Genomic DNA, 121,896 nt, shown 5'->3' on the forward strand with positions numbered 1-121,896 from the left:
TTATCAATACCAACAAGCACAGGAAAAAGCTTTGTCCTCAAATGATTTAAGTCTACTCTCCATTAAAACTCTCAACAGATTACATCATTCAAATGGTTTAGCAGTCTTTTTTTCCTTCTCTTCTTTCTCTGTCACTTCCTTTCACCTCCTAACTTTCTGATATAGGTTTGATTCCATTCTGCCTCCTTGAATTCTTTTTCTTCTTTGTTTTCTTTCTGAAGCAAAGACAATAAGGAAGGTGTGATGAACAGGGTGATTCAATCACTTTGATTTGCCCCTCCTTTTTCAGACACTTACTAGCTGTCTGACCCCGGATAAGTCACTTAATCCTGTTCACCTCAGTTTCCTCATCTGTAAAATGAACTAGAGAAAGAAATGGTGAACCACTCCAGTATCCCAGAAAACCCCAAATAGGATCCTGAAAAGTGAGACACAACTGAAACAATTTAATACCATACACCCTACTTGTGGCCCTACATGGGTTTTCCTTTGTCTGAGAAGTTATATCAAAGGATCTGTAATGCTATTTTTTTTTAAAGCTCTGAGCCCACAGCCAGAGAAGTGCTTCTGGCAAAATTCCACAGTGTTAGATCTATGTCTCTCTTCTCTCGGGATGCTCCCACCCTCGATTGCCTCCTCCCAACTGCATTCCCACTGAGAACTACCATAGTGAATGCTTGTGGTTAATGTGGTTTATAAAGATGAAGCAAACATTTAAAACAAAGGTTAACAGACTCCCCTCCCCCTCCTTATCCCCCACGGTGTCCAGAAGGAAAGCCTTTAGGCTTCCTTGAAGGATTCCAAAAGAAGGAAAGAGATATAGGATTAGCACTTTAGGGTCTATACTTGGGAGGGAAGGTAGAGAATTATCACTTTTTGGGCCTGGGAGTTTGGGTTTTCAGAGCGATGTTTCAGAATTTATCCCAGCACTCTTATAATGTGATTAGCCCACATAACCTCAGTCCCAGAGTCCTGCCAGGCTCTGATTGCTTCAGCATCTGCCTCTGCTTGAGCTTCTGTTCTCTCATTTTCATGGGGCTCCCCTCCAGTACCAGTCATCTTCTGCAAGTCTCCTCAAAAACTGAGCTCCTCTTTGGGGGTGACTTCTGCTTGAGCTGACTTTTTAAAAGGTCACCTGGGGGTGTGGTCTATCATTATTGGTCTTTTTTTTTTTTTTCATTGCTCCCTTCTTGATTCACTCCCTAGAGTGAACAATCCACAGTGGCTCACCACTTAGATGGTGAGTGCCTCCAGGGCAGGGACTGTCCTTTCCCTTTCTCAGTATTTCCATCCTTAGCACACAATGACCCGGCACATAATGGACACTTAATAAATTTTTATTGACTAGTTACATATTTAGAGTTAGTTTAACACCTTGTTACAGCTCCTTTTCTATTATTAGCTCCAGGACTTTGAAGGAGCAATTCATTACATAAGGCATAATTCTTTCTCTTTGATAAACTAGTCAGAGGAAAGCTCCTTCTTTTATCTTTTCCTCTATCAGGCAGACCAATCTGCATTTTGTACACACGTAGTTGTTATTTGGTTCTGGAAGAAACACAAACAGTGTAATCTTTGTGAGTCACTAGAACATTCCCCTTGCTCTCCATACTTGCTGAAGCTGAAATTCTTCAGTTCTCGATGGCTCTTGCTGCTAACACATGCTATTAACACATGCTGCTAACTGACACAGCAAACTGTCTGTTTCCCTCACTGAAGGAGAGCTCTGTCATGGGTCTTCCTAAGCCAGGATTTTTTATAGCAGATTTTCTCACCTTTTCTCAAGTTATCTGCTTATGCAGGGCATTTGATATGCAATTAGCAGGTTCTTTGCTGCACCCTAACAAAAGCAGGAGCTATATTCTGCAGTTATCTGCAAGAACGACTTTCTGTTCTGTTGAAAGTAAGGTTGTTGTCTTTTTTTAAAAAGCTACATTAACAAGTATAGAGTTGTTTGTGTATGTTGTTAAGATTATAAATCATGAAGTCAGGGATGAGGATCTTCTAATGTGGAGGCAGATCTAATTTTTTATTTCATATCAACTTACCTATGGAGTGATGATGTTACTCTGGTTACTATTGCTGCTGCCCAGAAAATAATTATCTCACTGGTTATCCAATTCAGCACGGAGCTTCAGAAGGTTAGAATCGAAGACATATGAACACTAGAGGAGTTAAACGTTTCATCTACATTTCAAAGGCTATTTCTAAGCCCTTAGCGGCATAGTCACAGTTAAGGAAGGAAAGGGTTTGGCTAACACGCCACTCATAAAATAATTATCTTGAGTTAATAGGTTGATTTCTTATTTGAGGTAAGCTGTCAGCTGCCTGGGTTTTGGGCTTCCCCTTCATGCTATTTCCCTTATTTCTTACTCCTCTTATAAGGTTTAGGACCGTTTTTCCCCTCTCTGGAACTCAGATCACATCTCCCTAAATAGCCCTCTGAATCATTGAGTTGTTTGTGAATCTTGGATATCACTTTACCTTTGTCTACTTCTAGGACTACTTTCTTCCTTTAGGTCTGTTAATTGATGCTCATCACCAACTAGTCAAAAATGAATCATTTTCTCTCTTGGAAATTAAGCATCAGGCAATCTTGTCTTATACCAGAACAAAAACAAACTACTACTACTGCAAAAAATTATAGAGCCACCAGCTGATCTAAAGGGCATTCAGCTGGGGGCCCCAGAACTTTAGGGCCAGAACACAATGTTCTAACAATTGAGCCAGACCACAGAATTACCTATGCCTTAGGGGAGCTTTTGAAGTCTTATAAGAAATGACTGTGTGGCTCCAGAAGTGGGTGGAGTCAGTGACCCCATCCACCAACAAGTCAATTGAGCCCCTCAAATCAGTTCACTGGGTAAGCAGAGGACTTCCTGGGGTTGCTGGCTCAAAATAGTCTATTTTTAAATTACTGCATACAGACATTCCCTGCACAACGGCGCAGTGTCCTTTGCAGTGTCCTTTATGGCAGAACAAGTCATTCACTGGTTTACTTGCTACATCCCTTTTTTATTGCATGACCTGGAGAGGTTCCTTCAGAAGCTCAAGAGAGATTTTCTGTGGTCTAAGACTGTCAGATAAAACATCAGACCATGCAGGGGCAAAGAGACTATTACTTCAAGACTCCAAGCCAGGTTTTGCATATTATAATCCCTCAATGTTTAATAGGCATGGTTAGGTCTTTTCAAGCTTCATTAGCCCAGGTAGAAGTGGCCAACAACTCACCCACAGTAATCTGGCTATGTACTAGAAAAGTTATAGTTTCATTTGTACCCAAAGTGGTACTATAGTACTTTTACTATTCTCCCTATCCACCTACCACTAGGATGATGCTTACTACAGTAGGGTCTATGTAGCTTCGAGGATATCAGGTCTAGGACATCCCTATTTCACTAACTTATAGCACAACTAATAAAAGAAGCCATTCCTAGACCAAATTAGCCATCTCCCCAAATAATGAAGTCTCAAGAGAACACTGTCCTGAACAACTCTCAGACCAATGAATCCTACAACCCTCTCACCTGTCTACTTGTTCCCGACCCTTGAGATCAAACTTTCTAAAGTACTGATGCTATAGAACCAAGATTTGGTGGATTTGGGGAATACTATGACCTTGGTCCGTGCTCAACAAGAGTAATTATCCCTAGAATCCCATATTCTTCTATGATTATCAATGAATGCATGCTAGTTTATGTCTAGCACAATGAATTGCTAAACCTGAATATCAACTCCTATCCTTTCTTCTCTGGTTTTTGGAGTACATTGACAGGTTTCAAATAATCAGGGTATTTACTAGCACTTAAAGAAAGTGGACTATTTCAGACATTTCAGGAGCACTGGAATTATTAGTAGGAATAGGAGAATTGACTGGCATCCTGCGTTTTGTACAAGTATCCTTCTCAGCCTTAAGTGTGATTTGGCTATTGTGATTTCTGAGCTTGCAAACTTCAGTCAAAGTCTGTGTAGGAGTTGTTAAAGGAGCCCACAGAGTCTTCAAAAAAGCAGATTGGGTGGAAGGAATGATGACTACATGAACTGAGTAGTAATATCATCTGTAGATGCCATCCTTAGCCTTACCTAAACTTTAACAAGCCCAGAAGGAAAGACTTGGCTACACCTGGAGCAATGGGCAAAGGCAGAAATTGAAAGGAGGGTTGAGCTATGGCAGACAAGGGAGGCATGAACATGAACCACCAGTCTTCTTCTGGCATCCTGGAACAGAGAAATTCATAATGAGCATTGTAAAGACTGAGAGAAGTTAAAAAAAAAAAAAACTACTCTTTTCCCCAATCTCTCTTCCCTGTGCCTTTCCAAAAACAGACACAGTAATATAATATTTGCTTGTTTTACCTAAGTGCTTCCTGTATTTTGATTGTTGCCTCAGATACAAAGGAACCAAGGGTTAGCTGAAATTCACAAAATTTAAATTAGGACAGAGAACTAAGTAAACATTTGTCTTGTCTGAATTAGGGATTTTCCTAACTTGGGGGCTCTGCGCTATGAAGGTATTGAGGGGTGGAGAGAAGGAAGAGGTAAGCAAGGCCTCAGTGAGATTCAATTCCACCCTTTCCAAAAAGAAGGAAGAATTAGAAAAAACTACGTTTCACTTAGATCTGATATATGTCATTTCTAACTCTTCTACCTTAATATATGCTAAGCTGTGCCCTTATTGGTAAAACTTCCTCCTTAGTGCCAAGAATTAGAGAAATATATATTCTGCAGACAAGTAAGACCCTATCAACATACCAGCATTACAACCTAACTATTAACATAGTCCTGGAGAAGCAATTCCATATAGAATATAAAAATATCAGAAGCATCAATTAATGCAAACATTTTTACTTCGGAGTAAAAAAATTTCCTACAATCTCTATTTTCTTTACTATATGAATTTTTTTTAAATCAATGTCAAATGAGATAGCTAGTTTTTCAAAATATTCCTAAATTCTGTTCCTTCTATTAACGAGATTTCCAGAAACTCAGATTTGGAAGGCATTCCAGTGGCTTCTGCTTCTCCTTATATTTCCCAGAAGTGATCATACAGCTGTTGAAGATTTCAAAGAAGAAATTTGATTTTTAACTTTTTTTTTTCTATTTCCAAAAGCAGCTCATTCTACTTTTGGATAACACTAATTATCAGGAAGTTTTACCCTTACATAAAGCCCCAATTTGTCTCATTGTTAACTTATACCATTGTTTCTGATTCTACTTTCTGGGCTCAAATAGAAAAAAATTAATTCTTCTTTCACATGATAAACCTTTAAATTCATGAAGACAAGTGTCTTCATGATCAAGTGTCATAGCTGTTTAGAAAATAATCATCCAAAGGAACTGATCAGTCCTGCTACATTTCCATTTGAGGCCTGATCTGTTTGTCAAGAAAAAGAGTGGAGAAGGGAATTGTGGATTTACCATGAATTTCTTTACTTACCCTTGCTTCACTTTTCCCTATTTAGAACCACCATCATCCTCCCAGCCATCCTGTTTCACAACTCAGTCATCCTTGATCCTTCCCTCTGTTTTACTATCCACATCCAATTAGTTGTTAAGTCATACAATTCTGCTTCTACAACATCTCTCATATTTTTTTCCCCTTCTCTCCACTTTCACATTTACCTTTGGTCAAGTTCTTCTTCTTCTTCTTCTTCTTTTTTTTGCTTAGGCATTTGGGGTTAAATGACTTGCCTAGGGTCACACAGCCAGGAAGTGTTAAGTGCCTGAGACCACATTTGAACCCAGGTTCTCCTGACTTCAGGGCTGGTGCTCTATCCACTGCACCACCTGGCCGCCCCTGGTCAAGTTCTTAACACATTTTGCCTAGACTTTTAAAATAGTTCCCCTATGCTCAAAAAGTTATCAAACTGTGCATACCCTTTGATCCAGCAGTGTTACTACTGGGATTATATCCCAAAGAGATTATAAAGAAGGGAAAGGGACCTGTATGTGCACGAATGTTTGTGGCAGCCCTTTTTGTAGTGGCTAAAAACTGGAAACTGAATGGATGTCCATCAGTTGGAGAATGGCTGAATAAATTGTGGTATATGAATATTATGGAATATTACTGTTCTGTAAGAAATGACCAACAGGATGATTTCAGAAAGGCCTGGAGAGACTTACACGAACTGATGCTGAGTGAAATGAGCAGGACCAGGAGATCATTATATACTTCAACAACAATACTAGATGGATGACCAGTTCTGATGGACCAGGCCATCCTCAGCAACGAGATCAACCAAATCATTTCTAATGGAGCAGTAATGAACTGAACTAGCTATGCCCAGAAAAAGAACTCTGGGAGATGACTAAAAACCATTACATTGAATTCCCAATCCCTATATTTATGCACACCTGCATTTTTGATTTCCTTCACAAGCTAATTGTACAATATTTCAGAGTCTGATTCTTTTTGTACAGCAAAATAACGTTTTGGTCATGTATACTTATTGTGTATCTAATTTATATTTTAATATATTTAACATCTACTGGTCATCCTGCCATCTAGGGGAGGGGGTGGGGGGGTAAGAGGTGAAAAATTGGAACAAGAGGTTTGGCAATTGTTAATGCTGTAAAGTTACCCATGTATATATCCTGTAAATAAAAGGCTATTAAATAAAAAAAAAAAGAAAATGCAAAAAGCCATAAAAAAATAATAATTATACGTATGAGGTCATGTGAAATATATTTCCATATTAGACAAGTTGCAAAACACAAAATAAAACAATAAAAATAAAGTTTAAAAAAGTATACTTTTAAAAAAAGGTATACTTCAACCAACACTGAGTTCATCAGTTCTCTCATAAGGTCCTTTGGAATTATCTTGCATCATTGTCTTGATTGGGGTAGCTAAGTCTTTCATAGTTGATCATCCTTACAATATAGCTGTTACTATGTATAATGTTGTCCTAGTTTTATTCACTTCACTTTGCATGAGTTCATATAAGTCTTCTTTTATTTCTCTGAAACCATCTTGTTTGTCATTCCACAACTAGGTTGGCCAACCTCTAATTGATGGGCATCCCATCAATTTTCAATTCTTTGTCATCTCAAAAAAAGCTACTACAAAGATTTTTGTATAAATAGATCCTTTCCTCTTTTCTTTGATCTCTTTGGGATACAGACCATATTAGTAATACTGTTGGGTCAAAGGATATGCAGTTTTATAGCCCTTTGGGCATAGTTTCAAATTGTTCTCCAGAATAATTGCATTGTCTACAACGCCACCAAAAGTATCTTAATGCCCCAGTTTTTCCATATTCCCTCCAGCATTTGTCAGTTTCCTTTTCTGTCATGTTAGTCAATCTGATAGGTATGAAGTGTATCTCAGAGATGTTTTAATTTGCATTTCTCTAAACCATAGTCTTCTTTCCATTATATGCAAGTTATGGTTCCTATTTGGCTCAAACCTTCCTTAATGATTTTTTAATTACAAGGAGTACTGTCCTACTACTAGTGCAAATATAGAATGTGGGGCACATTACTGGACTTCAAATTTGTTTTGCTTGACTACATGCACTTGTACAATGATTTTTTTTCCTATTTCTAGTGAAGGAGGGTTAGGGAAGTGGCAGAGGGAAAAAATAAATGCTTAATAGTTGAAAATGAAATTTAATTTTAAAAATCTGCCAAGGTCTATAGCAAAGCTTTAAAAAGTGTGGGTTGAAAGGTTGTATAACTGAAAGTGGGGTCAGGAAATTATGATTTATTGTCAACAAATGTTTGATTTGTGTACCTATTTTATGTACATACATACCCAGTGTTGTATAAAATTTACTTGGGAGAAAAGGGGTTGGGAGTGGAAAAAGGTTAAGAAGCCCTGGTTTATAGAAGGAAGTTCAGAAGGGGAAACAGGCGAGCAGGGTAGTATTGGTATTATCATTCTAACTTTAAAAATAGTTTAAAAATAAGCAGAATTTGGTTGATTCATTATTTTATATACAATATTTTTGTTCTTTGTACACAGAAATATGTCTGTTGGTATGTAACAAACTTATCATTTTAAAAAACAAAATTTTATATACTTTAAAAAAATCTAGTCTTAGATAATTTTTATGTCAGAGGCTCTCATGTTATTTAAAAGACTCAGGCACATTTTAGGGAATACCTAGCCTCTGGTTCATTGACCTCACTCAAATAATCTGAGTCCTTAGCTATCTGACATGGTCTACTGTGTTATCACTAATTCCCCTTGCAAATATATGGCTCACAAAACTCCCAGAATAAAGAGGTTTATTTATAGGTCATAGAAAAGCAGCCAAGCTCACAAGAGAGACCATGGTAAACAATAATATCTACCTTTGAGCCAACTACCCCTCAAGCATCTGCATATCTATAGCCACTTATCATCATACTCTGGCTAATTTCTCTAGCAGTTGTTGCATCTAGTATGGCTCAACACCATGTATTTCCTTCTGAGGTATTATGAATCTCCAACAGACTGAACCTATGGCTGCAATATTCCCCTTCATTATGTGTCTGAAAACGGCAATGAAACTCTTCGGTGCAGTGTAACTCTTTACTTAAGAGCTCTCTGAAAAGGGTAACCAACACATTTAGTAACACTCATCCAGGGTTGTCCACTGCCACCCCTCAGTAACTTTCCATCTTTTTCAGAATGTGATCTCTGGGGTGGGGGGAGTGGAAGGGGGAGGGAGACAGGGGGGATGCTTTAGCAGCTCTTAGCTGGCTACTTCACACCAGTAAAACACTTCCAGTGAAGTCTCTCATCAGAGGCCTATCCTATAGCTCTGGGTAGATTTACAAAAAAATTTTTTTTGACAAATTTTGATCAATTATTACAACTGATATTTGATAAATTATGATTGTCTGCTTTGTAATCTGATGTATTTTATGGATTCAAAAATATTCTGAAAAGGGGTCCTTATACAAAGAGTCAGTCTAAAACACCATCTTTTTATTGGGGTCAAATTTTACCTTTCTTACCTTTACTTTTACCTTAGAAGATACAAGAATGTTAAAAGAAAGAAAGACATGAAGAAGAACTGAGGAACCTCAAAGAGGTTGGATTCCATCTTCTCAATGAAGTAGATGAGGCCATCTCTCATCAGCCATAAATGTGATACATTTTGGTTCAAATCAAACAAGCACCTGTTAAAGATCTATTGTGTGCTGAACTTCAAGAATACAGTGACAAAAAGGAAACAGTTCCTTTTCAAAAAGGAGTTTACATTCTCCTAGAGAAATGGATATAATGTATACACAGAAAAGTAAATAAAAGTCCATACAAAGTAATTATACTGATTTTTGTAATTTAATCTAGATAAAACTCTCTGTCCTGAAAATGTTCCTCTGGACAGAAAAATATCCATGAATGTTATGCTAAGAAAATTACTAAAATGTCCATACCCTTAGACCCAGAAATTCCACACTGCTAGGCAAATACCCCAAGGAGATTGAAAGTAGATAGAAAAATGCCATACACATCAAAATATTTACAAGAGCAACTTTTGTAGTGGCAGCAGAACTAGAAACTAACTTGTAATCTTGGGCAAATCATTTAATTGCCTGCCTTAGTTCCTCAAATGTAAAATAGGTATAATAATGGGACTTTTCTTTTGTGGTTGATATGAAGATAAAATAATATTTGTAAAGTGCTTTGAAAATCTTAAAGCATCATATAAACATTAGCTATTTGCCAAGTGAAGTAAATAGAATCAGGAAAGCAATATAAACAAGCACTATAAAAAAGTAAATGAAAAGAATAATAACTAAAAAGAAACTGAGTACTGTGCAATTATAATGAACGAGGTTTGGCTTAAAGAAGAGATGAGGAAATGTACTTCTCTCCCTCCTTTGCAGAGGTGGGAAACTATGGAGGTGAAATGTTGTACATGTTAGCAGAATAAAATGATATATTGGGTTGCTTTTATTGAACTGCTTCTTCTTTCCTTCCTTCCTTCCTTCCTTCCTTCCTTCCTTCCTTCCTTCCTTCCTTCCTTCCTTCCTTCCTTCCTTCCTTCCTTCCTTCCTTCCTTCCTTCCTTCCTTCTTTTCTTTCTTTTCTTTCTTTCTTTCTTTCCTTCCTTCCTTCTTTCTTTTTATCTGAGTAGTATTTTGTTTTTCCAAAATACATGTAAAGATAGTTTTCAACATTCATTTTCATAAGACTTTGTATTCCATATTTTTCTTCTTCCTTCTATTGCCTTTCCTTTTCCCAAGACAGCGAGCAATCTGATATAGGTTAAACATGTGCAAAGGGATATGTTTTTTCAAAATGTTATGTCTTTTCCAACAGATTGTCTCCTTTACCATGCCCACTCTCTCATTTATCTTCAATCTCTTCTTGTCTATTGGCTGCTTCTCTACTACCTACCACATTCCCATGTCTCCTTCATCCTGAAAAAAAGCCTTTATCCAACCATTCTTCCCCCACACAGCTGTCTCACATGTCTCTTTCCTTTTGTGATTAAGTTCCTTAAGAAAAAGGCAATCTGGAGAGAATTAGATGACACAGTGGTTAGAGCACTGACCCTGGAATGAGGAGAACCTAAGTTCAAATATGATTTCAGACATTTAACGAGTACTAGCTGTATGACCTTGAGCAAGTCACAATCCCAATTGTCTTGCAAAAAAAAAAAATTAAAGAAAAAAGAAAACAAAAAGAAAAAAGTCTAGAAGATATGCCTCATTTAATTTCCTCTCAGCAATCTGGCTTCTGATCTCATCATTCAATGGAAATTGCTCTCTCCAAAGTTAATAAGATCTTGTAGTTGCCAAATCCAATAGCTTTTTTCCTTCCTTATCCTTTCTGACCTCTTCTCTTTGATTCTCTCTAGGTGTTTGTGATACTACTTTCTTCTGGTTTTCCTCCTACCTATCTTACCAGTCCTTCTCATCTCCTTTTGCATGTTCTTTAATCAGGTCATCATTTCTGCTAACAGGAATGTCCCAGAAGGCTCTGTCCTGTGTCACTTTTCTTCCCCTCCCATATTATTTTAATTTCATCAGCTCCAATGGATTCAATTATCTCTGTGATGATGATTCTCAAAACTGCTTATCTAGATCTAGCCTCTCAGTTAATGTCAGACCTCATATATCCAAAGGCCTTTCTTGAATTGGATATCCTGTAGACATCTGAACCTTAATATGTCCAAAATTAAATTATCTTTCCTTCTCGAAGTCCCTTCCTTTCCAAACTTCATTATTTCTGTTGCAAGTACCACCATTGTCCTAGTTACCCATGCTCTCAATTTAGGTGCCATTACTCTCTTATCCTTTATATCCAATCTGTTGCCAACACCTATTAATTCTACCTTTGTAACATCTTTCATATATATCTCCTTCTCTCCTTTGACACCACCACCTGGACTTTTGAAATAGTCCAGGTTGTTCTGCATGCCACAAGTTTCTCCCTATTCCAGCCTGCTCAACCATAAGAATGTGTTCTTCATAAAACATAAATCTCATCATGTCACTCCCTCCCTTCCCAACTCAATAAACTCTAATAATTTCCTATCTCCTCCAGGATCAATATAAAATCCTTTGGTGTTCAAAACTTTTTTTAAGCTGGATCTCTCCTATCTTTTCAGTTTTCTTATATCTTACATTTCGATCCCCTACTCCATAACCTTTAAATTTCTAATACTGTCCTCTCTCCCTCCTCTCCCCCTAGCTTTTTGAATAAGATACCTGGATATTTTGGAGATAGTGGAGGTTCACTTCTAGAAGATTGAATATTGAAATAGTGAGTCACAAATTTTGGAGTTTCTCAGTGCATATAAAAGTTATGTTTATACTATACTATAATCTATTAAAGTTTGAAATGGTATTGTTTTAATATATATGTATATATTAATAAAAATACTTTATTGTTAAAAATAATACTAACCATCACTTGAGTCTTCAGCAAGTCACAATCTTTTTTGCTGGTAGAGGGTCGTGTCTTAATGTTGATGATTGCTAACTGTTTAGGGTGGTTGCTGAATGCTGGGCATGGTTGTGGCAATTTCTTAAAATAAGAAAACAATGAAGTTTGCCAAAACGAATGCAAACAAGATTAGAAGGGAAGCAACAAACTGGGAAAACATCTTCACAGTTAAAGGTTCTGATAAAGACCTCATTTCCAAAATATATAGAAAATTGATTCTAATTTATAAGAAATCAAGCCATTCTCCAATTGACAAATGGTCAAAGGATATGAACAAACAATTTTCAGATGATGAAATTGAAACTATTACCACTCATATGAAAGAGTGTTCCAAATCACTATTAATCAGAGAAATGCAAATTAAGACAACTCTGAGATACCACTATACACCTGTCAGATTGGTTAAGATGACAGGAAAAAATAATGATGAATGTTGGATGGGATGTGGGAAAATTGGGACATTGATGCATTGTTGGTGGAGTTGTGAATGAATCCAACCATTCTGGAGAGCAATCTGGAATTATGCCCCAAAAGTTATCAAACTGTGCATACCCTTTGACCCAGCAGTGCTACTACTGGGCTTATGCCCCAATGAGATACTAAAGAAAGGAAAGGGACCAGTATGTGCCAAAATGTTTGTGGCAGCCCTGTTTGTAATGGCTAGAAACTGGAAAATGAATGGATGCCCATCAGTTGGAGAATGGATGGGTAAATTGTGGTATATGAATGTTATGGAATATTATTGTTCTATAAGAAATGACCAGCAGGATGGATACAGAGAGGCTTGGAGAGACTTACGTGAACTGATGCTAAGTGAAATGAGCAGAACCAGGAGATTATTATATACTTCAACAACATTACTGTATGAAGATGTATTCTGATGGAAGTGGATTTCTTTGACAAAGAGACCTAACTCAGTTTCGATGGACAGAAGCAGCTACACCCAAAGAAAGAACACTGGGAAATGAATGTAAACTGTTTGCATTTTTGTTTTTCTTCCCAGGTTATTTTTTACCTTCTGAATCCAATTCTCCCTGAGCAACAAGAGAACTGCTCGGTTCTGCACACATATACTGTATCTAGGATATACTGCGACATATTTAACATATATAAGACTGCTTGCCATCTAGGGGAGGGGGTGAAGGGAGAGAGGGGAAAAATCGGAACAGAAGTGAGTGCAAGGGATAATGTTGTAAAAAAAAAAATTACCCTGGCATGGGTTCTGTCAATAAAAAGTTATTATAATTAAAAAAAAAAAGAAAAAAATGAAGTTTGCTTCATTGATTGACTCTTTCTTTTACTTGAACAGTTAGAGGTTATTGTAGGGTTATTAACTGGTTCAATTTCAATATTATTGTGTCTCAGGGAATAGGGAGGCCTGAGGACAGGGAGAGAGATAGAAATGACAGTAGAACAGTCAGAACACATACAACATTTATTAAGTTCATTGTCTTATATGAATAGGATTTGGGGCACTCCAAAAACAGTTACAATAGTAATATCAAAAATCACTGATTCCAGTAATAATATTTAAAAGTTTGAAATATTGATAGCATTACCAAAATGTGAGAGACACACAATGTGAACACGTGCTATTGGAAAAATGGATGATAGACTTGTTTGACGCAGAATTGCCACAAATCTTCAAATTTCAAATTCAAAAAAAGTGACACTCAATGAAGTAAAACACAATAAAATGAAAGTGTCTATGCTCCATTTCCTAAGGGCATTTTCATTGGTTGTCCCTTAGGCCTGGAATGCACTCTCTCCCATCTCTGCTTCCTACTTTTCCTGGCCTCCTTTAAACAACAGCTAAAATCTTACCAACCAGAAGTTTTTCTCAGTCTCTCTTAATTCTAGTCCCTGTGCTTTGTTGATTATTTCAAGTTTATCCTGTATATAACTTGTTTGCATGCAGTTGTTTGCCTATTGTCTCTCCTATTCGATTGTAAACTCCTCAGGAACAAGAACTGCTTCAGCCTTAGCTGTGTTACAAGCTGTGTTAGGCAAGTCACTTAACCTCTCAACCTCAGTTTTTTCACCTGTGAAAATGAGGATAATAATGGCACCTATGTAAAAGGGTTATTCTGAGAATCAAACAGATAACATATCTAGCAATTTGTAAACTTTAAAACACTACGTAAATTGTAGCTATTATTAGTTATGTAAAAGCAAAAGATAGAAAAAGAAAAGCTATTTTAAAATTTTCCAACCCTCCTTATGGCCAAAAAAACATATAAACGAAATGTTTAGGATTTAAATGATGAAACCAATTAGACACCCTCAGAGAATAAAAACGGTTTGTAGCCAGATAAGACTTGAAATAAAATTTCAGGGGAGTACAAAAGGCTAACAGGACAAGGACCTTAAAAACCTAGGTAACTGTCACAATCCTTAAAATGATGCATAAAGGTAGGGCTTCTGCAAAAAGTTATGAGTATACATACTAATTCATGCATTTGTAGAAAGCATTTCTTCCAGAGAATTCAAATAGATAATTGAAACAGTTTATCCATCAGGGAAACTGTGTGGCATAATGGAAAGAGATCTGGAACTAGAGTCAGGAGACACCTAGGTTTAAATTCCACCTCTGACCAACCCTGTATGAGTCTGGAAAAATGACCTAAAAGAGAGGAATAGTATTCAGAAGAAGAAAGTCAATTGATCAACAACTATATTGAAACAAATGCTCCAACTATTTAAGTTCATAATGAAAAGATTAAAAATTTAATGACCTCAAAAATGCAAATTGAAACAACTCTGAATTCTCACCTTACAGCCTTCAGATTGGCAAAGATGATATAAACCAGAAATAATCAGTGTTGGTGGAACTGTGAATTGGATCAATCATTCTGGAAAATAACTTGGAAGAGAAAAGACTTAATTGCCCATTCCAAACCCATTTCTGAGTTTATACCTTAAGGAGGGCAATGGAAGAAAGTAAGGTCCCAAATAGAACAAAATGCTCACAGTTGTATTTTTTGTGGTTGCAAAGCAAAAAACAAAACTAAAAACAAAACTGGAACTAGTCAATTTAGTTGAATGAATAAACTATAGTATGTGAATGTAATATTATTGCACTGGTAAAAAAAGGAACAACCACCAAATATGAGAAATTCAGTGGAAAGACCTGCACTGTGTTGACAGAGGAAGAAAAAAGAAACCAGGATCTAGAGAACAGAAGACACAATGACTACATTTGCATAACATAAATGAAAACAACTCTAAAAGGCAGCTGATCTTAGATTAAATTCAATGAACAGTCTTGGTGCCTGATAGAGGATGAAGCACATCCTTCCTCTCAGGAGTGAAGTAGGGAATTAAGGTGCCTAACTTTAAAAACTTTTAAGTTGTGATTGCTGGTAGGATTAGAATGTATGTAAAGCATTTTATAAATTCTTAAACTGAGCTGCTATTATTCATCCCTCTGTCTTGTTTAAATGTTTTTCTTTATTAATCAATCTACCAACAAACATTTGTCAAATGACTATCTGTTTTGGGGCACTGTTTTAGGTAGGCATTGGACTAATTACTGGGGATACAAAGACAAAAATAATGTACTCTGTCCTGGAATTAATTCTATTAGAGAAAACCAGTACATGCATAAGTATATGCAAAAAAAAAAATACAAGTTTTTGTTTTTGTTTTTTGAGAGGGAAGGCACAAGTAACTGGGTGAATTTGGAAAGGAAGGCTTTACGTGCCTGCTAATATTTGAACTAAGCTTTGAAACTAGAGATTCCAAGAGGTGGAGTTGCTAAGATAATTCATTCCCATCCTAGGAAAGAGCCTTTACAAAATCATGGAATTGACAGATGGAGTATCTGGAAAAAAGAATTGCAAAAAAGGCAAAATTTGATTGGACCTTAGAGTGTTTGAAGGGGAATTATGTATGATGAACCTGAGAAAGACATTTGGAGGTAGGGTGAGCGATGCAAGATTATGAAAGAGTAGTTTGCATTGGTTCCTAGAAATAAGCGGCTACTTATTTTATTGAGTGAGGAAGAGACGATCAGAACCTATGTTACAAAGGACAGTTCAGTAACCATGTGTGTAGGACAAGTCGAGAAATGACTGTAAAGTTTGAAAAACATATTTCAAAGTCAGCTTGGCATAATGCCAGCTCCTTATTTCTGATTCTTATGTGACTTCACTTACGAGGTCTCATTTATAAGATGTGTTGAACTAGACAGACCACCTTTAAGGTCTGGATATTGAGTCTATGATCAATTTTTAAAAAAGTTTTAAAAAGAAAGTTACTTTTTATGACCCTCAGTTTCCCCATCTGTAAAATGGGTTTAATAATCATAGTGGTGAGGAAAGCTATGGAATTCCTAATTATTTCCTCAGTATATTTCTATTGCCTGCTCAGCGCAATACACAAACCACAGTACTTTGTATACGAAATGAGCTGTAAAGTTAACCTTCTTCAGCTACTGTTGCCATTTTCTCGCCTTTTCACTTCTGTAACTTCGCAGGAAGGTGTCAGGCCGGCTAGAAGCGCTCTTTCGGTCTCCGACCTAGGGGCACTTACTAGGTGGCGCTGTTTCAGGAGCCACCCGCTTCCCAGGCCGCCCCTAGCGGCGAGCTGCCGGAGTTCTCTGGCTTCCCGGCCCTTCAGTCCCTTGGTCCTTTCCTCTCTCTCTCTCCTCCTCCTCCTCCCCCCCCCTCCCCTGGAGCCTGAGCTCACGTGACCCCTCGGCGTCCAATGGGCAGGCGGAGAGGCCGAGCTGGTCCCTGCGGCCGCCATTAAAGCGAAGGGAAAACCCGTGAATTCGGATTAAAGGGGGAAAAACACCGCCCGCCGGGCCCACAAAATGGGGGAGACGACCGCGTCCGGGCGGTGAGGCCGCGGGGGGCGGTGGGGGGGGAGGAGCGGACGGGCAGGCCGGCCCGGCCCGGTCCGGGGGAGGGAGGGAGAGAAGCGAAACCACCAGCGAAGAATGGTCTCAGCCCGCGGACGCCGCCACCGCCACCGCCGCCGCCACCACCGCCGCTGCTGCTGAGGAGACTCCAGGCTTGAGGACGTCGCTGGAGCCGCTGCCGGGCCGGGGCCGGGGCTGGAGCCGCGTCCGCCTGCCCTGCCTGCCCTGCCCCTTCCCTGCCTCCCCGCCCGCCCTTCCCTGCGCCCGAGTCTGGGTCCGGGTGCTGCGGCCTCTGTTTAGATTTTTAATTATTTATTTTGTAATTTATTATTAATTATTCATCTCTCCTCTCGTGCCGCGGGGGGCTGCGTGTGCGTGCCAGTGCGTGTGTGAGTGAGTGACTGAGTGTGAGAAAGAGCGAGCCCCCGTCGGCCTCGGCTGAGCCGGGGGGCGGCGGGTCCCCGGGGCCCGGCAGCGGAGGCAGCGGCGGCGGCGGGTCCCGTCCCCCTCGTCCCCGGGCGGGGCTCCTCTCTAGGCTCGGCCCGGCCTGACCCGGCCTGGCCCGGCCCGGCCTGACCCTCCGCCCCGGGGCCGCGGCCGGGGCAGCCGCCGGGAGTAGGTAGAGAGAGCGGGCGGCTGGCCGGCCCCGCGGCGGCCTTCTCTTCCACCCCCCTTCCCCTGTTCCCTCGCCCGCCCGCCCGCTCGCCCGCCTCCCTCCCCGGCGTCTGTGTTTCTCTCTCTGGTCGGAGGCGGCGGTAATGGCGGATGGTGGGTTGTGGCGCCGGCGGCGGCTGTGAGGGACGATGAGTTCCTGCTTCGTGCCGAACGGGGCCAGCCTAGAGGATTGTCACTGTAACCTCTTCTGCCTGGTGAGTGGGGGAGCGGGCGGGCGAGCGAGCGAGCGAGCGAGTGACGGCCGGACGGAGGGGAGGGAGCGAGGGAGGGAGAGAGTGCATGCCCCTGTCCCTAGGGGCCCCGGCCCCGGCTTAGGCCCCGGCGGCCTGGGTTAGGCCCCCTCCCCTCTCTCTGCTGGTGGCCCCGGGCGCCGCCGCCCCCTCCCCCCGACCCTAGGCTCCAGCCCTCTCCTGACTCCTATTTGATTCCTATCCCCTTTCCTAAAATACTCCTCCCCAAACCCTATTCCTCCCCTTCCCTGCCAGGCCCCGGACCGACCACCCCTTTCTCCTGTTCGGTTGCTGCTTTCTTTCGGTGCCCATCACACTTTTCTGTGACTGGCTTGTCCTGCTCTCTTTCACTCTTTGCTCTCCCTCCTCTCTCTCCTCTCCTTTTAAATTTGCCATCGTTCTGGGAGCCCGACCCAGAACCCCAAACAAAACCGAACAATTGGAAACCAATTTTAACAGGAATATTCCCCCCCCCCTTTTTTTTTTCCTCTTAACTTGCTCTCCTTTATAACTAGAAGGGAGCCTCCGAAACATCGAAGGGATTCCATTTCAGCTTTTTTTCTTTTTAATTATTACTTTGAAAACAAAGTTTTTTTTCCTTCCATTTCTGACAATTTTTTTAACCATCTTGTTCCCTGGAACATTGTGTTGTAAGTAGAGGGCACTAGTGGAGGAAGTGCTGTAGTGTTGCTTCTGAATGTTTCTATATTTGTGTATATTTTGGTATGCATTTTAAAATATTTTGAGCAGACTGCTCCTTGTTTTAATTGAAGTGAGATACTTGGGAAAGCTAGGCAACTCAGGAGGAATGCATTGTGCCAGATTGACCAGGCCTGAAAACATCTCAACTGTTGCAAACTTTCTAGTTCTAAATCTGAAACTCTCAGCTTTTTTTTTTTTTTAAGTTGACTAGTTTGACCTTTTTTGTTTGCCTGTGTGTAAGGGAAACATTAAAGTGATATCATAGTAAGGATAGTGAATTGAGGGGAGGAGAGCACAACTAGTTGGCAAATGTAAGCTGCCGGTCATGTATCAGCAGTTTCGTTTTTGGCACTTTTCAGCTTTACACCTTAAAGTCAGACTGAAGACATGTTGAAATACCAGCTGTTAATTCTCCCCCCTCCCATCTTAAAAATTGAAATATGGAGAATTTTTTCTTATAATTGGGCTGTGCTATAGTAATCTTTGTTGAGCACACAGCTTTCTCTTGAAACTAGGTTTTATGTTCTAGTTTCTCTAACTTGAGTTTATCTTGTATTTTAGTTTTTGTTTTTTATGGTGAGAAACTAATACTGATTTGACAGTTCATAATAATGGAAACTGCTTAAAACTCTTTGAAGCACTGGGAAGATATTGCTTCAAATGTTTATTTTCATTAAATGTTACTAATTTGCAAATATGTAATTACAAGATATTTAAAAAAAAAAAAGCTCAAAAGGTTTGAAGGAGTTACTGCTACATTGGCTCTGGAACAGGGGAGGACTGGGTTTAGATGCAGTTGATACATACTTGCCTGTATAACCTTTGGCAAATTGCTTAATCTCCTTGGACCTTTGTTTCCTTATCTTTAAAAAGTGGGGGATTGTACGAGACAATCTTTAAGGTCTCTTCAAGTTCTAGATCTTCAATCCTTTGACGCTTCTCATCTTTGAGGTTTTTCCCCCCTTCATCTTTGGCTTTATAGGTAAGCCAATTATAATTTGAAATATTCATTGAAGAAACACGTCAGTGACTTTTGCTTGCAAGTACACCGAGGTTACAAATATAAATAAAACGTGGTCCCTGTCCTTGAGTTGACAAAGATAGCAGAAATGAATTGTTCTCTATTAAATGTTATGATGACGAAGTTTATCTTACTGTAGCTCTTTCTCATACTTTAAAGCTTTCTTTGGAAAAGCATGACAATCTCTTTAAGAAACTTTAAAGTATGTACTTTTTTTGTTTAGCCTTTATATGAGTATAAGAAAATGTAATCATACTTTCTTTACTTTAGGCTGACTTGACAGGAATTAAATGGAAACGATATGTATGGCAGGGCCCAACTTCTGCCCCAATTCTCTTTCCGGTGACTGAAGAAGACCCTATTTTGAGCAGTTTTAGTCGCTGTCTTAAGGCAGATGTACTTGGTGTTTGGCGGAGAGATCAGAGACCTGGAAGAAGAGAATTGTGGATATTTTGGTGGGGGGAGGACCCCAACTTTGCTGACCTTATTCACCATGACTTAGCAGGTAAAAATAATTTTTTACATATTTGTAATGTTATAAAGCTTTATGAACCCTTTGAATTTCATTAAAGAGGCAGATTTTGATATATGACACTAAAAATAAAAGTATCAAAAAAAGGGTAAGTGATTATGGGTGAAGCCAGGCCCTATAAACTAAATTTTGATGTGATTTCAATTCCTTGTGAATATCTGTCCCACTGTGCTTACTTAACTCCATTTGTTTTCTACATTGTAGAAAATCCATTGCATATTGTAGAATCTTGAATGTTTGCTAATTCCTATAGGCTTCTGCATCCTCACTATTGGTTTATTTCCTACCTAGAGAATGCATATTAACATTAATCCAAACAAAACTATTCAGAACGTAAATAGGGTACAGAACTTCATCGGATGTATTCTAAAGACCAATGTAAATGACTTGGATTTTACCTTTCCCTACTGTAGTGAAAAATGATTGATTTGTAACTAGCATTTCAGGGTTCTAAGTTTAATGATGCTTTTTCCTAGGTTTAAAATAATTGAGAGAGGCAACATGTATGGATGTCCAATATGAAGAGGCAGTTTGGATAGAAATCAAGTTTTTCCTCCAACACATACTGTTGATATGCTCCTGGGCTAGTCATTTAACTTTTCATTGCTTGGGGTGACTCTGTATAGTTATAAATAGCAAGAAATTGCTGATATGCATTGGTAGGAGTTTTCTTTACTAGGTGCTCTCTGTGTGGATGAAATCATATGTCCCCCCCCAAAGAGAATGTTAGTCTTATAGAAAGTAATACAATGTTTCTTCAGTTAAAAAAGCACTATTAATATTTGTATTTAATTTTGTATGTGTTTGCTAATTTAAGTTTGTATCTTTTCCCTTAAACTCTAGGGGTAAATCTGTACTGTATCACTGGCAATTGCTTGTGTGTTAAAAATAATTGATTACATACTTGTTATAAAATGGCAACTGTTGAAATAGATGTTTTAATGTCGGCATAGTGCTGTTGAGCAATACTAAAATATTTAGATAACTGATCAGCAGACCTCTTCATTTTGAATTTAGATATCCAAAGTTTATTATTGTAAATTTACTGTTATTTTAATTTATAAAGATAAACTTATCTTCAGATGAAATTTAATCTAGGTATGTTATTTTTATCTGAGACTATTGTTTATTGAAGATCCCCATTTATTTGTAGGTTATAGTTATATTAACCAAATAAGTTACTTTATTTTAGGAATTGAGCATGTAATTAGATTTTATTGAAGAATAAGATATGTCTGTACAATAGTTAAACTGATTTTCATGTGTAGCTTGGGGAATCTCCCATTATGCCATAATGATACCTTATTTCTAAATATGTAGGTATCAATTTTGAATGATCAACCTTTGAGCAAAACAGTTCACTACTCATTTGGATTAGAGAAATTGGTACCAGCCTAGTGTAGATTATCTTGAAGACAATCAATTTTTTTCTATTTCTATGAGTCTTGAATAAGCCACTTCACTTCTGAACCCCCCATAAAATAAAGATGTTTGCCCTAATTGCCCATTAAGGTTTTTTTGTAAATGAATTATACAAATAAAGTAGTATTATTGCTGTACTTAGAAACTTAAGGAGTTCTGGTTATGTGAGATGTCCAAATTTAAAATAGTGGAAGTTTTTGTCAGTTAACTTTATAAAATCTGTGGTGATAGTTTTGAAAAAATTCACTGTTGGACTTATTTCCTGAGAGTAGTTGAGTTGGTTCTACCCTTTATCATATCCTGTTCAGTGAATCTGGCAAGAAATCCTAAATATTCAATGTATATGTAAAAAATAAATTGTGGTACTTTTAAATCATTAAGCAAGAAGGTAGAAGTGATAACTGACTCCTTGGTAGTTTTCTGACTAAATCTTCATTTAAGTAATTAATTTAATATTCATTCATTGGTCTCATGGGCATTTATCACTAAAATTTGAGATGGAATACTTTGATACAAGATCTTGCACTATTTTTAAGAAAACAAACTTTTGTCTTAATAGACCATAGTTTAGTCAGCTAGGCCAGCATTTCTTATACCTTTCCTAGTATGAGGTACTTCTAGTGATCCCTCAGAATACAAAGGCAAAAAATAGTGCCTGAGTTTAGTGTCGGGGATTATCAGAACAGATGAATAGAAGTTAGTTTTACTCTACACAGTCTAGTACAGTTCTAAAATAGAAATCTTCATATGAAGTACATGTTCAATATATGTTTATGTTTAATGAATTTAATATAAAATTGAATTAATAGTTTGAAAGTTACATCCCTTAAAATTAAGCATGCTACTCTTGGGTATGCATTAGAGTTCCTCTGTGAATATTTTTCTTTGGGTGTCAAATTACTTGTTTTTCTCTCTCTCTCTCTCTTTTTTAAAGGATTGTTGTGTTTCTTTAATTTCTAATGTAGTAATAACTATGTCCCCATACTGATAGCATTTTGGGGGAAGGATCAGTTCTTTAATGTAATGAGCTTTTAGTGTAAATTAAATGAGGATTTGAGATTTTTTAAAACCAATTTTCCTGAGCTCTATTGTTTTCTATTCTTTTTTCAGCAGTTTAGGATGTCCTTTTGAATTAAATATTGACCCCATCTCATTTAAAATTAAAGCAAGAATCTTTTTAGTACCAGATCTTTACACTAGATTTAGATCAATGATTTTACTGGTATGAGCAATGTATCCTAACAGGTACACATAGCCATTTGAAGTCGGGGCAAAACTGGAATGAACTTCAGATTCCTAGGCTTATGAAATTTGACTGCTTCAATAAAGTAAGACTGTACTTAAAAAAAAATATTCCTGATACACTACTTTTAAAGTATCAAAACAAGAAGTTTTCCAGATGTACTTTCAGAAATAGCAAATAATTTTTGATTTGTCAAAGTGGAAATGATTATTCTGAATAATCTGAAGTACAATTAGAGAGAGGGAGTGTAATTGTGTGTGTGTGTGTACACATTTACTCTTGGAAAACTTGTGTTTCAATTAGTGCAGTCTGTGGATATTATCAAGTGTTTTGGTTTATACCTATTTACCTCTAATAAGTTTAAAATGTTTCTTAAATCAGACCCTAAATAGAAAAAAAATGAGTTCTTTTTTTTGGTAGAGTAGTCTCCCCTTCCCCCTCCCCATGGCTTTCCCTCTCCCCTCCCCCCCAGCAATCTGCCTCCCTTTTGGAGTAATTAGTCCCTCCTGTCTCTAGCTCAGCGCTCGCGCTCTCTCTCTCTCTCTCCTCGCTCTCTCTCAGCGCTCGCTCTCTCATCTCTCCCATCTGTGTCACTCCATTGCTTTCTTTTAAGCTCCCCTGAGAAGAGAGCAGCTGGACAGTGGGGGGTGGCATCAGCTGCAGGAGGCAATCCAGAGCTCAAGTGGAGGTGTAGCACTGAGGAAAGGAGAACCGGAAGGATCCAGATGGTGGCTGCAAAGCTCCATTAATTTAACCTGGGCCTACTCTGTATGGACAGTACAAGGTGTATTGGTTTGTTTGGCTGTTTTTGGTAGAGCATCTAACCATACTGTCACTGCTCTTCTGCTTTCTTCATTGATTTGGAAGGAACTTTGGCATTCTCTTTTGCAAAAAAGGATAATTATTTTACACTTTTTTAAAAAACTTAGTTTGGCAAAGTAATAATGTCAACTTTCCATTCTTTAAATTTCAGTTTGACTTTGATTGTTGATATGGAACATATTCACTTCCAACTAGATTATAGTCCTTCCTTAATCTTGTTGCAAACCTCATTTAATTATTCTGACAATTCACCTTTATATGGTACTTTAACATTAAAGAATATTCTATTCATGATAAAGCTAAGAAATCAAATACTCTCATTTTACAATGAGCATTAGATTGACTTGATTTAGTCATCTTTCTGATGCGTCTTACATCTTAAAAGTATTAAGTTAGTTGTATAAGTTATATAAGAAATGTTGGCCTAGCTGACTAACCATGTGTCTTACATTGTAAAAGTATTAAGTTAGTTGGAATAGTTCAGATGGCATCCACATGAGATAATATGTTACATTGTTTTTAAGAGAATAGGTTACTGTGTACTTTATTATATTTTTCAGGCATTCATAACTTACTTTTGGAATTGTGATGCCCTACCATTAATGATATTACTTTTCAATTAAAAAAAAAAAGACTTTTTTTAAAAAAGGCTTAAAGAATCTCTATGTATTGGTATTCCTTCTAGTAATAGGTTGCAACCTTTCTAAAACTTAAGAGGGGGTGACAGGGGGAAAAAAGGTCACTTTGGTAATGAACAGGGAGTTTTTTAAATTAAAAATTTAATTTGAAAATGTTAGGGCATACTTTGAAATACATGACTCCCCAAAGTGTTAAACAAAAGCAGCCAATGTCAGAAATTAGATTTTTAGTGTCCCAACTTTCTTCTGTCTTTTGTAGAGGACATCCAAAGACTTTTACTTGTAGTAGAATTTCATCAAGTGATGTTTCTTAACCTGTCAAAGAGATTTGGAAGGGACATGATAGCTGACCTTCAAATTTGAAGGGATACAGCTTCGGTAAAGAGGACTCGTGCTCCAAGGAGCCTCTTGGGTCCTTTGGGCCGAGGAAAGTCCCATCTATCAAACAAGTGGCAAGCTGCACGTAGCCAGCCTTCTGAATCCCACTTGCTCCAGACCAGGGATTTGCCCCATCCTCTCTTTAACCAATTCAGCCCAGGGCCCACTCTCCCTGGCCCAGGAGCCTTGCTGCTATGCCATCACTTTTGGGAGAAGTGTGAATGTGTGTGGGTGATTTGCCCAAGTCTAAATTTAAGAAAAAGAAAAAAAAAAAGAAATATTTAAAACGTTTTTTAACAAAATAAAATTTATTTTAATATTAAAAAAACAAAAAAACCCAAAAAACAAATTTGAAGGGATAAAATGATCCCCATCTTGATTATGAGATCCCTTTTGGGGTTGTGTATCACAAAGAAGTTGGGGACTAGATGTCCTTTAAGGTCCCATATGATTCTTTGCTTCTATGAATATTGTTCTAGGTTAATGGGCCATGATTAGGGCTTAAGTATCTTTTTATGTAATATTTTCAGTGTGGTATTATGATGTAATGGGATTTGACTTTAAATGGCAGATTTTTTCTTTTTGATTCTAAGTAGGCAAATAGCAGCCAAGGGTTAAGGAGTAAGTACTGGTAGCCTTAAGATAAATCTGAAAATAATTTTGCTTTTTTTATTGTAGTTGTTTAAAGCTTGTTCTTTAAAAATAATTAGGAAACTATACACACAGTTCTTTATATATGAAGACTGTCCTTCAGGCCTCTAATTTAGAAGATTTTTATGTAAATGTGAATTTGCCCAAGGACATGAGGGGAGTGTAGAGTGTCAGAAAGGGGAACACCTACCTGCGGAAGGGAGCTTTCACAAGGGTCAGGGACATGTGCTGCTGAAGATGGAGAAGTGAGACCAAGTGGAAGAACATGAGTCAGAACCAGCCATTTGGATATGCCTTTCTTTTAATTTGTCATTTCATTAATTTTAATTAGCTATATGGAATTGGTTTTGTACTTTTTTTTTCTTTGCTGAACTTTTAAGTAGGAGTGTATTTTTAGCATTAGAACAAAAATAAGAGTTCAATATACTGTTTTCTTTGAATTGAATTTTTTCTACATGTTGTTATATATTGCCAAGACTTCAATATTTAATAAATAAATTTAATAAATAAATTTATTGAATGAATGAATAAATTACAATTAGAAAATATTTTCCAAGACAAGCACAGATTTGGACAGTTTAAACTTTTATATTTTAGAAAATTCATGATATTTTCTACAATATTGAAATTCAGGTTTATTCACTTTGGATTTCTTTTGCATATTACATTAAATATTTTGACTGATTACTCTGAAAACAAAAGGAGAATAAATCCGAATCAGTAGTCAGTGGAGTTCTGAGTATATTAACTTTTTAATTGGTAAAATATTCAGTATTATGAATCATTCTTGCATATCCATTATTACTTCAGACATACTTTTTGAATTGGTAGATGGTTTTTTTATATTGCTATGGTCAAACACTTTACATTATGGCCAATATAACGAGGCTTTCTGTAGTGCTAAGGTAATCTTAGAATGGCAGGTGAGTTTGTTAGTTGAACTTCTTTACTAGTTGGTACTTTTCCAAGCCCAACTTGTCAAATTTTAGGTTTGCATAATAGTAAAAATTATTTCCTTCACTCTCCAACTTTGTGAGGTAGGTAACAGTATTGACTCTTCTTAAAGGTAAGGAATTGAGTCTCGGTGAGATTATTTGTTAGTGACAGAGATTCAGGTTTGTATTTCCACAATATTATGTTCTTTAGAATTCTAGTTTGATCTATCAGGTATTGTAAATACTTGAAGATATAGAAACTTACCTTTTCTCCTAGAGAACAAATACATGGATTTAAAGGTTTTAAAAAGATGTGAAGCGGATGAAATGTCTTTTTAGAAGCAAGTCTTGAAAAGGAAGTTACAAGCGGTACAAATCAAATAGAATTATAAAATTGTAAACTCTGTTTAATAGCAGTTTGCTAAAAGGAGAAACTGTGACTATCAGAAAATTGGATGAAGTAATGTTATCTGGCTTGCTGTCTTTTTTTTTTTCAGTCTTTATACTTACCAGATCTTGTGTAAAACAAACTCTTTTCGTACTATTGAATTAGAGAACGAGCTGACCTTAGTTTTGTAATGTGAAATTTTCAGATTTCAGTAACATGTTACTTTAAAACCAAAAAAAGTTGTATGAGGAACTACTTTATAGACAGGAATATAATGTGTCTATGTGAAGATACTGATCCTGGAGTTACAACTGAATCTAATGTATATAGAGGTACTTTAAATGTTTTGTTCTGTGTGTCATTTTTATATAACAGTAAATGATTTTTGTAAGTGTGCAGTATTCCTCAAAGGCTATTAAAATTTATTTGTTGCTTATTATTTTTTTCTTTTCAAAGTTACAACATACATTTAAGTCACTGTGTTTTTTAAAAAGTTTTTAGTGATACATTTTTCTCAATAGTATTTTATTCTAAAATAAAATGTAAAGATAGTTTTCAACATTCATTTTTGTAAGACTGTCTTCCATATTTTTCTTCCTTCTCTTCTTTCCTTCCCAAGACAGCAAGCAATCTAATATCAGTTAAATATTTCCATATTTGTCATGTGCAAAAAAAATCAGACAAAATCGGGGAAAAAAAAAAAACATGAAAAAGAAACAAAACGCTGAAAATGCTATGCTTCCATCCACATTAATTCTCTATAGTATTCTATGTTGATGGCATTTTCCATAGATACATTTTATTGTCACAACAAGCACTTCCCAACAAAGATACAAATTGACTTAGAAAATATATCCACTCTCAGTTTAATTTATTGATTTTTTTTAACAGAAAGAAAGAATGTATCCTTTAACTTTGCCAATGAAGAACTAATATTGCCTATTATAGACATCAATGAATGCTGTTAAGAATTATGCTCATTACTTCCTAGGGAAAGTGAATTTACAGTACTTAAGACAATGCCACACTATAGTTAGTGTTTGCTTAGTCATTACCATGTAGTTGTAGAAATACTTTAGAGATTTGTTGGCCCTTGATTAGCCTAACTGGTGTTTTATGCAAAATTCCCATTAGTTTTAATGAGAACTATGGATACTTTGGGGCTTAGGGAGAGACCGTCCACTGAAAGCATAAACTTCATCTAAGGGGAAGGAGGAGGTTAAATTTAAAAAAACAAACCAGTAATATGGTTATTTCAGGTAAATAATTTGAATGTAAGATACAGACTTTGTAAAAGTCTTGGATTAAAATTTTGTGTGTATGTTACTATATCAATAACTTATTTACATTTTGAGTGCAGTTTATTTTTCTGATTTGTAATTGCATGGAATAAATGGATTATTTCTTAAGTGGATATATTTCATGGGGTTTCTGAACTTGGAGCTATTAAAATAGTTTGACATCTGTTTGAATATAGTTGATTTCCTTTGTAATCTGATGTGTTTTATGTATTTAAAAACATCTAAGAATGGGTCCATATAGGCTTCATTAGAATGTCAAAGGGATTCCTGACACAAAAAATTTAAAGCCCTGGCATTGAATGGTTTAATAATTTTATGTATTGTGAAGTTTAGAATTTTTGATCCTTATTCATATGTGTATATATAAAAAACAATCTTAACTTTTAAAAAGTTATTGCTACTTTAGAGATATTAAGTATTTGTAGACAAATAATGAATATAACTAAATTAGTAATATAGTAACATGTATCTCGGAAGCTAAAGATTTTTTGAGATAAAGAGAAAGCATGTTAAAAATAGTTTACAATAAGATTAGGAATCTGTGAGGTGGTTGGTTCAACATTAGTTTATGAGCAAGGAAGAATTTATAAAATTAAGTAGTATTATAGATAATTGACACAGAAATCTGTTAATGTTTGTTCTTAAAATGTTCCTGCAGGGACAATTGGCTAGGCCTCCAAGAATATTGGTGTAAATACTGTATTCACTCAGCTACACCCAAATATGCCTGTAATTTAGATCATGAATTCATTTTTGACATATGCTTTTCTTTATATTGCCTAACCTAATGTTTTTAATTGTAAATAGCTATCAACATGAGTTTATTTTTAAAATAAAGTGAAACTTAAAAGCATTGTGGTTTTGGATGGAAGGGTATATCCATGTAATTAGTATGAGAGGAAATGTTCCATTTTATGATAAATTTAGGTTTAAAATATCACTACTTAAAAAGAAATGAGGCTCTTGATTTTGACAATAAAGATTTTCAAAATAGCTTTATTTTTCCATTTGATTTCAAATTCCGATTTTAGAGTGAGCAGAAACTTTTGGAAACACTGTGACAAGTTGATTTGAAAGACTTCACTGTAATTTAAGGGACATTTTAAAGAACAACATAAAATCAACTGTTTAACCTTTGTAATGGTTCAGAGTTTATAGTGCAGTTAAAGTCCACTATCATTAAGCTTTCTAGTTAATGTTTGTTTTGTTGTATTACCCATGTGTAATGGGTAATATTGTGTAAGCTCTGAATAGCAAGTGTAAACTCTGATAGCTGCACCCCTTAATATATACATAGCCAACTTTATTTAAAAACCCATTGGTTTTTCTCTTGTGTATATCTGTGTATGTACAAAGGTTTTGCACATTTTAAAGATGTTGGGTATATGCATGTTGCAATCAAAGGAGGTTATTCATACTTAAAATAATTCAAAAGATGCAAATAAAAATTCTTGAAGTAGTTTTTAAGAATAATCCTGATAATTTGAAGCAAGATTTCAGTAAATGGAAATAGAAAATGAGAATGCTTGTACTGGATTATTCCCAGAATAGTCTCAATTACTTTTAGATTTGTATTTATTTTTAACAAATGGACATACCCTTAGCTCTCAGAATAGTTAATACTGTACTTTAAAATAAAATTAGGATGCATTAGTGGACATAGTTATAAGAATCTACAAATGAGTTTTTTTTTTTTTTTTTTTTTTTTTTTTTTTTTTTTTTTTTTTACAAAATTAGCTTTCTAAAGATAAGCTTTCTCAAAAATAACTTTAGAGTTAACAATATTCCTTGGGAATTAAGGATATGGACTAAATTTATGATTTTATTGGTTCATGTAATTCCTGGTCAAAGGAAGTTCTTTCCACTAATGCAGTTTAATACCTCATCTGAAACTCTTAGGGTTAGAAAAGTTGCCTAGAACATTTAAAGTTTAAGCAACTTGCTCAGGGTCAATAGTGCCAGAGGTAGGACTTGAATTCAAATATTCTTCTAGACTGATGCCAACTTTCTATCTGCCATACTTTTTTTTTTTTTTTAAATTCCTAGGAATTGCTTAGTTGAAATGAGAACTAATTTATTTGAAGATGTTGCTAGTTATATAGTAGATAAGGATTTTCACAACCCTCATTTTCCTACAAAAAAAGTAATTGTTTACTGACTGTTTATTTGCGGTTGGAGGTTAGATGGGTTATAGGGAAAACAAGTTGAATGAGAAAAATTAGGCCAGTAACTTTATAAATACACTTTTAAAAAATGTACTCTCATAGCTTTGTCTTTGAAACGTAAACCATCAATTAATATAATTAAGATACTTAAGGTAACTTAATGAATCAATCATTTAATAAAGCCACCATTTAAGTTTTATTCCTTCTTAATATTTTCAATCTTATCCGTTAAAAATATCAGTTTATGTATGGAAAAATATAAATGACTGTGGTTTTGAATATCTTATGGAAGTAAAGGTCATGAATATAAAGGTTGGAATGTAACTTTTAGGTTTTTATGAATAAACCTAGCCTGTTGTGTGACTTTTTTTTAAAGTGTTTATTTTTTTCTTTTTCTTTTTCTTTTCTTTATTGGCCTTGTAGAAGAAGAAGATGGAGTGTGGGAGAATGGACTTTCCTATGAATGCCGTACTTTGCTTTTCAAAGCAGTTCACAATCTGTTGGAGAGGTGTTTAATGAACCGTAACTTTGTACGAATTGGCAAGTGGTTTGTGAAACCCTATGAAAAAGATGAAAAACCTATAAATAAAAGGTAAGACATCTTTAACTTTCATTTGTTACTTGAATTTGTTTTTCTTCAGGGTAACAGTTAAAAGAAGATTTGGATTATGACTCTGAAATTTAGATATGTGTTCCAGTTTTCCTATTTTTAATTACCCTAAGTAAATTAATTAATTTTATTAATAACAAGTAATGTAGTTGTTCCAAAAGAATGACATAAATTTGTTTTGTATAGTAGAAATGAAAAGGAAAAACAAGGAGATTATATCTACAAATGTGAAAATCTTCTTTGATGGTTAATAATTTAAAGTTGGAAAAAATTAGTGTTTGCTCTAAAGGAGCTTTTTACATTCTAATGGATGATATGACATACATATAAGTATGCTATAGCCCCTACTATGACGAGGACAAAAGGTACAAAATTTGCTACTCTGTAAGAGATCCAAAACTGTTTTAAGTAATTAAGAATAGAAAAATAATTTTCAACCTGGAAGAGCATAGTATTTTGTCTGAAAAGACTTTGTGAAAAAAATAGATTTAGAGATTATTTAATGTAAGACCCTCTTTTTTTTTTTGGATGAGGAAAGGGAGGACCAGTTAGGTTAAGTGATAAATTTGAGCTAGGAGATGAAACACAAGTCCTTTCTGCTGTACTCTAGTAGTAACTGAATTTCCTTGTGAATGAGTAAAATAATTTCTGTAGACAGTCATGTAAGAAATACATCCCATTTATAGGCAGTTGTGAACTGGTAGGTGGTACAGTGCATAGAATATTGGGCCTTGATGTCAAGAAGACTCCTTCCTCTGTCATTTAATTGCACTGTGACCCTGGGCAAGTTACTTAACCCTATTTGCCTCAGTTTCTTCATCTGTAAAATGAGCTGGAGAAGGAAATGGCAAACCACTCTAGTATCTTTGCCAAGAAAACCTCAAATGGGATTATGAAGATTGGACATGACTACCATCAACAAAAACATGGACAATGTCCAGTCTAAATGCATAGAAGTGAGAGAGCAAAAAATTTGATCAGAGGGAAAAGAATAGTATTCTGATTTTCTTGGGATTTGTAAAGAGTAATATGAAATAATGGTAGGTTGAAGTACCTAAAATGCACTCATAACACTGAGCTCAGTTTTGGAGGGTAGTTATGGGAGTGGGAGTACATTCCCTACCTTCAAAAAGCTTAGTGATGTGGAAAGGTTAAGATTTACTATAAAATTATAATAGACATTATTAAGTCCTTTGGGAAGTTAAAATTGAAATGTCATGAGATGTTTGCAACATGAAGAGACTATCTGAAATTTGATGGAAGTGGTGCCATTTGATTTGGACTTTGAAAAAAATTGAAAGAAAGAAGCAGTATGTGACTTGAACCTTGAATAAGTAGGAATTCACCAAGCAAGTAAGGAGGAACATTCCAGTCATGGGAAAGGCCAGCAACATAAGAGTGTGTGAAATAGAATATAGGAGGTGACTTGAAAAGGTGGGGTCATATAAGACTAAAAGCTTTGATTGCTACATAAAATTTTGAACTTGACTCAAAATCTCAATATTGGAAGGGACCTTGGAAGTCTAGTACAATTGCTCAGATATTTCCTTTATGGCATACCAGACAAGTAATCTGGCTTTTGCTAGAAGACTTTTAATAGGAGATGAGGGTGGGGTAGGGAAGGAGGGAAACAATTCTGAATTCTCATTTTGCTTTTGTGTAATTTTGAGACATACTGGTTTTGGGAAAGTCACCTGTCAGTTCTCTGGGTAGCTCTTTAAAACTTTTACATTGTAGGGAAGTACTAAACTGTAGTAGGAGGAGTTTTTCTTAACCCAGAATTACATAGGACTAATCCCTATACCTTATATCTTTCATTGTTGAAAAGAGTTTTATTACATTGAACTGGAATCTGCTCTTTTTTTCAACTTTTGATGATTTTCCCCAAATAGAACAAGTCTAAACCTTCTGTATGGTAGCTTCATGATCTTGAGTGTCTTGCCCATTCTGATTCTCTTCCCCTAGATGCCCTTTAGCAGAATCATGTTTTTTATTATTATTATTATTATTATAACTTTTTATTGACAGAACCCATGCCAGGGTAATTTTTTTTTACAACATTATCCCTTGCACTCACTTCTGTTCCCATTTTTCCCCTCTCTCCCTCCACCCCCTCCCCTAGATGGCAAGCAGTCCTATATATGTTAAATATAGCAGAATCATGTTAAAGTTTGTCAGGAACTTTTTAGGTTTTAGTTTTTGTCATTCATTGTGTTAATTATTTTTCCTAGCTTTGAATCATCTGAAAATTTGATAAGTATATCAAGTTATACTTTAATACTATCAGTAAAAAGGTAGGGAAAAACCAGTAAGGAAAAGATTTTTTCTTAGGAGTAATGTATTGGAGGTCCTCTTTCAAGCTTTTAATGACTTCTTTTTTAGACCTTGACCACTCAGGCTCTAAATCTTGTATTAACTTTTGTTGACAAGGGATAGTACATGAGATTCCAGCAATAGGGAGCCATTAAAAATGGTTGGGGAGGGCATGGCCAGATATTTTTATAAGGAAGAATATTCTGGCAAAGAATGAAAGATGTATTGGAGGGCAAAAAGGACAGGAAAGATCAGTTAGGAGGTTTTGGAGATATTCTAAGCAGATGTAGTGAAGTCTATGTTATAGTGAAGGCATTAGGATTAGAAAACCATTTCCTGTTGGATTAAGTGAAGTCAGACATCTTCATTAGGAAAATTATTCTGGGACTTTATGAAAGGCATCTTATAAAATGGAGTGATGAAAGATATACCAGTTTGGATCATTATAGTAGTCTGGTCAAGAGATGGAGAGTGCTGGAACCAGTTTGGTAGTTTTGCATGTGGAGAGGAAGGAATAGAAAAATTTGGGGAGGTTAAGTAAACAGAACTTAAACTTTATGGATGTATGTGTGGTGAAGAAAGAAGTCACTAGTTCAAGAGAAATGGCAAATTTAGGAGGTGGGTGGGTTTTTGGTTTTATTTTTGGGGAAGAGAGGAACAGGGAGATGTTCAGTTATTTAAGCAAATTTATTGTTGAGGTGGAACTTAGAGGGAAAGAGAAAAGTAGACAGCTGTAAATGTGATATAGGAGCTTTGGATATAGGTGTGAACTTACAAGGAGTAAGGCCACTGATTGTTTATGCAGATTACATATGAAACTGAATTTTTATTACATATAACTTGCTTCAAAAATGTTTGTGTCTCTAAGTCTGCACATATAAATGTATATATACATAAATAAAACAAATTCAACAGATGAGTTTCAAAGTTGTCTTGCCCATGGTTCCCTTCTGTTCTTTGCATTTTTAAAAATTGCTTCAAAGACTCCCCCATTCTCCCACTCCTTTTTGGTTTTACTATCATTTCTCTCTAAATTTCATTTCATTTTATTTATTTTTTTCCTGAGGTAGTTGGGGTTATTAAATGACTTGCCCAAGATCACACAGTTAGTAAGTATTAAATGTTTGAGAACAGATTTGAACTCTGATCCTCCTGAATTCAGGACTGGCTCTATTCACTGCGCCACCTAGCTGCCCCTCCTCTAAATTTTAAAAACAAAAAGCAAAAACTGTTCCTTTGTAATAGTTAAGCCAAAGAAATGAACGTTGTCTGTGTCTGGAAATATCTTTCATTTTGCATTTTCATCATAGCTTTATTAAGAAGTGGGTGTCATTCTTTCATCATGAATCCTTTGGAATTGTGGTTGGACATTGCATTAATAATAGTTATTAAATATTTTGAAATTGGATTCCTTTATGGTATTGTAGTCACTGTATAAGCTGTTTTCCTAGTTAAATGAGTACTACTAACTCATTTAACTAACATAACTAACTTTAAATCAAGTATATAAAAGTCTTCTCAGGTTTCTCAAATCCATCCCTTCTGTTACTTGTCATTTCTATCATATTCATAAGCTGTAATTTGTTCAATCATTCCTCAGTTAATGGAGTATCTTTGTACTTTCCAGTTCTATATGACTGTTGATAGCTTGGATTTCTTTATTTGATTTGATCTGATTATTTGATAATTATTTGTTCATATCCTTACTTTAAATTGTTTGTTCAGGAATGACTAACTCTAACACGTTTAATTCCATAGATACCTAAGATAGAAAACTTTTTTCAGCATAGCTTATTGTAAGGGCTTCCCTGAGTTAACTTTCCTTTGTAATTGCATTGATTTTGTCTGTGTAGGAATTTTATGTAATCCAAGTTGTCCATTTTATTTTTTGTTGATCCTTTTGTTCATCCTTTGGTTTAGAAGTCTTTTCCATATCCATAGTGGGAAAATTATTTCTTTCCCTGCTCCTATAATATATGAAGCCTTTGCGTTCAGCAATTATGTGTTTGTTGGATTCTTCACAGGGCATAATTGAAATAGAAGGGTAGGACATGAAACCAGACTGCTTGAGATTGATGATGATGAAGTAGAGGCAGCAGGTATAGATAGTTGGGAGTGTTTATTAATAACTCATTGGATATATCCATATGCTAAATAAGCATTATAGGGAAAATAGTTGAACCTTATCTTTCTGAATAGAAGTAAGACTAATTTATGCTGTCCATAGTTGTGTTCCAGGGGATATTATTCATCCTACTATGTCCAAATTAATGTTTAAAAAAATTTTTTTTTTTTACTCTATAAAATTCTTTAGCCTTTACAGCTAAGTAAATTTATACTACTACTTGATATGGTAGTTTATGTTGGTGGATACACAAAAGAATTTAAAATGGAAATCTCTTTGGCATAGCACAGAAAAAGGGGACAAGGAAACTTATTGATGTGTTTTAATTATGCTGTATATTTAACTATTTTAGTGTAGTCCACAGCTATACAGTATACTGTAATTTTATACTTCAGCCCATTTTGAGGCAGAAACTAATGTTCCCTTTTCTAATTTAGGCAAAAATTAATTATTAAAACTGGTTAGGAAGCTTGTGAGAAACTTAACTGACCCAGGAAAAATTATACTCAAAATTGAGATTTAAACATTGTGAGAAGGAAAAAAAGTTATGCTATACTTTTTGGTTTCTCCTTATATTTTTCAAAATACATGCAAAGATAGTTTTCAGCATTCACACTTGCAAAACCTTGTGTTCCATACTTTTTTCCCTTTCTCCCTCCCTCTCCCCTAAACTGCAAGTAATCCAATATAGGTTAAACATGTGTAATTCTAAAACATATTTCCACATTTATCATGCTGCACACACAAAAATAATCAGATCAAAAAGGGAAAAAAATGAGAAAGAAAAAAGTAAGCAAACCAAAAATAAAAAAGGTGAAAATACTATGTTGTGATCCACATTCAGTCCTCACAGTCCTCTTTCTGGATGCGGATGATTCTCTCCTTCACAAGTTTATTGAAATTGGCCTGAAATCACCTCCTTGTTATAAAAGTGCAAAGTCCATTACAATTGATGATCACATAATCTTGTTGTATACAATGTTTTCTTGGTTCTACTCACTTTACTTCACTTGGCATCAGTTCATGTAAGTCTCTCCAGGCCTTTCTGAAATCAGCCTACTAATGGTTTTTTATAGAACAATAATATTCCATTACATACCAAATACCATTACATTCAACCATTCCCCAACTTAATGGTTTCCCCTTATTCTTGATGTTATGTTGTGTCTGACCCTTTGTGACACTATTTAGAATGGTTTGTTTGTTTCTTCAGTTTATTTTACAGACAGGAATTGGATGCAAACAGGGTTAAGTGACTTGCTCATGGTCACAAAGCTAGTAAGTGTCTGAAACTGGATTTGAACTCAAGTGTTCCTTACTCCAGGCCTGGTGCTCTATCCATTGGGCCACCTAGCTGCCCTGATCGCCTACTAATAACTATTGTGTGACTAAGTATGCAGAGAAGTGAGCAGGGGAAATGGGTTCATATTTCTGTGATAAATATTTAATTGATATATTCTTTAAAAATTTGACTTCAGAATATTTAACTTTTAGGACAGCTTTTACTAGATAAAGTAGTAGAATACTATCTAAAATGATTTTCAGAATTTGATTAGAAATAAAACAAATGTTAGATAGCATGGTAGAGTGCTGGATTTGGGAGTCTTTAAGACTTATGTTGATATCTAATGTGAGACACTAGCTTTGGGACTCCAGGTGAACTACCTATTTATTTTTCTATTTGTCTGATCTCCAGGGGTTATTGTGAGAATAAAATGAGATCTGTAAAGTGCTTTGCAAACTTTAAAACACTATATAAAGGCTAATTTTTATATTTATTATTTTATCTACTTTGGCATTGGCCAAAACAAGATGAGATAGATACTATGGCCACCCACTTCAGAATAATGCCTTGCATATAATAGGTAATAAATACTTGTTCAATTGATTTTCCTGGGATCTTTGGTAATTTTAATCCTTACCCCCAACTATTTTCCTTATTGTTTACTTTTGACTCCCTCCTCTCTGATTAAGATTTCCTTAGCTGTTGGTTCTCAAAGCACTTCAATTTCTTCCTACACTAGACAATTCATGGATTACCAGTGTAAACCAATTTTTGGGTGCTCAGACCTGGCTTAAGCTAGACCTATCCTCTTCTCTCAAATTTGATGAAGTATGCTACAGTCTTCCACATGCAAAGTGTCTTCTCTGATCTGTCTAATTTCCTTAATTCTTCCATATTCTGAAGTCTGGAGCTTTGTAAAAGAGAGAAAAGGAGACTGGTGTGTGGGGATGAGTTTTGATGTTTGATATAGACCTGTGTTCTTGCAGATTCTGCTGGTACAGAGGTTGGGGAAGAGAAGTTGATGTGCTGAATGAGCTCAAGATGATTGAATATCAGTTTCTGGGTTTGGGGTTGGGTTTACCCCCCCAACTTTTTTTGTATCCACTAGGTCATGAAAACAACTGAAGTTGCTTAATCTTTCATACATAATTTCTGTTTTGGAGCTTTGAGAGGTTATAGAGATTGAAGAAAATGTCTAGTTCACCATCTTGTTGCTCACATGACCTCTGTTGAATTGATTTAATAAAGAAATACAGATTATGTTCATTTTACTTGTAGGAACATAGGACTTCCTGCCTTTCATGGAAAAATATTTTATCAAATTTGATATGGAACAGAGAAAGAAACATTAGTAGAGGAGGTGTTCTTAAGCTATTTTATCTAACTCTTGAATTGCTTCAAATGTTATTTTTTGGTTATGGTTCCCATAAATTAGAGTGGGAAAACTTTTTTCATTCAAGGACCATTTGGATATTTATAACATCATTTGAGGGCCATAAAAAATTATCAACTTACAGAACTCAAGCAATAGGAGATTGTTGCATCTAGCTTTCAGCTTATTGTTGCCTTAACAAATGATTTCACAAGCCTTATACAGCTCATGGGCTGAACATTTCCTATCCCTGCCATAGAGAATTATTACAAATGCTTGTTCAGTATTCCAACTGAAAGGATTCACATAACACTTCAACTGAGGAAAGAGTAAGAACTAGATGAGCCAGAGACTGAAGGTAGTGAAAACTGCAGTTGCCCACGGAAGAGAGGACCCAAAAACTCTTAAGAGATTGACCCATTCAGCAGAGAAGTTGTATGAAAAGCCTAAGACCTGAGTCATGTCCCAAACTCAGTCTAGCAATAACTACCCCCTTACAGAAGTGACTAAATGACCTGCTTAGCCCTGCTGACCAACAATCAGTCACATGACTTGCTTGATTCAGCCCAACAATGATTGATAGCTGACGGAAGCCATCCCATCTGAGCAACAGAGCAACCGATATATCAGCAAGACCCTATCCTACAAGAAACTTTGGGTAGATTCTCTGGAGAAAAAGGAGACATTGAGGCTATGCTATTCAAGTCATAAGTTGCCTTGGGTTCATTTACGTCCATGTGGAACTTATTACAGCAGAATAATACACACATTGATACTTGAGGGGTTTGCATCTTTATCAGCTGTTTAAATTCCCTAAAAGGCATAGAAAATTATCTTCTCATAGAAGTTATTTCATTTTGCCCTTCTTCAACCAGAGAGGAAGAATTATAATTGGAATAAATATAAAAATACTTTGAATATAAAAATTTAAATGAAATAAAGATAAAAATATAATCTGTTGTTAAATCTGTTTTGGAATTTGTACTCTTCAGTAAAAAGCTTTTTATCTTTGACCTCAACTTGAAGAAGCTATAGATTGTTGATCCATGAAGGATGAGGTGAATCCCTGCCAGATATAAAACAATAAAGACCAGGTCAGAAACATAGTTGAATACAATCTCTAAATTCTGACCCAGGGACTTTGGTGCCTTTTTAAGGTGACAAACCATTCAGTCTGTAATGAATTATGAGATTTCAGCATTGTGGGCAAAAAAAGAACGGGAACTTCCCCTTCCCAATCGCCTCCTCCCCACATTTTATTTTTTAAAGGAGGAAGAGTGTCTTTATGGGATTTTTTTTCCCCCTGCAAAATGAAACTTATGTTTATGGGCATAAAACCACTAATTGTCAGGAAAAAAACAAAAAACCTCTTGAAAGCGTGTTATGGAAATACCTGCAGGCAGAAATTGCATTCCACTTAACTAACTTGGATTTTGACAAGTATAAGGCTATGACAATTAACTTTTCTGTCATCCCTTCTCTCGTAAGTCAGATAAATTTGTTTATGAACCTGAATGTCCTTTAAACAGCAGTGTGGAGAGGCCAGAACCCCAGCAAGGTCCCAGATTCCCTAGAAAAGACCCATTTTTATTAGCAAAGAACTGTTAAGATTGGGCTTTTAGTTTCTGTAGTTTCCAGCTTCTTTCTTACTTCCTATGTTTATCTGTTTCTGTTCTAGATGGTATCTACTTATATTTTCCCTTAATGTCTGTTATCAAGGATAAACTGTGTATTAATTGTGTATTCAATAATTGTCTTTTGATGAACAAAAATTTCTGTGGCTATCTGGAATTCTGGACTTGATCTCGGGAATATTTGACTTCATATTTAGCCTCTCTCACTTAACTTTGTGACCAAAGAACAGTTACTAAGTCACTCTGAAAGAGTAGGTTATAAATTAGTTTGTATTTTGCATTAGTAGAATAAGCCCAACAGTGTCAGAATGATTGATCCTTTTTATATTGATTCAAAATAGAATATAATATGTAAATACAATTCCTAGCTGTCTATAGTGCTAAATTTTTTAGGATCAACATGTCTTTAATTCCATGTTCACATTTTCATGAGCTAATTTAATTGTTAAAAATTCTTTTTGAGGAGAAAAGTGTTCTTGACTATCCTTTGACTGAACAAAGTTTACTCTTTAGTAAATATAAATGAATTGAAAATAAGTATTTAATTTTCCCCAAAACTTTAGTTTGCTCATTAATTAAAAAAAGAAAAAGAAACTAAGCTAGTTGCTCAGTTAATAGTATTTAAAATGAGAATTTTTAAAATGAGAATTTTGAAAACATCTAGATAGGTAGTAGAACACAGGCAAAGCTGTAAAGCATGGAAAACTAAAAATAGATTGTTCCATATCAAAATCACTTGCATTGTAGATTTTCAAGTGATAGGAGATAATAAGACTCTGGTGTTTATACCTGTAGGCCAGAATAAAAATGTTTTGTTTTGTTTTGTTTTGTTTTTTTACATATTTTTCAACATATTGATGAAATGATAGATTTTGGAAAATCCATAGATAATAAAGCTACTAAGCCTTATCTGGAGAGAAATAGGTAGCTTTTAACTTTTCTTGGTAATATATTGCAAATATTTGCAGATATCTTGTTTAATATTAGCAATTTTTCCTTGAAAGTTCACACCAAAAGCAGGACTATATTAGGGGTTTGACTGGAGTTCCCAGTAATAATAGCTATTATATGGTATTTTGTGGTTTACAAAGTACTTTACTATATTATCTCATTTGATATTATCTTTTCTTAAGATCTAGATTAGATAGGTTGTGGTAGAATGAATACACACAAAAAACTTGGATATACTGCAAGCATGTTTTCTTATATTTAATTTGCACAATTCTAATACTTAAGTAGAAAGTATTCTCTTCTAGATTAGAAAATATTTGGCCTGTTTTGGTTTTTTTATTTCCAAATTACTTATATACCCCATCCATGTTTGTCATATGTACGTTGGATTGTAAGTTCCTAGAAAGCAGAATTACTTTTCTTTTTTGCCTCCTTTACACAGTGTTGATATAATAGGTACTCAAATATTTTGTGGATAAAGCGTTGTAAAGATAAACATGCTGTGAAATTCTGAACAGTACCTCAAAAGAAAAAGTACTCTGATGATGGTGGTTGTTTTGTTTTTTGTTTTGGCCATGTAGAATTAAAAAAGTAATGCTAATGACAATTTTAAAACTATGATACCACATTTAATTTGCTACAGCAATATCTAATATTCAGAAATTAAATACAATTAATTTAATTTAATTCATTATAAACTTCAGAAATTTTCATAAAAATGTTTCCATACTCTGCACAAACAAGATTTTATTTTTTTTTAAGTTTTTTTAAGTTTTTTTTTTTTTTAAACAACGGTGCTAATGAGACTGTATTAAGAACATGTGCTAACAGTATAACCAGTAATGTTTTCCTTCTACCGTAGACAGCTGGAATTGAAAGCTGCTGTAAGTAGGACAGTGCAGGATAAACAGCAGGAGCTGAGCAGTGATCACATGACTGTGTCTTTGGAATATTGGGTTGCTACAGAGACCTCTAGGAGACAAATTTAGCACTTTACATCAGAAAGCTGTATTCTCATTTCTTCCTCAAAAATACAAATGGTCATTTTTTTAGGAGAGTAAAAGGAAGAGTTTTAGAGTATAGGAATGTTGTCTTTGTAGTTAGAGTAGTATGACTTAATCTGTCTTGATTGTTTGATAATTAAGATATTTAATTTTGTTTTTATATAAGTTATTTATTTCCATTTTCACTGGAGTCAAAAAATAATTAAATGATTATTTGTTGAATTTTTTTTCCTTTGGAAAAGAAAATATTCCTTAATTATTACAGGAAGAATATATGTAACATTCTGGTCTCTCAGTCTTTGTCTTTTCCAAATAACAAGCTTTATTTTCTCTTCCTCCTACCTAGTTTCTCCTGAAGAAAAATAAAAACTAAATCCTTGTAACAAATGTCCATAGTCAAAACAAATTCTTTTATTCCCTTTGTCTTTTAAGATATAAGTACTTGGAGCATTTTGTTTCAGGTTGCTTATACTTGCAAATATTTTCTATAATTTGCAATTCAGATTTAAAAATATATGCTATTATGGAGAAGACAGAGTTCTTGATCATTTAGTTGCAGTAGATACTTTTTGATGTTTAAAAATAATTAAACCAGTTCCTATAGCTGTGATTTAAAATAAAAACTTGGTCATTTATGTTTTATTCCTTATATTTTTTATTTTATTTTAACTTAATGATCTCCCCTCAATTCTCATCCTTGTTGTATTTTTGTGTATTTAAGGAACTATTAATGCCATTTAAAAATAAATCTTTGATATTTATAAAGAAGGCTAATGTTTCAGAACAATACAGTCATTTAAGACAGTTTACCAGCACTCTCTCTCCTTTTTCTCCCCCCCCACCCCAATTGCAGATCAGTTTATCATTTCTTGTCACAGTTCTGTATTATTGTTTCATCTTACTCTGAGTTTCCTACATGTCCCCTTTATTTTCACATATGTATTTTTGAGGAAAAAACATGTGAGCCTCTGTAGATCTTGTCACTTATATAACACATTAGAAATAGCATTCTATTTTGCAAATTTATCTTTCTTGATTAGAACTTTAAAATATTGATGGCTTTAATTCCATTGCCATCTTTCTCAGCTAAATAAAATAGATAAATCCTTAACATTTACGTAGTGCTTTAAGGTTTGCTGAACTTTGCCTGTTGTTACCTTATTTCATCCTGTGAGGTAGTTGCTATTACTTTCCTCATTTTAAAGGTGAGGAAGTTAATGCTAAGAGAGTAAGAGAGACTTGCTGGCTTTTCTAGTAATTTTAGGGAAAGAATTTTGATATATATTACTATTTCCTTGTCCTACTGAGAAAATAGAACTTATAATAAAAAGAAAAGATATAAAGACTGGCTTTCAAAGGTAGAAAAAAAATTAAGTGTGTGTGTGTGTGTGTACGCGCACGCGTGTGTATTAGTATTGTAAGAACTAGGCAGTTGTCAAGTATTCTGGGTGATCTTTTACACTGCTACTTCTTTCTTGGGTGTTTATGGAGGAAATGACTAATTGTGCTAAAACAAAATAAATTTAAAAATTATACCTTCACCTAATTTTGTATATTACACTAGCCTTAATTTCTGATAGTTGGCATACAGGATACTGCTGATTTGGAGGAAAATTTAATTATTTTCTCTGTATTAGTGAAGTGAATAGGGATGTTAGAATTTGTTTACTGCCAGTGAAATAAATAATGAAAGGAGAAATGTAGCCAAACACAAGTTTTGAACTATTTTTACCTTTCAAGGAAAAAAAATTGGAAACATTATTCTTTTTTATGTAACTAGACACTGGATTAAGTTAATGGAGTATGATTGACTGTTCAGAGGCATAGTGTTTTTTGGGGAGGTTTTTTAAGACATAATTCAAGGGAGGTTACTACATTAAATATTGATATGTGGACAAGATTAGTCCTTTTAATTAACATTGTTTTGAAACAGGAACTTTTTTGTGTGTGACTTAAATTTGCGCAGTTCTTTGGCATATTTATTATCAACAAACATTTATTGAGTACCTATTATGATCCCTTCATGTTGAGAGGAACTGGACCAGATGTACAAAAATAAACCCTTTACTGGAAAGGAACTTAAAGTCTAAGAGTGAAAGTTATAGAAACACTGGTAGAGAACTTAGCTTAGCTGGAGCTGTCCAGACAGATATGTTCTTGCTGAATCATTGAAGATTTTAAAATCTGCTGTTGGGGTATTAAAGAGACAAATATACATAAGAATCTACAAGCATTTATTTAGTGTTGGCAGAGTGCCAGGAATTATGTTGATGATAGAAATACAAAGACAAAAATCTAGTAGTCTGCCCCTCTGAGGAGCCCATGCTACTTAACTAAAAGGAAACTATGTACATATTTAAGTATATACAAAATAATTTGGTCAGAGAGACACAAACAACTGAATGGATCAGAAAAAAAACTCATGAGTTTGTGGTATTAGAATCAGGTGTTGAAGGAAACGGAAGATTCTAAGTCATGGAAATGAGAAGGGCATTTTTTCTAAGCATATTTGGATACAGAACAACCTGTGCACAAGTAAAGATAGATGCAATGTTATTTGTAAAGAACATCTAGAAAGGTGCTGGAAGATTTTGGTTTTGATTTTTAAAGGCAATAGGGAGCTGGTGGAGTTTATTGAGTAGGGGGAAAGTCATGGTCTGATTGGTGGCTTAGGAAAAACATTCTTGGGAAGATGGGTAAATTTACTGCCGCTAAATGTTATATCTGATTTATAGAGATTTATATATGTGTGTGTGTGTGTGTGTGTGTATACACCTTAAAGATTTATAAGGTTTATGTATAGTAAGTGATTAGTTAAAATGAGGATTAATCTGTTTGCTAGTATAAATGCCTTAGGATCTTTGATAGCCTCTGTACTAATTCAATTTGTCAGTTATACCAATATCTACTAAAACACGTATTCACTTCACTATTAGGTATTTTGACCAACTTCAAATTGGCTATTTTTTTTTTAAGCCTTTGATATCTTTTTTTAAACTTCTTATGGAAATGAATCATTTATTTTAAGATGTATGTAATGGAGAGATGAAATTTTGAGTAGGCTACCCTGAGAAATGTTTTAAAGGATGAACTCTTAAGGCTGAAGAAGAAAGAATAGTAAAAAATTGAGTGAGAAAAGAAAATACTTTTCCTCTCTCCATTTTTTTTCTAACCTCATTGTCTTCCCCATTCTCTCTTATTCTTGGATTGGCTCTTCCAGAAAAATGACTGTAGTACAGAATAATTCTGTACTTCTCTGCATCCTAGAGCATTTTTGCTTGAGCACTGTACAACTCTTTGCAACCTGCTTCATTCACATAAATATTCTGTTTGGTGTCATAATCTCTCTCTCTCTCTCTTTTTTTTTTTTTTTTTAATTAAAGCTTTTTATTTTTCAAAACATATGCAGGGACAATTCTTCAACCTTAGCCCTTGCAATACCCTGTGTTCAATTTCCACCCCCTTCCTCCATCCCCTCCCCTAGATGGCAAGTAGTTCAATATATGTTAAACATGATAGAAATATATGCTAAATCCAATTTGTATACACATTTATACAATTATCGTGCCACACAAGAAAAAAAAAGAGAAGCAAAATAAAATGCAGTTAAATAAGAACAAAAAGAAAATGCTATGTTGTGAACCACATTCAGTTTCCACAGTCCTCTCTGGGTGTAGCTGACTCTCTTCATCACTGAACATTTGGAACTGTTTTGAATCATCTCATTGTTGAAGAGAGCCACGTCCATCAGAATTGATCATCGTATAGTCTTCTTGTTGCCATGTGTAATGATCTTCTGGTTCTGCTCATTTCACTTAGCATTAGTTCATGTATGTCTCTCCAGGCCTCTCTGAAATTATTCTGCTGGTTGTTTCTTACAGAACGATAATATTCCATAACATTCATATACCATAATTTATTCAGCTAGTCTCCATCTGATGGGCATCCATTCAGTTTCCAATTTCTTGGGTGGCATAATTTCTTGATAAAGAACAAGCTTGATTAGCATCTAATAGACTAATCTATTAGGATCTGTTGTTTATTATTAATTATATATCATATAATAACTTATATATAATTAATTTATTATTATCAATATTATCTCTTATTAGGGTAATAGAGGATCTATTATACAAACAGGAAATATTTGGTGGTAGTATGAAAAATATATTTTGGAAAGCAAACCCTAGTCTTTTAGTTTAATCACATCACTTTAATCACTTTAAAATGTAACATTTACACTTTTTTTTTTTTTTTTTTTTAATCAGTGAACACTTGTCCTGCTCTTTCACTTTTTTCTTGCACGGGGACAGCAATGTTTGTACCAGTGTGGAAATTAACCAGCACCAGCCTGTATATCTTCTTAGTGAAGAGCACATCACCCTTGCTCAACAATCTAATAATCCTTTTCAAGGTATGTTTTTTTCAATTTTTGTTTACCCATGTTTGGATAGTTCTGTTACTTTGTATCTGAGGAATATTCAGTTTCAGTTATGTCTTCTCCTCCTGAGCCTGTCAGTAATTTTCTTCTATTATTGATGGATAAAAGCCTGCCATAGTTAAGTATTATCAGAAAGTTCTTGAACATAAATATTAAGATTTCATATTAATGTGTATTCATATCAATAAGGTACAAAGTTATTTTAAGGTGAATCTTATCATAGGGCTTTTGAGGTTGTTATAAAATTCCCTTTTCTAAAATAATGTAGCCAAAAAATATTTGCTATATCATTGACCAAAACAATTGGTATGATGTCACTTTTTGTTCAAATGCTATATTCCCCATTTATATCTCTTCCCTCTCTATAATACAATTCCTTGAGAGTAGAGTCCATAGTTTGTAGGCACCATGACTTTTTATTGTTGCTTTTTTTTTTTTTTTTACAATACTGTCATCTAGTAGATATTTAATAAATGCTTAATATAGTGACAAAACTTTTTGTGTTTCTAGTTATCTTAAGTCCGTTTGGATTAAATGGCACTCTAACAGGACAAGCATTCAAGATGTCTGATTCATCCACCAAGAAATTGATTGGTGAATGGAAACAGTTTTATCCTATTTCATCATGCTTGAAGGAAGTATCAGAAGAAAAGCAGGAAGATATGGATTGGGAAGATGATTCTCTAGCTGCTGTGGAAGTTCTTGTTGGTATGCATTTTTTAGATATAGATGCCAAAGAAAACTTAAAAAAAAAACAAAAAAAGAAAAGAAATGGGAAATTTCTCAGTTATTTGAAAGCATGAACTTCTCCAAAAACATAACAATGAAAGAATAAGAGAAACATGAACATATCTTCATAAATATTTTAATATTCTTACTAATAACGTCAATATACTTAAAAGTAATAATTTAATTGGTGACTTACTGTGTAACATTTGGGTGCAAAATTGGATTTATAGATAATAAATTACACTAAAGATAACTATATAAATATCTGAGATTTCCTTGAGGTGGGTGCTTCCACTTCACCCTCACCTGTTGACTTTTTATCCATACGTATATTTTTTATAGGATCCTTACTACAGGATCTAGTCAGCGTTTTAGAGGCCTGATCATAAGTCTTTTTAAATGTTTTAAAATGCATTCCCGCTGCTCAGTTATCTTGTGCTCTTTCTATATGACCATTTCACATCTTTTCTGATTCTGTCTTTTGTATAACTTTTTATACCAATTCTTGTGTATGAATGATCTTTAGTGATACGTTGAAACCTGCTTATACCTACCATACATTGCTATCGTATCTTCTGTTATTTGCGTTTTGATTCTTTGTGTATAGTAGCATTCCCAGCTCTTTGTAGCATCACTGAGGAAAATTGATCTTAATTTGGATGTTTTAAGAGGTAAGTAGAAATTAATATGAAAGCGCTGCAATTTCTCCAATGCAGTCCAGTCCTGTATTTATCCCAATGTGGGCTAGTTTATTGTCCTTTTGGAACATGCACTTAAGATACATGTGTTGATAGATTTCTCATCCAACTCTATGAATCTTTGGTCATTTAAAAAAATTTTTTTCCCCTGAATTGATAGTCTGATTCAAGTGATTGGGACTCCTTGAAAAGACCTGATATTATTCTGGGACTTGATGTGATTTTATCTCTGCTTTCCTCTTCTTTTTCCACTAGGAGAGCGTCTGACAGCACAAAATACTTTTTAGCTAGTATGGATCTGCCTTTCTCATGCCTTGCTTTATAATATTGATACCTTGCTTCAATGATATTCTGATGTTTTATTTAGCAAATTGTATAATCTTAATATTTGCAGAAAAGAGCTTTTAAGGGTTAGGGTTTAATGATTTTGGGGGCAAAGACAAAACCCAACAAAGTAACAATACAATCTTATATTCTTTTCATATTTAAGTTAGGTGATTGAAGATATGAACTGCTATAGAAAATTGTTGGTAAAAGGCTGTCTCCCTTAATTCATACATAGATTATTTACAAAGGTTTTACAGCAAATAGAAAGTAGACATATGAATATTATTGCTACTGCCAGGGTTACCTTTTAAGTGATAATTGCATCTATTATTTTCTTCATGTCCATCACCCCTGCCTTCCAGCATTCAGTATCATCTTCTCTTTGATGAGAATACATGGGGAAAAATTGGTCCTTGTTTTCAGAATTGTTTTCACCCTCTCCACCCCCTCCATGAATTTCGTCTGTATCTGATATGATTGGTGTATTGTATGTTCTATTGGTTCTTCCCAAATTTATCTTGAGCACCATTATCAAGCCCTTAGAAACATTTAGAGAACTTGAGGTATCCATATGTTTAACTGTTCTTGATGATAATGGATCTCTATATAGAAATACTGGCAAACTGCTTTCTGCCCTTTAGTATTTGTAAGCACTTCCAGTTTTAGTTATATAATTTGTTTGGGATGGTTCAATTTTGTTGTCTCTTCAGATTTTCTGCAGACCTTTCACTCTTTTCTCTTCATTATTTTGAAACTAAATAGCCCTTAATATTTTGTCATCATCTTCTATGTGTAAGGTATATAAGTTGTAAATGAAGTTTAAAAAAATTTTTTTTGAAAGCAACTTTTAAGAAATTCTGATGGGTATTGCCACTGATCATTGGTAAAGGGATGTTTCTAGATGATTGGCTTCCTCATGGAGGCATCTTTTTTTCTTGTTTACACTTCTATAGAAATTAGTTATGGTCTATGTCAATTTCTGTTCCTTTAACCATTTTTTCATGTTGTGTTGGTACCTTTTTTTGGGTGGGAGGAAAGAGTGCTTGCCCAGAATTCTTCAGCCAGTATCAAGTGTCTGAGGCTGGATTTGAACTCGGGTCCTTCCAACTCCAGAGTCCATGTTTTATTCTTTATACCACATAGCTGCCCTAGCAGTACTTTTTTTTTTTTTTTTTAAACAAGTCAGGTTAGTACTGCTTTAATCACATGGTGTTATTTTCTTATCTTGATCTTTTTTGTTTTTGTTTCTTTGGCTGGGTTTTTTTTTTTTTTTTTTTTTTTTGGTAGTGATTTTTAACGGTTTGTTCTAAATTAGTTGATGACACACAATCAACTGATTATAAAAAATAATTCTCCTATTGTACTTATATATACGGCACTTAGCATAGTTCCTGCACATAGTTGGTATTTAACAAATAATTGATGATTAGTGGTTGGTATTCTAGAGATTGTCCAACCAGGTTCAGTCTTTATAATATGATTGTTTGCCATGCTCGGTGCCTTCTAAATTCTCTTTATGAAGGAAGTATTTGTGATATATAGAGTTAAGGCTTCTGGGCCTACTAGTCTTTAATTTTTTTTTTCCCATTTCTTGAATTTAGTTTGTATTTTTCCAATATATTTAATTGCTATTCTCCTTTGTGTTTGGATTTAATATGGAGGACAATATTAGGATAAGGCAAATGTGGACATTGATGTCAGAATATAAAAATGTGTTTTGACTTGATTTGTTTGAGAATCTTAAGTTCTTTGAGATCCCCTGTTTAAGTTGCAGTTTTGTTATGATTCTCATTTTGCTTATATTCATTATGAATTCTACAAGGTAAGATAATTGTTCCATGAAATTTTTTCTTTTTATCGCCTTTTATTTATTTTTTTTTTTGCAGTAATAGCTTTTTATTTTTCAAAATATGTGCAAAGATAGTTTTCAACATTCACCCTTGCAAAACTTTGTGTTCCACATTTTTCCCTCCCTCCCCTAGACAGCAAGTAATCCAATACAGGTTAAATATGTGCCATTCTTCTAAACATACTTCCACATTTATCATGCTGCACAAGAAAAATAAGATCAAAAGATGGAGAAATGAGAGGAAAAAAAAGAAACAAGCAAACAATAAAAAAGATGAAAATACTATGCTGTGATCCACATTTAGTCTCCATAGTCATCTCTCTGGATGCGGATGGTTCTTTCTATCTCAAATCTGTTAAAATTGCCTTAAATCATCTCATGGTTGAAAAGAGCTATATAATCTTGTTGTTGCTTTGTAGAGTGTTCTGTTGATTCTCACTTTGCTTAGCATCAGTTCATGTAAGTCTTTCCAGGCTTTCATGAAATGTTTGTTACTGTCTTTGTGCATATGTTGATATAGTTCTGTCATTTTGTGACTTCCAAATGGAAGCTATTATCTTATTTATCTCAAATATGTTGAAAGTGCTTTGAAACCTTAAACACTATGCAATTATGTGTTATTCTGGTTTTATTTATTATGAAAACATCAATATTTGATGCAATTCTTTCTTCTAATAGTACTATATATCAGTTGGTCATTAAACAAAAATTTCAACATTAAGCGGAAATCTCAGCTTAAGAGTCTCAACAGTTTTACAGATACAAATTTTTGAGAATTCTAGCATTTTCTGTCCCTCCCCACCCTTTTTTCTTTATCATTGTTGCTTTTGGAAGCAGAAGGTTAAGGGTGGTATATCACACATAATATATGTGCTTTTTGATGTTCCTTAGACACTAGATTTGCTTTGTCACCCAAAGCGTACTCTTGGCAAGCACAACTTTTGAGAACATAGAATCAATATTATGCCACTTAACTTCACAGTAAGATTTCATGAATAAATTTAAATATGAAATGAGTTTTTTTTTTTAATGCTGGTAAAATGATTAGGTGAAGCTTGCTATAATGGAAAGAGTACAGGAGAGACCCAAATTCAGATCCTGCATTTAGCATTTTTATAGATCGACAAGTCATTTAATTTCCATTTCCTCATCAGTGAAATAGAGATAATTCTTGTACACATCCCACAGAAGGTTATAAGAATAATATGTGAATATAAGGTGATTTGCAACCCTTAAAGCATCGTAATTTTTATTTGGCACTGTAATGGTAGCAATAATTGTTAAGGGCAGTTCATCTCAGTAAGGAAGAGAATTTTCTTATGTTACTAATCAACATAATTATATTGGTAAATTTTTTAAACTAAAAAATTATGATTACGTCAGTGGTTGCACAACTGAATATTTTGTTTTAAAACAAACATTCTTTCTAAGAATGGGAGAAATATAGTGAGATCTTACTTTCATATTTTCTTCGTGTGTGTGTGTGTGTTTGTTTAAATGCTACGTATAGCAGTAAAGCAAAAAAAAAAGTTACGGAAATATGTTAAAATACTTCTGCCAGTTTTATTTATGAAAATTCTAAAAATATAACTAAGATAAGTTATAGCAGAAATATGAAGTATAAAGGCAAACTCAACCAACTTTTTTTCATATCTTTTTTTTTTTTTTTTTTTTTAGGGGAAAATTTAGCAGATTTATAGATAAGAATACCATTTAGTAGTACTCAACCCATAACTTTTATTAAGCACCCAATATGTAGTAGGTGATGGGTATACATATGCAAAAATGAGATAAAAATAATCTCCTTAAGAGGAAGACTAACAGGCTAATTGTAATGGTCCTGGCACTTGGACCCAGCAAAACAATTTAGCCTTGGATAATTATGTACTTAAGAATGATCTATTATTGTACAAAAATATTAGCAATGCTATTTATAATAATAGGTTTTAAATAACTGGACAGCAGTGGTGTTCCTAGTGACTGGAGAAAAGTTAAATAATGATGTAAATTTTTGTTTTTGTTTTTGTTTTTTTGTTTTTTTTAATAGCCTTTTATTTACAGGTTATATGCATGGGTAACTTTGCAGCATTAACAATTGCCACACCTCTTGTTCCAATTTTTCACCTCTTACCTCCCACCCCCTCTCCCAGATGGTAGGATGACCAGTAGATGTTAAATATATTAAAATATAAATTAGATACACAATAAGTATACATGACCAAACCGTTATTTTGCTGTACAAAAAGAATCAGATTCTGAAATATAATGATGTAAATGTAAGGAAATATTAATCTATTAGAAATATTAATTACAAAGAATATAAAGAAATAGGAAAAGACAAGTAATATAAGGTGAACAAATTAGAACCAAAAAAACAGTATGCATATATATATTGACTACTGTCATGTAAATAATAATAGATATGGTAATCCAATCAGGATAAATATCCAGGAAAATTTCAGAGAGGGACACTAAAGTTAATCTGACAAAATACTAACAGAAGTTTATGGTTTTTTCCATAACATGGTAATCACAATTTTTTGCATCATGTTTGAATATTTTTATTTGAAGCAATAATGGGGATATGGTCTTGAGTTTTTTGCCATATCTATATATCAAAACACACACACACAGCATTGTCTTCTTTAGGTCTGTCCATTTATACCTAGATAAATAAGATTTTAATTGCCATATCCAATTTGCATTTCAATGTTCTGGTTTTGTTCTCAGCAATTCATATATAGAAAGACACATGATTTTTTTCTTGCATTCAGAATCATAAAACTTATCTTTAGCAATTGAGACAAATACTTTTTCCCCCCCTTCAGCTGGTGTGCGAATGATCTATCCAGCATGCTTTGTGTTAGTTCCTCAGTCAGACATTCCTACTCCTAGCTCCGTGGGATCTTCTCATTGTTCAACTACTTGCTTGGGTGTCCACCAAGTGCCTGCCTCTTCAAGAGATCCTGCCATGTCTTCAGTAACTCTGACTCCACCTACATCTCCTGAGGAAGTCCAAACAGGTATTATAAGTAATTTATTTTCTAACTCTTAGTAGGTTTGTTTTTTGATTGGTGACACCCCACTCACACTCAGACTCGCACTCACTCCTCTTAGGGAATACCAAGTTCTAAAATTGTTTTTGCCTTATTAGTTTTCATATTAAAACTGCAAAAGCTTAAGTACTCATATTTTTGTTACTGAGATTAGAGTGCTAGCTATAAACTTATTTTGGTAGTTGAACTATTATAAAATAATAATATTCTATTAATATTAAAGAAAACAAAATGGAGTAGATGCCACCAACTTTTTTGGACATTTACTTTGCTACTTAGGTTTCTTAATTTGCAAAATGAGCTGATATTCTTGATTGTAGTGCTCAGAAAAACCAAAAAGGTGACTGCTGATACTTTGATTTATTATACAAGTAAACCCTGGTTTAGATTTTGTCTTATGGCATTCCAGCTAATGCTATGAGGAGAAATTTAGTCAGTTTAGAGGCAAGTTAGAAGTAGCAGTGACTTTAATTGTTTATGGTTTAGGCTATATCTTAACATACTTCGTTAGAAGGATTTACAGATACAAGGTCTTCATACCTCACTTTAAAGAACTGAAATTTGTTCTTTTTCTCATCCTTAGTCATTTGCTAGTCAGTTTCCTTATTTTTCATCATATTGGCTAGAAAGTGAATTTAAATGATAGAATTGTTCATAGTTAAGCCAAAAATGTTCATTTCTAGCCTCGAGTTACTTAACTGCTGCAAAACTTTTTCAAACAATCAACCTAGAGAATTTCAACCACATTAAGATAGCTAAAATATTTAAAAATAATTTTCTCTGATTTAAAGACTTCTGTGTAGACTGCCTGTGCATTTAGGAATGGAGGTGATTGACAGTCTATGATCATACCTGACGTCTCCTAAGACCAATTTTGGTAGTACTTTGGGGATTGAATTAAAAAGATTCGCTAGAGCATTTCTACTTTCACTGGGTATGGATCCACCTTCAGACAACAGTTGTTGAATAGTATTCTTTAAAAAAGTGATTCAGTTCCTTAAGTTTATAGATAAATCTATCCCTTTTCAGTCTCCCTCTTTCAAGATATTCTTCCTCCCTGACTTGCCAAGGGTCACACAGCAGTGTCACCAAGACATTTTTTAAAAATGTCATTGTTTTGAAGGGTGCAAGTATAGTATTTAAAGCTATTCAATACTATGTGGATGAAGAAGTTAATAAGAATGGGAAAAACCTAGCTTTTATATTAGTAATATAGACTGTTGTTTACCACTATTTGTCTGGTATGAGAGATACTTTACATTGGCGTGGAATGGTAGTAAACAAGAAATGTATAGAGATTGACAAAATTGTTCAGTTGTCTGATTTTTCTGTCTTCTTCCATGAATGAAGAATATGAATATATCTGTACTACTTATATATGCTTATTACTTTGAGGTAATATGGCTTATAGTGGCAATATTTTTACCATTTTAAAATGCATCTTTTTTTTCCTATCTTGTTATGTGTGCTTTGTAAATATATACATATTTAATTTGTTGTTTAAAATAGTTTCTTCTTAATGAATATTAGCTAATTTTTAGCACATCTGTTTTTAAGACTTTTTTCCCAGTGGCTAATTTTTGTACTTGAACAATTAATTAAATTTAAGTAATGAATTTTTTTGTCTATTTCTGTATGAATAGATACCTGTGATCAGTTTTGTTGGAGCAATTGATTAAAAAAAAAAAAAAAAAAGAACAAAAACCCAGAACAAACTTATAAAATGGATTATGGATTCATTTACTTTATTCCTTCCACCCTGTATTCTTTTTTTTTCCCCCTAGTTGATGCCCAGTCTGCTCAAAAATGGGTCAAATTTCCTTCTGTTTCTGATGGATTCAACTCAGATAGTACTAGCCATCACGGTGGGAAAATACCCAGAAAACTAGCCAATCAGGTGGTGGATAGAGTGTGGCAAGAATGCAATATGAACAGAGCACAGAACAAGTATGTATTTCTATTAAGTTCTGAAATGGTACATTGTGAAAAAAAATTTTTCCAGTCTTTACAATTTTTTTTCCCCGTTTAATTTTTTCTTAACTTAAACTTTTTATTTTAGTTTACAGTAAAGAGTACAAAGTAATGTAATTTCTAAACAATTTCAAATCTTAGGAGGAAGTATTCTGCTTCATCAAGTGGTATGTGTGAAGAAGAAACTGCGAACAAAGTTGCATCCTGGGATTTTGTGGAGGCCACACAGAGGACAAGTTGCAGTTGTTCAAGGTAGATTAAAGTTGTTAAATATTGTTGGACAGACCAAGGAAGTGAATAAAGAGCTTGTGACAAGGAACTTTTAGATCTAGAAATTTTTCTTTTTTGGTTGGAAAATAACAAATCACAAAATGGTAGTTTGTATCTAATGGTAGGCAGAGATTGTATTTGGATGATAGAAGTAGAATGTGAAGATTAATTCTAGTATCAATTCTTACACATTAGTAGCAATGTTAAATATGTCTTATCTTTTTCTCATATTAACTCATATTAATGTTATTTCATTCACAATAAATTTTTTTAATTTCTAATTTTTTTTCTTGGTAGAGTTGTGTAATGAAGTTAAAATATTGAAGTGTTTCGAACATCATATCAAGTGTTTTAAATTGAATTTAAATCGAGTCTCTAAACAAAAACTTTCTCAAAGGGTTCCTCTTTAATTTTCTCCATTCCTTTCCCTCTCTTCTCCCTCCTTCCCCTCCAATACTTTCCCTGTACTGTTCTTTGTCCCTAAGAACTTCTGGAAACAGGTATTATCAAGAACCAACTTGCATTATGTTCCAAGCAATTCTTGGCACAATATAAGTGTACGTCATTATACAGAAACTTGATATATTGATATTTACTATTTGTATAAATCGGCTTTTTTGAGACTTGAAGGAAATTACAATCTAATTGAAATTTCTACAAGATAGACCTTATATACTTATCTCCAGGATCTAGAATATATTCTAGTCTCTTGCTTTTTGAACACTTAATTTTTAAATTCAGTTTCTTTACAGAATTTATGTATGGTCCAGTAAATATATTCTCTTTATTCACATATTCATGTATATGAGCTCTTAGTTACTTCTGTGTTAGTGTTTACTCCATACAAAGCCCTTCATTTTAGAAATTATAGAGACTTTGAATAACTGAGACTTGATTGTTATCCTGGGTTATAATATTGTCAGGATTAATTAGTGAGTAACATCTATGTTTTTCTGTTGAGTTATGTTGTCATATTTTTCTTTGAATTTTTAAAGAAGCAATCATAAATAATAATTAACTCAAAAATGCTCTCTCAGGCTCTTGTACTAGAGCCACAGTGGTAATCACCACTAACTAAAAGAACCACAAGTCTCATAGACTATGTAAACCCTTAAAGAGCTTCAAACTGTGAAAGGGATAAAGTCATGCTTAATTCTAAAGCTTTTGTCTTATTGTTTCATGGCTTTCTCAGCGAATCCTTTTTTGAGTATGAGTATTTATCCCCCAAAATTTCTTATTACTTGCCCCACTTGCAATACATTTTTTTAAGTTTATTGAATTTTTAAATATGGTTGGTTAAGCCTTTAGCTCAGAACGCTTTTTCTAGAAGAATATATACTTTTCACTTTTAAATGAGTTGGTAAAACCCCTTACTATTGAAAAATGGGTATTACATAATACCTTTCACAATGAAGATATACTTTTGATTTTTAAGACCTGGCAAAGACTAATTGCTGTAGTGAATGTAATTGTAAAAATACTAAATAAATATTATCTAAGAATAGATCAAAAATTGTTTTCATCACCATAATTTATATCAGGCTTGCAAAGAGTTTTTTGTTGTTGAACCATCATAATACAACATATAAATAAGAACCTTGACAATTAAAAAATTTTTATGTATGATTTTTAAAATATTAAAATACAGACATTTTTCTTCAACAATCATAACCAGGAGCCATTCTGCAGTGGCAACACTAAAAGTGTACCTACTGAAAAAGGAGGGGGATGAAATACAGAATAACTATCCACTTAAACTACTTTTATTTTATCTAGTATTAGAAATTCTAGCAATTGCAGTTAGAGATGACAAATTTTGAATTATATTTATGAAACAATGTCAAAGGCAGAAAGCACCACCAGAGAAACAAAATCAGTATTAACTGTGACCATGGATTAAGGGAAAAATATAGAGACAAAATTGATATATGCTTAGAATGTTTGAAAAGTTATACTTTATGCATTGGCATTTATTTAAATTATAAAAAATTTTTGATTATTGTTAATCATTCCATTTTTAGAATTGGGTCTTTGATCCTATCATTATGGATACTCTTACAATGGTGCCTATCCATTCCTTTTTATTTCTATGTAACTTATATGTATCTCCTGTAAATTCTTTCACAGGGAATCCGTGCAGTATGCCAGTGACATTCTCTAGATTTCAACATGGTATATCAGTGGATCACTTGGCGCAATACATTGGATTGTGCTTTCACTCCACAACCTTCTCTTTTTGGGGGTGTAGAGTACAATACAGTGTCATCCCTCTCATCTTTTATGGTGCTATTTGTTTTTATGTTGTTGTTTATTGATACCTATCTTGTTCCTCTTCATTAAACTTTGGGAAATCCTTTACTTTAATTCTTCACAAATTGTGGTATATCATGACTGGACCATAGAGCATCACCAGAAAGCTTTTGATGTTTTAAAGAATAACTTGATTGTTAAAAGCACGTTGTAATTTCCCAAAGCAATATGGTTCAACTCAGATGGTTGAGGAATTTAAATAAATAAATAAAAAGTAAGGAAAATTGTAGGCATTTATATTGTAATCATTTTTCAGATATGTTTCTCTTCCTTACTGGGTATATGTAAATATTCAAAATACTGTTATCAAGATAAAAGGGGAACTAGATGGCATAGTTGATAGATTCTCCTGATGCCAGGGCTGGTGCTTTTGATTTCAAATCCAACCTCAGATACTTAACCCTTAATAATTGTGTGACCATGGGGTCAGTTAACCCCAGTTGCCTCTTGAAAAAAGAAAGATAAGAGGATAAAAAGCTGACTCTTATTTTTTAACTCATTTAATAGGAAATATATAGAATATATGTAATCAGTTATATGTTGCTTTTCAGTGTGAATAGTAACATAAATTATTTGGACTTAATCATAACTCATGTAAAATACTATTTGTTTCTATATGTAAAACTCAGAAGACTTTAGACTATCTCATAGGAAACTAGCTGAAAAATAATCACAGAATTTCTGATTAGTGTCTTAAACAGTTACTTTGTACTTGAAAGATTCCTATCTATTATACCTGATTAGTGGTCATCCAGTTTTCTTCTTCCTCCTTTGGTTCCTAGAAAGGGAGGAGGGGCAGGTTCATCCTTTGATTTTAGGTTGAAATTGTTTACCTAATAGCTTGCGAACTCTAAATTGGTGCTGTCCTAAAAGATGCTAGCAGAATTTCTCTGAATAAAACTTACTTAGGTTAGGGCATGTAGCATGCTGCTGAGATTTCCTGGTAGTTCTCTGTTGACCAATTTTTTTACTCTGCAGTTTCTTCATCCTTCTCCCTGCTTCTGAACCCACAGTATACATTTCTAAAAGTTTGTTGTTTCTCCATTCCCATACATCTATTCTTTGTATTGGCATTCTCCATACAATGGGATTCCTTATTTTTTGTTAAATTTACATGATAACTTTATTATATATTTAAACGGAATAGCAAGTTGTACATAATTGATTTACAGTTTATATGCAATCATTTTTACTGTGTTATAGAAATGCTTATTTTATTCCATAAATAAAAAATAAATACCAATGTAAGAAACATAGGCTTGAGCCCCCAATATTAGAAAATAGCTAGATTGTTCGCTAATATTTTACATTAATGAATTGAAAACTTTGTCAACTCTTTGGAGTTAGGAAGAGAAAACATTGATATATTTATGAAGAGTTGAAATAAAGAATTAAAGATTATGTTAGCCAAATATTTTAGTTTTCTGTAGACTTGACTGAATCAATAGGGCTCACAATTCAATTCAGCCCAAAAGAAAGAGAGACAGATATAGTTATAGAAAATCACAAATCCTTCCCCTTCCCTAGAAAACAAGTAATCCAATATATGTTAAACTCGTGCAGTTCTTCTATACACATTTCCATAATTACTATGCTGCACAAGAAAAATCAGATCAAAAAAGAAAAAAAATTGAGAAAAAACAAACAACAACAAAGGTGAAAATACTATGTCGTGATCCACCTTCAGTCCCCATAGTCTTTTTTCTGGATGCAGATGGTTCTCTAGTTTATTGGAATTGACCTGAATCACCTCATTGTTGAAAAGAGCCATGTCCATCAGAATTGATTATAGCATAATTTTATTGTTGCTGGGTAGAGAGTTCTCTTGGTTCTACTCACTTCACTTAGCATCAGTTCATGCAAGTCTTTCCAGGCTTTTCTGAAATCACACTTCAGCATTCTTTTTAATTGCAAGTAACTGAATAAAGTCTCATCTTACTTTCATTTTGAACTGAAGTTATCCTTGTGATGTCATCTCTTAATTTGGAAGGAACTGATTTAGAAACTAGATTTGTACTGAAAATTATTTTAATGTTAACAATAACTTTAGGTATAGTAGTGCCCTAAGTTTTTTTTTAAACCTTTCTTTGGTTTTTCTTCCTTTAGGCACAAAAATTTCAAAGCAAGAAATTCTGGACAACAGGGGCAGGCACCACCTGTAGGCCAACAACAACAAGCAGCTCCCAAGCACAAAGCCAATGAGAAGCAAGAAAAAAGTGAAAAGCCACAGAAACGTCCCTTGACTCCTTTTCACCATCGTGCATCTATTAGTGATGATACTATGGAATCAGATACAGCGAGTCAGAGGCTGGTGATCTCTGCTCCAGACAGCCAAGTGAGGTTCTCAAACATCCGAACTAATGATGTGGCAAAGACTCCTCAGATGCATAGCACTGAAATTGCAAACTCCCCTCAGCCACCACCTCTTAGTCCTCATCCATGTGATGTGGTTGATGAAGCAGTAACTAAAACCCCTTCAACTCCTCAGAGTCAACATTTCTATCAAATGCCAACACCTGATCCCTTGGTACCTACTAAACCATTGGAAGATAGGATAGATGGTTTGTCTCATTCTTTCCCAGCACAGTTTCCAGAAGTTTTGGAGCCCACAGTATATGTTGGTACAGCTGTAAACTTAGAAGAAGATGAAGATCATAGAACCTGGAAGTATTACAAGGTCCCAAAGAAAAAAGATGTGGAATTTTTACCACCACAGCTTCCAAGTGATAAATTCAAAGATGATCCAGTTGGACCTGCTGGACAGGAAAGTGTAACATCAGTTACAGAGTATGTATTTTTGAAGTCTATTAATATATTTTTAACCACAGTGGAAAAATTGTTTTAGCAAATTCTTTAGAGCATCAGTGTTGTTTTTGAGATAAAATCACTAATTTGTAAATTTGAAAGGATTAAATCTCTTTATTAAATTCTAGGATCAATGAATGGTATATCTAGTTGTTAAAGAGTAACCTCCGGGAATAAGTTGGTAATGATAGAAATTTGCATGAACTTTAATATCTCTGATAGTTCTTCCCCCCCCCCCCCCTCCCCCAGTATTATCTGGTTAAATGTTGCAACTAGTATAGGTGTTATAAATATGTTCACTAATAATAGAATTGCGAATTTCTTAAAAATGGAATTTGGAAGAACTGAGTATATTGAATACCTGCTAAGGAGCTACAAAAGAAGAAAATGAAGGCGTGGAGTAGGTTTGTCTGACAACTAAAATTTCAACATTTTCTGGAAACAGGCTATACTTTCACCCTTATCTGGCTTATGTAAAACCTCAATAATACATATTTACTTTTGATACATATTTATTTTTCATTATCTGAATGGATTCTTTCAAGGTGATCCCATTTTTGGATTATGAGTTATATTTAGAGACTTTCCACATTTGGGCCCAAACAGTCATTTTCTTGTTTTAATGAAAAAATATTCTCATTGTTCATGAGTAGTTCCTCTTACCCTTCTCTCCCTTTATTATCAAAAAATAGTGGCCATAGGAAGAGGATCCAGATCTTCATTTTTTTCCATTTGTAATTTCACAAGGGCAACCACTTATCTCAAGAGTATCTTGAAATCCTCAAACTTGAAAATCAAGTTAATTTTAATTATAATTATGACACATAATATTTGACATCAGCTCTATTTTCTAATGTATTCTGCCCTACTCTACACACCTTCCCAGCAGCAGGACTTATATGTTAGAGAGGGCTGATCTTTATAACAAAGAATTATTTAAAAACAAAAACTAATTGACATATTAGATTCAGTGGAAAGTGAGAAAATTTTAGAGTAAAGAGTGCATTGATTTAATTTTCACATTCTTTACTACATTTATGACCTTAGAAAAGTTGCTTTATCTTCTTTTTATCTTACTTCCTCATGTCTAAAAGTTCATGTCTAAGGTTCTTTCTTGTTTTTAAAGTCCTTTCTTGTTCTAAAATCCTATATTCCAAATCCATTGTTATATGCTGCATTCCAGGCTCATAATCCTCTACCTCTGTAAAGAAGGGGAAAAGGAGATTCTTTTATCACTTTGAAATCAAATTTAGTCATTAGAATTTCATAGCATTCAGTTTTTGTTTTTATTACATTGTTAGAAACATTGTGTATATTGTTTCTCTGATTTTAATTGTCTTGATCTTAGTTCTTCCAACTCAAGCCATCTTGTTCTGTAGTCATTTCTTAGAAAACAATAATCCATTAGGTAGGAGCTAAGCTGTATCAACTATTTCCTTTCCTTTTTATTTTATTTTATTTTGATTGGGGAGAGAGAAAGTATAGGAGAATTAAAAATAAAGCCCAAAAAATTATGAGTAGTGAATCAATCAAGTGATTCCTGTACTTGATTTTTTTTTTCTGCCTTATCTGTACCCCATTCTAGTTGGGGATGATTGACTGATTTGTGTACATATGATTAGACAGAAATTCAGCTCTTCTATGTTACAAAAGTGTAAGTAATATTTTGATAACTAATCAGTGGGAAATGGTTAGTTTTGGATATCACCTTTGCTAAGATATAATGCCAGTAAATGTTTGATTTGTTTACATATTTGATATACCATAAACCAAAGCCTGAAAATTTCTCAAGTGAAAAGGTATTGTAAATGGAAAAATTTAAGAAAGCCTGAATTACAGGTGGTAAAATGCAAGGTGTTAGGCATCAGAACTTTGACAGGGATGTTGAGGTTAATGATAGATATTTGTATATATACAAGCATACATATACAAATACGTTACTACTTTGTGCTCCTCCAGCTATTAAGTCAAATAGACTAAGAAATCTCAAGTTTGATTACTATTTGTACTTTAGTGGCTTAGGAAAAAGATTTTTGGTCTTGCTCAGCATGTTGTCATTTCTGTGTCAGTATACCTTCAAGGTCTTGAATATAACTAATTTAAGTTTTAACACATATTTGGTGAATCCTAGAATATGAGTTTCCCAGTTAGTTTCATTAGGGACCCTATCCCAGTACTGTAGAGAACTGAAAGTGTCTGTTTTTTGTTTTTTGTTTTTTGTTTTTTTAAATGTACTGGCCATATCTCATTAATTACATGGATCTCAATCCAGAATATTAGTTCTTCAGTGGTGAAAAGGATCTTGCATATACTGACTGTTTTTACTTGAGAGGATTTCAAATTGATCAGAATGATAACATTCAGGTAATACTCATTTCCCTAAGAGTAACAAAGCTAAGTGGAGTGAAAGTCAGACTATGTTCCCTGTGGAACTAGTAATTCAGACAAACCCACATGTTCCACTTTATCCCTGAAAAATAGCTTCTTGGTATTTTTTCTTCCACTGTATCCTCCTGGTGGTATTTAATAATGCTTATGTAACTACTTCACAAAGATAAAATGATCCATTGACTTAATTTTTCTGGAAATCTTATTTTTATGCTTTTATATTTAATTTGTATAAAAATAACTTTTTCATGTGGTATTAAAAAAATTCCATTACAATATATAACACATTTGAATTTTTGCTCAGATTATCCTACTTTTTCAGTTCTTTAAAACTTGTGTCATTCATTTTGGAGAACTATAGAAAATATGAAAGTGTCTTCCAAATTAGCTAACAATGCAAATCACAAAGATTGTATATTAAACAGAGTCTTTGTTAGGGGAGAAATTAGGAAAATTATTGATTATTTGCATTTAATGGAAACTATTTTAGCACAGTGCCAGGAACATATTATTACATGCTTAAATATGTTTACGGATTGATTGAGTAGTGGTTTCTGTTTAATCCTGGTGAAGATTATCTGGGGCCTTCCTAAGAAGTGCTGAAACTTGATTAAATAGAGAGAATGGTTTCTTTTCCTCATTTCCTCAGCTTCAGATCTGGAAGCTGATAGCTGATCAATGCTTTGAAGGCTCTTGCTTTAGCGTCTAATATATTCAATATTTTATTTATAGTTTTCTGCTTTCAGGGTCTCTGGGTAGTTATATTACCTTATTTATGATCTTTCATATACAGCTATTTTCAACTTTATTTTTGAAAATTCAAAGCTAACTGCTAGATTAATTATTCTGTGAGTTTTTAGTTTCCTAAATATCACCTTTTTCTGAGGATGAATTTTGATTAAATGTTTTTGGGGTGGGGAGCACTTAAAGCCTATCAGTTGTAGTTTCTGTGGTTTATATATATTTGAGTATATATGCACACATTATACTAAATGCTCCAGCTATTTCCAGAATCATCTTTGGTTATTGTTATTGTTATTTTTCTATTGATATACTTAATTCTAGTATAAAACCAGATAAATATGATAATGCTACTTTTTCATTTTAAACTGAACCTTTATTGTGTATCATATAGTGTTTTCTGGGTGTAAATTGAAATGTTACTGAACTTAACTGAATATTATGGCATATAAATATAACTAGTTAGCTTCTATCCATTCTCCTAATCCCTGTGATTCTTTCTTAAACTTCTTTCTCATCCCTATCTACCCCCTTCTTACTATCTTTTAATCTATTATCTTGCTGTGTTCTCTTCTTTTATTGCGTCCCCTGAAATACTGATTATACTATTAACATATACTTGCTTTCATCTCCATTACTTTCATCTTTTTACATTCATAGAAACCTGTCTCCTCCCCTTATTCTCCTTAACCCTTAAACATTTGTCCCAAGCCTCTCAACCTAGTAGAATTTATATAGGGCTTCTTAAACTTTTTCCCATTTTTTCTCTTTTCATTCAGGAATTCCCCCTCCTTCCCTTCCCCCCCCCACCCCCAGTTATAGGTGAAAACAACATTTTTTAAAATACATGTACATTCTTTTCTTTCTTTCTTTTCTTCCTAAACATATTTCCTTATAAATCATGTTGGGAGAGAAAAATCAAAAGGGAAAAACCACACGGGGGGATAAATGTGAACAAAGCATGTGTTGATTTACATTCAGTCTCCAAAATTCTCTCTGGATGTGGATGGCAGTTTCCATTCAACCTTTATTGGGAGGGGCAGCTAGGTGGTGCAGTGGATAGAGCACCAGCCCTGAAGTCAGGAGGACCCAAGTTCAAATCTGGCCTCAGACTCTTTAACACTTCCTAGCTGTGTGATCCTGGGCAAGTCACTTAATCCCAAGTGACTCAGGGGGAAAAAATTAGTCACAAAGTTTATTGGAATTTCCTTGGATCACTCAACTGCTGAGAAGAACCAAGTCTGTTATAGCAGATCATAGCACATTCTTGCTGTTGCTATGTACAATGTTTTCCTGGTTCTGCTTGTTTTGCTCAGCATCAGTTCACGTAAATCTTTCCAGGCCTTTCTAAAATAAACTTGTTCATCATTTTTAATAGAACAGTAATACTCCATTTACCATAACTTATGCATCCATTCCCCAATTGATGGGCATCTACTTATTTTCTAATTTTTTACCATCATAAAAAGAGTTGCTATAAACATTTTTGCACATATGGCTCCTTTTCCCTCTTTTATGATTTCTTTGGGAATGGCATTGCTGGATCAAAAGCTAATGCAGTTTTATAGCCCTTTGGGCATAGTTCCAAAACCACTCTCCAGAATTGTTGGATCATTTCACAACACCAACAGTACATTAGTCCCAGTTTTACATTTTCTCTAATCGATAGAGTATTTTTTCAAATGACTATAGGTGACTTTAATTTCTTCATCCAAAAATTATGTTTATGTCCTTTGACTATCAATTGGGAAATGATTTTTATTCTTATAAACTTGACTCAGTTCTTTATATATTTTAAAAATGAGGCCTTTATCAGAAACACTGGCTGTAAAAAACATTTTTTCCCCCAGCTTTCTGCTTCACTTCTAATGTTGGCTACATTGGTTTTGCTTGTGCAAACCCTTTTTAATTTAATATAATCATAGTTGGCTTAAATCATGTACCCATTTTGACCTTATTTTGGTGTGGAGTGGGAGATGTAGGTCTATGCCGAGTTTCTGACATTTTCCAGTTTTCCAGCAATTTTTGTTAGTGAGTTCTTATCCCAGAAACTGGAGTTTGGGGATTTATAAAACACTAGATTACTATAGCCATTGATTATTGTGTTATATGTATTTAACTTATTCCACTGATCCACCACTTTTATTTCTTACTTAGTAACAGATGGTTTTGATTACTGCTGTTTTATATTAAGAATTTTAGGTCTAGTACTGCTAAACACCCAGGAAATTTTTACATGACTCTGGTTATAGGTTTATAAATAGGTATACATATCAAACATTTATTGATAATAAATCATAAAGAAATTTATTTGAGGGCACTAGATGGTACAATGGACAGAGCACCAGCCCTAGACTCAGGAAAACCTGAGTTCAAATTCTGCTTCAGACATTTAATACTAGCTTGTGTGACCCTAGGTAAGTCACTTGGCTTGTGTGTGTGTATATATGCGTGTATATGTATGTAAAATTTTACCCTTTATTTAAAGACAAAAGCAAATTTGCATACTAATGATGAATGTGCTTGTTTAGTTTTACATAAATAATTAAATCTTGGCAGAATATTTGATAGCTTTTACTGTTGGCAAATTTTTATGACCCCCTCATTTTAGTAATGTGACCCTGTAGGGAGTCACATCCACAGTTTAGGAAGCTTTGCTTTAGTTTATGTCCCTTCAAACATGTTCCCTGTTTCTCACTACTACTTTAAGACCCTCCTCCCTTAGCTGTTGTCACTTAACTTATCTACCTTTGGTTTAATTCCATTTGTTTATATCACTCTATTTAGTTCTTATTTGCAGTTACTTAAGGCACCTAATTTAGTCTTCCTCTCAAATAACATCCCTTTCCTTATACTTGGAGCCTTCAGTATGTCTTGATGGTGTTTCCTCAATCACTTCATGAGCTGCACCTGCTTTCTACGTTGGTCCACACAGAAATGATATACCCCTTAATCTCACCATCTGTGCTCTACCTCCATGATTCAAATATCTGAAGTTCTTTCTTAATACAATTTCTTATCTTTACTTCTCTCCCTTTGCCTTCCCAACATTGCTTTAAATTTTGACTTTGACCTTCAAACATTATATCCTTTATTTCCCATTTCTTCACTTCATTCTCATTTTTTTCCTTTTGACCCCAATTGACTAATTGAGTTAGTCAATTCAATCATGTATCTCTCTACTCTTAAAATCGGTTGTCATTCTGTTCTATTGCCATGCATTTCTTGTCTAAGTTATCCCTGATTTGTTTTCTCCGTTTTTATATGCTATTGAAAGACGTCCTTCAGCTCTACTGTATCAATTACAAATTTGTTACCTAATTTTCTTTGGGCCTTCACCCTTCACTGATATACAACAGTTCTTATTATTTTTCCCTAAATAATTCAATCTGCTCTTTTGCACCTATTCATATCTCTTCTTAAGTTTTTTATTTGCTACTACTTCTCAAAAGAAATAATCTCAAAATATATGTTTTTTAATTCTTCAAAACTCTAATGTCATTTCCCATTTGCCCTTATTTGATCCAATTTCTGATGAAGAAATTATCCTTTTCTTCAAGGTCAGTTTCTGCTTGTACCTTTGATCCCTTTTTCCTTCTTTCTATCTGTCAAATCTTTAAATTTTCCTTTTGGTTCTTTCCAAAAGTTCATTTTCTTTCATAGTTCATTTCTTTCGATTTAGGTCTTCTCTGACCTTTAATAAGAAAAAACTTTCCATAAACCTTGACTTATTAACCCCCACCATTTCCTTAAGCTGTTATTCTAGAGCTCCTAGAAAAATGTCTTCTATACTCCTTGTCTCTTCTTCTTTCTTTGCCGTTTCTTCTTTTTCTTTCACTTCTTTCTTTCATGTACTGTTCTACAGTATTTTTCTAAAGTGAATTTTTTTTTTTTTTTTTTTTTTGCATTTGGCCATCTGTATTTTTTAAGGGATTGCCTTCCTTTTTCAAACTGTTGACACTCTCTTTCATACCTCTCATTTCTTTTCTGATTTATGAGCACTTCCAAAAAACCTCTTTGGGCTTGATACCAATTCATATCAGTCTTTGAGATTTCTGTGGATATTTTATCCTTGTCTGACTTGGTGTTTTGGTCTGCTCTGTCATACATAGTAGCTTTTTATGGTCACAGTTCTTTTCTGTTTCTTGCTTATTTTCTTTTTGTAATTTTTTTTTTTTTTTTTTTTTTTTTTTTTTTTACATTTATGGTGGAGCTCTCTGCTCCTGGTAAAGGGGGTGCTGTCCGAAACTTCCTGTTCAGCTCTGAGTCTTGACTTTGAGCACAGGATCCCCTTGTGTTTGGTGTTTTGCTTGAAGCTTTACATGCTCTTTTCAGGAAACAATCTGGTTTCTCAGAACTTGCCTTCTGAGCTGGTATTGGGGACTGCCCCAGTGGTCTGCTCCTCTACTGAGCCAGGACCGAGGGTCTCAGCGGCTGATTTGCTGTGATTAAGACCCTCTTATCAGCTTTCCCAGAGTCTGTCTGAACTGAATGCTCCTTTCACCCCAGTGAGACTGACTTTTCTTGAAGTCCTTCTGATTTATCTTGAGTTGGAAAGTGCTTTCATTCCATCAGACTCTGTTCAGAGGCTTGGTTTCATGTGGTTTTTGAGGGAAACTGGGAGAACTCCAGCAGCTTCCTGGCTTCATTTTGCCATCATAACTCCAACCCAGAAGTTCCTCCATATGCTTCTCAAAATCTTTCAGCCTCAATTCAAACTTCTAATTAGTTGAAACTTTTCTCCAAAATTACTAACAGGTCTCTTAATTGCTCAATTTTATGGTTTGTTCTTTTTTCCCCTCCCTCTCTCTATTTTCTCCTTCCCTCCATTTCTTCTTCTGTTTCTTCCTTTTTCTTTCTTCCTCCCTCCTTCTCATACTTAGTCCCTCTCCCTTCTTCCTTTCCCCTTTTCTCCTCTTCCACCCTTGTTTCTTCCCTCTCTCTCTTTCCCCCTCCCTTTTTCCTGTCCTTTCTTCCTCTGCCTTATTAACTACTTGTTGGGATATCTCCAAATGGATGCATCTCAAACTTCACGTGTTCAAAATATAATCTAAACTCAATTCCTCTAAACTTCCCCATTTCTTCTTGGGAATACCACCACCTCCACATCCAGACAGCCTAGGAGTTGTTAAAGCTAGTCAGTACTATATAGCATTTTATACTCTTTGCTTTCTTTCCCTTCATTCATGTCACCACCCATCTTGGTTGAGGCTACTTTATTCTATCACCTAAATTACTGCAACAGCCTTCCAATTGAAATGCTGGGTTTCAGGGCCCCCCCTTTGCAATCTCTTTATAAATCTACCAAAATGATCTTCTAAAGCTCAAGCCTAATAATCATATCATTTCCTTGCTTCAGAACTTTTGTTGGCTCTTTATTACCTCTAAGATAAATTATAAACTCCTTTTCCTCAAACTTGAAGCTCTTAAAATTGGATTCTGGTCTGCCTTTCCAGTTTTAGTTCATTTTATTCCCCTTATGTGTTGTGTTCCAGGAAATAGAATTATTTGCTTTCACCCAAATTCAAAATTCTTTCTCCTATTTAGTATATAAACTTTGATACTGGCTCTCTTTCTGTGAAATGTGTTCCTCACCCCTTACCCTGTTAAGAATTTATAGCTTCCTTTAAGGCTATCTTATGGGAAGCCTTACTATATTCCTTAGCTGTTAAGTATTTTCTTTCTCATGAAATTACTGTATGTGTGTGTGTGTGTGTGTATATATATATATATATTTGTCTGTTTACATGTTTTATATTATATATTCTCCCCTCTCCCAGTTAGATTGTGAATGAGCAGCTAGTTGGTGGAGTAGACCATGTACTGGCCTGGAGTCAGGAGGACCTGAGTTCAAATTTGGTATCTACCTCTTATTAGCAGTTTCACCTTGATCAAATCACTAAACCTGATTGTACTGACAGAACAAATGCCTTCTTCCCAAAAGACTACAACCTCCCTTTAGCTTTTGTCTTAGCTTTGACATGTAGCACAGTGTCTTGTTCATATGGGCTCTTAATAAATGTTTTTGAATTGGATTTGTCTCTAAATGTTTCATTTTATAATTGAGGCATAATTTAGCACAACTTTTTTTTTTTTTTTAAACTATTGTGTTTAAAAGAATGAACACCAAAGAAAGTATAACTGTGCTGAAAATTCATTTTAATTTCCCTACTCTGTGTAAGTTATTAAGAAGATAATACCAGTTTTTGAAGACTTCCATTACTTTTCTTCCTCTTTTAACATTATTGATCACCTTCTGTCTTTGATATTTGGTGTCTCTAAGTTTTTGAGAACCCTCCTGGTTCTCCCCTCATCTATTAAATTGCTCCTTCTGTTTCTTTGGATCCTCATCTAGGTCACTCTTAACTTAAATGTCCCCCAGAACTCTGTTTTGAGACTTTTCTTTCCCCTTCCCATTAGACTTGATGATCTCATCAGTTCTTATGAATTTCATTATCCACATTTCTATGCTGATGATTCTCAGGCTGCCTATTTGCCCTAACCTCTCTGCTGAGCTCCTGCCAGACAAATAGTCCAGTATGTTTGGATAGTAGCATGCATGGAGATGATTGATGTGTTAAAATCCTGAAAGCTAGGAAAGGTCAGATTATGAAGTTAAATATCAAAGGGTTTATATTTATAAACTTTCAGAAAACTACTTTGACAACTTTGTGGAAGATGGATTGAAGTGGGGAAAAGATATGAGGTGGGAAGTCTGATTAGAAGACTTTTAGAAGAAGTCTAGAAAAGAGGTGATGAGAGTCAGAACTAGGGTGGTAGTGAGTGGAAGGAAGAAAACTTATGTAAGAAATACCTTTAAAAAAAGGAACTGAAAGTAACCTTTGCGAGAAGTGGATATGAGAAGCTGAAAATAACAGGAATGATGATAATGCTCTCAACAGTAACAGGGAGGGAAATTTGAAAGAGGGGTAGGTTTGTGGAGAGAGATAGTGAGTTCTATGTTTGGACATGTTAGGCTTGAGATATTTACAGGTCATCCAGTTTGAGTAGCTGGTAATAGAAGGAGTAGCTCTTAGAAGATACTGGCGCTTGTTTATGTACAGATCTGGAAGGAATCTACATACAGGTGATTGCTGTCATGAGTTTGAAACTGTAGATGGAGAAAGGTTATGACAGTTATGTGGAGGAATGGGATGGGGAAAGATATATTGAAGCAGATTCAGAGAGACTGTGAGGAGGTAAGAAAGGTAAGAGGACTAGAGAAAAAAAAGACTAATGGTACTATGTAACAATAGGATTTTCTGTATTCATTTTAATTGAATTAAGTTGCTAATTACTAATAAATTATTGAATTAGATTATTAAAATTCTAAATATAAATAGCTATGTTAACAAATTAATAGAATAGTTAGATGTAGAAAATATTCATTTCAGATTGTAACAATTTATATATTGTGAAGATAACTTTACATGAGTGGCAGCATGGAACTGTGAAAAAGCCAGTCTTGGTGGTCATGAAAACTACTTTATTTTTATTATCTTTATTATGCAGGGAAGAAAATATTTATTACTATTTAGGTGAAGGTATGGGTCATAGTCTTTATCATATTTGCTGATAAGAAGCTGGATATGATAGCCAGCATATTAAACAACAAAATCAGGATCCAAAAATATTTCAATGGGATAGAATGAGTTTAATGAAATTATATTTATCATTATAAAATCTCTTACATTTCTTTTGAAAGAAATTAACAGTTCATATTTAAAAATAAAAATAGTGGTTTACCTTGGACAAATAAAGTTAAAATTTCACTTTACTGTCTTAGAATGAAGTTGAAGTATTATGTTCAATTTTGGTCATGTGATTTTAGGAAGGCCAGCTAGATATATTGACTAGAGAGCCAGTCTTGAAGCTAGAATGACCTGAGTCTTTGATGTCTGTGTCTGTCTTTATAGTCTTGGACATGTTACTTAATACCTTTGCATTATAAAATTCCTTAGTTGCAGCATATATAAATGTCATTTATATATGTTTTAGTATAAATTTGATTTAGTTCTTTTTTTTTTTTTTTTTTTTTAACATCATTCCACAGTTACCTATGTAAATGAATAGAGTAATAATTCTGGTGTTTCTACCAGAAGCTAAGAAAAAAGTATGCTTTTTTGTTTTCTAGGGGTTTTTCCCAATTACATGAACATAAAAACTTTTTACATCTTGAAAACTTTGAGTCCCAAATTCTTTCCTTTCCATATCTTCCCTTTCCCTGACTTAAGAAATTTTTTCTAGTTATAAATGCACAGAGAAAAGATATTTTAATCCATTTGCTTTAATATTAGATGAGGGTTCTGGGGAAATATAGAGGAAAGCTTTCATCTAATATAAAGCAAATGGATTAAAATATCTTTGCACATGTCTGAGTATCAGAAAAAACTCTTGTGTATGTGATTAGTCATTTGTAAACACATAATTGTGAACTATTTGGGCAAAATAGTATGGTCAAATTGAAATATACATTGAACTATAAATTAGGAGATTTAATCCTGACTTGTCATTAACCAGCCCATGTGATTTTCAACAGATTACTTCAATTTTTCCTTATCTATGAAATAGAGCTAATAATAATTGTGAATATTTAAAGAACTAATGTGTGTCTAAGCTTGTAAGGGGAAAGTATTATAAATGTGTTATCTTGTAAGATCTTATTTTGCCTAATCTCTGAGAATAAGATACTTTAGAATTTATGATGATGTTGGCGGAATCATGAATTCTCTTTTTCTTTTGGCTTCAGTTATTTAAAAAACACAAACACTGGCACTATTTTCTTGAAAGGAATAAATATCTAGTCTGAGTAGTCTGAATTGAAAGTTTTCATTGACAATGAGGTCTAAGTTGGCAGCTTGGGTTTCTGAATTCTACTTTGGTGTTAGTAGTACTAATACTTTTATAGGACTTAAATCTTCTTTTGCTGGGATCTCCTTTTTGTGCTTTGTATCCTTTCCTGAAATTTATAAGAATTTCCCCCATTTCATTTCAGTGTTAAGCAATATAAAACACGATATTAGAAACAAAGATGTATAATAGGTTTTTATATTCATAGTCCATTTCATTTATCCTGTTGACAATTATGACTAAGGAAGCTAGAACTTCAGTACTACATTTCACCAGTTGGTGGTGATAAAACAGTTTTACCAATTTATAGGGTAGTGTAAATATTAAGTTTTTAAAATGAATCTTAATTCATTTTACTTATTTCATCTTTACATCTTTACAGTATTTCATAATATTTCATATTAATTAATTTAAGTAAAATAAATTTACTTGAAACAAGTCCCTTGATACTAAAGGAAGAAAAAACATCAGAAGTAGCAAAAACAACAGCTTCCATTTGTGAGATGGCAAATATAAAAAGGTTGTCAGTTCTGCTTTTCACCCATTAATATACCTAACAGAAGGATTTGAGACCTCTAGTTATGGAAATGTTCTGAATTCAAATAATTGTTTGACATTACGAGAGAGAGAGTGTGAGTGTGTGTGTGTGTGTGTGTGTGTTTTTAAAATGCTTGCATCTAGATCCAGGAACTTCTAGATTCAGATTTTATCTTTGACACTTTATTTACCTCTCTGACTCGGGGAATTCCTTAGTATTTATCTACTAAATTGCTCAAAGGTTTGCTAAAGGGAATTTCCTCTTTTGGAAGTTTCTACGCTAGGGAACTCAGTTTCTTCCCTAATTCTATGAGAATCAATCAAATTTGTCCCAAGAGTTCTCATTGGGTTTTGCTTGTTAATCTGTACAGATAATTGAATTTTAAAGCTTTTGATATCATACTTAGAGCAAAATGGAGTACTTATGTCTATATTCATCCCTGTCATAAAAACACCTAGCAGAATTAATTTAAAAGTATGTCTCTTTTAATGAGATAATGAATTGATACATAATTTTTATTGTAACCAATTTGTGGCAGAAAATAAGATTATTATGGTGTTTGGTACTATAAAATTAGGCCATTCTAGTGTTTTTCACAGTTACTTAAACAGTGGTATCATACCTGACCACCTGAAAAGAACATTGGACTTTATTTCAATATTGAGGAATTTCAGAATAAAAGTTGTCTTTCAGGAAACATTTTTAATGGAAAAAAGCTTAAACCAGATCTGTGTTCCATTCCTAGCTTTTATTAATAAACTAATAAAATCTTGAATAATTTCTCTAGTTTCCTTACCTCCAAGTCATGGTTGGTATTCAGATGCCTTTAGGCTCTTAAGTTGAATGTTTACAATTATGGGGGGGGGGGGGCAGAAGTGGGAGGGAGTAGAGAGAAGAAAGTATATATTGATATAGTGGAACAAAATTTTCTAATATTATCTTTATTTTGTCCAGGTTAATGGTGCAATGTAAAAAACCTTTAAAGGTTTCTGATGAACTGGTGCAACAGTATCAGAGTAAAAATCAGTATCTTTCAGCAGTAGTATCTGATATGGAACAAGAACCTGAAATTGATCCATATGCATTTGTTGATGGAGATGTGGAGTTTCTTTTTCCTGATAATAAAAAAGATAGGCAGAACAGTGAGAGAGAACCTGGGAAAAAACATAAGGTGAGTGGATAAAATAATGCCCTGAAAGGTGGTTGATAATTATAGGGAAAATTTTAATAGTTAACTTTTATCCTTTATACTTTCTTTGAAATTCAGAGCAATTCTATCATTGCAAAGATTTTGTAAAAAGTGAATTCTTTTAGTTACATTTTAGTGGTATCTACTATTAAAGATAATTTTGAGGGTTTGGGATGCTTTAAAAGGTTTCAGATGAGAAAATCTTTACCTTTTTGCCTCTGTAAAACATAATATGGTAAATTGGTCCAGCTTCATGGTTGGAATTAGAGTGTTTTCAGTTGATTAGGCATGTCTCCTCCTTTTTCCTCTCAAACCCCCCCTCCCCCAAATAATTGCACCTACAATTTAGTAAATGAAAAGAACAAGCTTAAAAGTTCAAGGCAGGATTTGTACTGAGGTCTCGATGTTAAACTTAGCCATTGTCACCCTGCTTCTATTCTGATTAATAGTGCTGGAGAGAAATGATTAATATTCAGAGAATTAGAATGAAAATTTACATGTGGAATCAAAGCCATGCTAAACATAATTTAGTTTATTACACTGATAAAGAGTAAAATATAAAAACTACATAAATATTTGAATACCTACTACATGAAACATCTTAGTGAAAAAACAACATAAGATGATAAAAAGAACAAAGGTCTCTAATTCAGTTGACCAGGACTCTAGATCCGATTCTGTTACTAACTTGCTGTGTGACATTGAATAAGTCAAGTAACACCTGTATCTCTATTTCCTCATCTATAAAATGATCAGATGGAACTAGCTAATCTCTAAATTATTATTCTAAAGCAAAATATTCTACATTGAGCACTCCAATGAAAATAGAAATTGTTTACAGTTGATATAATGCAATTATGAAAAGAATGTTTAACATTTATGAAATCATTGTTCACACTTGATACTCATCATTGCTAGTTAGCTCTCTTTTAATATCAAACAAATTGATTTCCACACTGTTTTGGAATCAAGTTTATTAACCTATACATTTACACATATATCTGCAGGTCTACACATTTGAATTATTGGTATTTTCCTGTACTTGTGTTAATCATTAAATAAATATGTCTTATTTTAGAAGAATTAATGTGGTTTCCTACAATGAAGAAGTTGATTGAAATTGGGCTTCTTAAAAATGAAAGTGATAATTGCTTTCTCATTATCATTTTGCAGGCAGAAGATGGGACTTCTAATGTAACAGTGTTATCACATGAAGAAGATGCTATGTCATTATTTAGTCCTTCTGTCAAGCAAGGTAAAAAATGACATTTTAGAATATAGTCTTTATTTTCAGCTTGGCAATAAATAAAATAAATTGAAATAAATAAATTGAATTGTGTTCAATTTTACAAAATTAATGCATTTAATAAAAAGGGAGGACCTCTGAATTAAAATATAAATTTTTATGTTGAGAGCAGTTTGAGATTATATAGCTTCATGCTGGGTACATCAGAATTTACGCATTTGTAACTATTTAAGAGAATAAAAAATAAGAAATCTTTGAAGCCGTTATTTCCCTCCCAGAACGCAAAAAATCAAGAGGCAAAATGGTACACAATGAGCTGATCCCAGTTAGGCTGACCTGGATTTAAGTCCCACTTCTAATGACAGATACTTGTTGGGCAAATCACCTAGCCTCTCAAAAAAAAAAAAAAGAAAGAAAGAAACAACTTTATAAGACTCTTAAAAGTTGTAGAATAGTTATTGTTTTGTTTTTGTGAAGGGAATATCTACACTAATGAAATTACAGTTCCTCCCCTCAACCCCTAGATAGCCCCTTAGGAAATCAGACTACCTTCACTGTTACGTTTCTTTATCTGATTTGTTTAGGGTTAAGTTTTCATTTCTTTACATGTACCAGCTAGCTCCTTATTTAGGAAAGCTATTTGCTAAGGGATCCCTCGTGGAGTTTTAGGTTATATGTCTGAGTGAAGCTACTCATAAGTCTTAGAAGAAAAAGTTAATCTGAATTGGAAAGTGAAAGTGTTTATGTACTGTATAGTAATCTATGAACCTAGCTAGGTAGTAGAGAGGTTGGTGTTATAAGAACATTTAGAATTGTATAGCTTATCTTTATGTCCCATGTTTAAGGAATATAATGTAAATGAGCAGCTCTTTGAAGAGGGAACATAACCTAATTCCCTTGGTTGTCACCCCAGTGAATCCTTGAAGGAAATGCAAAATTGTCAGAAGGTGACTGGGGATTCTGTTCAATTCTGAAAAGTGAGGTTATCCTAGTTGCATCTTAAAGGAGGAAGAGTTTTCATTCAGTCTGCAAATAAAGCAAGAACCTTTTTTTAGAAATTTGAATGAAGTGAATAGCAATCAAAATCTTATAAATTAGAAGAAAATTGGTGTTAAACTCTGAGAAGTCTGGACTTTAATGCCTTTATTATAAAAGGTTTCTTGATTTTTATATAATGCAAATAATAATAGATACTATTTTCAGATTTCTGTTTATCCATTGTGGGTGAAGGTGTGAACAAATAGACTTCTCAAATTCTTTAAACTTGAATTGTAGTAACTTTTACTATCAAACTGAGATAAGTAGAATCTTAATCTCAGAGTTACTAATTTTAAAACTTGGGGATACTTGGTGCTGATGAACAACTGACCTGTTTGCTTTTGGCCTCTGACCATCATCCAGGATGTCCTGATCCTGTTTTCTGTTTGAATGTTTACCATTCAAATGTGCTACCTTTCTACCTTTCCTTCTACCTTTGGAGCTTATTATTGTACCACACTACTCTGCTTGCTACTATATCCTTTTATAGGCAGTCCTTCTCATGTACATAAATTTCCATTAAAAAAAAAAAAACTGGTATTTACATTTTTAAAGTTTGCAAAAGCATTTTTAATACCTCAGTTCATTTGAGCTACCTAACTTCTAACTACCTTTTGAGGATAAGGACCACAGCTTTTATTGCCATTTTACAGATGAGAAAGCTAAGTCTTACAGAGCCTTAACTTCCCCATGGTCTGACAAATGAATATTAGGTAGGATTTGAGTTTATCTCTCTTGATTCCAAGTCTAGCATTGTATTCATTATTCCTTATAGCTATTCTATTCCAGCTGGCATATTGGATTTTTATTTAGAGAATAGTGACCTAAATAATGTGAAATGTTATGAAGAATATTTGGAACACCTGGAATATTGAGATTGAATAGAGAAGACTTGGTAGGAGGAGATAGATGAAATTTAGAATTATACAATTTAGAGCCAAAAAAGAAATTGGAGATTATTTAGGCCAATATAAACATTTTTATTGGATTTATTTTATAGAGCTCTAGTAATGAGATTTAGAACCACCAAGTGGAAAAAAGAAAGGCTGTCTAAAAGTTGAATGGACTATTTCATGACAGTATGAATCGCTATCCTAAAAATAAAGTAAGCAAAGATTGATATACCAGTTCTCATGGGTATTGTCATTTAGAAAGGGTTCCTATGTTGAGTGTGAAGATGAGACATGTTTAATTCCTGCCTTTCCCCTACTTTTTATTCTGTTATTTCTGGAAATTTCATTGTATTTGTGCTTTGCCTACTTCCTATAAATTATCTGTATCAAAAAAGAAAAATCTCATTGACTTTAACATTTCATTCTCAATGTTGGAAAATTATTTTTTACTTTTTTGTTGCAAATGATTAAAATAAGTAGCTTAGCCACAACTTTGGATGTTTTAAGTTCAGAGAGTATTTAAAAAACAAAGAAACAAAAAAAAATAAATTTGAGAACACTACCTATAGTTTTTTAAGTTAGAAGCTTTCTCTAACTGATTTAAGTAGCATATTATATTATCAGTAGTACTTTTTTTTTTTTTTTTTTTCATATTTTGTAGATGCACAGCGTCCTGGTGGTCATGCCCGTCCTCCATCAACCAGCCTCATTTATGATTCTGATCTGGCCGTCTCTTATACTGACCTTGACAATCTCTTCAATTCTGATGAAGATGAACTAACAGTGAGTGTTGCACTGCCCTTTTGTACCATCATTTAATCTGAATTTGTCACTAATTTACTTGAGATTTGTAATTCTTTGAAAAGATTTTAAGTGTATTAGATTATTGAATGAATGAGACATTTTTAAGAACTTCTGTGCCAAGAATTATGTGCCTAAAGATTTTAATACAAAAGCGCAACTTTGGATTTCTGTATACATAGGGGAGTGGTGAGCAGAAAGGGGTACTTTGAAAATTAATGGAATGATGAGAGAATCATTGATGAACTTTATCCATGGTAGAGTTGATCTGTTCTTGGTTCAGAACTGTAGGGTTAGAGAGGGGATAGTACGGTACTAAAAGAGCTCTGTGGCAAGAAGGTTGGGGAGGTTATAGGGGAAAAGGAAGCATGATGGCAAGAGCTATCTTGAAGTACTAATCTAGGAGGGTATTACCAGTCAAATGAAGTTATTATTTAAAAGGTGCTTATATAGCTTGAAAGTAGAATGCTGAATTGTTTAAGTAAGAATTATGCTAATTGATTCCATTTTTAATACTGTTTAACCTGTCTGATATGATTAATATCCTATATTAATATAATAAAATTGTGCTTTGTGATTGTGTACTTTTGAATTAATTAGGCATTGGAAAAGTAAATTTAGTATTAACAATAATACCCAATAAAAAGATGTTAGTTCCCATATCTTAAAATTGATGTTATATAGAGCAGAAGCTTGTATAAATTGTCAGATAACAGGATTGTCTGATGCAGTCTTTGTAGCTTAAGTTTTGGCTTCATTGTTTGTTTTTTTACAGGGGATCTTTAATTTCTGTGGGGATGAAGTAGTTGTATTTATAAAAAATAAATCTTATTTTTGCATCATAGTCATATATTTAGAACTGGAAGGAATTTCAGAAAGAGTTGGATTATCTAGTCTCTGAGATTCCTGTAGAAGAAGGAAAAAGATCCAAGAAAGTTCATAGGTTTGAACCCAGTTCCTCTTGACTTCAAAGCAATTGCTTTTTCAGCTGTATTAAACTATCTTCTTAGGAAAGCAGCCAGGTGGCACAATACTTCACTGGGAGTTATGAAAATCTGAGTTTCAAATATGATCTCAGATACTTAATAACTGTGTGACCCCGGGTAAATCACTTCTCTCTGCCTTGTTACCTATTAAAAAAAAGGGGGGGGAGGATAATTATACTTCTCAGAGTTGTCATGAGGATTAAATAAGATAATTGTAAAAGTGCTTTGCAAAATTTAAAATGCTAGTTATTATAGTTAGCTATCTTTATTTTTTTATGGAAGAAAGCATACATAAGTAATTAAAAATGCATTTTCTCATCAAGCTAATGAGGGACAATCACTCTTCCTTTGAAGTTGTGAGTAGAAAATTTCATTGTCAATGGGGGGGAAGACTAGTGTTTTTTCTCTCTTTGTTTTTAAAATTGTTTTTTGTTTCTAAACATACACTTTTATTATTATTATTATAGCTTTTTATTTACAAGATATATGCATGGGTAATTAATTTTTCAGCATTGACAATTGCAAAACCTTTTATTCCAATTTTTCCCCTCCTCCCCACTCCCTCCCCTAGATGGCAGGTTGACCAATACATAAATATACATTTTTCAATGTATCTTTCCTGCCAATCCTCATTTCTTATAAGAAAGAAAAAAAGAGTTCACCTAAAGTAGCCAATGTATCACCCAAGTCTGATATTGTATATATTTCCATATGTAGTTTCCTAGCCACCTTTCGACTCTGAACTACCATTCCCCCTTTCCCAATCTCTGTCAAAAAAGGAAAGTCTAGCATTTTTAAACAACCATTTCAAAAAACAGATTAGATTCACTGTACTAAGGGGTGGCAAACCAAATCCTACCAACTACTTGTTCATTCCTGTTTTTGTATAGCCTGCAACCTGAGAATGGGTTTTTAATTTTTTAAATAAAGTTTTATTGTATTTAAAAATTTTAAATCCATCCTTGGGTTAGAATGTTATTTCTCTGGAAAATTAATGAAATATATATACACAATTGATTGGCGCATAACAAAAGAAATTTCAAAAAGATAATTTGAGAAATTAAGATGCATGGTACCTTTCTTATACTAGAACAGAAGATCCTTAACCTGGGACTCATGAAATAAAACTTAAAACAATTTTTGAAAATAACTTTCAATAAGTTAGTTTTCTTTCTGATATATATTCAATACATTTAAAAACTATTCTAAAAGGGGACTCAAACAAAATAGACTGGGGCGGCTATGTGGCTCAATGGATAGAGCACCAGCCCTGAAGTCGGGAAGACCCGAGTTCAAATCTGGTCTTACACACTTAACACTTCCTAGCTGTGTGACCCTGGGCAATTCACTTAATCTCAATTGCCTCAGCAAAAAAAACAACAAACAAACAAACAAACAAAAAAAAAAATATAGAGAGAGAGAGAGGGGGGGGGTGAGGGAGGGAGGGAGGGGGATTAAGAACTTTTACACTAAAGCCTGGTTTTGTTTTTGTTTTTGAGGTTTTTTACTTTAGTTATCAAATGTTTTTACATTCATACTACTGGTTAAAATGTTTTAGCATTTCATTCTTATTTTTGAAAGTTTACAATATATTTTATTTTTTCCAAATACATGTAGTTTTCAACATTCATTTTTGTAAGACTTTGTGTTACCTGCCTCCTCCCCAAGAGAGCAAATAATCTGATATAGGTTAGTTAAACATGTGGGATTCTTTTAAACATATTTCCACATTTGTCATATTGTACAAGAAAATCAGACCCAAAAGGAAAAACCATGAGAAAGAAACAAACAGCAACAACAAAGGTGAAAATATAATGCTTCAATCGAAATTCAGTCCCTATAGTTCTCTCTCTGGATGCAGTCTATTAGAATTGCCTTCAGTCACTGCATTGTTGAAAAGAGCCAAGTCCTTCACAATTTATCACATAGTCTTGACACTGTGTACAATGTTCTCTTGGTTCTGCTCACTTCACTCAGCATCAATTCAAATAAGTCTTTCCATGCTTTTTTGAAATTGACCTACTTAAAATATTTCTTATGGAACAATAATATTCCATCACCTTCATATACTATAACTTATTCAGCAATTCCTTAATTGATGGGCATACATTCAATTTCCTCTTCCTTGCCACTGCAAAAGGGGCCAGAATTTCATTCTTTAAAAAGATGTTGTCTATTTTGGCACACACTTAGACTATGGATTTAGTTCTTAGCATTTCAGTTTAGGCTTATGTTAACATAATTTTAGAGTATGTGGGATATAAGCCCAGTAGAAACATTGCTAGATTGAAGGGTAGGTACAGTTTGATAACTTTTTGAGCATAGTTCCAAATTGCTCTCCAGAATGGCTGGATGTATTCACAATTCCACCAACAATGTATCAGTGTCCCTGTTTTCCCACATCCCCTCCAACATTCCGCGTTATCTTTCCCTGTCATCTTAGCCACTCTGACATATGTGTAATGCTATCTCACAGTTATCTTTAATTTGCATTTCTCTTATCAACAATGATTTGGAACACCTTTTCATATGACTAGAAATAGTTTCAGTTTCTTAATCTGAAAATTGTCTGTTCCTATCCTTTAACCATTTATCAATTGGAAAATGGCTTGATTTCTTATAAATTAGAGCCAGTTCTCTATATATTTTGGAGATGAGGCCTTTATCAGAACCTTTAGCTGTAAAAATGTTTTCCTCATTTATTGCTTCCCTTCTAATCCTGTCCTCATTAGTTTGATTTGTACAAAAGCTTTTTAACTTAATATAATCAAAATTTTCTATTTTGTGATCAATAATGATCTCTAGTTCTTCTTTGGTCACAAATTCCTTCCTCTTCCACAGGTCTGAGAGGTAAACGATCCTATGTTCTTCTAATTTATTTATAATCTCATTCTTTATGTCTAGATCATGAACCCATTTTGATCTTATCTTGACCACCCTCTCTTTCAAGACTATATATTATTTTCTTTCCAATTTCTCAATGCTCCAAGATTGTATTGCTAATTTGCTCTTTGCTTTCCTACCTCCATGTATTTGCTTGTACTAAACCTTAGTAGAACCCATACTTCTTAAATTCCTACCAATCCTATAAAAGCTTAATTCAAATTTTATTTCACCATGAGGTATTACTTCCTCTGATGAAAGCCTTCTTCCTCATACCTCATAAAAATAGTCTTTTGCTTTGTAATTCTCTGGTGCAGTGGACATATAAATTGTTTTTTTGTTTTGTTTTGTTTTGCTGAGGCAACTGGGGTTAAGTGATTTGCCCAGGGTCACACAACTAGAAAGTGTTAAATGTCTGAGGCCAAATTTGAACTCAGGTCCTTCTGACTTCAGGGCTGGTGCTATATCCACTGCACCACCTACCTGACCCATGTATAGCCATGTAATTTTATAGTGTATTATAATTTGTTTGTGTCAGTCTCATCCTGCTATATGAAAACAGATTCCATCTTATCTAAAGTTGTATCTTCACTGTCAAATGTTTAACAAATAAATTATCAGTCTGAATTATTGCTGAACTGAAATCACATTGAATAAAACTTTCATGTAAATTTCTGTTGTGTGTTTTTGATAGCCTGGCTCTAAAAAAACACTGAATGGCTCAGATGAAAAATCTAATTGCAAGGAGTCAAAGGCAGGGAATTTGGATCCACTATCATGCATAAGTAAGTTTCCTAAATAATTTGTTGCATTTTTAAATACATGAATTCTCAACTTAGTCACTTTTCATTTTAAGCATTCTCTTGATATTTATTTTATCAACATGTGTGTTTCTTATAGGCACTGCAGATCTTCATAAGATGTATCCAACACCTCCATCATTGGAACAGCATATCATGGGATTTTCCCCAATGAATATGAACAACAAAGAATATGGTAGTATAGATACTACGCCTGGAGGAACTATCCTGGATGGGAATAGTTCCAGTATAGGAGCCCAATTCAAAATTGAGGTTGATGAGGGATTCTGTAGTCCCAAACCTTCTGAAATTAAGGTAAATTTGTAAATGATTTTATGCAGGAGTAATTTTCATAAATCCAAGTAGTATTGTAGAATACTAAGTTATGGCACTTACTGTACTTTTTTCCTCTCAAATTTATTGTTAATTGAATTATTATGGTAGAATTTCTTTGTTAGAAAATGACTGGATTGAAGTTGGTAAACTATTTGTGATTTTTTTTTCTTTAATTTAAAAAACATTTAAATTACCACTCAAATTTTACTAAGTATTTAACTCCCTCTTTGAGGTTCAAAAATTAACTTTGAATTTTTATCTTATAGGATTTTTCATATGTCTATAAACTGGAAAATTGTCAAGCTCTGGTGGGATGTTCCATGTTTGCACCTCTAAAAACACTCCCCAGCCAGTGTTTGCCTCCTATTAAGCTTCCAGAAGAGTGCATTTATCGGCAAAGTTGGACTGTTGGAAAATTAGAGTTGCTTCCTCCAGGGCCCACCATGCCTTTCATCAAAGAGGGGTATGATTTATATCCAAATGTATAAAACTGAATTTTGAGGAAAATACTTTTATTAAATGGCTTTTTAAAAAGACTTTAACCCCTCCCAAATCTTTCAGGTTTTTAAACTTCTATTTGTAGTAGCAAAAATTGTTAATACAATAAAACATTGAAAAAACTTGTGAGTAAATTGTATGACATTATGCATTCATTTCTTCCAAAACATCTTTTTTTTTCATAGCATGACTAAACTAATGGCATATTTTGATTCACTGCCTCATATCTTTTTTTGGGGATGAAAGTCTCTAATTGTTTGTTTGTTTTTTAATAGTGTAGTCCTATTATATCTGTACAAGTTTCATATATTTTGAGACATTTGTAGGTGTTTTGATTGTGGTTGTATGTGAGGCAGCTGGATAGTGCAATTCTTGAGTTCAAATCATGCCTTAGACACTTATTAGCTGTCTGACTTTAGGAATGTCATATTTTGTGATTCTAATTTCAATTTTTCTCTTTTTTTTTTTATGAATTAATCCTTTGGAAAATGTTATAGTGATGGAAGTGCTATTGATCAAGAATATGGCCCTGCTTATACTCCTCAAACTCATACTCCTTTTGGAATGCCCCCAAGTAGTGCACCTCCTAGTAATAGTGGAGCAGGGATTCTTCCTTCTCCTTCCACCCCTAGATTTCCAACTCCACGAACACCAAGGACACCTCGGACACCTCGTGGAGCTGGTGGGCCTGCCAGTGCTCAAGGTTCAGTCAAATATGAGAATTCAGATTTGTATTCACCAGCTTCCACCCCATCAACGTGCAGACCCCTAAATTCTGTTGAGCCTGCAACTGTTCCATCTATCCCTGAAGCACATAGTCTTTATGTAAACCTCATTCTTTCAGAGTCAGTAATGAATTTATACAAAGACTGTAATTTTGACAGTTGCTGTATCTGTGTGTGCAACATGAACATCAAAGGTGCTGATGTTGGAGTTTACATTCCAGATCCAACACAGGAAGCACAGTATAGGTGTACCTGTGGCTTCAGTGCTGTCATGAACAGAAAATTTGGAAACAGCTCTGGATTGTTTCTTGAAGATGAATTAGATATCATAGGACGTAATACTGAATGTGGTAAAGAAGCAGAGAAACGTTTTGAAGCTCTCAGGGCTACCTCTGTTGAACATGTCAGTGGAGGACTGAAAGAAACTGAAAAATTGCCTGATGAGTTAATATTATTGCTACAAGATCAGTGCACTAATTTATTTTCACCATTTGGAGCAGCAGACCAAGATCCTATTCCCAAAATTGGTGTAATTAGCAACTCGGTACGTGTTGAAGAACGGGATTGTTGCAATGACTGCTATCTTGCATTAGAACATGGACGTCAGTTCATGGATAATATGTCAGGAGGAAAAGTTGATGAAACCCTCGTGAAAACTACATGTTTACATCCCTGGGCCAAAAGAAATGGTAAGTGTGCTAATGATGTTTTTGGATTTGGGTTGTTGTTGTTGTTGTTGTTGTTTTAACCTTTTGTCCTTCATATATTTGTTTGTTGTTCTTATTATTTGCTCAGAAATGTAAATTTCCTATTAGCTTATACATCTCTCTAAATGAGAGATTATGATGGGCAATCTGAAAATTTTCAAGGAGATTCAGACTGGCTTTTATTATTAGATACCTGTAGTACCTAATACTAATAACAATATAATACCTAATTATATGACATATATGATTAGGTATTATAATATAAATTAATAATATATAACATGTAATATATAATAAAAGTATAGTACCTAATAGGACTGGGGAGGATGGTGTTGCCTTCTATAGTAATAGGGAAAGTAGGGGGGAAAATAATGATAATTTTTGGATGTGTTGAATTTTCCTACTGGATTTCTAGTTTGAGGTTTCTGAAAGGAAGTTGAAGATTTGAGACTAAGATCATCAGAGAGATTAGAGCTGCATAGATAAATTTGAGAAAACACCAGCATAAAGATGAGAATGAAATATATAGGAACTGATGAGATCACAGATTAAAAGCAGAAGAGAGACACATACACATGCACACACACATGCCCCCTAGAATAGAGTCTTGTGATTTATCCCCAAAGTAGTTGGTGTGACCTAATGAGTTTCCAGCAAAGGAGACTGAAAAGCGGAAGAGCCTTTAACTGGAGATATAACTTATTAAACTCATAAAAACTGATGTGGTAACTGAGAGGAAATGGACTCTCAGGACAGAACTTTTGGCTATATCTACAAATAGGGATCTTCCTATGTATGCATCCTGTAAAAGAAACTGAGAAGGAGCAATCAAGACATGCAAAAGGAGAACCAAGAAAAAGTTGTGTCATCAGTACTTAGTATGGAGAGAATTTCTAAAACAAGAAGATGGTCAGCAGCTTTACAATAATCGTAAGGATTGAGGGTGGGAAGAGGAATTTGATTCCACAATTAAGACATCATTGATTCAACAATTTAAGACATCATTAATAACTTTGGAAGAAAGCATTTTTTCATTTGAACCATCGCTTACTGTTAAAGTAGATCTCAGGAATCACCTGCAAGAAAGTCGATTAAGAGCTAGCATTTACAAAAGAAAAAAAAAATGTGGACCTTGAATTGTTTTTAATCCCAAGTTCGTTTAGTTTTGCTAATTTATTGATGATTAAAACTGGATATCAGTTAAGAAGAAACTGTTAAACACTTTATTTTGAATTGTTTTGAAGCTGTATGTTTTAGTTACAATAATTTGCATTTTCGTTGGAATAGAGGTGCTGACTTAGCATAGAAACTTTATGACTTCCTGGAGGTCCCTGACACATGCCAACTCTAAGTGGACTAAATCAATTACCCTCCCAGTGTTCTAGGCAACTCTAAAAATCATAAATTGCAGAAAAGGTGCTGAACTGTTTTGACAGAAGAAATTTCTCTGAGTGGCATTCCCTGCACCAAAGAAACTTCAGATCTGGGCCCTATTCTCCCTGCTATACCTTCCCCACATTCCCCTCCCCCCCAAAAAGATAACATAAAATCAAAACAGAAGTAATACTGGAATTCACTGAGATGGGGAATTCTTTTATGAATCAAATCATAAAAAAATAGTTATTTTGTATTCTTATTGTAAAATATTGACTTAATAACATAAATAGGAAGTGATAGACTTTTGGATGGGAGGTCCTGAAGGATTTTGTTATTAACAAATTTAAGTCAGAGTGTAAATGATACTGTTTTGAATGAAGGGATATTAAACTATTTGAGTGAAGGTGGTATCAAGCCAAAATTGGAAGGCAACTGAGTTACTTAGGGGAGAAAAAGAGTACAAGAGTAAAATCAATCGTGTTTGGGTAGGAGTGAAAAGGAACTAAAAATAAATATCTTTTCCTAATAATAGCTGACATAAAACTATAAAATTTACAAAGCAAACCTTCTCATTTGAATATAAATAGCTCTGGAAGATAGATTTTAAAAATAGTACCATTGCCAGTTTTGCAGATGGGGAAACTGAGACTCAGAGGAATTTAGGAGTTGTGACTTTCTCTTAAGTATGTAATTTGAGTGGTATGATTCAAGATCATGTCCTTCCTCACTCCAAGTTAGCAACCTTTCATTCTTAATGCATAGCATTAAAGGAATGAAATATTTATGAAGTCACAAAAAGAAAAAGAAGCAGGCACATAAATAATTATAGATTAATCAGTAACTAAATAATTAAATTTTGATTTGAACATTAGTATTTTGAACAGGTATATGAGATCATATAAAATGGACATTTTTAAAGAATACTTGTACATTTCAGTTTTATCAAGTATCAGAATTAGAGGAGTTGCTATTTTTGTTGTAGAATACTGGAAGAATTGTCTGTCAAATTTTTCCATATAGTTCTGTACAGAAGCAAGTTCTTTATAAGTAGAAATTTAAATATATAGTGAATGATTCTGCTGGATTTAACAAATTCATATTTTGTTGAAGTCATAGAGCTGAGATAACAATTCTTATTTTTTTGTATCCTCATAGCTGTAGATGTAAGCATGCAGTGTTCACAGGACATCCTTCGAATGCTTCTGTCCCTTCAGCCAGTACTTCAGGATGCCATTCAGAAAAAAAGAACAGTGAGATCTTGGGGAGTCCAAGGTCCTCTTACTTGGCAACAGTTTCATAAAATGGCTGGCCGAGGCTCCTATGGTAAATAGCATGTATGGAATTATTGATTGGTTAAGTGTCCTTAAATTACTGTGGTGCTTTTATTTCAATTGTTAATAAATTAATTTTCTAAAATCTGTAGTGGTCCCAAGTAAGTAACATTTTAATTCTCAGTTTTGGATATTGCTTCATATTAATCTAAGGAATCAATTTCTTCTACTTCTGCATGTGTTCTTAATGTTGGGTTTTGTTTTATTTTTTTAAGGAACTGATGAGTCCCCAGAACCACTGCCAATTCCCACATTTTTGGTGGGATATGATTATGATTTTCTGGTGCTCTCTCCATTTGCCTTGCCTTATTGGGAGAGGCTGATGCTAGAACCTTATGGATCTCAAAGAGATATAGCTTATGTTGTACTATGTCCAGAGAATGAAGCCCTTTTGAATGGAGCAAAAACCTTTTTTCGAGATCTTACTGCAATATATGAGGTATGTGTTCAAAGTGAGAGGTATGAAATTTAAAAATATATGGTACCTTATATCTTTGTACTGCTATCTAAACCTAACCTACCAGGCAGGTGGTTCAATTAAGATTTGGTGCTATTGCTGGCAAATAAAAAAGTGGGTTTTCACATTTGTCACATGGGTCTTAACATACTTTGTCATCTAGACTTGCTAACCTCCCTGCCATTTTGTGCACATGGCACTACATGTCCCACCTTCACATCTTTGCATCTTGTTTTATTTAATATTTAGCTAAATGAATTCCCTTCTTTTGTAACTCTCCTTCCATTTCCTCCAACCCTCTTGCTAGTGCCCTCCCTACTAAAACTATTGCATATATCCCTTATGTTAATTTTGTTTATAGTATCTATATACTTACATTGCATGTTCTCTCTCCATTTAGACTGTATATTCTTTGAAGGAAAGAACTTGTTTCACCATTATCATTCCATTACTATTCATAGTATCTGATACTGTGCTTATCTGATTTCATACACTTATACATTTCAACCAAGCTGGCCTTCTTGCTGTTACTTGGACTTGACATTGTCTCTTGCTTCTTAATAGCATTTAACTTTAAGTTCATATTTTATGTCCTTGTGGGAAGACTTTCATGCACCTTCTGGTTATTAATATTCTCACTTTCAGGCCATCTTATATTAATTAATCTGTGTAAATGTTGTATCCCATGGTAGAAATTCCTCAAAATCAAGGAGTGTTATTCATTTGCCTTTATGCTCCTGATATCAGTGACAGTGCTTTTTCTACTTTTTTTGTTTTGACTTTTTGCTCTAGAACTATAATCATATATTAGTGTAGAATTGTTCTACTAAAGCACAATGACAACTCATTTGTACTTTATAGTCTTAGGTAAACAATGTAACCTGAGTGTATTCTCCAAGTTCAAAATTCTAGAATTAAGTCAGAGGCCAAAGGACTTGTAGTCTGCTCCTCAAGTCACTATTCCATTCCACTTTTACCCAAGATATGGTTAATAAATCTTTAAATTGAAAGAAAAACTGATCCATTGCACTCAGATTTGATCAGCTAACCATCAGATATTTCATAGTTCCCAGAAAGTCTCCAGGAAGAATAGAAAAGGTTTAATATGACCTGCTATCATAAAAGCTTATAGCATATATTATATATAAAGAATAGTATATTTTTAACTGACAAATTGGCCTTATGTTTATATTTGAGAAAGGGGTGAGGAGGATACATGAGAAATTATTATGCCAATTTTCATCTTGGTTCTGGCCCTGGCTGCTCAGTTTTCTAATTTGTAAAATGATATGTTTTGATCCTAAAGTTGGAATTCTTTGTTTTTCTTGACTTGCCTCTTTACCAATTAATTCAAGTATGCATCTCATCGTTTGTTTAAATAAATTAAAGTTGGGAGATGGGCAGGGGATTGTTTTGTGTATATACATACAGACACACACACACAGAGTACTAAAGGTTGTACACAGACACATACACACAATATTAAGGGTTGCGTTTTTTCATTTTAGTATATTTTTATTTACCTTAAGTATATGAAAAATATACTTAATATAAAAATATTACATATTATATATTTAAATATATATTAAAATCATATAAAATATACTTAAAATAAATATTTTTAAAAAGTTTTAAGAGTATAGGCAAGATCTTCCAATTGATTGTAAATTTCAAACATGTACACATAATGACAAATTATATAGAGAGTAAAAATTTCATTTATTTCAGTATAGATTTTTGTTCTTGCTACTATTTTGACATTTTAAGATAATTTTAGAGAAGGGGCTTGATATCCGATTTCATCTGTGTAGAAAATTCTCTGTAAAAATTTCTTTACTTTGGATCAGTACCTCTCTTGCCATTTAGTTTTAGTTACCTTAAGTACAGGGAAGTGAAATGATTTGCCCATTGTCATACAGCTAGTGTATATCAGAGAGAAGACATAAAAAGAAGTCTTCCTGACTTCAAGGTCAGCACCTTTATCTACTGTGTATCACATCGCCTCTCATATTAAGGCTCTATATGCTCATTTTAAATGTCTAGTTGTTGGTTTTTTTAAATTGCAATCTATATCTGTATTTTGCAGTTTATTGTTTTCAAGTAATAGAGTATTGTTAGGGCAGCTAAATGGCTGAGTGGAGAGACTGGGTCTGCTACTGGGTCTGCAATCAAGAAGCCTCATTTTTTGAATTCAAATCTGGCTTCAGACACTACTAGCTGAGTGATCCTGGACCAGTAGCTTAATTCTGTTTGCCTCAGTTTCCTTGTCTGTAAAATGAGCTGGAGAAGAAAATGATGAACCATGCCAGTATGTTTGCCAAATAATTCCTAAATGGGGTCACGAAAAATCAGACATAACTGAAATGATTGAACAACTCATAGTATTGATGTAATTGGTTCCTTGTTATTTAATTTTAATTAGTAATGTGTGGTACTTTAATTCTGAGTGAGAGAAAATATGAATGAATCTAAAATTTTAGCATGTCATTTGTTACTAATCTTCTTGCTCAAATGCTCTGGCTTCTCTTCAAAGGGGGCTAAAGAGTTAACTTTGCCTTATTTTTAACAGATGCTTTCGTAAAATTTGTATCTTTATTATGATGAATTCATTAGTCTTATTGTTTTCTTTGTGTAGTCCTGTCGATTAGGACAACATAGACCCATTTCACGATTATTGGCCGATGGGATCATGAGAGTTGGATCTACTGCTTCAAAGAAACTTTCAGAAAAGTTGGTAACTGAATGGTTTTCTCAGGCAGCTGATGGCAACAATGAAGCATTTTCTAAACTCAAGCTGTATGCACAAGTCTGCAGATACGACCTGGGTACTGAATTTATATTACTGCAGGGGATGGTGGAAAGGGAATTATTTGGGAATTACAAATATGTGACATGCATTCTTTGATTATTGGGCCTGAAAAACATGAAGGATTTTTACTTATAATTCAAGGTTAGTAACTTTTTTAAAGATGGCATGTTTACCTGAAAAATATCCAAAAGAGTTTAAAATTGAAACTGAAAGGACTTCATTAAAGGTGCTTTCATTTATGTTTATATCAGTGACCTTAAGTAGCCTTATAGCAAGGCTAGAATTAGTCATGTTACTCATTTTGTTTTTTAATATTTTATTTAATATTTAATAACATTTGATTACTTGGCAAGCAAAAAATTAATGTGTATCTCATACCATATTTCCCCTAATGTTTGAGATCATATTTTTAGAACCTGGGGGTATTTAGAAACCTTTATGTGCAAGGTCAGGCAACTAATATCGACACAATTTAAACTTGGATCTTCCTGATTCCTCTTCAGTACTTTATGCTCTTTGCCTCCTAGCTTCCTCAAGAAAACTATAGAAATATACTACATTTTAAGAATTTTACATAGGGGAGTTCATTTGTCTTATTCACCCATTAATGACTTCAGAATAATAATAACTTCAGTGAAGTGATGTTTACACAGTGTTAAATATATAACATAATCTTCATCTTTTAAATTGATAGCCCTCCTTGGAAGAAAAAAGGAAAGTTACTTATTTTTTTTAAACTTCTGTATTTGTGATAAATGCCAGTTTTAAGTCTTTACAGTTTTTATTATGTTCTTACATATTATAGATGCTTAATATTTATTACAAAAAAAAATTAGGATTTTTTGCTAACATGTTAAATGGAGACCAAAAGAAAATTAAGAATTAAATATACTATGTGTTCTGTTGCCTTTAGGTCCTTATCTTGCTTCCCAGCCATTGGATAGCTCTTTACTTACCCAGCCAAATTTGGTTGTCCCCACAAGTCAGTCTCTCACTACTCCACCTCAGCTGTCAAATACTGGGAATTCAAACACTCCATCTGCCACCCCAGCAACCACAACTAGCAGCACTATGACTATGACTTCATGTAGCTCTTCTGCAGTCACCACAACTAATTCTACTTTGACTACAACTTCCTCCTCTTCCTCCTCCACCAACATAAACAGTGGAATGTCAGCCAATAAACAGACTTCATTTCCACCTTTTGGAAGCATGAACAGTGCTGCTGCTGGATCTATGTCTACCCAAACAGCTACTGTTCAGAATGCCCAGTTAGGGGGACAACAGCCCCCAAATCTACAGACTGCTGGAGTTTCTGCAGAAGCATCATCTGGTCCAACTCAGCTACATCCAGAAGTGTCTGAAAGGTAAAAACCCATGTTTAAAATAAATCTTAGACTTTATTTTTGCTTTGCCCTTGGGAATTTAATTTTAATGAAAATTTAACCTCTAATAGTTAACACACACCATGATGACCGCATATTTTAAAATCAGCCAGAGTCAGAAATTCAAGTTAAGGGAAAATCTTCAATCTTTATTCTCAGTAGAGGTGAAGAAGGATCAGAGGTGAAGGGGGTTTCATGATTGCAATGTGTGCAGCTGCAACAGGAAGCCAGCCAGCAGTCTCTCCCCGCCTCTCTTCCTGCCCCTCTGCCTCCACTCACCAAAATCGTCATTTCCTATACAACACATCAGGATTTGCACAGAGTGGGCAGGAGCCATTCTTTCTCCAAACATATATATTAATATAGTATGGTCCAATTACTATTTAGCCTCACGTGCTTGAGACTTGAGTGCATCAACTTGAGCTTCAGCCCATTACAACACACAACACTTAAAAATTTGAGGAGGGGGTTGTGTACTTCCTTATCTCATTTTATTTTTTAGGAACTGAGTTCTTTGCATCATAATTTACCATATAGTTAGAACTCTGCATTTATATGTGATTCCATTTAATCTCATTTTCTCAGTGAAATTGCCTACTCTGTCATACTCACTCTCACTGAATTTTGTTTGTTTATTTACCACATACAACACCCTTGATCGTTTTTCTTTTAATGAAATTTTGTTTTTCAAGCCCATAAAATGAGTTTTCAGCCTTCTTCTTTGTAAAACTTTGTATTTTGTTTTGTGTTTCAAATTTTCTCTGTACCTCTTTCTCCTTCCCCAAGAGAGCAAGCTTTTTTTTTAAGTTAAACATATTTCCATATTTGTCATGCTGTTCAAGAATAAACAGATTAAAAGAGGGGAAAAAAATCACGAGCATGGGGGGAAAAACAAATAAACGACACTCATTTCACTCAGCATAAATTCATGTAAGCTTTTTAACTGTAATCAGAGTTTTCAGCTTCCAAATTTACTGATAATCTCTTAATTGTTCAGTCTAATGTCCCTTTTTCCAATCTTCCTCCTTTTTGATCTTTCTGCAGCCTTTGGCAGTATTAGCCACTTTCTTTTTTTCTAGGATTTTGTGTCCTACTCTCTACTGGTTCTCTTCCTACTTCTCTTGATTCTAGATCTGTTCATATCCATTAACTTTGGGAGTTCCTCAAGATTCTACCTTAGATTCTTCTAGTATCTCTGGCTGCCTTTTATTTTTTAGAACTCTTAAATTCAATATATGCACAAGCAAACGCACTATCTTTTCTTCCAAAACCTCCTTTTTCCAATTTTGAGGACACCACTATCCTCCTAGTCACCTCAGGCTGCCAACTTGAGTGTTATTTTGAATTCTTCTTTTTATGTCTTCTCTCTCCATTCATCCTGGTATGTCTTCTTCCTCCTCCCCCCATTTCCAATTTGTAGCCAAGTCCTTCGATTCTCCTTTTGTGATAAATCTTTTATGTTCCCCCTTCTGTCTACCACCTGGTACAAGAACTTGTCATCTCGGGCCTGGATTATTTCAGTAGATTCCTAGTCAGTCTTCCTGTCACAAATTTCTTCCCACTTTAGTCCATCCTTCATTTAGCTGCCATAGTGATCTTCCTAAAGCACAGGTTTTACTAGATTATTCTCCTACTTAGTAAACTTCAGTGGTTTCCTGTCACCTTGAGAATTAACTATCAGTTCTTCGATTTGACATTGAAAGCTATGATGAAGATAGCTTTCCTCCTCCCTTTCTAATCTTATATCCACATACTCTGCAGTCTAATGACACTAGCTTCCTTAATGTTCCTCAAATGAGGTATTCCATCCCCAGACTTTTGGTATTTTTTCAGGCTGTCCTCCATACTTAGAATGTTCTTCCTCATCTCCACCTCTTAGTGTCCTTTAAGTTCCTGTAAAATTTTAGCTTCTAAAAGGAAGCATTTTCTGATCCTCCTTAATGGTAGTTAATTTATACTCTTTCCCCCTCTCCCCATTGAGATTATCTCTAATTTATCCTGTATATAGCATATTTATATATAGCTGTTTGCATGTTGTCTGTTGTTATACTATTCTTTGACTATTTTTGCCTCCCCATAACTTAGCCATATCTGGCATAATGTTAAGTGCTTAATAAATACTTATTGACTATTTGCTGACAGTTAAATTTTCTTTTTAAATTCTAGCACTATGGATCGTGATAAGGTGGGAATTCCAACAGATGGTGATTCACATGCAATCACTTATCCACCTGCAATTGTTGTTTACATAATTGATCCTTTTACATATGAAAATAAAGATGAGAGCTCTAATTCTAATGTATGGACCTTGGGTCTACTTAGATGCTTCTTGGAAATGGTCCAAACTCTTCCACCAAATCTCAAGAGTACTGTTTCTGTACAGGTAAGAGTGATGCATCCTAAATCATTTACAATGTGTGAAAAAGCTTGTTATTTGGGCAAAATTGAGTTTTAACAGCTTTTCTGGATTTAAATAAGTTTTTTTAAAATGTCTGTTTAGCAACTTATTGATTATGTGGGGGAGGGGACAGGAAGAGAGAGGGAGAAAGAATATGTGTGTGAGATAATCATAATGTAGGAGAGTATATTTGTGTATCTTACTATTTTCCATCTGATATTTTCTGGACAAAGAAATAAACATGACAATTTGACTAGGTTTCAAAAATGTTTCATTTACCTTGTTCACTTGTTACATTCCCCATCATAAGCAAGGACAATTATTATATGAAAGTAATTGAGATCTATGGTGGTGCTAAAGGGTGGGGGTGAGGGGTGACAAAGGGGGAAAATATTTGACTTCTCTGTCATACCTAACAGGGTTTGCACAGATTTAAAGGAGATTTTGACACGTCTTTGTTGTCTGTTACAGACTATACCAGAAGTAGCTAAAGGTTGGGGTGAGCTAATACTACTAAATTGTTGGAATTTTTTCACTCGGAACCTATCTCTTTTTAAGCTTTTAGGTAGTTCTTAAACTCAGACCTTTTGATTTTTGTCCAGGTTTACTGTTTTTCAAAATCTAATTAACTAGATAAAAAAATATTAGGAAGCTTCATTTTTTTTTTATAGCTGTACTTTATAGCCACATTTCCCAATTTGGGTTCCATGGAATTCTGGTTTTGCACATGTGAATGTGAAAAAGGTTCCATGAGAAAATCAATGCTAGCTCCAAATGGTCACTGACATCTTCAATGTGTAGCCTTGTTCCTGAGACCGGTTGGAGCCAGGGGGAGGACAGAACAATTTGTTGTACCTGGAATAGGGGAAGAAGTAGAGGAACCTGAGAGTGGTGAGCACTCATGGTGGTGGGGCATCACCACTCCTTCCTTCATTGTGACAAACCTTAGAATTTTCTTTCACCTGCATTGTGATTTTTTTCTCTCCACATTCCTTTGTCTTCCCTCAGCAATTACCATCATTTATGGGTTTCATCAATATATTTCAAGACTAAGAGTGTTCTGTGGCCAAGTAGTTTGGGAAACACTGCCCTTATCATTTGCTTTGATTCTATATCAGTAATTGAGTTCAACATTCTGCCAGAATATTAGTTGCATATGTTTGACTTAGAACATAATTTGATCTCTGGATTACAAATTCCGCATTTGTAATATTATTTGTCTGCAATTTCTAGATTGTCCCATGTCAATACCTGCTACAACCTGTGAAACATGAAGATAGACAGATCTATACGCAACATTTAAAATCTTTGGCTTTTTCGGTCTTTACCCAGTGTCGGAGACCACTTCCAACATCAACCAATGTAAAAACGTTAACTGGCTTTGGGCCAGGTTTAGCAATGGAAACTGCCCTTAAAAGTCCTGATGTAAGTATTTTTCTTGAACAAACAAATTCTTAAATGTTTGTAGGCTTAATTTTGTCTTTGCTTAAGTACAATAGAAATTCTTTACCTTTTACCATTTTCATTTCCTGATTATTTGTGGGTTGTGTTTTTTTTGTATTGTTGTTGTTGTTTTTTAAATAGGGTTTCAGATTGTCATCATTAAAATTATTCCTTATGATGGCATTTTAGTACCTCAATTTCCTGTTTTACAGAGACCAGAGTGTATTCGGCTTTATACTCCTCCTTTTATTCTGGCCCCTGTGAAGGACAAACAGACAGAACTAGGAGAAACATTTGGAGAAGCTGGACAGAAATACAATGTACTTTTTGTGGGCTACTGTTTATCTCATGATCAAAGGTGGCTTCTTGCATCATGCACAGATCTATATGGAGAATTATTAGAAACTTGCATCATTAATATTGATGTTCCAAACAGGTAATAAAATTTCACTAAGTGTGGGTATTTGTGAACTTTAATTTTAAAGAAGGGAATATAATAGTCCTTAAATATTCTCATCACATTACTTCCTATGAATAGTTTAAAATAGCGTCTTCCAAGTTTTTCTTTTTTTTAGTCTGTCCAAGAGAAACTAAAGGAAAAACCAGTATTTTAGATTTTTCACTTTTTTTCTATTAGTTTATTTTGAATATGTTTTCTCTTTGAATTCCAAAGTTACTACTTTTAGTTCTGTATGTATATTTAGCTAAAAAGTCTATAAGCATTTTTTGATTGCCTAATACTATATCCCCACCACTTTGCTGATCTTCCTAGGAAGATAGAAGACATGAACTTCATTAGGACATAATTTATTTTGAACAAACTTAAAATAGTTTTATTTTGAGTAAACTTTAATTAAAAGGCCTTATTTGAATAGTATAGTGGATCTGAAATCAAATCCTGCCTCCAGTGCTTATAAGTTATATGACCATGGACAAATCACTGAGCCTCAGTTTTATTATCTAAACAATGAAGATAGTTTACATAACTCGGAGGGTTGTAGGCTCAAAGGAGGAGGTATGTAAAGTATCTTTAATACAAGTCAGAGTGTTATATGAAGAGCAGTGATATTTTTTTTAAAAAGCTTTTTATTTTCATAACATGTGTATTAGACTACTTGCCATCTAGGGGAGGGGGATGGAGAAAAGGGGGGGAAATTGGAATACAAGGTTTTGCAAGGGCTAATGTCCACGCATTTGTTTAAAAAAATAAAAAGCTTTGATAAAAACATGTATAGATAGTTTTCAGAATCTACCCTTGCAAAACCTTGCGTCTCAAATTTTTTCTCCCTTCTTTCCCCCCACTTCCTCCCCTAGACAGAAAATAATCTAGTATGTGTTAAATATGTACATTTTTTATATGTATTTCCACAATTATCATATAGTCTTTAAATTATAATTATTTTAAAAATTTTATCAGAGGTAAAATGTGTGATCATCGGATAGTTGTTATAGGGTGAGTATTGGGCTTAGAGTCACATCTGGGTTCAAACAAATCTGGATAGAAATGCCATTTTTGTTTTAAATTTAATGGTTTTACTTTATTATGGGGAGAGCTTGGATCTGAGGATGCTACTTGAACTACATTATAACTTGAAATTAGAAGACTTGGGTCCAATCCTTAGCTTTAGAATTCAGTTATGTGGACATAGGCAAAATTATTTAACCTTTCTGAGTTAGTCTTCTTATCTGTAAATGAACTTATTATGTTATGGGGTGTGTGTGTATAACTTACCTGTGGATTTTTTTTCTTTCCTTGGCAAATTTGTAACTTGAAATTTTGTAAATACTTAGTTACACAGCTAGTTAAGTTTCAAAGGTGAGACTTAATTAAATAACTAAGTCATTAAGTTTCAAAGGTGAGACTTAAATCTAAATCTTTTGACCAGACATTTTTTGCTCTATGGATTGGGCCAAACTGTTTCTACTATGATAACTCTTTTAGTTATTATTTCTATTGTGAATGAAGCATTTAATAGATGTTACTGTGTTTTTGCGGTACTAAGCTCTCTAGAGCTGAAAATAGAAAATCAAAGCTCTCAAGGTGTTCACATTCTCCTTATAGTAATTGGTTTTGTAAGTTTTCTTGTCAAAATTCAGAGGTTATACAGCTTACCCTTCATATTCAAACAAAATGCTGACATATATTCCTGTGTGAACATTTGAATGATTTCTTTTGAGGGTTGTTTGGGATGAGAATACTATCATTCAAAAGAAATATCAATATAGTTTACAAAACTTTACTAACAGCTTCCTGAAGTTTGTATTAAAGGAATTGGCTTGTAGTTTTAACCAGTAATGGTGAAATTGAATTTGATATCTTAAAGTCTGTAGGTATAATAGGCACATTCCTATTACATTGTTCTGACTAGATAAAACAAAACAATGGCACGACAACCATTTTTGGATGCAAGTTTGTGTCCATTCTAGATGCACGTTTTCTAAGCTAATTTGACCATCTGAGCCTGCCACAATTAAGAGTATCTGTAGATAAGATTTTAAAATTTAAAAAATGATCAATTTTGTGAAGTCAGTTGTGCATTTAAAATTTTTGACATGCCTTCCCTGCCATCTTCTTACTTCTATACAATTTCTTCTTGCATTTTAGTAGTTAGACATATTTTAAAAGCGCTATTAAATAAGAGTAAACAGATTTTTTTTTTCCCTTTGTTAATTTCTGTGGATATCAATAACTATTGCTTTTCATTTCCCTCTCATAGAGCTCGTAGGAAAAAAGGTTCTGCTCGAAGACTTGGTCTCCAAAAACTGTGGGAATGGTGTTTAGGACTTGTGCAGATGAGTTCTTTACCCTGGAGAGTTGTAATTGGTCGCTTAGGAAGAATAGGGCATGGAGAATTAAAAGGTAAAAATTTGGTTTCCTTATTTAAATTGCTTTTATGTCTGAACCACATGAATATTAATACAACTTCAGAATCAGATTGTAATTAGGTTTATTTTTATTTTTCTTCTGATCACTTAAAGCAACAGATTAGCTTTACATAATATATGATTGTTACTAGAATAATTTTTTTAAAGAGCTACATCTTGAAATATAAGAGGGAAAGGCTTTTTTTCCCCTCATAATTTGCTTAGAAGTAGTATTCCACTTTTGGCCTTATTCTTGAATTCCTTGAGATTGTTACTCCCTGTTATTGTTGTTTAACTTCTAATTTATATATCTATCATCATTTGTGCAAATTCCTACTTAGAAACATCCCTTAGAATTTGAGTAGACATCCCAAGCTAAGGAAATAATGACGAGAGACTATTTTAAATATTTCAGGTTATTATTGGCAACTGCATTTTAAAGAATGATGCGTTAGAATATTAAATATTTCTTTTCTTAAGTTAATATTATCATAATTGATAAATTACTTGCACATTATTTCTTGAATGTTAATACCCACAGATTGGAGCTGTTTGCTGAGTCGTCGCAACCTGCAGTCTCTTAGTAAAAGACTAAAAGATATGTGTAGGATGTGTGGTATATCTGCTGCTGACTCTCCAAGCATTCTTAGTGCTTGCCTGGTAGCAATGGAGCCCCAAGGATCTTTTGTTATTATGCCAGGTTAGATATTTTGCTTATATTTGAATTACTTTTTACTTCTTTCCTGCCTTTAAGTTGGTAAATATAGAGTATTCAGATAGTCAAAGTGCAAAGCTTAAAATTGCACAGAGACTTTTGACCTTATATTACATGATACTTTTTTTCATTATTATGCTGATTTTTTTATTCCTTTTTATTTTTCCAAATACATGCAAAGATAGTTTTCAACATTCATCTTTGCAAAATCTTGTGTTACAAATTTTCTCCCTTCATCCCCCCCTCCTAGACAACAAGCAATCTAATAAAGATTAAACATGTATAGTTCTTCTAAACATATTTCCACATTTGTCATGCTGTGCAAGAAAAATCAGATAATAATTTATATTTTAATGTATTTAACATCTACTGGTCATCCTGCCATCTAGGGGAGGGGGTGGGGGGTAAGAGGTGAAAAATTGGAACAAGAGATTTGACAATTGTTAACACTGTAAAGTTACCCATGCATATAATCTGTAAATAAAAGGCTATTAAATAAAAAAAAAAGAAAAATCAGATAAAAACCAACAAACAAATAACAGCAAAAAAAGGTGAAAATTAATATGCTTTGATCCACATTCAGTCTAAATAGTTCTCTCTGAATGTGGATAGCTCTTTCTATCACAAGTCTATTGGAATTACCTTGAATCACCTCATTGTTGAAAAGAGTCAAGTCCTTCACCGTTGATTATCACATAATCTTGTTGCTATATATAATGTTCCCTTGGTTCTACTCACTTTATTTACCATCAGTTCATGTAAGTCTAGGCTTTTCCGAAGTCAGCCTATTCATTTCTTACAGAAAAATAATACCTCATTATATTCATATAACATAACTTATTCAGCCATTCTCCAACTGATGAGCGCCAGCTCGGTTTCCAGTTCCTTGCCAATATAGAAAAGACTGCTATAAACATTTTTACATGTGTGGGTTCTTTACCCTTTTTTTTTTTTTTTTTTTTTTTTTAAATCTCCAGAAGAGACATTGCTGGATCAAAGGATATGCACAATTTAATAACTCTTTGGGCATATTTCCGAATTGCTCTCCAGAATGGTTGGATCCACCATGAGACTCTTATCATGCTTTTTGCTAAAGAGAAATTTTCTGATTCTCTTTCAGATTCTGTGTCAACAGGGTCTGTATTTGGACGAAGTACTACTCTAAATATGCAGACATCTCAGCTTAATACCCCACAGGATACATCATGCACTCATATACTTGTATTCCCTACTTCCGCTTCTGTGCAAGTAGCTTCAGCTACTTACACCACTGAGAATTTGGACTTGGCTTTCAATACAAACAATGGTAAGTTTGTGCAAGCTTATACATAGATTAATAAAGGAACAAATTTTAAATTTTATTTTGTATTCTCTCATATAGAGATTCTCCCATGCTAGAATAGATAACTTTAAGTAATAACTGTATCCCCATACGATTTTCTCCAAAAACAACATGAAATTTCAGTGTTAATGCTATCTCTTGCACAATTCCAAATGACTTCTCAAACCACTTGGTATAAATATTCTCTTAGTATTTTATGATTTTATATTTTTTGAATATTTAATTTTATATTAAAGATTTTTTTTAAAAATTGTTTCATATATAGCTATGTTATAATAATAGCCAATATTTATATAAAGCTTAAGATTTATACATGTTTTTTACATATATTATTTCATTTGATCCTCCCAAAAACCTAGTGAAGTGGATATTATTTTTGTCCCCATTTTCCAGAAATGGAAAAACTTGAGAAAGAGAGTAAATGTCTTTCCCAGGATAAAATAACCAGGAGATATCTGAGGCAGGATTTGAGATTAGGCCTTCTTGACTTCAAGGTCAATATTCAAGCGACTATGCTAGCTGGGGAAATAGGGTATGTGTTCATATCTGCTTATTTCTGTGTATCTGAAAATCCATTTTAGTGAACTTGTCATAAATTTTCTAGATATTTCTCAAAAAGAAAAAAGTGTGTGGAATTTAGAAAATATTTTTTGATTTCTCTCTTCTCTTCTCCCCACCCCACTTCCCACCCCCATTTTTTTTTTTTTAATTATACAGATGGAGCAGATGGAATAGGTATTTTTGATCTGTTAGACACAGGAGATGATCTTGACCCTGACATCATTAATATACTTCCTGCATCTCCAACTGGGTCCCCTGTACATTCTCCAGGATCTCATTATCCTCATGGAGGTGATGCTGGCAAGGTAATTAAGATGTAATAAAGATAAATTGGTCATCTATGAACATATTCTTTATTCATTCAATCAATAGAACCCATAGAACTTTATGTATATATTATATACATATTCTTATGCATAACATAGATAAATATACTCTGTCTCCTAGACATGGACAGTAATTATTTTTCAGCACTTATCCCTTACTCTTATTACTTCAAATTATACATCATGGAATGAATCCTAGAAGACATGATGAGGCCTCTATTGTCTGTTTTATTTGGTTTTTTGACAGAGCACTGAAAAAAAGCTACAAACCTTTATTTACAATTTCTCTCCTATATTACCATTGGCCCTTCTGATCTCTAGGACTACAAAAACTTTGAATTTCTAATTTCAAACTGCTCTAGGCAGGGTTTTGACAAGGAAAACAATAGTGCCATGAAGAGTATCTAGTAAGTCTCATTATGAAGCAACTTAATAACTTCTGCAAATAGCTGAGTTGTATTTTTTAAATGGCAGTTTTTTTTTTAATTGAAGCTTTTTAATTTTTAAAACATGCATGGATAATTTTCAACATTAATCCTTTACAAAAACTTGTGTTCCAGTTTTTCCTGGTTTCCCTCCACCCCCTTCCCTAGATAGCAAGTAATCCAATATAAGTTAAACATGGTAGAAATATGTTAAATATTTGCATACATACTTATATAGTTATCTTGCTGTACAGAAAAATACAATCAAAAAGGAAAAAAAGAGAAAGAAAATAAGATGCAAGCAAATAGCAAAAGAGTGAAAATGCTATATTGTGATTCTCAATTCCCACAGTTCTCTTTGGGTATAGATAACTCTTCACAAGATCATTGGAATTGTAAAATGCTGGTTTTTAAATAAAGGAAAAATAATGATTATTTTAATGTTAATACTATTGCATATAGCTTTCTTAAATATCTTTTAGTAGTCTTCAAATTCCCTTTATTACCTATTACTGAGACTTTAAAATGAAGGACAGAGCTTAGATTTGAAAAGAAAAATTCACATGAACCATATGTGAAAATTTGTCTTTAATAATCACACCAAAGATTTTCCAAAAATTGACCAAAAATGCTAATAGGTCATTTCATGAATACTATTACATCCTCTCTTGATTCTTGACTATATTTTCCCATAGACTGTGCATAAAGAATTATACCCAAAATGCTTAGAAGCACGAGTCTTTTTATATTCTGCATCTCTCAGAACATGTTATCCATCATTTTTGCCACACATACAAGATATTCTACCTTCTTTTTCATTTGTATGTTTCCTTAATGATTATTCTTTGTGCTGTTTCTTTTATGCCATGCCATAAGTAAAATACTATGTAACTTTTTTATGCTGCCATACAATTCTTCATTGCTTTTTGGTACTTTGATTCCTCAGAGGTTGTTTTAATCTAATATTCTCAACTATATGACATCAACAGGAAAATATTTTAAAAGGGTTGAGGTTTATGGTGAGGAGTGTTTTTATATCATTATGTTCAATACAGAGTCCCAAAATGCAATGCAGATAGCTACACCAAATATTATAAATCATTGTTTTTGTGTGGATGTCTTTGTTATTTTCAGAAAAATTCAGTTTTTTCTCTCTTGTTCATTCCCAAGGGTCAAGGTACAGATCGGCTGCTTTCAACAGAATCTCATGATGAAGTAACAAATATTCTTCAGCAACCGTTGGCCCTTGGTTACTTTGTATCAACTGCCAAAGCGGGTCCCTTACCTGACTGGTTTTGGTCAGCATGTCCTCAAGCACAACATCAGTGTCCCCTCTTTCTTAAGGTATTACTATTTCTATGCCTTTTGTGGAATGCTAATTGGCAATTTGAGGACCTAGAGGCATAAGTGTGCTGGCAGCTGATGGTTAAATTTTCATTACGAGCATTTATAGTTCTAATATTGCAAAAAATAATAATGCAGATTAAATTTAAAAGCATGTCCTACATATGTTTTAGGAATGAGAAGCCAGTTAAACTAGCACACTCCTGGGTGGGGATTTTGCAACATAAAATTTAAAAATCATTTGTTTATTTTTTTGATGCTGGGTCCTGGGGGTTATTGGTGCCCTGATGCAGTGCAGACCACCTTATCAAAAAGCTCACTATACCTTTGTGCTCAAATAATCAATCTTCAGATTCCTCGTTATTAGGGATTACTATACCCAGTCATAAAGATTTTTAAAGTAGAATTTCTAAAAATGTTTAAATGTATCATGAGTTTTGTTTTTTTGTTTTTGGCCAGACTGAGGATTTTGTATTTTATATTACCAAATATTTCTATTCATATCTTATGCCTCATACAATAAGGCATCAACTAAGGGTTTTTGAGACTGGGAAACTTGTAATCTAGTGGAAAAGACAAAGACTACTCTTATTTTTTTCTCAGCCCCACAAGGATTCTGTTTAAACCCTAGCCCTAGCCCTTGGTCTGGTATCCCCTCTCAATTCCATTCTGCTTTTTTTTTTTTTTTTTTTTTTGAATACTCTTTCCCTCTCCCATCTGCTTCCTGGAATCTTCTGGATATCTGGAATCTTCTAACACATGGTAGAGATTTACAGATTTTTTTTTTCCAAATTATTGTTGTCTCGTGGCTTATGACATTAAGGTTACAAAATCTGTTAGAATCATCTGAACAGAATCCCTCTTCTAATAAAACATTTTGCAAACCATGCCTACAGTAATATTGGTGCTACAACGTGCACAGCCATCCAAAGGAAAGCTTGGCTAACCACAAAGCAAGTCCTTCCATGGCACACTATGAGTCTTTAAATGGGAAAAAAAAGATGTAAGAATAGCTTGTTTTTTTAGTGTTTTGTTTAATTGTTCCTAAATATTAAAATGGCTGTTGATATTGATGCTGTTTTAATAATAGGTGACATTTATATAGCGCTTACTATGTACTAAATCCTTTATAATGACCTTATTCTCACAACAACCCTGGGAGGTAGACACACATTTTTATTGTTCTTATTTTACAGTTGAGGCAAACTGAGGTGACATGCCTTACTCAGGGCTGTCCTGTTAGTAAACATCTGAGCTTAGCATTTTATCCACTTTATCACCAGCTGTCTTATTTGACTTTCCAAACATAAACATTGTAATCATGAGATTCTGAAGCAAGAAAGAACCGTAGAAACCATCTAGTCCTGTCTTCTTTGTCAGATGAGAAAACTAAAGTTCAAACTGTCCTGAATCCTGAATCAGAGTCCCATTTGTCTTCACTGCCAGTGGAGGGTTCTTTCTCCTGAATAGTGCTATATCACTTTACAAAGTGATGACTATATCATTTTCCCACAAAGCTTCTGACAGCTTCAACATTATTTTATTAGCATGCTTTTTAAAAAGAACAAACAACAGTTGCTATTAAACTTTGTGCAATAGTAAACTGTGTGAAAATATCAAAATGAGATGTCAGACTTTTTATTTTCATGCTTGCTTAAAAGGTCATGAAAGTCTGATGTTCTGAAAATCAATGCTAATTGACTCTGCTAATGAGTTTGTCATACTTTAAAAGTTCCTATCTAAGTAGTATTTGGTTTCATTACGAATTGTTTCTCTCCCATCTCCTGCTTCCAAATTAATTAGTTGTTGTTACATCTAGTACCAGGCTTTTAAGAAATATAATAACTGTAGTACAATACAGTTAGTCTCCATTGTAACCCTTTATGTTTGATTTTATGCACTTAAAAACATTATACCGAGAAGGCTTCACCAGAGGGGTCCATGACACACACACAAAAGGTTAAGAATCCTTGAGTTAGTGTATTTGATCTCTAGAATGCAAAGTAACAATCACCAAGAAACTATTCAGATTCTTTTGATATGCTGAAATTTGTTTATACTGAAAATCATTTGTTAGTACTATAAATCTAGGGGTAGGAGAGGCATATTTCCTATTCTCCTAGAAATCCTTTTTTAGTGACAGTATCAGCATTCTTGGTCCTGAATAATCAAGTAAATTAAAATTTTAGTTTCTGTATTAATTTTTTTAGGTTGTGCCCTTTCTTTCCATCCCCATCCAGATTCAGGGCCCTGGGCAAGAAAGAAATCTATGTAATATTGCATTATTGACTTAAACAAAAGTGGGAAGATTAAAAACATTGCTCTTGAGATTTGATCTCTAGTGATCATTACAGTATATTTTGAAGCTAAAGATAGAGGCAAGTTGATTATTATAAAATTATAGAAAGCTTTGTTCAGACTGGTTGCCTTATGATTGGAAAAACAAAAGAAGCAAAGACACTGTGACATCTCAGAATTTTGTTATCTTGCCACATAAGGAAACCAAAGATTTTTTTATAATTATTCCATTTAATTGCATATAATGAAACCATTCTCGTTATAATAGTCCAGTTCAATAACAGAAGAATAAACACAAAACTAATTTTCTTCAAGGAAGTATTGTTTCATTTTCTTTCCTAGGCCTCTTTGCACCTCCATGTGCCTTCAGTGCAATCAGATGAGCTGCTTCACAGTAAACACTCCCACCCACTTGACTCAAATCAGACTTCAGATGTCCTCAGGTATTACCTTTTTTACCATTAAGGTAAAAATTCAGTTTTTCCCTAGGGACTTTATGCATTTAATTTTTGTAAAAGAAGATGAAATATATGGTATTAAGTATACAATGATTCTATTACATTTCTACATAAAATATGACTCATGAAGTTTTTGCTTTTTCAGGTTTGTTTTGGAACAGTACAATGCACTCTCCTGGCTTACCTGTGACCCTGCAATCCAGGACAGACGGTCATGTCTCCCAATTCATTTTGTGGTGCTGAATCAGTTATATAACTTTATCATGAATATGCTGTGATCTTCTGAACTGTGCAAGAAAAGAACAAGGAAAAAGGGATTTTATTTCATTGCAGGACTAAGTTATAATCTTCTCAGTGCAAGTCATTTGTGATGGGGTATCATTCTTCTTACTTCAACAAATATTGTTTTGACCCGGGGGGAGGGGGCTGTAACCCTGCTGTTTTTCACTGATCATATACCGAACTCTTTAGGATTATGATGATTGATCATACAAAATGTATTATAACATTTTAGTAGCAAAAATTAACCTTTTTTTTTCCAGTCACAGTATTTGTGAAAGTAATGAGCCATAGTGCCCAGTCATGTTAAATGAATATTAAAAGCATGGAGAAGAGACACAAGGAACAATGAGTTCAGCATATGGCTTCAGAACATCAAGATGTTCTTGTATTGGATTATAGTACCTAGTATTCAAAAATGCCTGCATCTTATTTATTGTAAGTTTTTAAATGTATAAATTGTCTTATATTTCTTAACCTCTTTTATAAAAATTTTCCTAGAAGGTTTATACTGCCTTCTTGCTTTAAAGCAATTGGTCTAAAATATATGTAATCGTCTTAATTAAAAGTTGCAGTAGGGTTGCTTTTAGAGTATTATTTTTTTGTAAGGGGGTGGGTGGGACAGTAAATTTGTATTGTCTTGATGTACAGTTTAATGGGGATAGAGGGGGGTTAATGTCCATGCCATTGTGTGTGGAGGATTTACAGCTAAGCTGTAGTTGCAGAGTACATGTACAGTAATGAAGTTCACTGTGTTTATAAATTGAAAAGGTACCGGGTCTTACAGCATTTTATATATCACACCTTTACAGAGTAACATGATGGCAATATACAAGTGATATTGTTAGGTGGTTTAACTTGTAGTGAGAATAAAATTAATTCTTCAGTTAGATTTTGTATTATGGTTTAGGGCTATGACTAATATTTCAAGCCTTTTCCATTAATAGAAGGTTAGTGTTTATGAAATATTTGCTATCAGATACTGTTATCCTGATGTTAATTTATAATTTTTAACATCATGCGCAAAAGATTCTTAGTTTCAATGCCAAGATCTAGGCATGCTGATATTCTATATTATCTCTAGGATCTTTACTACAAGGTTGAAATTTAGCCCAGCTCTAACCATTTTACAAATGTTTTTAAAAGCAGTCACTCTTGATTTTTTTTTTTTTTTTTTTTTTAAGATCAGGTATGCGTGGGTGTGTGGGTGTGTGGATGGGGGTGGGGGGGGTGAGTGCAAGCAAACTGTGGTGTAAATAGATTCTCAGTGAATTCTGGTATTCAGACTCTATTCCACTAGTGAAATAACCATTTTCTAAACTTCTTAGACCTGATTCCCTTTGCCTTTTTTATTTATTTAATTTCCTTGGTTTGGAGGTGGCAGTCCCAAACACTAGAGTCCATACTTTTTCATCACACAGCTCAGATAAGGTGCATGCCAAGGAGGTTCTCACCTCCCTAAAGAAGGGACTTGAATTTGAGGGACTTTAATTCACCCCTTCCTTCATCACGTTCCCCCATCCCCTTTTTTGCACATGCCAAGATGATGGCTGCAGTTATGCAGCTTCTACTCCCTTGAAAAATCCCTTCTACAGTGCTGTTCACATGAGAGCCCATTAGCCTCCTCATTGGAGGTAGGACTGACTTGATTCTGTAAAATGCCGCCTAGTCTACCTATTTCTCGGAAGCAGTCTGGTAAAACTTCTGTTAGTGCACTCACTAATCCTCTACAAGGACAAAAATCACTTGTATTTACAAAACTCCAATTTTGTTTTTTTTTTCCCCCTGAAACCCCTGTTTCATAAATATAAAATAACTATCTGAATTATCACTTTCATATGAACAACCTAACTTCTTTGAATTGTGTATATAAAAATATTAGCAACCCTTGTTTTTGTACAAAGAAAATGTTCCATTGATGACAAAGGTTTTCAGTCATTTCTTCAAAATAATAGTGCAATCCAGACGGTCAGCTTATTTTGATATTGAAGTATAAAGATCACATCTCTGCATTGATTTTTAAATTATGCTAACAATACAGAGTCAGTTGGTATGTTTTGTTCTATAGCTTTTTAAAAACTTGGCTGGGATCTGAGGGAAAAGAGGCTAATTTGGAGTTTCCAAAAGTACCCCTTTTTTTATATTTGAAACTCAGCAATGACTGTCTTTATTTCCATTGTTGAAATTTATTAGCTTGAAGTGAATACACCTCCAGCTTGAAACCAGGTAGAAGTAAAATTTTAAACTCTTGACAGTGATTTTTCTACTTGTAGCCATAAGAAGGAACCAGGTTCCTAGATCCAGACATCCAGGAGCATAATATATAGTTCAATTTATGTGGGCTAAATATTCCTCAAACATAGGATTTGCTAATAGGATTTCTTCTCTTTACCTCTTTCCTTCCCAATGCTCTCCCTTTCCCCCCACATGTCAACTGAAAGTCAAAGTGAAAATTATCTAATAGCCATTAGGAAAGGTCAGGAGACCCACTACAGAAAAAAAAGAATTTAAGACTTTTATGCAGGATGATGGATCTGCATGACATGATATCCATTGCAGGCAATGGACACATTCAAACCAGCAGCGGCAAGAAGCATGCTAAAGTTAACCTATTTGGCTTACTTTTAAATAAAATATTTCTTACCTGTTGAATCAGTTTTCTCAATAGTGATTAACATTCTACCCCTAGGGTGGTAATGACTAATTTATTATACTGACTTATCTACAAAACTGTCACAGATGGGTAAGAGCAGTTTTTTAAATGTGCAAGCTAAATATTAACAGTTTGTACTAATGGATCATCAACAACTTGAATCCTTGTTCATTACAGTGCTCATATCTGTGTTCTGTGCAGTTGTCCATTAGGAAGCATGGTGGAAGTTCAGTATTTGGGGATTTGAAGTGATAATTACATCATGTCTGCTTCCAGCCAGTCAGAAACATCTAGCCATACTTTTCTTATGCAAGCCATTCAGTTATCAGGACTGTGAATTAACACTGTATGAATAAATTTCTGTACACCTTATTGTTTGGCCAGATGGCCACCAAGTGTACTTATGTGTAATCCTTAAATTTTAAAGTAGCTGTAATTTTTAAATCTTTCTAAACTTTTCTGAAACCACTAAAATTAAGCTCTTACTACTTAGTCAAGTATCCTCAGCTGTATTCGTACTCAATTGTCAGTATGGCACAGATTACTGTATTAAAATATTCTCCTTTCGTCTTCATATTTACCTTCTGAGGTAATTTTTTAACTTAATGTGTTACTACAAAGATTTGCAGATCTTTAATCAAGCACTATGTTAATACTGTAATATCAAAATACTATGTCGCATTATTTAAAATGTTCAAATTGAATAGATTAAAAGGAAGTTTTTAAATGCTGTTGCATCATATAATTTGCTACACAACCACCTATGGCATCGCATATCAGTCTAATACATTTAATGTTACACAGAAGTAATGCTTTGGTCTGGGTTTCCTCTAAAGAATTTAGTTTGTCTAAATTAAGTAAAAATGTTCTTGACTTTTGTTTGCCAAGACACAAAGTATATCAGCTGGATTTGCCTTTTGGTTTTTTTGTGAACCCAGAACTGTGGTTCAGATTTTTATTTATGTGTTTTCTCTTTCAGTGGAGTATTAACTAGCAAAACTGGATTTGGGACCTAAGATACTCCTCATGTTGACTTTTTCATGAAGTTTTAAAATAGCTTTAGATTTCAAGGTAAACTGGATTTGCGGACCTTAAAAGTTATGGGTTTAAATTGCAGATTGTGACATCATTACTGGACATGTCAGCAGCATCATAAACCCTCTCAAAACAGCTGGGTCACTTTAATAAGGGGAGTTTTTAAGTTCTTATTTAGCAATGACATTTAATATGGTCCAATTGTGTTTTTTTTAACATGATAAAAAGAATAAGGAACAAACACTATTGCTGCCGAATGCCATAAACACTGAGTTGTACAAATTGTGATTGAGGAAATGAAAAAAGGTTTATACTTTTTAAAAAAAAAAAAAAAAGAAAAAGAAAAAAAACTTCAAATGGAATAAATTATTCATGAAGCCTTCATTGTGGTGTCTCATTCTATTGACCATATTTCTATCTCAAGCTTATGCAGATATATGTAAGGAAGCAGCTAACACGTCGTCATATAAATGGGAGGAACATTCTAAAAAAGTAATTCATAAGTTCTTCAAAACATATTTACAACTCATCTCTGAAGAAATTTAAAAACAGCTTCTAGATTTTAAAATAACATGTATATACATTTGTGTTTGTATATACATACATTCAAAAGTGTTCAAGACTTTTTACCTTAAAATGCTGATTTAGTTGAAGAAGGTGGGGAAAAAAGATCTATAACTTAAAATCAACACAGTATATCCTTCTTCCAGTTTGTAGTTTCAAAGAACTGGCCCAGTGTGTTTTGCATACATGAAATGGGGCATAAGAAAATACATTTGTTTCTTATTCATGCTGCAAATTAGCCATGTTCTATCAATTTTGATGGAACCAAACTTTGGACTCTTTCTGTCTTGTCTTTTTTTTTTTTTTTTTTTTTTTTTTTTTTTTAAAGCTGATCAAATGACCATGGCTGGAATTTGTTACTGTCATTTTGAGGTAGTTTCTACGAATGAATTTTTTTAAATCAATAATTCTTTAAAACAAAAGGTATGTATTGTTTGGAAATTACTGGGAAGTATACAGGGGATAATGCTGCCTCCTACATTTTACATCATTTTTTGATCACTGACAATTTGCATTGCTTCTGGTTATTTCTGCATTTCTACTGCAGTACCATATATTTAAATAAAAATGACTGAATGCAATAAGAAGCTTCTTTTCTGTATTCACTTTTAGTTGCAAACAACCTTTCTTTAGTGCTTTTAATTTTTATTTGAAAGCTGAGTAACTTCTTGCTACTAAGGGATTATTTATCCAAATAAAATTCTTTATGACAATATCCCCATTAAATATTCCTTTGCTTAAAAGATTACATATGCTTTTGCTTTAAGGATTTGACTGCTAAATTCAAGGAAATCTCTGTTCACAGTTTGAAAAAGTTGTTAATTCCCTACTAATCTCCCAAAATTACATTATATTTCTACCAAAGTTAGGACCATTAATTAGATGTTGCCAGTTTGCAAAACTCTTATGGTGCTACTTCTCTTATTCTTCCAGCAATCTGGTAAAACTTTGTACTCCTTGGATCAGTGTTTTTAGATACACAAAATATAATACACAAGAGAATTATGTTAAGTTAAAAAATTTTTGGTTTTCTTTGTTGAGGTAGTTGGGGTTGAGCGACTTGCCCACAGCTAGGAAGTGTTACGTGTCTGAGGGTGGATTTGAACGCAGATCCTCCTAACTAAAGGCCCAGTGATCTATACACTGCACCATCTAGCTACTCCTGATTTTTTCATTAAAACAAGAACATACATTCCAGGTTAAGAATTTCTGCCTGAGGTGATCAGATCTATACAAATTTAACAACTAATAAATGTACTTTAGTAAATTTGTGATTCATCATTCCAAAACATACATACATACATATATATAATGTTTAAGGAAACATTCAGTAATTGAGTACTCCATTGTACTATAGATGTGATGGGGACTCAGTAATACAGGTTGATTTAATTAGTAGAGTGTTGAAATAACTAGAAAGTTATAGAATTTAGATATTGGAATACTGAAAATATGTATGGACCATGCTTTTTTGGAACGAAAGTAAACAAGTTTAAAACAGGTTTTGAAAAGTTAATGTAAGGAATAAATTCAACATGTTACATCTCTGGTTTAACAAAATTTAGCCAGGTAATTCTGATTAGGCAAGAATAGGATTTTAGCAAATCCTCCCTTGAGATCACATGTATACAATAACCAAAAGTAGATCATGTGAAGAAGCAATTTTTCAAATTTACAATGCATTAGATTCTAACGTGCCTTATATGTCAGTTTGTACTGTGTTGTTGAAGTTGCTGCTCATTTATTTTCCAAATGGGTTTGAATTCATCATTTGTGTGTTCTAGAAAGTACTTGAAACCTAGGCCTCCTTATAACAACAAATCCCGTACTCTTTCCATAAGAGGAAAATGTAACAAAGTTTATGAAATGAAAGGTAGAATTTGAAATGAACTTAATAAAAAGGGACACAAGTAAATCTTCAATGTTCATTTGTAAGTATTTAGGTAAGAATATTATATAGTCATTTGATTAGTCTTTCTGGATGGTGGTTTATAGTAGTACTGGGGTTGGGTGACAAACTCTAATAGAGCTTAAGATTGTTTCAGTTCTCTGGATCTTAGTTCCATATTCTGAAAAATAAAGGTGTTGGACTATTAATAATTTCTATGGTCTTTTTTCCTTTTTAAAATCTTGTTTTTAAATCGCCAATCCTTTTGGGCTATTGATTAAATTTTATTTACATTTTTCCTTTGTCCTTATACAGATTTATACTATTATTTTCACTTGGGCTTTGGGAAAAGACCAAATATTTAAACAACTAAGTGCATAATTATGATCTACTCTGATACCTCTTCAAGGTCTTGACTCTAGGTTCTTGAAGGCTATTCCAAAAGAACATAAGCTTTGGTAGGTTCTACCATGTTGGAAAAGATTCAGAGAATAGCTCTAGCAACTGTTTTATAAGTATCTGCCTAACTAAGTAGAAAGGTTTATTACATTTATCACCATTAGCCTTCTATTTGTTAGTGAAATCTTTAGCCATAAGAAAAATATAAAATGATTCTCAGTTGGATATAGCCCTCTCTGGGAGTGAATAGTTAAAAAGCAGAGGAGATACTGCTAGCAATTGGCATTAAGTTTTGAGTTCCAAATCCTATCTCTTTCTCCTTTGCTCCTTCTGCGAGTCAATAGGTTATACATGTGCAATCATGTAAAACATTTCCATCATTTTGTGCAAGATGACAAAAAAAAGTGTGAAAAATATGCTCCAGTCTTTATTCAGACATCAGTCCTTTTCTCTGAAGGCAGTTCTTGGTGGGGAAGGGGGTGTATGGGAAGATGGGAAGCGTGTAAGGTGTAAGAACATTGGAAAGGTAGGACAACTAATTACAAAGGAACTTTAAAACCAAACAATTTTCTGTTTGATTTGGAGATGATAGTCACTAGAATTTGTAATGGTGGTGATATAAATCTTTGCTTTGAGAAGATTACTAGTAGCTGAGTAGATGATGCCCTGGTGTAGCCTGTGATGTGGCAGAGACTTAACAGCAAGCTAGTGTTGAAAGGTGTCCTGCACCGAGGACAGTGTAAAAGGTCAGAAGCAATATGACAAAGATAAACTATTAAAACTAAAGAGATCAAGTTAAATAGTATGGAGGAAGAAGAGTAAAATATATTTCAACTGGTGTAAAGATTGGTTATAATAACATGACATTTAGTTTTAGTATTTTGTTTACATTATTGTGCATTTGATTCGTTTCCTAGTTCCATTTACTCTTATTCATATTGGTTTTGTCAATTTCTTTGAATTCTACATATTTGTCATTTTTTGTGGTCTAAGAATTATTTTTTGTGGACTACTAAACAATTTTTTTTAGTCATTCCTTAATCATTGGACATATATATACTATTTCATGGGGCATTTGATCTTGTATTTTATCATTCTAAATAAATAGACTTCTTGATGAAGTTTTTGTAATCAACAAAGATCTATTAAGCTTTATTAAATGCCAGGCAATGTCTAAGATGTTAGCAACACAAAAGGACAATTAAAAAAAATTTGCTATCAAGGACCTTGCATTCTAATGGGGAAAAGATGGAAGGAAGCTTAATTAAGCATCTACTATGTGCCAGGCACTGTGCCAAGTGCTTTTGCAAAATTAACGCATTTGATCTCCACAATAATTGAGAATAGATGCTATTGTTATCCCCATTTTACAGTGGATGAAATGGAAGCAAAGTGGCTTGCCCCCAGTTATGTAGCTAATGTGTAAGGCCATATTTGAACTGGGGTCTTCCTGACTCTAGGCCCAGCACTCTATCCAGTGTCCCATTTAAACTGTAACTGCCACTTGGCAGAACAGACAAGGATTTTCCAGTTTGAGTTATCTTAAAGGAAAGCTAAGGATTCTGAGGGAAAGCAGTCCATGCATGGTGAAAGCCAATGTAAAGGCACAGAGATGGATGAAACATTTGTGGGGAGCAGTAAGGCAAGTGATCCAGAGTGTGCATGGAGGAGAATAATAAGACTGGAAATATAGAATGGGTTATGAAAAGAACTAGAGTAGTGACAATAGAAATGGAGACAGGATAACAGGTTCAAGAAATGGTATAGGGGTATGTGAATTGAAAGTAATACCTCAAAAATGACACCAAGTATTAAACCTGGAAGTTCCAAAATGAGGTATGTTTGAAAGGAAATGACAGGAATGAAATAAATATCTGAAGAGCAAGAGTGAGGATGCAGTCCAGAGTAACCTAGCCTGTGAATGTGAGCTTAACCGTACATGACAAAAATACTCAATAAAGAGGCATTTGAAAACATTCAAAGAAAACCAGAATTGAAGAAATTTGCTTCTCGAGCATCCCCAAACAAGAGAAATGCAAAAGTAAATGTAGCAGCCAAGGATAGTAATAGTACAAGTGAGAGTACCAATAAGAAATTTCTAAATATACTAAAGATAGAAGGTGGAAATCTATACCTTTCTATCTTTAGTATATTTAGAAATTTCTTATTCCAGGAAATCTGCTGGAAGGAACAGGGAAGAGTCAGGGGTCATTGTGAGTTATTATAAAATATAATGCAATAAGAATAGAATTGGTTCAAGGACTGCAAACACAAGATAAAGACTAGAAACAATAGTTACATAAAATGTCTTTTCTCAAAGAGGACCAGTGATACCATTTGGAGATGTCATAACTTGCAAATGAATTGGCTCCACAGGAGGCAAAACTGTGCAGTCATCAATCAGCCTCACTTTCTCCTTTAGACTCCTCAGCGTCCACTGGCAAGACAGGTCTGACAGTGGCCCCTGATGTAATGGGAGACCTTGGCCTTTTTTTAAGCTAAGGTGTTTCTTGAGTCTCTGAGGCAAAACCCATTCAGTAATTAAAGTTGAGAATAATTGAAGCACAGGGCAGCTAGTTAGTGCAGTGGATAGAGTACCTGCTCTGAAGTCAAGAGGACCTGAGTTCAAATGTGGCCTCAGTCACTTAACCCTAATGCCTCAAGCAAAAAACAAAAAAAAATTGAAGCTCCAAATGACCCAGTTGGCTTTCTTAAAAGAATCAGTCTGAGAGAAGAAGACCCTCTTGAGTTTCTGGCTGGAACAGAAACAATTGCCATTTACATTCATTCTGACCATCAAAACCCAATCAGTGAGCAAGGGTGAAAACCTGAGGGATTTGGGTTTAAAGGTATTGTTGAGAGCTCCAATTGAGTCACAATGGGTTTTAAACAAAGCCTGGTTTTTCAGAGCTATGTTGCCAAAAAATTATAAATGAAAATTAGAAGATAGTTTAAACAAGATAGTTGTCCCAATTTTAATAAATTGGGAAGAAAAAAAGGAAACAAAAAACATCTAGTCCTTAAACTCCAAGGTACTTTATAAAATATAAATGATCAAAATTTATATTCCTGGAGTGTAGTTTCTAAGGAAAATAACAGTAATCCTGAGGCCTCCTGATCTTAGGAATGCTTTTGTTCTAACAATGTTTGCCAATGATCCTAAAGTCTCTTGGCCTTAGAAATACTATAGTATAGTCCCACAAATGTTGCTAACTTTCAGATAACACTCTATTGGTCAGTAATAAAGTTTCTGAGACAATAATAAGAGGTATACCAGACTAAACCATAAAATTCAATAGATACATATCAGATCACTCTTCAATTCTGCATTTAATCTCTAAGCCACAAAATTAGCATTTCAGTGACATGAAGCACCCGATTTCTCTCCTATAGATTTATGTTCTTGCTCCTGGTTCTTTGCTAAATCCTTTTGGAAATCAGCCTGCTAAATAATAAATTTTATTCCTTGACTTGGAGATGGGTTCAGGCCTGCAAATTCTTTTGAAACACCTCACAATAGCAATCTGCAACCCCAACCTTTGGGGGTCTCCTTTGAATCATAACATTTCTTTGGATTGAGTGCCCACATGAAAGGGTATGATTTCCCACATAGACAGAAGGGAAAAGGAAGAAAGGTGTAGCAGTACTGTCCAATTGGAATTAATTGGTTGAATTCTTAGGGGGCATCTTAGTAAGGTGCAATTCGTACTACTCGGGGATTTTTTGTCTCTGTTCTTGAAAAGGACTAAGGACATCAATAGGGTGATGGTTTGACTTGCAAGTGAATTGGATTTAAGTGAGGCAGAACTGTATAAAGTCATCAGCCTCACTCTCTCCTCCAGAGCCATCAGAGTCCAAGAGTCAGAACAGAAGCCAAAAAGAAAATGATAATGATGAAAAAACATAGCAAAATTTTTAGTATTCAGTAAAGCAATCCCTCAATGGAAAAATATATTGATACAAATATACATTAGCAAAATTGAAAAAGGATTAATTAATTGAATATGCATCTTTAAAAAAAAAAAGTAGCCAACTAGCTATACCAGATCTAAAATTATATTATAAAGCAGTGGTTACCAAAACCATTTGGTATTGGCTAAGAAATAGACTAGTTGATCAGTGGAATAGGTTAGGTTCAAAGGACAAAATAGTCAATAACTTTAATAATCTAGTGTTTGACAAACCCAAAGACCCCAGCTTTTGGGATAAGAATTCACTGACTAAAACTGCTGAAAAAATTGGAAATTGGTATTGCAGAAACTAGGCATTGACCCACACTTAACACTGTACACCAAGATAAGGTCGAAATGGGTTCATGATCTAGGCATAAAGAATGAGATTATAAATAAGTTAGAAGAACGTAGGATAGTTTACCTCTCAGACCTGTGGAGGAAGAAGAAATTTGTGACCAAAGAAGAACTAGAGATCATTACTGATCACAAAATAGAAAATTCTGATTATATCAAATTGAAAAGCTTTTGTACAAACAAAACTAAGGCAGACAAGATTAGAAGGGTAACAAACTGGGAAAGCATTTTTATAGTCAAAGGTTCTGATAAAGGCCTCATTTCCAAAATATAGAGAGAATTGACGCAAAAAAATCAAACCATTCTCCAATTGATAAATGGTCAAAGGATAGGAAAAATTTTCAGATGAAGAAATTGAAACTGTTTCTAGCCATAAGAAAAGATGCTCCAAGTCATTATTAATCAGAGAAATGCAAATTAAGACAACTCTGAGATACCACTACACACCTGTCAGATTAGCTAGGATGACAGGAAAAGATGATGCTGAATGTTGGAGAGGATGTGGGAAAACTGGGACACTAATACATTGTTGGTGGAGTTGTGAATGAATCCAACCATTCTGGAGAGCAATTTGGAATTAAGCCCAAAAAGTTATCAAACTGTGCATACCCTTTGATCCAGCAGTGTTACTACTGGGCTTATATCCCAAAGAGATTATAAAGAAGGGAAAGGGACCTCTATGTGCACGAATGTTTGTGGCAGCCCTCTTTGTAGTGGCCAGAAACTGGAAACTGAGTGGATGCCCATCAATTGGAGAATGGCTGAATAAATTATGGTATATGAATGTTACGGAATATTATTGTTCTGTAAGAAATTACCAACAGGATGATTTCAGAAAGGCCTGGAGAGACTTACATGAACTGATGCTGAGTGAAATGAGCAGGACCAGATCATTATATACTTCAACAACAATACCATATGATGATCAATTCTGATAGATGTGGCTCTCTTCAACAATGAGCTGAACCAAATCAGTTCCAATAGTGCAGTAATGAATAGAACCAGCTACACTGGGAAAGAACTCTGGGAAATGAGTGTGAACCACTACATAGCATTTCCAATCCCTCTATTTTTGTCTGCCTGCATATTTGATTTCCTTCACAGGTTAAATGTACCTGTTCATTTCAAAGTCCAATTCTTCTTGTGCAGCAAAATAACTGTGGATATGTATGCATATATTGTATTTAACATATTTTAACATATTTAACATGTATTGGTCTACATCTACCTGCCATCTGGGGGAGGGGGGAGGGAGAAGGAGGGGAAAAATTGGAATAAAAAGTTTTGCAATTGTCAATGCTGAAAAAAAAAAAGTAGCCAACAAATAATCCTAAAGTAATTCAGAAGGGGAGCGTTCAAAATTGGAGAACAAATGAATAAATGAGAAACAAAACCTTCAAAGGATAAATACAACCAAAAGCTGGTTCTTTGAAAAGACTAACAAAATTAATAAGCCTTTAGCTAGTTTGATTAAAGAGAGCAAAAAATCAAATCAATAATATAGCAAATAAGCTAAAATCACAGCAAAATTAGAAGTAAAAATAACGAGAACATTAAATATGGCAATATGCTAACTAAATTAAACTGAGAATACAAAAGAAAAGATCTTTTAAAAATTATCAAATGCCCAAATTATCAGACAATCACATAGAAATCTTACAGCAGTCTCAGAAAAGGACTAGATCAAATGGGGTACAAGAAATCATGAAAGTGGGAAGTTGTCCAGAATCATATATCTACTCAACTTCAGTTCCCTGCTATTGCAGGCTCAGGTCATCTTCAAATCAAGGGGCAAAAGCTTCATTGTGATGCCATAAGTCAGGTTAAATTACCTAGCAGAAAGGGGAGAAGATCTTTTATAGGAAAAAATCAAAGTCAACTGGTGATTTAGGAATGTTTATACAAAATAACTTCCAGGTTGACATTTATAAATCTCGGCCTCCTGTTTGCAGTAACTCTGGGTGTTAGTTCAAGATAATCCTGTCAATACAAGATATTCAACCAGGGTTCACTTATGACAAGATAATTTGTCAGTGTAACAAGTTCCATAAAGGCCCACTTAGAGACAAGGTAATTGTCAGTATCCCTCTCTGGGCCCCACATACTGAGTTGCTAACAAGGACAAGGCCTTTTGCTGGGGTCTATTCACCCAATTATATCTAGCCATATATTAAAGGAAAAAAGTGGTCTTGGTGAATTCACAGGGGAATTTGAGCAAACTTTTAAAGAGCAGCATAGTACCCATACTTCAGAAACTATTCTTAAATATTGAGAAAGGAAACACCCTATCAAAATCCTTTTTTCTTTTTCAATAGTATTTTATTTTTTCCAAATACATGTAAAGATAGTTTTCAACATGCATTTTTGTAAAATTTTGTGTTCCAAATTTTTCTCTCTCCCTCCTTTACCTCCTTCCCCAAGAGAGCAGGAAAATCTGATATAGATTAAACATAATCCATTTAAATATATTTCCAAAATTGTCGTGTTGTGCAAGAAAAATCAAAAAGAAAAACACAAGAAAGAAACAAAAAGATAAAAATACTAAGCTTTGATCCACATTCAGTCTCCATGGATCTCTCTCTGGATGCAGAGAGCATTTTCCATTCCTAGTCTGTTGGAATTGTCTTGGATCACTGCATTGCTGAGAACCAAATCTATCATTGTTGATCATCACATAATCTTGCTGTTACTGTTACTTTGGTTCTGTTCACTTCATTCAGCATCAATTCATGTAAGTCTTTCCAGGCTTTTCTAAAATCAGCCTGCTCATCATTTCTTCTAGAACCATAATATCCTATTACATTCATATACTATAACTTATTCAGCCATTCAGCAATTCCCTGCCATTGCAGAGTTGCTACCAACATTTTTGCACATGTGGGTCCTTTTCTCTTTTATATTCTCTTTGAGATACAGACCCAGCAGTGGCACTGATGTGAAGCTGAAATTCTTAATCATTAAGCTTCCATTATCAATGATGAGAGGCTGAAACTCTTAATCAGCTCATTCATATTCCTTTATCTCTATCATGCCAGGCTGAAACCTTAATCAGATCATCCTCTTTGAGACTGTCTTAATTAGTATATCTTTAGACAATTCTGGGACCTGGTCAGCCACACTTGGCTTTGTCTTGATCCCTCCCTGATCTCTTCTTGTTTCCTCCCCTTACTTCCTAGATCTGCCTCTGCTCCCATGAGACTTTAAAGGTCATGTTTCCCTAAAGCAAGTTGCTCACTCCTTATGATTTTGTCTTGCCTAGTCAGATTTGTTTGAGCCTGTGTGCTGTTCTTATAATAAATATCAAGTCTTCATGAATTGAATTTTTATTATACTATTTTTATAATCTTTTACAAATAAGCTTTCTCAAATCTATTTACCATTAATGGTATCTTTATTTCCACTTCAACACTGCTGGATCAAAGAGCATATACAGTTTTATAATTCTTTGGGCATAATCCAGAATCTTTTTTTGAGACAAATATAGTCTTGATAACTAAACAGGAAAGCTAAAATACTAAAAGAAAATTGTAGGCTAATTTTTTCCTGAGGCAATTAGGGTTAAGTGACTTGCCCAGGATCACACAGCTAGGAAGTGTTAAGTGTCTGAGGCCAAATTTGAACTCAGTTCTTCCTGACTTCAGGGTGCTCTATCTACTGAGCTTAGCTGCCCCTAGGCTAATGTCATTAATAGACATTTGATTCAAATTTTATTTTTGCTTTCATTTTCATTTTCAAGATAATAATAGCTTTTTATTTTTCAAAATACATGCAAAGATAGTTTTCAATAATCACTCTTGCAAAAGCTTGTGTTCCAATTTTTTCTCCCTTCTTTCCTCCCTTCCCCTCTCCTAGGCAGCAATCTAATATAAGTTAAACATGCAATTCTTCTAAACACATTTCTGCATTTGTCATGTTGCACAAGAAAAATCACATCAAAAGAGAAAAAAAACCAAGGAAACATAGTAATATCAAAGGTGGAAAATACTATGCTTTTATCCACAGTCTCCATAGTTCCCTCTCTGAATGTGGATGGCTCTTTCCATTACAAATCTATTGGAACTGACTTGAATAACTTCAGTGTTGAAAAAGTTGATTATCACATAATCCTGTTGTTACTATATACAATATTTTCTTAGTTCTATTTCACTCAGCTTCAGTTCGTGTAGGTCTTTCCAGGCTTTTCTGAAATCAGTTTGTTCATCATTTCATATAGAACAATAATATTCCATTATATTCATATGCCATAACTTATTTAGTCATACCCCAACTGATGGGCATCCACTCTTTCCAGTTCCTTACACTACAAAAAGGGCTGCTACAAACATTTTTGCACATGTGAGTCCTTTTCCCTTTTTTTTTTAATGAAATCTTTGGGATACTATTGTGTCCTGCTTTCTAGAGCCCCCAAGTTGGGGTGACAAAACATACCATTGCTTTCTAGAGCCCCCACACCAGGATGATTAAAATATACCTTCCTAGTGGAGAAGTAATGAGGTGGGACTCCCAAGGATAGTGGAAAAATGGAGTCCGTTTATTTCAAGGCCTTTCCCCTTTTTATAATGTAACAACAACAACAACACTGAATACATGGGACCTTGCTATTGTATGTAGTTTGCCACCTGGTATCACTCTTCTACCTGGTATCATTCTGCTTCAATCTCAACACAGGTTGTCATCACCTTCTGACCTCTCAGGAAGGCTGAGAGCTCTTAGGGGAGCTGGAGAGCCAAACAAGACATTGTTAGCAGGTTCCCTCTGGGCTAAAGGGTGTTATACCTTACCCAGAGTTTCCCCACTGACTGTGACCCTCTACAGGATACAGACCCAGGAGAAACATTGCTGGATCAAAGGGTATGCATAGTTTGATAACTTTTTGAGCATAACTCCAAATTGCTCTCCAGAATGGTTGGCTCTGTTCACGAATCTACCAACTGTGTATAGTGTCCCAGTTTTCCCACACTCCCTCCGAATTACTTTTTCCTGTCACCTTATCCAATCTTGAGAGGTGCAAA

At 34.1% G+C, this 121,896-nt stretch overlaps 1 protein-coding gene across 2 annotated transcripts; it reads left to right on the plus strand.

The window, feature by feature from the left end:
* Nucleotides 1-16,623: 16,623 nt before the first annotated feature.
* Nucleotides 16,624-108,255, plus strand: MED13 (mediator complex subunit 13). 2 transcript variants are annotated; one of them, XM_031966518.1, is made up of 30 exons: nt 16,626-17,622; nt 19,652-19,886; nt 30,280-30,448; nt 45,419-45,564; nt 46,102-46,299; nt 52,023-52,217; nt 54,035-54,197; nt 54,363-54,473; nt 58,908-59,588; nt 73,078-73,294; nt 74,486-74,567; nt 77,151-77,272; nt 81,854-81,944; nt 82,060-82,274; nt 82,562-82,758; nt 83,291-84,207; nt 86,758-86,925; nt 87,149-87,372; nt 90,026-90,215; nt 91,113-91,566; nt 93,751-93,967; nt 95,216-95,407; nt 95,638-95,861; nt 98,143-98,285; nt 98,832-98,990; nt 100,126-100,311; nt 101,065-101,213; nt 102,830-103,003; nt 105,644-105,744; nt 105,905-108,255. In XM_031966518.1, exons 1-30 carry the CDS (start codon nt 17,557-17,559, stop codon nt 106,035-106,037), a joined length of 6,519 nt encoding a protein of 2,172 aa, XP_031822378.1. In that variant the 5' UTR covers nt 16,626-17,556; the 3' UTR covers nt 106,038-108,255. The 2 variants fall into 2 exon arrangements, with proteins under 2 accessions (XP_031822379.1, XP_031822378.1); XM_031966519.1 differs by lacking the exons at nt 95,638-95,861; nt 98,832-98,990; nt 100,126-100,311; ... (2 more) ...; nt 105,644-105,744; nt 105,905-108,255 and having other exon boundaries at nt 16,624-17,622.
* The last annotated feature ends 13,641 nt before the right edge of the window (nt 108,256-121,896 follow it).

This window comes from Sarcophilus harrisii, chromosome 4, assembly GCF_902635505.1.
Source record: "Sarcophilus harrisii chromosome 4, mSarHar1.11, whole genome shotgun sequence".
NCBI lineage: Eukaryota > Metazoa > Chordata > Mammalia > Dasyuromorphia > Dasyuridae > Sarcophilus > Sarcophilus harrisii.

Coding starts and splice junctions, on each gene's coding strand:
- MED13 (XM_031966518.1), top strand. CDS start 17,557: ATGAGTTCCTGCTTCGTGCCGAACGGGGCCAGCCTAGAGGATTGTCAC. Junction 84,208..86,757: donor TCCCTGGGCCAAAAGAAATG/GTAAGTGTGCTA, acceptor GTATCCTCATAG/CTGTAGATGTAAGCATGCAG. Junction 105,745..105,904: donor CAGACTTCAGATGTCCTCAG/GTATTACCTTTT, acceptor TTGCTTTTTCAG/GTTTGTTTTGGAACAGTACA.